The 118,340-nt window shown below is 40.4% G+C and overlaps 1 pseudogene; it reads right to left on the reverse strand.

Moving 5' to 3' along the window:
• Positions 1 to 28,416: 28,416 nt before the first annotated feature.
• LOC140519185 (CD99 antigen-like protein 2) lies at positions 28,417 to 101,606 on the reverse strand (annotated as a pseudogene).
• Positions 101,607 to 118,340: the final 16,734 nt, after the last annotated feature.

Here is a 118,340-nt window from a genome sequence, read left to right on the forward strand (position 1 = left end):
ATGTGAACGTTTGGGGGAGATTCTCTAAATTTACGCATCTTGTGTTTCTTTTGAGCTTCTTCAATTCTGCTTTGCTCATAGAGCATGGTATTTTTTCTGATGAAGGCACACCATGCTGAGCCTATGCCATTGTCTCCCATGTCACACAACCAATTCCAAAGTTCTTAAGAGAGACCTTGACAGAGTCCTTGTACCATTTCTTCAGACCATCATGTGAGTACTTGCCCTGTGTGAACTGTCCATAAAACAGTCTTTTTGGCATCCAAACAACATGGCCAGCCTATTGGAGATGTGCTCTCTCATAGAGTCTGAATGCTTGGCAGTTTAGTTCAAGAAAAGACCTCAATGTCTGGTATCTTATCCTGCCTACCAGGAGATCTTCAGAATCTTCCTCAGACAATTCCAATGGAAGCAATTCAGTTTCCTGGCATGGAGCTGATGGACTGTCCGTGTTTCACAGTCATACAACAATGACGTCAGCACAATGGCTCTGTAGACCTTCAGTTTGGTAGTCAGTCTGATACCTTTTCTCTCCTACACCTTCCTAAACAAGGATCTGGCTCTGGCAATGCGTGTGTCAACCTCATTATCAGTGTGTACATTGAGCCATGGAGAAACAGTATAGCCTTAGCCACAGTACTTGGTGGGGAGAAAGGATAGATGTCTCCTCCTCCTACTTTCTTAATCTCCACAACCATTGACCCAACTCCCTCCCCTCTCTCAACCTCTTGGGAGCATGGGCCAGAGTAGCAGACATGGGAGAAGAGATGATCTATTCTTTCCCCTCCCTCCCACAACTTCTACCACCAAATACTACTCCTTTGCCCCTTCTTGGACTGCCTTTAACCTTACTCTTCTTAGGGCTGTGGGCCAACAAGAGACCACCAGACACAAGGCATGAGAATGGTGATCTCTAATGGCATGTCCCCATGATGTCATTCTTCACAAAACAAAGGACAAACAACATGAAGAAGGAAAAGTTGCCCTTCTTCCCAACTCCCCATGTTAGCACCTGAGGAAAAGCCCTAGTTTTTCCACTCTAGTTATAACTCTGGTTCTTTCACTGATAGAACCAACAGGAGAATTTACGAAAGCTATGCCAATACACATGTATATATATGTATATATATATATATATATATATATAAAACAATACATATACATATACATGTACAATACATACAATATATAACTCATATTTTTATGGTGATTTGAACATACCTTCATCCGTACCCTTTTGTTATCCCTCTTTCATTCACCACACTCAGTGTTGTCTCCATTACCCCCAGTAAAAAACTGGTGAAGGTGAATAAGGGAACCTAGGATATCACTAGGGAGGGGGAATGAGCATTTATTAAGCACCTATTACATGCCAGGCAGTATACTAAACATTTTGCAAATATTTTTTCATTTGATCCTTGCAATAACCCTAGAATGTAGGTACCATTATTATCCCCATTTTGCAGCTGAGGAAACTGAGGCAGGAAGAGATTAAGTGACTTGTTCAGGGACACATAGCCAATAAGTATCTGAGGGGAGATTTGAACTTAGATCTTCCAAACTTAAGACCCATCTCTCTATCTACTGTATCATCTACTTGCCACCATATTTGTATCTTCAATTTCCAATGGTGCCATCTGAGGGTTACCCATTCTGAAGGTCAATGGTCCCTAGAGCTTAACCTAGACACGAGGTATAAGCCAACTGGATTGAACCAGGGAGAGGGTGAAGAGGAAGAGTCCTTAGGTTGATGAGAGTGAGGACAATAAGGCAAGGCAGAAGCCCCTGAAATCTATGTTCTACCAAGAGCAGGGCATTCAGTGTCAGTAGACACTCTGCAAGCTGCTCAGTTTTCTTCAATGCTAACTAAATTAGAACATCTTAAGTCTCCCTGCTCACTCCCCCGCACCTTACATGTCCAGTCCAGATGGATGTCTGAACTTAACCCATTATAGGTCAACTGAATTCTGAACTAAGATCAGAGACAGAGAACCATGACTTAAATCATTATAGGACAAAGCCAAGTAATTATAAATAGAATCTATGAGGAAACTATGTGGAATCAATCTTAATCATGTCATGACCAAGCTCCCTCATGTCAGTCCCTCTGATGGAGATTGTCTGTATGAACCAGGAATCCTAGAGCAGGATCTGAATACTGTAGGGCCTTGGGACCCATGTGGCCTTCCTCTCTTATTAAAAAATGTAAAATACTTGTAGATTGATCAGTTCCTTCTTAGAGCAATCCTTTCTTCCACCAGTTGGTCAAGAGCTGATCCTGGAGACCTTGGCAAACACATATAAGATGCCTTGAAGATCCAGTACAGTTAGTATCTATTTATTGGTCATCAATACTCTCTATCTGACCCTCCCATACAATCATATGCACAAGAACAGAGTCTATACTGAAGCCCACCTGCACTAACAATGCCTAGGTCAGTGCCATATGTCATACGAATACTCAGGAAATGTTGCATGACAGGATTTGCTGTAGTGCTACTGGTTCCACACCAAGCATTCACTAAGTTGTCTTTACAAATGTGCTTTGGACATTGAGTAGTACTGGAGGAACTTAAAATGCTGATTTCTCTTTTCCACTCACCAGAGAGACACAAGTTGAGCCAAAAATTTATCCAAAAGATGGAAAATAGGACCCATGATAAAAATGAAGGAACTGGGGCCATTCAGCCTAGATGACTTGGGATCTGGGCTGACTTCTTTCTCTAAAATGAAGCTGAATCATACATGAGAACTCTCTCCAAGTACATGTAGAGCTATATAAAGGTAGCTAAAGACTTCTGTTTCTTCTTCACTGAAGAAGCAATAGGTTTGTCCCACTCATCCCCATTAATATTTTTATATTTTTAAAAATAAATTCTCAGGGGCAGCTAGGTGGCTCAGTGGATAGAGTACCAACCCTAGAGTTAGGTCAACCTGAGTTCAAATCTGGCTTCTGACACCTGATGCTTACTAGCTTTATGACCCTGGGCAAGTCACTTAATCCTGTTTGCCTCGGTTTCCTCTTCTGTAAAATGAGTTGGAGAAGGAAATGGCAAGAAATTGCCAAGAAAACCCTACATGGGGTCATGAAGAGTCAGACACCACTGAAACAAATGAACTACAAGAACAGCCACTAGGCCAGGAGAGACCAAATCAATTTGGCAGCAAGGAGGGGTGAGCCTAACAGATTTAACAAAAAAAAAAAAGCTCTTCTAGCTTTGAGTTCTGTGAACTCTTTTTTTCTTTTGGAGACAATGGGGTTAAGTGACTTGCTCAGGGTCACATAGCTAGCAAGTGTCTGAGTCCAAATTCGAACTCAGATCCCCCTATCCAGAGTCAGTGCTGTATCTATCTACTAGCCACCCCTGTGAACCCCTTTTTCACAGGGGGAGAAACCAAGGCCTGGCATGGGAGATGCTGCATGATCCAGACTGCCTGGAGAAATGGAAGGCAAGAAGCAAAGCAAACCTGGTGCTTGCCTATCCACAGTGCTCAGCGCACGCCTCAGCTGTACCAGCTTCCTGTCAGAGCCTGTCATCCTGCACTGTTCCCAGCTGAGCTCCCTGCGACATAGCCCATTCAGGTTCTCCTACTGCCCTGTAATTACTGTTATTAAGGGAGCTTTGTTCTTTTCATGTAGGAAATAAAACAGCTTTAAATTCCCAAAGCAAGAAACTAGCTCAACATATGCACCCCACTGTGGACAAATAAGAGGAAGAAGGGTGGTACTACCTGCTGAGACTGGAGCGTCCCATATGGTCATTGTCTCCCACCAACATGCTCCTGCTAGCAGCTCTAGGCAGGTTAAACAGAGCCCAGAGAACTGAAAAACACAAACACACACATACAAGCACACATGCACACAGACACATACAGACACACCCAGACACACACACACACAAGCACACATATGCACACAGACACATACAGACACTACAGACACACACACATACAAGCACGCACGCACACACACACACACACACACACACACACACACACACACACACACTACCCATTACTCCAACAGATCAGGTGGTTGGTAAAGAGATTATTAGTCTCCATCCTGGGTTTTCTGTGTAATATGGATAAACAATCTTTTGTGACCAGAGCTTTAGGCTCCCTTCTGCTCAAAACATATTTTTGCCCCAAATATTATAATCCCTTACATTTGCACGGCATTTTAGGTTTCAAAGCATTTCTGCATCTGCTCTATGATTACAGTAAGTGGGGTAAGTATTTTTGAGCCTATTTTACAGATGAGGCAGCTCTCCAGGCTCTGTCATTATGTAGGTGAGGGGCTTTGAGTGAATCCCTTCACTGCTCTGAAAAATAAGGAGGTTGAACTCCAAGGCCCCTTTCTAAGAAGTTCAAAGATTTGAGGATTTTAAGTGTCTGAGCCTTTCCCAAAGTCACATGGCTAGTTAGTGGCAGAGTCTATATGAGAAAATCTCTAAGGTCTCTCCTAGCTATAAAATCCTAATGTTCTAAGATTCAAATCTGGCTCTGCTAACTCCTAGTCCAAACCCACCAGACCATAGTTCTGGGCCTTGGGGAGCTACAAAGATGAGACGGTCCTGCTGGGTTCATCACCATGGACTTTTCGACCTCCTTACCAGCAGCCTCCTCATCCTGGCCATTCCTTTGCCTTGTGGCTCTCTTTTCTGATCAGTAAGTCCCTGACCCAGACCCAGACCCAGACCATCATTTCATAAGGTGTCCAGGTCTGTTCTTCCCACACAATGTCACAGGAGATCATAGATTTTTTTTTTTAGAATGGCCTTTAGACATCATCCGTTATAAACCAGTTCATTTTAAAGATGAAGAAACTGAAGAACAAAGAGATTAAGTGGTTTGTCCGAGGTCACACAGGTACCCTCTACTAATTATTTCTTAAGTAACCTGTATGTATATATATATATATATATATATATATATATATATATATATATATACATATATATGTATATTCCCAGTGTCTGGCAGAGAGTAAGCACTTAATAAATGTTTACTGATTGAGCTAGGCTTAAACCTAAGGTCTTTTGACTTCAAAATGCAGTATCCTTTCTACAACACTGTTCTCCCTTTTTATCTGTCTGCAAAATGGGGAGAGTAATATTTATGCAATGAGCATGTGCTAAAGGACTCATCCTGAGAAGATCCAGTAGTTCCAAGATATTTTTGTTGTTCAGTTGTGTCTGATTCTTTATGATCTTTTTTGGGGGGAAATTTCTTGGCAGAGACACTGGAGTGGTTTGCCATTTCCTTCTCCAGCTCATTTTACAGATGAGGAAACTGAGGCAAATAGGGTTAGGTGAATTGCCCAAGCTACTACAGCTAATGTCTGAGCCTGGATTTGAACTCAGGTCTATCCTACCTCCAGTCCTGGCACTCTGTCCACTGAGTTACCTAGCTACCACTCCAAGAAGTTAGTGCTTCCTCATCTATATCTAATGTCAGGCAGAAGGCCTGATGACATATGTGCATTAACTTAGCACAGGGCCTGGTACCTGGTAGGCATTTAATAGGCACGTGATTAATTATTGATTCCCTAGAGGGAAGATGGAGGGCAACTAACATAGAATTGTTTCTATTTATAACTGGACCTGGGATAGCCTTGGTTCTGTGAGTGTGTAGTGATTGAGATCAACTCTCTGGCTTGGATAAAGAGGAAACAGTACTCAATGGAAAGGGGACAATTTTTATTGGTTTTCTAGGGGGCTCAGTGACAAGTTCTTTTTAATAAGCATTTATTAATTAAGCACTTACTATACTCACAATCTGTGTGAGACTGGGCAATCAATCAATATTGATTAAGGGTTTAATGTGCGTAAGACACTGTGCTAAGTTCTGGGCATACAAAAAAGACAAAAAAATCTCAAACAAACGAAACAAACAATGGTCCCTGCTCACAAGGAGCTAATGGTCTAATGGAGGAAATGACATTTGAATAGCTATGTACAAAGATGTACACAGGATAAACTGGAGATAATCTCAGAGGGAAAGCAATATGATTAAGGGGAACTGGGAAAGGCTTCTTTTAGAATATGGGACTTCAGGAGAAATCTGAAGGAAGCCAGGGAAGCCAAGAGACACAAATGAGGAGGGAGAGCATTCCAGGTATGGGGGACAGCCAGGAAAGATGCCTGGAGCTGATAGACTGCCAGAGTACCTCTGGATCTAAGATTATGTGCAGGGGAGTAAAGTGTAAGAAGACTGGAAAGGTAGGAAGGAACTGATGATAAAGTGCTTTAAAAGGCAAACAGAGGATTTTGTATTTGATCCTAAAGATAACAGAGAATCATTGCGGTTTATTGAATGAGAGGTGAGGCAATTGGTCAGAACTAAGCTTTAGAAAGACTATTCTACATATAAAAGTCTGTTAGAAGCGTGATGCTTGGAAGATAATTGAAAACTTTTTTGTTGTTCAGTTGTTTCACTGGGTTTTTTTGGCAAAGATACTGGAGTGGTTTGCCATTTTCTTTCTTCACATCATTTTATAGCTGAGGAAATTGAGGCAAACAGGGTTAAGTGACTTACCCAGGGTCACACAGCTAGTAAGTGTCTGAGGTCAGATTTGAACTTGGGAAGTTGAGTCTTCCTAACTACAAAACTGCCACTCTATTCTCTGTGCTACCTAGTAGAAAGATAGAAAAGAACCAAATTCAAATGTTCACAAGTCTTTACAAGCTGAGCTATTGTTGAATTATTATTGAAAATCCTTCGAGATTGTGAGCCCAGTTGCAGTTCTGAGCCACATATTTTACTCTCATTATCAACCTCAGGGTTATTGTACAAGCAAATGAAATAATGTACTAAATGCTTTAGAAGATATGTGTATACACACACATACACACATACATATATATACACATATATATACACATATATGTTACCTATATGTGCTCTGCCTAAAAGAATGTAAATTTTGATCCTTGCAACTTGGAAAGATATCTTGAGACTTCTGGGCTAGATTTCTTTCTCAAGGACCATGCCTTAAACCCCAAACCACAGTCTATATCATTGATTGACCAACAATGGATCCCAGTCCAAGCCTCACTTGGTCATTGTTTGGGTGTTGATGGCTCAGAGTCAGTGTGTAAATAGCAATTGTTTCTATTTTGGCCAGAAACCCTAAGAATCTTCCCCCTCCTTTCTCCATTGATTTTTTAAAAATATGTAAAAAAGGACATTCTTTGCCTCATTTCTTACCTAAGCTTAGTCACTGAATGAGTGTTGCCTCAATAAAACTGAGACCTGAAGATCTTAGCTTAAAAAGGCTGAGGTCTCCCACTGCATTAGGACTATCTCCAATCATCCTGATCTTATCTTGCCACTGGACCCAGATGGCTATGGAGGACAAAGTGAGGCTGGTGATTTTGCACAGCCCTGCCTCACTTAAATCCAATTCACTTGCAAGCCATGGCATCACATTCCTGATGTCATGGTCCTCTTTGAGAACAAAAAACAAACAACAATAACACACACATAAATTATTATTATTAATCATTTATACCTTAGTATGGACTAATTTATATAAACTGACAGCTTTGTAGTTAGAAGGACCTTACAACATGATCAAGTTCAACCCTCTCATTTTATGAATAAGGAAAATGAGGTCCAGCAACTTGCTGAAAGTCACCCAGTAGCAGAGCTAAGGCTTAGACCCATATCCTGTGATTTCAGGTTCAGGGCTCTTTTCTTCTCCACCCTGAAAATGAGGCACCAAAGATATGAGGCAGGGGGAGGAAGAAGAAGAGAATACTTTGGCATAGGGGGCACTGCTCAAGGAGGGCTACTATAGGTAGATCTAAGCAGCCTTGGATCAACATGAGGCACAGGAGGTCTTGGGACAGGGAAAATGAAAGAGGACAAAGGTGCTACAAGAAGTAAACAAGCTCCCAAGAAAAACATCAGCATTGTTACCATGGGCTGACCCTCGCTGAAGAGGAGGAAAGGAGTGGACATAGCAGCTGACCAAAGAAAGCCAAGCTTGAGAAGACACCACCCTCAGCACTGAGTAGCTGTTTTTCAAAAATAATATTGGCCACAACTCCTGGCAGCCAGCTCCGCCTCATCCCAGGCGCCATTGTGTTTACAAAATAGCAGCTCTGGACAGCTAGGTTTCTCATTAGGGGACAGGGAGGGAAATTCCTTCCTTGTCGGTACCTCAGGAAATGGATTGAACCACAGCCCATGGTGCTGCTGGGGCCAGGGACTGGGACCTTCATGGCCTAGGGAACTGTCTTATGATAGTTCAGAGGGCTCCCAGTATCCTCCATTGCCCTCAGTGCTGCTCTGGTGGAATCTTGCCATGGGATTTGACCTCCTGAAATGGTGTTATAGAGGGAGGGATGGAGTTTGTTTTCACTGTTGTTGTTCAGTCCTTTCAGTCATGTCTGACTGATACTGCAAAGATACTAGAGTGGTTTGCCATTTTCTTTTCTACCTCAATTTACAGATGATAAAACTGAGGCATACAAGGTTAAGTGACTTGTCCAGGGTCACATAGCTAATAAGTGTCTGAGGTCAGATTTGAATTCAGGAAGATGAGTCTTTCCAACTCCAGGCCTAGCATTCTATCTACTTCACCACCTACCTGCCCATTTTGCTTATTAGAGCAGGGGAATAAGAGAGTACAGAGGAAGCCACCCTGATTCTGTCTTCCTATACAATTCTCACTGCCTTTCTGGGAGCTCTCATTCTTTTATTTGTTTGTTTATTTATTTTCAGTTTCAGCATTCACTTCCACAAAATTTTGAATTTCAAATTTTTCTCCCTGTCTCCCTTCTCCCCCCACCCCAGAACAGTGTGTATTCTGATTACCCTTTCCTCCAATCTGCCCTTCCTTCTATCATCCCCCCCCCATCCCCTTCCTTTTTATTTTCCTGTAGGACAATATAGATTTCTATACCCCATTGCCTATATATCTTATTTCCTAATTGCATGTAAAAACAATTTTTAACACTCATTTTTAAAGCTTGGTTTACACATTCTCTCCTTTGCCCTCTCCCCATCTATCCTCATTGAGAAAGCAAGCAATTTGATATAGGCTAAACATGTATATTCATGCAAAACACTTTCATAATAGTCATGTTGGGAAAGACTAGCTATATTTCCCTCTATCCTGCCCTACCCTCCATTTATTCTATTCTCTCCTTTGACCTGTACCTCTACCAAAGTGTTTGCTTCCAATTACCCTTTCCTCCAATCTGCCATCCCTTCTACTATCCCCCCTCTCTTTTCCCCTTCCCCCCTGTTTTCCTGTAGGGTAAGATAAACTTTCATATCCAAATGAGTGTGTATGTTATTTCCTCCTGAAGCCAAATCTAATAAAAGAAAGGCTCACTTATTCCTCTCACCTTCCCCTTCTTCCCCTCCATTATAAAAGCTCTTTCTTGCCTCTTTTATGTGAGATGATTTAATATATTCTACCTCTCCCTTTATTTTTCTCCTAGTATATTCCTCTCAACATTTAATTTTCTTTTTTAGATATCATTCCTTCATATTTAACTCACCTTGTGCTCCTTCTCTCTCTCCATACATATGCATACACTTTTACATATACATACATATATATGTTTATATGTGTAAATGCATACACACACACACTCATACACAATACATGTATTCCCTCCAACTATCCTAATACTGAGAAAGGTTTCATGTGGTACAAATATCATTTTTATATATAGGAATATAAACAGTTCAACTTTGATAAGTCCTTTATGGTTTCTCTTTCCTGTTTACCTTTTCATGCTTCTCTTGCTTCTTGTATCTGAAAGTGAAATTTTGTATTCAGCTCTAGTCTTTTCAACAAAAATGCTTGGAAGTCCTCTATTTCATTCCATTTTTCCCCCCCTGAAGTATGATACTCAGTTTTGCTGGGTAGGTGATTCTTGGTTTAAATCCTATATTCTTTGACCTCTGGAATATCATATTTCAAGCCCTCTGATCCCTTAATGTAGAAGCTGCTAAATCTTGTATTATTCTGATTGTGTTTCTACAATACTTGAATTGTTTCTTTCTGACTGCTTGTAATATTTTTTCCTTGCCCTGGGAACTCTGGAATTTGGCTACAATATTCCTAGGAGTTTTCCTTTGGGGATCTCTTGCAGGAAATGATTGGTAAATTCTTTCCATTTCTATTTTACCCTCTAGTTCTAGAATATCTGGGCAGTTTTCTTTGATAATTTCTTGAAAGATGATGTCTAGGCTCTTTTTTTGATTATGGCTTTCAGGTAGTCCAAAATTTTTTAAATTATCACACCTGGATATATTTTCCAGGTCAATTATTTTTTTCCAATGAAATACTTCACATTGTCTTCTATTTTTTCATTCTTTGGGTTTTGTTTTTATAATTTCTGGATTTCTCATAAAGGCATTAGTGTCCATTACATCCGTTCCAATTTGGAAGGAATTACTTTCTTCAGTGAGTTTTTGGACCTATTTTCCCATTTGGCCCATTATGCTTTCTAAAACATTCTTCTCCTTTTTGGCTTTTTGAATCTCTTTTGCCATTTGGGTTACTCTAATTTTAAAGTTGTTATTTTCTTCAGTATTTCTTTGGGTTTCCTTTTGCAAGCTGCTGACTCATTTTTCATGATTTTTCTGCATTACTCTCATTTCTCTTCCCAATTTTTCCTCTACTTCTCTAACTTGACTTTCAAAATCCTTTTTGAGCTCTTCCATGGTCTGAGAAAAATTCATATTTTTCTTGGAGGCTTTGGATGCATAAGCTTTGACTTTGTTGTCTTCTTCTGGTTGTATATTTTGATCTTCCTTATCACCAGTGATGTAAAACACCTCTTCACAAAGAAAGTAAGAATCTATAGTCAGTTTCTTTTTCCCCCTTTGCTCATTTTTCCACCAATTACTTGACTTTTGAGCTTTTTAAGTGTAGGGCTTCAGCACTGGCTGCTGTCATCCTGGGGCAGGGGGGTGGGGAGGGATAGGCTGGAGTTGGGGCAGGACCATACTCCCCTCTCAGCCAGGGGAGAGACCCTTTCCACTGACCTTTGAAGCTGTCTTTGGTATTTGTGGGTTGAGAAGTCTGGAAGTCACAGCAATTCAGTCCTCTATGGCCTGCTCCATTTCCATTTACCTGGCTTGACCCATGTTGAACTGTACTCCACTCACAGCTTGGTGTAATAGACCTTCCTGTCGATCTTCGAGATTGTCTTGGGCTGGAAATTTGCTTCAGTCTGTCCTTTTATGGCTTCTGCTGCTCTAGAGTTTGTTTAGAGTCATTTTTACAGGTTTTTTGAAGGGTTTGGAGGGAGAGCTCTAGCAGGTCCCTGTTTCTATGCTGCCCCCTTGGCTCTTCCCTGGAAGCTCTCATTCTACCAAGGTATGATTTTATTGCCCTGGATCTTGGTTGGTTGGTTGGTTGTTGTCCTTTGTTTTCCAAGAGGGCCAAAATGACATCACCATGATAAAGTGAAATTTCAGTGTATCCAACTATGGCTGATTAGACCAATACAAGTTCGGAATGCTCTACCACAGGTTGGGCACAGATAGTACAAGTGAATATTTGGGATGGAGATCCCAAATTTGCACATCCAATATTTACTTTGTGCTATTTCAATTCTGCTTTGCTCAAAGAGCACAGTACCCTTTCTGATGTGGGCATGCCATGCTGAGCAGTCCTGCAACAGTGTCCGCCATGTTGCACAGTCAAATCCAAAGTTCTTGAGAGAGACCTTGAGAGCATCCTTGTATCACATCTTCTAACCACCATGTGATCACCTGCCCCATGCTAGTTTTCCATAAAATAGTCTTTTTGGCAAGTGTATATTTTGCATTTGAACAATGTGGCCAACCCATCAGAGTTGTGCTCTCTGAAGCATAGTTGGAATACTTGGCAGTTCAGCTTGAGCAAGGATTTCAGTGACTGGTACCTTATCCTACCAGGTGATCCTCAGAATCTTCCTAAGACAATTCAAATGTAAGGAATTCAGTTCCCTAGCATGATGCTGGTAGACTATCCATGTTTCACAAGCATACAACAATGAGGTCAGCACGACAGCTGTGTACACCTTCAGTTTGTTAGTCAGCCTAATACCTCTTCTCTCCCAAACTTTTCTTCAGAGCCTCCCAAACACTGAGCTAGCTCTGGCAATGCATGCATCAACCTCATTGCCAATGTGTACATCCCTGGAAAGTACATTACCAAGGTGCCCAGCGTCTATAGGAAAGCTAATTTGTAGAATCACAGAATACTGGAATTAGTAGGGACCTTCCCATCTAGTCAATCTGTAAACTATTTACAGTTATCATCTTGTACCTGCAACAGGAATCCTCTCTACATCATCCACAGCAAGTGGTTATCTATCCTCCAGTTGAAGGCCCATGAGGAGCTCATTGCTTTATGAGGTATCCTCTTTCAACTTGGGATGGAGCTAATTGGTAAAAAGCATTTCCTCATATGATCCAAATTCCACCTTTTTATGACCTCTAGCCTTTGGTTTAAAACCTGTCATCTGAAGACAAACAGCACATAACTCTTCAAATATTTGAATGTCTTTGATTTCTTCAAAATATAATGGTTAAAATGTAATGTTTGAAGACTTGAGAATTGCAGTTCTTCCATTTTCAGGCTAAACACCTCCATTTCCATCTATCAAGCCTCACACAGTATGGTTTTTGAATCCCACAATAATCTTTACCACTTTTCTCTAGAAATATTCCAGTTTGTCAGTATTCTAAAATTTGGTTCTCAGGACTGAATACAGACAATTATGCTCTTCTCCTTACAAAAGAGCCTTTTATTAAAACAATAAGTTATTCATATCATCCAATGATTAATTATCAACATTGTCCTTTTTAAAAAAGATATATTATTCTCCACTAAAGTATTATGGCATCAGTGTTTTTCCAAGGCTACACAGCAGAACTCAGGCCATAGTAGGTGCTACCAAGCTATAAACCATAAGCCCAGTGGTCAAATGTATGTTTGTCACCCATGGACAAGCCTAGCTAAATTTAGAAAACCTCATTATCCAGTTGATCAGAGGGAAGAGAATTTTTTATCCCACAGAAATTCTTAAATCCAATGTACTAAGTCATAGAAGGGTTGCATGTGCAAGGATATAGTGAGCACCTACACCAATGAATTCAGGGATTGTTGAAATATTGAAATAATGATACAATTTACCAGGCATCCTAAAATTCTTGGGGCAACTAGGTGGCAGAGCAGATAGAGTGCCAAGCCCGGAGTCAAGAAGACTCATCTTCCTGACTTCAAATCTAGTCTCAGACACTTCTTAGCTGTAGGACCCTGGACAAGTTTGCCTCAGTTTCCTTATCGGTCAAATGAGTTGCAGAAGGAAACCACTTCACTATTTTTGCCAAGAAAACCCCACAAAGGGTAAAAAAGAGTTGGACAAAATTGAGCAAAAATTCTTAGTGCAGGTTACTAAGACTTTTGGAACAACCTACAGAGAAATAATGACATGATTTGTGTTTGACTTTGTTTTGAATGAGGAATGGTGGTGCAAGTCATCAGCCTCACTTCTCCTCCAGAGCCATCTGAATCCAGTGACCAGATATTCATCAGGATGACTGGAGATGACCCAGGATGAGGCAACTGAGGTTAAACGACTTGCCCAAGGTCGCACAGCTAGTGAGTGTCAAGTGGCTAAGGTGAGATTTGAACTCAGGTCCTTCTGACTCCTGCACTGGTGCTCTATCCACTGCACCACCTAACTGCCCAACAACCTATAGAGTAAAACTTAAAGAAATACTAGGGTCCAGTAGTATTACTGCCACTGATTTGTAAGCAATGTGGGGTAGGTGACTTTACTCTCTAAGCCTAGATTTCACTTGTAAGAAGAGGGGATTAGACTAGGCACTTAGATATCTAAGGCTCCTTCCACCTCTGACATTTTAATCTGAATCTGTGATACTATTAAGTATAAACATCTAGGTACGTACATTTACCATATCACTAAACCTGAACTGTCAACAACCTTAATTCTTACTTCCACTACTAAATTTAAAGAGCCTTTCACATCTTCTCACTTGTGGTACTTTGGAAGTTTTGGCATTATACTTTCTCCTAAATGATTATTGTTAAACTCTCCCTGTTGTTTTAATGCTGTTGAAGGCCTTAATTACTTCAGGGAAGGAATTTATCTCTAACTACTCTGCTGATACCAGGAAAAGCCTCTGGTTTCGTTTCCTTACACCCCAATTAGCCTGCTCTCCATTCCATACATTCTCTCCCAAATTATTAAATCCAGACTCAAGCAGGAAATCCAAATAGCACAAACCTCCACTCAAATCTACCGCCGAGAATTCCATCAGTGGGGTATTCTGTAAACTGGAGCCTAAAAGGTACCTAGGACATATAACAGTCCCTTTCTGCATACTCTGTGCCCACTTAAATGGGACAATTTTTTTATCTTCTGTTGTTTGTGGTTGTATCATTTCAGTCATGTCCAGCTCTCTGTGACCCTATTTGGGTTTCTTTTGGCAAAGACACTGGAGTGGTTTGCCATTTCCTTCTCGAGTTCATTTCTAGATGATGAAACTGAGGCAAACAGGACCAATTGACTTGCCCAGGGTCACACATCTAATAAGTCTCTGAGGTCACATTAGAACCTGGGTCCTTTTGACTAGGGTGTGCCACCTTGATGTCCTTCTTTATTTTCTAATTACATACTATTCTGTAATGACTCTATGGCTTTCCTCAATAGGATGCCAGTAATACCCTCCATCCCTTTCTTTGCCTACTAAATTTCTACCTATCCTTTAAGACCTAATCCAAATATCGTGTCTTAAAGTGATCCTACCTTAAAGTAAGCTGTTCCTGATCCTGGATATGAACGACCTTCCTAGGATCTCACATGGAACTTTGTTTTGTGCTTTACTAATATACCTATGATATAATATTGTATGTTTTAACTATGTGTGTTGGTGTCTTATTCCTCTACATGCCTGTAAACTCCATCAGGACAGAGATTCTGTCTTTTACAAACTTCATATCTACCTCCACTGTGGCATTTAAAAAGGTTTGAGAGACATAATTTCTGGATAATTTAATCATTTTAGTAATAATGCCACCATTTGAATAAAAGGATTGCTGTTTGACTGTCTCTCTTAGACCAAAGATCCTCATGGTAGTAGCTCACAGTTTTTATGTACTTTGAAGAATAGGTATTCCTGAGGGATGGCAATCAACTCTGATTGGTTAACAGTTAATGAGAAGGCAAACATTACAAGGAGAGGGTGGGTTATATTACAATGAGAGTCTTGGGGTACATGATTTGGGTCTCCCAAATCTTGGTCAAAGAAACATCAATTTCCATATCACCAGTCTGACAAAAGAGAGAATCAGTACTTCCCCAGACCTGTCTGAGCAAACATAGTGATCAGGAGTGTACCCATTAACCCAAACTGTAATTTCTTTTACAGTCTGATTAGAGAAATTTCCCTCCCTGACTGATTTCTGAAGGAAGTAGATAAGGGGGAAAATCTTGGTCATAATAAAATAAGTAGTTATTAGATAAAAATACAAGAGAGAAATAATTAATTTCTCACACCACCTGGCACATTGTACTCCAGACAGGAGCTGCTCAGGACATGTTTTTTGTATTGTATCGAAGGGTCCTCTGTTGGGCTCTTCACAGAAACACAGAGAATTTGTTCTGTCTCCTTTACAAGTCAGCACCTCCTTTTCTGGCAGATGAGAACTGTAAAGCTTGCTACTGGCCCTGAGATACCACTACTCACAAGCCTAACTACTCTGCTCAAACAGTCCTTTCCAGCCTTGTGAGAATAGAGATTCAAAATGATCTCAATAAGTTGACACACTCGGCCAAAACTGAAAAGATGACATTTAGCTGTGAGAGATATATTTAGATGGGGAGGGGGAAAATAATCAATTACACAAGTGCAGAATGGGAGGGACATGACTTGGTTTTTGTTGACTGAAACAAGCTCAAAGTGAACCAACGATGTGAAGTAGTTACTAAAAATGAATATGATCTTAGGTTAAAATAATATAAATGTCGTGTCCAGAATGAGATGATAATTGTTATGCATTCCACCCTGGTCAGAGCACATCCTAGAAGGGACATCAACAATTCGAAAAGCATCCAAAACAAATAAGACATGGGAGGAGCTATGAACAACGCAGAGTCATAGATGTGCAGAGCGTTGGAGAAGACTTCAGAGGTCATCAAATACAAACCACCTAGACAGGTATCTCCTGTAGATTAGCTTTGAAATATGGTCACCTAGTCTTTGCTTGAAGACCTCTGGGGATGGGGAACTCCCTACCTATTTCCCAAAAGCAGTGTTTCCCACTTTGGGATAGCTTTTATGATGAGGAAGTTTTTCCTTATATAGCACAGACTCTGGGCTTGTTCTCCCAACCTCTATTCGCCCTGACAGGTTGAGTTCTGAGATGGCATCTGATTATTCTTCCTTTGGAGGCAGTTAGATTGCACAGTGGGTAGAACACTAGGCCTGGAATCAGGAAGACCTGAGTTCAAATACGACCTCAGACACTTACTAGCTATGTGACCCTGGGTGGGTCACTTTGCCCTGTTTGCCTCAGTTTCCTCATCTGTAAAATGAGCTGGAGAAGGAAATGGCAAACCATTTCAGTATCTTTGCCAAAAAACTCCCAAAATGCAGTCACAAAGAGTCAGACATAACTGAACAACTGCAATTTTTTCCCTTAGGGCTCTAGGGGTAACCTTAAAGAGATATGTATCATATATTCACATATACATATACTACATATAATTATACACATGAATATATTACTACTACTCACAAGACTGTTGTGGTCTAGGGGTCTTGGCAACCCTGAAATGCAAGGGCAAATGGCGAGGGTCTTACTCCAAAGAATTTGACCACTCAAGCTTCGTTCAGTCCAAGTAGTTTATTAAAACACCGGTTGGGATGGGCGAGATTCCTAGTGAGTCTGCGTTATTGATGACACCAGTAGAAGCAGGCCAGATTTTAAGAATCTGAGCAATTCAGTGGGGGCAAGATTCGTATTTTATTCAGAAAGACTGTGGGAAGATCTGGATGGAATTAAAGAAAGGTAAGTAGCCTGGGATGGGTCAGGTGCAGACAATGGAGGGAGTTAAGGGGCTGGAGCCACAGTGAATGGGCAGTTAAAAGGACTATTGACTGAGATAGGTGATGCCTTAGGAGAATGCTAGGGATCTGGACCATGTGAGAAAGTACAGGACCATTTAAGGGTCCATCATTAGCACCCCATCAAGATGAAATCATCATGTACTTTCATATCACTGAATCAGTCAACATCTCCACAGCATCAATTAATAAATTAATATTAATTAACAAAAGGGATACTTGCTGAGAAGAAATAACAAGGACCAAAGTACAGCTCCAAAACCAGAAAACACACTCTCCTCCTTACACAGTCATGTGGTCCCTGGGTAGAGCAGGCTGCAAGGAAACATTTCCCTTTACCAAAAATTAAAAACAAAATCAAACCAAAAACCAGAGAGGCCTCTTGGATCTCTTCAACAAAGACGCCCCCATGTTCACTGTGGGATGTGGCATAGCTGATGGATGAGTTGGTCCCTTGTTCAGATGGGCTGGCTCATTGCTATCTATCCTAAAGTCAGACAGGTTCTTCCTCTGAAGCAGCTGCTTCTACTGGGAGATTCTGTTGCTGACTCTTCCGACCTTTGGAAGCTCCCAGGGTCATATCTGAGCATTCATCTGAGGCAATATGGGGGCATGATGAAATCCAAAGGAGTGAAACTGGGTGGGAAAGGAAGAAATGAGAAATCAGAGCAACCTCCTTAAATGGAGCTTTGGAAGGAATCCCTCATCTCCACCTCCTCCAATCAGAGGGAGGGGCCCCAGGAGCAGTGGGTACTGGTGAAGTGTGAGTTCCAGGGTTGATGTGATCTTGCAGAATGATGATGTTCCTGGGGAGATGATTAAGTCCATATGGGTGCAGCTGAGTGGTTAATGAACATGTAGTGTATACCCAGAAGTGGGCTCATCAAATGTTGGGGTGGGGTTAGATATATTATACATGCTGTAAGGCTTGGACTCTCATTGGGCAGCCCTCCTCTCATTATACTTAGATGGAGCCAAATCTATTGCTTTGTGCTCCTTCATTCAATCGACAGGCATTTGTCAAGTATATACTGTGTGCTAGGTTCACAGGCATTAAATATACAAAGAGAAAAATGAAATAGTCCCATTCTTAAGGATCTTGCATTCCTCAAGGAATGGGGGAGAAGGAGGAATGGAAAAAGTGTATGCAGATAAAAGAATCAAAATATATTCAAAGTATAAATAAAATACAATTTCAAAAGGGGAAGCTACTGGCAATTGTAGAGGTAAGGATAGGCTTCCTGTAGGAGAAAATGGTACCTAAACTGAGCCTTGAGGAAAGCTAGGGCTTTGCAGAGGTAAAGGTGAGGAGAGAGTACATTCCAGGCAGGGGGTACTGTCTATGCAAAGGCATGGAGATAAAAAGTGGAACGTTATGTACAGCTAACAGCAGGTAAACCAACTTGGCAGAAACCTAGAATGTATGAAGGGGAACAATGTGCAATGAGCCTGGAAAGGTCGATGGGAACCATATTGGGAAAAACTCTAAATGCCAAAGAGAGTTTGTATTTTGTCTTAGACACAGTAAGGAACCACTGAAAGTCCTTGAGCAGGCAAACTACATGGTTAGGAAAAGTAATTTGGCAACTGAGTGGAGGAGAGATTAGAGGCCGAAGAGTAATTAGGAGGCGGTGGCAATACCCTAGGTGATCATTGAAATGGTCCAGTGGAGGAGATAAAAGCCTAAGCTACAATGGTGTCTCAGTGAGTAAAGAGAAGGGTTCCAGAGATATTAACATGATGTAATCAACAAGGCTTGGTAGCTGATAGGCTATATGGTGATGAATGAGCATGAAGGGATGAGGATGACCTGGGCAACTAGAAGTCTGCTGAAGTTCTCTAAAAGAAAAAGAAAGACAGGAGGAGGAAGGGGTGGGGGAGGGAAGATAGTGAGATATAGATTGTATATGTTGAATTTGAGAAGGGCAGGTCATGATGTGAGACTGGAAGTCAGGAGAGAGACCAGCCTGGATATGTAGATCTATGAGTCATCTGCAAAGAGGTGAGAACTAAAATGAGTTCTAAGAAATGAAAACAAGAGAAGAGGACAAGAGAGAATGGGGGTCCAGGACAGAACTTTGAGGGTATCTTCACCCAGATTGTCATTGAATTGTTTCAGCTGTGTCCAATCCTTTATGACCCCATTTTGGGATTTTCTTGGCAAAGATGCTGAAGGGGTTTGCCATTTCTTTCTCCAGTTCATTGTACAGATGAGGAAACTGAGACAAACAGTGTTAAGTGACTTGCCCAGGGTCACACAGCTAGTAAGGGTCTGAGGTTGGATGAAGAAGAGTGTTTCTGATTCCAAGATCAGTGCTCTATCCACTGTGCCACCTAGCTACCCCAGTCACCCAGATAGGGGATTGTTAATACAGCCTGAAGTCATTTTAGCTTTTTTGGCTACCAAGCTACAGTAGGATCTCTTATTGAGTTTATAGTACACAAAAACCCCAGGGATTTTTTCATGTGAATTGCTATCTACCCCACTCCCAACAATAATCACATCACCCATTTTGCGTGTGTGTGTGTCTTAAAACCTAATGTAGGACTTGACATTTATCCCTATTAAATAGCATCTAATTAGATTTGAATCATTGTTATATCCCATTGAGACCTTTCGCATCTTGATTCTGTCATCCAATGTGTCAGATAGGCCTCTCAGCTTTGTATCATCTGCAAATTTGATAAGCCTACCATCTTTGCCATTATCTGAGCCTTCAATAAAAAATGTTAAGCAAGTCCTAAAAAGAGCAGTTGAAAACCACAGGGATGTTAGACTCAATGGGGACAGAGTGGCTCTCTTCAAGTAGGTAAAAGGCCACTGAGGGTATTAGCTTCAAAACAGAAAGAAAGGGTAAAATCTAAAAGATATATTGGTAGAGGCATGAGGAGGAGGGAAGGGGGTCATTTGGTGCCCTCCCCTCAGCTAGTTGATATAGTCACAGAATGTAATCACAGATGAAGTAAAATTCATATGTTAGCAAAGTATGAGCACACTGTGATCCTTTTACAAAATATGAATGCTTTTTATGTGATGAAATGAAAGGGAATCTGGACGTTGGATAAGTAAAACAAACATGCAAATAAACAAAAACCAGTGATTATGTCCATGGAGGCTTTAAATAACCTAACCTTCTGAGACTAACAGAATTGGAGACAATTATTGAGATCAGTTTATGAATAACAAGGAATTTCACCTTATGGTATGTGGAGTGGGTTTGGTTTTCTCTTCCTCCTTCATTGACCACAATTTAGAAGCAGAGCTACTTACCTAGAAGGAGGCACCCCATCCAGCAGTTTGAGAGTTCGTTGGTTTGGGAGTATCTAGGCAAGAAACAGCCATTGAGTAGAAACATACTCTCCACACTCCAATACAAAGAAACAATCACTCAAAGAAGGAAGCAACTTTTAGGAGGATGACCCCTGACAGCAGAGAAGAGAATTGGTTATGAATTCAAGAGTGTCACTCGAGACCTAAGAAAGTGATGGACAAATGTTAATAACATAGACTAAACTTAAAAGTATGCCCTGTATTCTTGGAGAGCAAGTTGTTAAATGTTTACCAGCATTTAGAAGCTAGACCTATCAATCAAGAGTTGAGTTTTATGAGCTGAGCTCTCCATTGGGAGAGAAAGGACTTTGAGGTCCTGAAATAGGATCATAAGGTCATAGAACCACAAGATCATACATTTAAAGGTGAAAGGGACCTCAGAAGTCACCTAGTCCAACTTTCTCATTTTATAAAGCTGAGAAAATGGAGGCCCAGAGACATGAGCCATACATGTGTGTATGTATGTATATATGTGTATTTATATATGTATACACATATGTATATACATACATATGTATGTGCATGCATATACATATATGCATGTATACATATATATCTTAGTACTATTTTACTCTCCACTTTTTCTCACAAATGCTATGTGATTTAGTAGGGGGCGATGGCTGTATTACTCCTGTTCTTACTATACCATCTTAATAAATACCTTTTTTATTAACTATTTTTTATTATTAATTTAATATTAACTATTTTATTAACTATTATTAACTATATATAATAATTTGCATACTGATTGAATGTTAAAAGGAAGCATGCCAGTGGGACCTCATGAACCATAGTTTTAAGAATATGTGTAGCTGCCACACTCTAGGAGATCCAATTCATCAATGTCAGTGAGAACTGAGGAGGTATTACCTCAGAGTACTGAGAAAGGGGTGCTACAGAAGGATTTGGCAGATGATTTCACTCTCTTTTCACCCTATTTCCAAAGATAATTAACTGGGAATATACCTTGCCTAAGTAATATAGATTTTCTTTGTAGGATAGGTTTCTATCATCTTTAACATGCCTCTTTAATTATATATAACTTAACATAATATAGCCATCCAATATAAGGACATGCCTCTAAAACCATCTTGGCAGATGGGCTAGGACAAGTTGAGAGTGACCAGACTGCTTCAAACCTGTCAGTGAGTTAGGGAGATGTTTACCCCAATGAGCAGATGACAACAATTTGTTCCAATGGCACTGTGGAAGAAGCAAGCACTGTGAAATGCTTAAAGCTTAGTCAGACACTGAAGATGCCAAGGTCACCCACCACCTCCCAGGCCATTATTAGTCATTTTGACTTTTGTCTTGTCACTGGACTTCAATGACTCTGGAAGAGAGTGAGGCTGACACCTTCGCTCACCTCTGCCTCACTAAATCCAATTCATGCACAAATCAAGATATCACCCTGTGATGTCATTGGTCTTTTTCTAAAACAAAGAACGAACAACAAGTCTTTAGATTTTCAGCTATGAGAGAGAATACCCCGATGTCAGAGAGGTGAGGAGGAGGAGCAAAGACTTCTGACAAGTGTACTTACCAGGTTTGAATGGTCCTCTAATATTGATTTACCTCTGAAGATGGAAAGAGGTGGTGTCTTCTCTTTATTGAGCCATCCACAAAGTCACAAAGAATCACACAATTTCAGGGTTAGAAGGGACCTGCTATATGAAGAATCCCGTCTCCAGCATACACACCTGAAGGATCATCGTCTTGCCTTACATCAAGGGGAGAGTCCACTACTTCCTGAGGCAGCCAATTCCACTCGTGAATAACTCTATTTGGAAGTTTCTTTTCCCATTATGCCAAAATTTGCATCCTCTTTACAAGCTTCACCCATTGCTCTTGGTTTTGCCCTCTGAGTCCAAACCGAACAAATCTATTCCTTCTTCCATGTGATGGCCTTTCAAATACCGAATGACAGCTATCATGTCCCCTCTAAATCCCTTTCAGATCTTCTCTATTGTCACATCCAAGTAGTCCAAGAGAGACAAGATAATGGAGATAATCCAGTAGGGGTCAGAGGAAGAAGAGACATGTACTGGAGATTGGTGGCTCCCTGCTAAGGGGTACTGAGGTAGCTATTTGTCAACCTGACATTAATAATAGAGAGGCTGGCAGTCTTCCCAGGGTATGTATCTAGGATATGATAGAGAGTCTCCAAAGACTTGTCAAAATTGATAACCATTACTCACTTCTGGTGTTTCACATGGGAATAATTGATACTGCCAGGGAAGAGAACCAGAAAGGATTTCTAAAGTTTGAGAAGGCTTGGGCAGGAAAATGAAGACTTTAGGCCCAATTTGGTATTGTTACCACTGTTGCCAGTTGAAGGCAGAGATATTGGGAGAAGAAGGCTGATTGGACAATGAAAAGCTGGTTAAGAGATTAGTGAGAACAGGATTTGAATTTATGAACTGTAGCTTAATAATTGATGAGTTTTTGACTAGGAATGCTTTGCAAGTATTGAGGGTTGCTTAAATGTTTGTTTGATTCCTGCAAATCTGTGATGAGGATTTTAAGATGAAAGGTAGAGTGATAGAGGAAACAAATTACCTATCTACCAAGCAATATACCATTTAGTGGTGCAGTGAGTAGAGTGCTGGGCCTGGAATCATCAGGAAGAATCATCTTCCTGAGTTAAAATCTGGCTTCAGAGACTTACTAGCTGTGTCACCCTGGGCAAGTCACTTAACCCCATTTGCCTCAGTTTCCTCATCTGTAAAATGAGCTAGACAAGAAAATGGCAAACCACTGATGTATCTTGGCCAAGAAAACCCCAACCAGAGACATGAAGAGTCAGACATGACAGAACAACAAGCAACCATCGTACTTCCTCTGTTGCAACACAGGTAGAAGAGCTACAGCAGAGGTGCCCCAGAAATGAGCCAGAAATAAAGCCTAAGGTCTGATATGCTTATATACAAATACGCAAAGTAGGGATAAAAGGCAAAAGAAACATAAAGAGGCAAACTGGATCTCCCAGATATCACTGAGACTTTGTAGAATGACATTTATGACAAGAACTCAGTTTCAGAAGGACATTCCTTATGTCAAAAGAATAAAACAGATTCAAGTTGGGGCAGAGTGGCATTGCATATATATTAAGATACACTCATGTACAGAATCCAAGAGTCAGAGGGTGGAAATGCAGTGGAGGACATTCGGAGAAGATCAGTGGAAGTAGAAGTCAGAAGTCAGATGTTCAGAAGAAAGTACCTGACAGAGGGGGGAAATGAATGTTAAAGTCAAGAAAAGAGGTCACAAAGCTGATACAGATGTAGGAGACAGCAGAGACGGGAGACCTCATTTATCAATATGTGCATTGTAACTCTTACTGGCAAGAACTACATCACTGACTTCCCTTAATAACTTCATCTTTCAGTAATCGTTACTCTAGAACTGATGGTGACCAACACAGAAATGATGAGAACCTTGGAAACAAGTGTCTACTCCAACTAAGAATTTGTGATGGAGGAAAGAAAGGACTACTGTGTAGCCTGGATTTTGGCAGAGGAGATTTCAAAAGGTGTAGAGGAAAGATTAGGTAGCATCTCAAGTCCTAAAATCACAAGCAAGTCAGCCCAAGAGGGAGAAGGTGGTCTCCAAAAGGAAATTTGAAAGACTCAAACGGAAACAATTCCAGCAAAGAGAGAGATGCAAATAGACCAATTTAGATTTTCTAATGACATGTAAAGTATTACCCCTTTGTTACATGGGCATTTTGGTTCCTGAAAGGGCAAGAAAAAGTGTAAGGAACACTGATAAAAATTATCTTGAGAACAAACACAGCTCCTCAAATAAAAAATGCTTGGGATGAGACATTGGCTGTTTTGAGGAACTGAGAGAAAACTGGCCCCTCAGATAAATGTCCTGAAAGGATACGTATGGAAGCCAGACACTGATGGAGGTAAAGATGTCTGAAATGCATTGTAGTCCATCAATTCATTGACATAGAACTTTTCAGAATGTTGAAGAACATTTATAATTGGGAAATTATAAATGAATGGGAGGAGTGTTGAGACAGAAGCATTTATCAAGAATTTACTGTTTGCCAAGCACCATTCTAAATGCTGGAGAGACAAATACAAAAGCAAAGACAAAATTAAATAAATCCCATAATCCCTCCAGTTTGCTACAGTTATAGTTGACATTCCCTTTTTCTAACCCCCCATGAACTGAAGGAGATACATTCTTAGATACATCAAGAGGTAGCTAGGTGGGTAATGAATGGATAGAACACTGTTCCTAGAGTCTGGAAAGACCTGAGTTGAAATTTGGCCTCACATACTAACTGTGATCCATGGCAAATCACTTAACCTCTGTCTACCTCCTCTTTCTTATCTGTAAAATGAAAAACACAACAGCACCTATCTCAAAGGGGTGTTGTGAGATAATATTACAAAGTACTTTGTCATCCTTAAGGCATGCTATAAATGCTATTGCTATTATGCCAACTCTTTTTCTGGGCCAAGATTGGTCATTATAGTTACATACTATTCAGATTCATTTTGTTTTTCTTTCTGTCAAATCTACTCTTTCCTCCCTATTTTGAATGAGGACTGTGATTATCATTGCAAAAATGTGATGGTTTATCAGAACAGAGAAGAAATACCCTGGAATGCATTTATAAGCTTTTTGTATGAAGTGGATTTTACATAAGTTATTTCTTATACATTATAAAAAAGATTTTAATGACTAAAATGATGAAAGAATCTCATTAGGTCAGGTATTTTCACCTATGATGTAGCCATATAGCTCTGATCACAAAGGTTTTAATTGCATTCTGTTTGTGTGGACTGTGAAATTTAATTTGTCAGTAGCGCCTAAGTTAATGACTCAATTCTCTACAAGTTCAAGTTGTAATTTTCCTTAGTTTATTTGGCATCTAATTACACACCTCCGAAATACTGCAAAGCAGGCAACAGCAGTGCTGTATGGAAGGTTTCTCTCAACTTCCATTGTTCTGTCTTCCTGTTTTTATATTTACTACTTTTTATTAGTTGTAAATATTTTATATATTTGTATATATATTTTATGTATTATAAAATATATTTGTATATTTGTTATATGTTTTTATTCTGTGTTTATCTGTTAAGAGGCTGCTCTGTGAAGTAGCTAGAGGGTTAGACTTCAAGTGGGGAAGACCTGCCTCACATACCTACTCATTACACACACACACGCACACACGCATATACAGATATGGATACAGATACACATGCACACACACATATACACGTATACGCATTCAGTGGCATTATGACCCCTTGGTCACAATGTCTAATTGTGTGTAGCCACAGGTGGTTCATATACATACATACTTACATACATACACACACTCAAGCTCTCTCAGATTCAGTTTCTTCTTCTGTAAAATGGGGACAACAGTAGCATCCACCTTCCCTAGGTTGTTGTGAAGGAGTCAGAGCAACTAAGCGAGGCAAAGGATCTAGCACTGGTCCTGGAGTCAGGAACACTGAGTTCTAATCCAGTTTCAGAGACTTACTAGTTGTGTGACCTTAGGCAAGTCACTTAACCTCTGTTTGCCTCCATTTTCTCAACTGTGAAATGGAGATGATAATAATAAAACCTTTCTCCCAAGGTTATTGTGAGGATCAAATGAGATGATATTTATAAAACACTTAGCAAAGAGTAGGCTCGATATTATTTATTATTATTACTATTATTAATAACTAACATTTATATAGTGCTTACTATGTGCCGAGAACTATGCTAAGCATTTTACAAATATTATTATTAGGGATAATCTATGGAAATCACCTTAAAGTATAAACGTGAATTACCAGTAGATAAAAATCTCTTGATTCAAGGTTATGACATGAATTTTGCTTTCTAATACATTTGGATCTGTTAGAATAGAGTTCTAAACATAAAGACTAAAATATTTTTCTTAATCTCACAGTTGTTCCTGGAAATCAATTTTTAAAATATATTCTCTGTATATTCTATAAATTAGACATATCTCTCTCAAATGTTTTATAGCAGTGAACCACTTTGGGTTCCTGCGTTATTGAAGATATAAACCTTTTCTCTAAATTTAAGATCTTTCCCTGCCTTAAGTAATGACTAGGCCATTTTTTTCTTTATAATTTGTTTCTTAGTGTTTGTTAACATCGTGTTCTTTAACACAGATTTAAAGCTAAGAAAATACTTCCAAAAAGTTTCATAAGACATTTTTTATATGAGGGTATTGTGGTTAGACTAGTTTAAAAATATTTACAGGAAAGCAGAGTAGATAAAACTTGTGTGAGAATCATGGATATGCTAATCCAGGCAAACATGGTTAGAATGTAGTTTAGAGGTTCTATGCAAATAGAATTCTATTTGCCCTATGAAATGAGTTTTGCTTTTTGTTTGGTAAGGCAAGCAGGGTTAAGTGATTCACCCAGGGTAACATAGCTAGCAAGCATCAAGTGTCAGGGGTCACATGTAAGCTCAGGTCCTCCTCCTGACTCCAGTACCGATACTTTAACCACTGTACCACCTAGCTGCCCCTAGAAATGGTTTTTATCTTTACCTCTAAAATAGTTCTTGATGGTGCAAACTTAAGCCATTTTGTTCCTGTTCTGAATAGTTCTCAGATTTTAAGTGGCAAAGAATCCTTAGTGATTAGTTCAAACCTCTCATTCTGCAGAAAAGAAAACTGAAGCAATGGCCCTTCCCCCAAGTCACAGAGAGGCCCAGTGGGGACTGGAATCCCAAAAGGTCTGTGGCCCGTGATAGCACCAAATTTCTTTCAACTTGACAAACACAGAGGAGATTTTTTGCATCTGCCCCTTGGACATGTGCTCAGGGCCTAGGATTGATTTTTTAAAATTCCAATGTAACACTAATGCATTCAGTTTTCTAAGTGACAGCCCAGAAAGCTGTTTCTGATAGCTAATTTTCATAGGATTAAGATTTCCAAAATAAATTAAGTTCTCCAAAATAAAATGAACATCTCCTTTTGCTGTCAAAAAAAATTATTGTTTTCTGAAAAGAAAACAACCCAGGAGGAGATCAAAACATGGTGTCTTCTCCGTTCACTTGGTCATAATGAATAATTGTGTGTAGTCACAGATGTCTTCAATCATGGTCTTTTACAGATATGAACACATTCCCATATACTTACAGGTAATGTTATCTTTGTCACACACTGTTGCCACAAGATAATAACATAAGTAAATAAATAAAGATGAATACTACAGACATTGTTTTCTACAGCTGTTTTTTCTAGGTTGGGATAATAAAAAAACAGTTGCATTTCCTACTTGGAGAAAACTGAGGAAGGGTCAGTTTTCACATGCTAAAGACCACCTCCTTGGTCAAATTTTCAGAAAAAAAAAAGCCCAGGTTTGGGTACCCTGAAATATATACAGTACTACAATATGGATTTTTCTCAGCCTACTCAGTGACCTTGACACTCATTTGCATCCCTTTCTCATGTTTAGTTTCTGTTTCCCTCATCCTTTTTCTGTATCACTCCTGACTACCTAAGCTCCTAACCTTGCCTCATTTCAGTTTTCCAGCTGCATGAGAGATTAATAGGCTTGGACTTCCTTGGGAGAATTGCTGTCTATGAGTGGGCCCTAGGAGGTAGAATAAATCTTCTCCTGGGTTTTCATCACCTTCAGCTTAGACACTTATATTCCATGAGGGGCAGAGCCAGTTATCTCAAAGCAGATCTGAGTAAATTGCACTTTTCCTACCCCAATCCCTTTTAAATGTATTATTCGCTAAGTTTTTTCAGTCCAACATAGATAATCAAATCTACCCCATCCTCCTCCAAAAGCTTATACCAATAAGAAGCCAGTTATTCCATAGAGCTGGAGAACAGCTTTCAGTCCAAATTAAATAAGCAAAATTATAGGCATTTGAAATATGTATATGTGCATTTGCTGCAGACTTAGATCTTTGGAGTCTTGGGAAGTTTTCTCTGTAGATTCAGTTTGCAATGCTGAGTATTTAACTCAAGATTCTTCAGCGCTCACGCCTTCCAGGTAACCCTTCCAGGCTTTGTCCTTTGATATGTAGTCTGTTTTGATATCCCGACGAATGTTCAAGCAAAATTTCTTTTGTTGATAGGAAATATAACTGGAGACTGCTTCAATGAGTGCCATTGTAAGTACACCGGCTCTGTTGGCAAATGCCCCAGCTTCAGCTATTGTTCCTGTCCCAGGGCCATCATTGCTATCATACCGGTTATCACTTCTGCCTTTAACGGGTTTGTCACCACCCTCTATTATATTTTCTTCATCCTTATTTGTTAGTCCTTCACCAGATTTTCTATTGGGCCTGTCTCCACCACCATTAAATCCACCATTTCTATCATCCAAGGCATCATTCAAGTCAAGAAGTTCGGAATCTGTCTTTTGTGGAGAGCATTTAGTGATTATCTGAAGACCTAAGGCATCACTCAAGTCAAAAACCTGACGTAGGATTGTGATTGGGCTTGTCACTTTCATGTTTAAATCATCCGATTCACTCATACAAGGAGTCAGTCCAGTCAAATCTTAAATCTTTGGTAACCACTCTGCCATAGACTAGCTACTTGATCATGGGTAAATCACTTCCTTTTCCAGGACTCCCCATCTTCATTTGTAAAATGTTGGACCTAGGCTAAATTATTTCTAAGGCTCCTTCTAGCTGTAGCAATCAGTGTTATCTATGATAGCCCACCAGTTCTTTTAGATTCTCCCAGCCTGTTTCAGGAGGCACTGGAGCTTTGGGTCTGCAACCTCTAACAGGTTCACTCTTGATCTGGTCAGACAGGCAGACAGCTTCTGAGGGGTTAATAATCTTACTTTATTCTAATCTAATCTTCTCAAAGGGTTGTGGGAGAACCAGCCTCTACAGCATTCCCTAATTGCCCTTCTTGCAGGGGCTGGTGAGAAGAGGGGGTACGTACCCCTAAGTCTCAGTGGGGTCGGTTGAGACAGGTACAGCTTGTATACTCCCCTAAATTCCCTGAAGATTCAGTGGGGGCTAGTTGAGGTACACACAGATTCCCCTGTGGGTTCCCTGTGGTTTTCCCTACTCATTGACTAATGCCCACTTGCTTTTTAGGGCAATAGACAAAGAAGGCATCTTGCCAACAGTAAGCTCACAAGTTACCTTTAGCAATATAATCATTCTGCACAAATGTAGTAAATATCAATTATGTCACCCCATTATCTCATGGTATAGTCTCAGTAGGACTGCCGATCACGATGATTGTGGGAATTACTATCTAGAATCCTGGGAGCTATTCTGGGAGTTATTATCTAACACCTGGAAACTAGACATTGCCATGGCTGTGGATCCTGAGGAACTAATTCTAAGAAGGATAAAACCTTCCTACATACACAGCCCATCTTCCAAGTTCTTCCCAACTCCAAGATTATTTGCCACTATGATGAAGGAGATCCAGTGCAGAGTCCAGGTCAAGGAGGGATTCCATGTGGATGGTGAATTCCTCCAGATGCTCCTCTGTGCAGCAGGAGCACTGAGATGAAAGCCAGGTCTAGGAAGCACGAAGAGCCCCAGAAGGGCATTACTAGAGGGCAAGTGTTCAGGGGCATATGGCAGAGGGGGTCCCGACAGGACCAGGAAGCACAAGAAGTCATGGAAGAGCAAGAAGAGTGACTCCCAGCAAGGAGGGGGAGGTGTGAGTAGCAGGAGAAGATGAAATTTTCCAACACCAACCCAGCCCTCTGGCTATGCCATTTTCAGAAAAGCTTTTAAGTTGTTTATGCATCTGTTCATGCAGTGGTTTATATTTCACAATAACATGTTCTAACTTAGTCCATCCAAAAACTATTTATTGAGTACCCACTATGTGCAAGGTTCTGTTGGCTGCTATAGTGATAGAAGGAAGAAAATACAGTCTCCGACCACATGTAGCTTATATAATATTAAAGAACAGACTTGTATTTAATTATAGTATGGAGCAGACTGTGATAAAGGCCATAAGGGTGCTATGTTATTTCAGAGGAGAGAGAGAAATGGAAAAGGAGGAGTTTTTCAAGGTTTGAGACAAAGGAGAAGGAAACAAGGGTATTATCATTAGTACCCTTGACCTTTTCAAGGTCAGCGTTAAAAAGACTAGCTGTGGAGTCTCTATTGGTTCAGAAAAGAAGTGAAACTAAAAGTGGGTTGCTGAACTGAATTTCTCAGTCAGGGACAAAGAACAAATTCATTGGGTATGAGGAGGTAGAGAAGGAGGTTCTCGGTAGAGGAAAACTTCAAAATTTGAGATGCTACAGCAATTCCAAATGACTGGCCCAATAGTCTTTGACATCACCTCACACTGTCTTCTCTTTTCCCCAGTCTCTGATAAAGAGGTTGTCCTTTTCTCTGCGCTCACACGTGATCCTACCTCCTTTCGTCTTCCCCAAGATTGCTTCCTCAATTACCTCCTCTCTCACTTTCTACTCTTCATCTTCTTCCATCTAGTTCCTTCCTTGATGTTTTCAAACATATTCAAATGTCCCCTATCCTTAAAAAATACCTCATTAGATTTTACTATTCTCTCAATCTGTGGTCCTATATCTTTCCTCTCCCAAACCAGAGTCCCTGAAAAATCTGTCTACACTTGCTGCCTCCCATCTACTTCTCTCATTCACTTCTTAACCCTTTGCAATTTATCTTCTGATCTTGTTACTTAACTAAAATTCAACTAAAAAAAAAACTCAACTAAAACTTTCCAAAGCTACCATCTTCTAATTGCCAAATCTATTGGTCTTTTCTCAGTCTTCATTCTTCTCTACCTGTCTGCTGAATTTGACACTGTTGACTACCCTCTCTTTCTGGATGCTCTCTCCTCTCTGGGTTTTCATGACACCACTCTCCTAGTTTTCCTCTTACCTCTATGAACACTCTTTCTATGTCTCCTTTGTTGGGCTACCATCCATATCACACCTAATTTTGATGTTCACCAGTGTTCTGTCCTGGGCCTTCTTCTCTTCTCTCTTTATACTCTCTGGGTAGCCCCATCTGATCATCTCTGTACACATGACTTTCCGATCTATATATCCAGTCTCAGTCTCTTTCCTGAGTATCAACCTTGTATAATGAATTGCTTGTTTGACATTTCAAACTTGATGTCTGTGTCAGCAAGCACCCCAACATACACAGGGGGACCTGCCATCAGGTTCTTGGATCTGCATTCATAAAAGGAAAGTCAACTTTTGAGGGGTTAACAATCACTTTAATCAAATACATGTATCAATCCTTTACCCAAGCACATATCATTCTCCTATTTCAGGGGAGTCAGCACCCCAAACTTCAAAGAAAATACAGAGAAATTAAAAGTCAACAGACATGCTTCCAAAATGTCTGACCATTAACATACATACATCTTTGTATGTTAAAAAAGGGGGGGGGGGATGGGGTTCCTTAGTGGCTTCCCAGAGTCCTCTTCTGGTCAAACAAACACTTCTAATAAGTAAGCCCCAAAGTAAAACCTCACCCTCAGACTATTTATACACTTTTTAGAGTAAGAGGGCATGACCCTCGGACCCAAAGCCTCAATAGAAAGAACAAAAAGGTATTTGGGATCCTCCTGTGAAATAACTCCCCTAATCAACCTTCCCATAATGGGCAGGCCCATCAGTGGGTGGGAAAGATCCTCCTCAGTCACATGTAAATAGAGGTATTACACTTTTTGATTATACTAAAACAAAAACAGCCAAAGATCCTATTTTACTTGCCATTACAATGTCCCAAGGACATTTTAAGTTCAGCATGTTCAAAACCAAATTTGTTCTTTCCCCTCTAAACCTTCCCCTCATCTAAACTTACCTGTTTTTGTTGAAGGCACCACCATCTTTCCAGGTCCCCAGTTCATAACCTTATCATTGTTCTAGATTCTTCATTCTCCTTCACCCCATATATCAAATCAATTGTTCAATATTGCTGCCTCTTTCTTCACAACATTTCTCACATATGAACCACTCTCTCCACTTATTCTGCTACCATCTTGGCTCAGGCCTTCTTTACCTCTTACCCTGATTATTGTAACAGCCTCCCAATTGATCTCCCTGGCTCAAATCTCTCCTCCCTTCAGGCCATCCTACTCACTGCTGATGAAGTAATTTTCCTAAATCACCTCTCTAATTATGTGATTCCCCTACTCAACTAACTCCAATGACTCCCTATTGCCTCTAGGTTAAAATGGAAATTACTGTAGTTCTTAAGTCAACCGCCAGTCCTGTCGTCATTTCCCTGATGTCACCCTCTTCTTCAAAAATGAAGGGCAAACACACAACCTGTAAAGTCCCACACAGCTTGGTCCTAGCCTGTCTTTCTAGCCTCACTGGATATCATCCCCCCTCCTGCACTCTGCAGTTCAAATTCAACCAAACTGGCCTTCTCTCTGTTCCTCACACACATTCCCCCAACTCTCATTGCTGTCGTCTTTCTCTGATATGTACTCTCTCCATGCCTCTAGCTCATAGAGTCCCTCTTGAGTGGGATAGACTTAGTGAAGACTTCTCAGATTGTAATTTTTCTCCCAGGGGTGAGGTAAGGCCTAAAGGCTCAAGGTTACAATATTTTTAGAATAGAATAGTTCCATATAAGGATATAAAACTGTGTAGTGTATTAGAGTCTCAATGATTGGACAAAACTTACATAATTCCTCGATGTCTTCATTTCAAAAGGGATTGGTTAGATTTCGTGTCTAGAACGTAAGACCATATTCTCAGCTAATGAGGATAATGGTCAGTGGGGGGAGGAGGGACTTGCGTTAGGGTTTATAAATCACTGTCCTGTTCTTTGTCTTCGGCTTTCCTACTCCTACAGGTGAGCCCCGCTTCTCGAGAATTGAATAAATCACTTTTCTGTCATCACTTTGAGAGGCCTCTGAGTAATTGATTTATGTAGGGACCTGAGCCATCCCACACACTCTCTTCCTTTAAGGCTCAAGCATCATCTTCTATGTGAAGGCTTTTACAGTCCCCCCTACTGATAGTGTCTTCCCACCCAAACTATCTTGTATGTAATTACTTCTCCCTTCCCTGAGATAGGAAGCAATTTGACATAGGCTATGCATGTGTGATCATGTAAAACATTTCCATATTAGTCATTTTGTGCAAGAAGACAGAACAAAAAAAAGAGAAAGAGAGAGAGAAACACTATGCTTCAGTCTATATTCAGACAACATTAGTTCTTTGTTTGGAAGTGGATAGCATTTTCATCATGAGTCCTTTGGGATTGTCTTGGATCATTGTATTGCTGAGAAGAGCTAAGTCATTTACAATTCTTCTCATACACTATTTTTGCTGTTGTTGTGTATAATGTTTTCCCGGTTCTGCTCACTTCACTTTGTATCAATTCCTGTAAGTCTTTCCAGGTTTTTCTGAAATCTTCCTGTTCATCATTCGTTATAACACAACAGTATTCCATTACATTCACATACCACAACTTGTTCAGCCATTCCTCAGTTGATGGCCATCCTCTCAATTTCCAGTTCTTTGCCACCACAAAAAGAGCTGCTATAGATATTTTTGTACAAATAGGTTCTTTTCCTTTTTTCAAAAAATCTCTTTAGGACACAGGCATAACAGTGGTATTGCTAGATCAAAAGGTATGCACAATTTTATTGTTCTTTGGACACAGTTCTGAATCACTCTCTAGAATGAACCCAGATCTTTCTAACTCTAGGATCTTCTATCTATTATGCCGTCATGCTTCTCAAAAGCAAGGGTTATTAATAAAAAATTGAAAAGAAAGAAATTGCTGTAGGAAAAAATATTAGTGCCAGGAATGCTAAATCTCAGAATGAATTGGGGTTGAACTGGCAATGAATACTAAGCACCAAAAGAAGGAGGGGCTTTTTAAATCTATATTGGGGGAAAGAGAAGGGTCCAAAAAGGGATAAAACTGCAGTGTTGAGTAGATGGAATAATGATAACTGATGATAGAAATAAGGTTTGTCTCCTATTTTGTTTCTGTTTGCTTTGTCAAGGAAATTATCTTTAGATTGGAAAGGACAGAATAAAAATGGGTAATAGGTAGGTGAAATTTAAACTAAGTAAGGAATACTACCTTCCTTTGGTGAGTTCAAGCCACTGGGATGAGACAAACATGCAGTATTCAAAGTACTATAAGAAATTGTTGTTATTGTTCAGTTGTTGTGTTCAACTCTTTGTGACTCTATGTGGGGTTTTCTTGGCAGAGATACTGCAGTGGTTGCCATTTCCTTCTGCAGCTCATTTTACAGATGAAGAAACTGAGGCAGAGTTAAGCAACTTTGCCCAGGATCACACAGCTAGTAAGTGTCTAAGGCTAATTTGAACTCACTTAGATGAGTCTCCTTGATTCTAAACCCAATGCTTTATCCACTGCACCACCCAGCTGCTCCTGTTATGGTTGAGCCACTATCCATGACCTTTGAAAGGCTGTTTTATAAAATTGCCCTAGGACTAGCAAAGGGAAATTGTTGTTGCAGTTCTCAAAAGTGAAAACAAACGAAGGAAGTAAACTGCAGGTTAATAAGCTTTGCTCCCTGTCTAAATTCTAGAACATCTTATTAAAGGTATATAGTAAGTAAACATCTTGAAAGGGAAACTGGGATCATTAAGGGCCAATATGGGCTCATCAATAACAGGCCATTCCTGGCTAACCTCATTTCCTTTTTTGACAGGAATGTAGCAAAGGTCTGTCTATGTTCTTTCCCTGGGAAGCTCTGTTGGGGAGTATCAGAGAAATACAAAACATGTTCATTGGCTTCAGGTAGCCTAAATAATAACTCCTGCTATTTGCATCACACTTAATAGTTTACAAATTGTTTTCTTATGTCTTGTTCAAGCCTCATGACAAACCTATGAGTATTACTTATTCAGCCCCACCACACATATAGATACTGGGATACACGCGGACCTGAGTATCTACACAGCTGATGCAGGGAGCCACATGCTCCTGATGCCAGAGATGCAGAATCTTCACAGAAAGGAAAGAGATTCAGAGCCTCAAGGGAAGAAGCAGGAGAAGTAGAGATGCCCATCCTCATTCATATATGGAGGGAGGCTCGGAGGCTTCACTACATGCTAGTCCCAAAAGACAAAGAAGGATGAGCCTAAGAGGGAGTCACATGTGTACCTAGGAGCATCTTTGACCTGGTACTTCAAAGTTCTTGCGAGTCATGTGAACTGTGGGCTAGTGAGAAGACTCCTGGATCTGAAGTTAAGAGAATTGGGTTTCAGCCTTGGCTATGACATTTACTAATGATGTGTCCTTAGACAAATCATTTCACCTCCACGAGGCCCAGTTCCTTATCTGTACACCACCCACCTCACAACAACTGGAGGAAAATGCTTTGTAGGTAGATAGGTGAATTATTATTTATTGAGCATCCTGCAGCTGTTGACATCACTATGCTCACCCCCTCCTTCTGCACACTCCTTTGGTTTCTGGGACATTGTTCTGCCCTGGTTCCTCTAATTTTCTGACAGCTCATCTCCTTTGCTGGTTCATTGTTCTCTTCTTATCCTATATGGCCAAAAAATGCTTATTGAATTGAACTTAGTTAAATGTGGGTTTTTTCCTTCCCTTTCTATATTTCCCCTATGGCCTTGATTATTCCTTTGATGCAGTCACACAGGATGGACAGGTATAGCGACTTGCAATCTGTATGAAAGAACTCTTTACATTTTCTTTTTCTTACAACCTTCCCCTTTTCTAAACTTCCCAAATATTTTAAATGCAAATTATTCAGTTTATTAACAGCACAAATATAAAAAGTATTTTAAGAGAAAGCTGCTACAAATTATCTGGGATATCCCTTAATACAGGCCAACAAAACTTGAGAAATGAAGCAGATATTTTATTATTTGATTGAACTAATAATCTGGTACAATTTATAAACATTACCATTCCATATTATTTTTATTTGTTTATTTATTAATGTTTTATTTTAAATATCATAGGATCCCATGTAAGAAGGATAAAAAAGTATATGACTGGCGCTGAAGCTAAAACTCATGTCAAAATTGGAGAAAGCTCAAATAAAGTCAGCTAATGTGTACGGGACTAGGTTTGTTTTTTGACTAGGTTTGTGGGGTTTTTTTAACAGACTAGTATTTATAAAATAAGGAAATGGCTTACTGAGAGTACCACCATGCTTAGAGTCCCCCATGTTCAAAACCTCCACGTTCTTTCTGACTTCTCTCCGATCCTCACCCCAATTACATAATTTGTTGCCAAATCAGCTGCCATTTCTCTGTTTACAGAATCTCCCTCTTCTGTCCTTTCTCTCTCTGCACCCAGTCACCACCTTCATTCCGAAGCTTATCCCCTCTCTCAGACGATTGCAATAGCTTCCCAATCTGCCTTCTTGCCTCTAGTATCTCTGCTCTCTAAATCATACTTTCTACCAGTGGTGTCAAACTCAAATGGAAATAGGGGCCACTGATCAGTACATAAGGATCCCTGCTGGCTGCATATTGACTTAGTTGTAAAATGTAACATTATCTGCGTTCTATTGTATTTTTATTTACTTTAAACAATGTTTCCCAATTCCACTTTAATATAGCTCAGGCTACACTCTGCACGTCTGTATTTGAAATCCCTACATGGCTGCCAAAGCTGAAGGGACTGATCTAAGTAGCGGGTCTGATCACGTCACTCCTCAACTCAATAAATTCCAGAAGTTCCCTTTTGATCCTAGGATTCAATATTTCACTTTTTCTCATGCTTTTAAAATTTCTGTTTTTGTGTGACTTACAATGTGCATATACAGCTATAGAGTTTTAAAATTTGCAAAGCTCCTTACAAATGTTTTCTCATTTGATCCCCACAACAACCCTGGGAGGTAAATACTATCATTATCCTTTTTTTACAGACAAGTAAACTAAGTCACAGAGCAGTTAAGTGGCTTACCTAGGGTTACAGTTAATAAGTCAATAAACTAATAAGTCAAGATTCAAACTCAGGTCTTCTTTACTCCAAGTCCAAAACTCTAATCACTGTGCCATCCAGCTGCCTAATTATTAACACAGTAATACCTATATTATGTAGAAATATGTTAGTACAGTAATACATAGGCTGTTGCCTTTCGTTCTTGAAGAGGACCAAAATGACATCACCATGTTGGGGTCAAGGTACAGTTTGTCTGACTATAGCTGATCAGATCAATACTAGTTCAGAAGGCTTTGCAACAGGTTGGAGCCAAATAGTCCATATGAACATTTGGAGTGGAGATGTCTCATGTATCTTTTGAGCTACCGCAATTCTCCTTTGCTCATAAAACATAGCATCTTCTTTGATGGCGGCCCACTGTGCTGGGGAGCCCTGTATCTGTGTTTCACGATCAATTCCTAAGTTCTTCAGGGAGATCTTAAGAATGTCCTTGTACCACTTCTTCTGACCTCCATGTGAGTGTTTGCTCTGTGTGACTTCTCTGTAAAATAGTCTTTTAGGCAAATACATGTTTGGCATTCAAACAACATGGCCAGCCCGTGACTGTTGTACTCTCTGCAGCAGACTTTGAATGCTAGGAAGTTTAGTTCAAGAAAGGACCTTAGTATCTGGGACCTTATCCTGCCAGGTGATCTTCAGAATCTTCCTAAAACAATTCAAATGAAAGCGATTCAGTTTCCTGGCATGGCACTTGGTAGACTGCCCAAATTTCACAGACAAACAACAGTGAGGTCAGCACAACAGCCCTGTAGACCTTCAGTTTGGTAAGCAGTCTAATGCTTCTTCTCTCCCACCCAGTAATACATATATTAAATATATATATATGTACAGTAATACATATAAGTACATAATAGATATATATTTGATGTACATATATGCATATATATATAAAAATTACAAATAATTAAATATACGCATATTAGGGATGCGTGCTCAAATATTTTTTACTGATAGGAGTTCAGGATCAAAAAAAATTCATAAACTTCTAGACTTCACTAGAGACCATCTAAATTATCTTCCTGCTTTTAAGTCTGTGATTCTATGATTCCTTCAGAGAGAAGGAAAGAAAAGGTTCTTCCCCAACCTTGGGTAACTCTGGGACAGGACTGCCCCAGGGCAGTGATATCCTGAGGATATAATCAAAGTCAAGGACATTGTGAAATTTAGATTGTTGATTAAGAGTTTTAGTAATCACTGTAACCAGTTTCTAGGGATTTGTAGGCCAGCAAAGACCCCAGCATACACCAGGGGACCTGTTGTACAAGTTCTTAGATCTGCTTTTCTAAAAGGAAAGCAACTTTTGAGGAAGTCAACAATCTACTTTAATCAAGCACATATAGCATTCACTTAATTCAGGGTAAAAGTCAGTATCCTGAATGCCAGAGAAAATACAAACAGAGAAACAAAGACCAACAAACAGGGCTTCCGACTGTCTGACCAGAAGCAATACGTACATCACAGGTCAACAAACAGATCCAACTGTCTGACCATTACATACATACATAGTTACCAGAGAGAGAAGCAGCAACATCTGGGTTTTCAAAGCTGAGAGGCTCCTTAGTGGCTGCCCAGAGTCTCTTCTGGCCAAACAAACACTTCTAATGAGTAAGTCCCCAAAGTAAAATCTCACCTTAGAGTATTTATACTCTTCTCAGAGTCAAAGGGCACGACCCTCTGACCCAGTGCCTCAGTAGAAATTAACAAAAGGTATTGAGACCTATTAATGGGCAGGGAAGATCTTTAACTCTTCCCCCCTCCCACCCCCCATTAACCTTACATTAACTATAAGCTTAGATTGGGATTTACTTTGTATAGGGCATAGTAGAAGAATTTGTAAGAGTCCATGTACCCAAATGATACAGTCTGTAAAATGGTCCTGCCTCTTGAGAGAGATAAGGAAGATGGATGGCAGATGATACTGCCTAGTAAGGAGATATTTTTCCTAGCACTGAATCTCTCTGGTTAAGCGAAGGAGATAGGGTATCTGGTAGGGGATTTTCCAAAGGATGTTATTCAACTCTGTTTTCCCAGTTAATATGAATTCTGGACACCCCTCTTATGAAGTGAGCATAATTATGAACCAATCACAGTCTTTATTTATTTGGCACTAGTGGACCTTATATAATAAACTTATAGATCCAAACTATATTTAAAAAGCTGCTCTGATTGTAATGTATGTCTTTGGTCACTGAGAGACCATTGATCTCCATTATTGGCAATTACTAGCCTTGCTAATATATAGATTACACTTAGAATAATGTGCTTTCATTTCTCTTAATTGCAGATTTATCACAAGAATAGAAGTGCCTAGAGTAGAGGCAGCCACAGAGTAGGCGTCAGACCTCGCTTTTATACTAGCCTTCAAATGCTGAATTTGGCTGTTCACTCTCCTCTCTGGGGTTAGAGAAATACTCTTGACTCCATTAGGCAGGGACTCTAGATTCCTTGGGAAGAGCTAAGCAGCTCCTCCTAAAAGAATGCTGATTGGACACAAAGTATGCCAGCTCACTTATTTCAGCACTGCTTGGGCCTTCCCTCTAAAACTGCCTTCCATTTACCAGGTATGAATCTTATATGAACATGTTATTCGCATGTTGTCTCCCACTTTTGAATGGGAGCTCTTTGAGGTCAGGGACCTTATTTTTTTCTTTCTTTGTATCTCAGTGTTTGGTTCAGGGCCTGGCCCTTAGTAGGGGCTTAGTAAAGGCTTGTAGACTGAAGGATAAGCCTCAGCTGTCTGGGAGGAAGGGAAACTGGCACATCTTGAAATATGTAGTTCCTGAGACTTGAGAAAACAGGAGAAGAAAATAAAAAAAATCAAGACTTGGAAATTCAGAGTTTAAAAAAGAGAGCAAATTCACTCATTTCTAGATGCAGAGATCTGGAGGAAGTCATGGCAAAGGAGAATCTGAGCCCCTGAGATCTCCTCTAGTTTCCTCCCTTCTCTACTCTTAGAACAATTAGGCCTTTTCCCTAGGGTCTATCTGGAATCCTTGGACCCAAAGCAGGTTTTCCTATAATATCTTGGAAGCCAGAATCTTCCCTCCCTCTCTTCTTTCTCCAACCCCAGCCCTCATCCCCTGCAAGCTCTCTAGGCCCTAGCTCCCTGCTGAACTGGTGAAGCAAAAGTCTGCCTTCCTTCCCTGGCCCTGCCTCCATAACTTAGAGTCAGTGACCCAGACGAAACAGCCCCTTAGCACAAGATCAATTTCATTTTAATTTAGAAGTTTTAAAAAAGAGGCCAGTGACTGCCAAAGGCCTTTATTCAGCATGAGTGGAGCTGCCTTCCGTTCCTTCCCGGCTGCCTCCTCCTCCTCACTCAGGGTCAACAGCCCAACTCTCAGTTATCTTCAGAAAAGGGAAAGAGTCCCAGCTGGCATTGGGAAGGGAGCCAGGATGGATGGATGGATGGATGAATGGATGGATGTATTGATAAAAGACTAATAGGTTAATACCATTTAAGCTTCTATTTGGTTCAAGTGAATCTCCAGATGAAGCTCTTTTGTTTTCTTTGAAAGGCCTGTAGCCCAGGGTCCTCCCAATCCCGAGAATTAACCCTGATGAATTTCCTCTGCACACTTCTGGGAATCTCCAAGCCTATGCCCCACCCCAATCCCTTCCTCTGCAAAAGCCTACAGCTCCCCACACCTATCATCCCCGACTGCCTCTGCATTCTGGACTCATACTGATAGCTATGCAAGAATTCCTAGAGCTGACTTAATCAAGCCCCTTTTAACCCCTACAAATAGAAAAACAAATCTCATCTGCTTCTAAATCTTCTAGTATTCTTTTCCCTCACCTCCTTCCATGTTCTCCTCTAATCATAGCCACACACCCCACACACATCCACACCTAACTCAAAGTTCATTCGTTCATTCAACCAACCAATGAATGTTTATTGAGCACCCATTAAGTGCAAACTCCCATTTTAGGTGCTATGAAATCTACCAAGATGCATGAGATATAATCCCTACCCTCAGGGAGGTAGTACCATATTAGGGAAGATAAGACATGTCAATCAACAAGAATTTATTAAGGACCTACTATGTACCATGAAGGCAGCTTAAGCAGGTACTGTGAAGCACTTTGAGCTTGGTCAAGCATGGAAAACACTGAGGTCATCCACTGTATCCATCAAGATGCATGCATCTTGACTTTTGACTTGCCACTGGACTCTGATGCCCCTGAAGAGAGGGTGAGGCTGACAACATTGTACAACTCCACTTCACTTAAATCCAATTCATGCTGGAGTCAAGGCATCACCCTATGATGTCATTGGTCCTCTTTGACAATGAAGGGCCAACAACAACAACTATGAACCAAGGTCTATACTAAGGTGTCTGGGGTTACACAGAAAGGCAAAAATCAGGGTCCCTACCCTCAAGGTGCTTCCATTCTAATGGTGAATATAATATGCAAATAGCTATGTATAGTGTGTATGTCTGTGTGTGTGTGTAGGTATATTTGGAAGGCAATATCCAAGGAAAGACACTAAATGAAGGTAGGATAAGTAGAGGGAGGAAAATGGGAAAAGTGAAAATGGGGTTTTGAGTCTGGAAGGAGGCCAGGGAAGCCTGAAGGCAGACAAAAGGAGGGAGAGCATTCCAGGCCTGGGGGACAGCCAGTGAAAGGGTGTGGAACTGGGAGGAGCAATAAGAAAACGACTGTTGCTGGATCAGAGTATATGGAAGGGGGTAAAGCATAAGAAGACAGAAAGGAGGAAGGGGCCAGATTATCATGTTAACACAAGACAGAATGTGAAAAATATAGTAAGGGAAATAGGAGCAACCTACTATAGGAGTTTAAAAGAGGGAAATAAGTCACTGGTGCGGAATCAGACAAGGCTTCATGGAGGTGGTGGTTTTGGAGCTGAGCCTGGAAAAATCAGTAGGATTTCCCTAAACAGAGATGGAAAGAAAGTGCTCTCTGCAAGAAAACCATAGCATAAACAAAGGTATGGAGGAAAAAAGTGAAGGGTCTGTTTGGGGAGGGGCTGGCAGGTCCGAGGCGGAGCAACATGGCACAAAGCTGGAGAGTAGTTGGGAGCCAGATTGTACAGGGCCTTTCATATCAGGATAAGGATCTCACACTTTAAGGCAATGCTGAATTATTGAAGGCTTTCAAGCCTTCACTCTTCTGTTCACTCAGCAACAATGAATTGGAGTAGAGACTATGGTGGGGGGGAGTGGGGGCAGGAAACAGGTCTGTTTTGGCGGCTATTGGATACATTCAGATGTGTTGGATAGCAAGGCCCTGAGACAGAAAGGCATGGCCATGGGAATATGAAAGGAGATGTGGGATCAAGAAACATTTTGAAGGAAAAATTGACAGAACTTTAGCACCTGATTAAATTGAAGAGGAGGAAGAAGGGTGGAAGGGAAAGTGAGTAAGAGAAAAGAGTCAAATAGGACCAGATATTGGAACCTGTGTGTGCTAGTCTGATTTTGTACTTTAAGGAAAAGAAATGCAATCCTATTGATCTCTAATTGAATTTTGGGGGGAAATGCATTAATTGAGTAATTACTCTATGGGAAACACTGTGCTAAGCACTGAGGATACAAATAGAAAAGTAAGACAGTCTTGTTCTCAAGGGGCTCACGTTGTCATTGGGGGACACAATACAGGTGAAAGGTTTCAGTTGTAAATCCAAAGGAAAAGTCTCATGGTCCTTAGGATGCAGGGGCAAACTCTAATTGTACAACCTCTAATCAAAGTATAGGGTTTGTTGATAAACTGTAAACCATCGATGGAACATTCACTCACACATAAAGGATGCAAGGATACATGTACTTCTACCTCACTAACCTCTTTGGGTACTATTTTTTTTAATTCTATTTTTAATTATTTTATTTGTTTTTAGTGTTCTACAATAACTTCCATCTATCTTAGATTTTTTTCCCCCCTCCTTTCTCCACCTTCTCCCCTTCCTCCCCACTCCCTCCCTGAGATAGTGTATAATCTGATATAGGTTCTACACATACACTTCTATTAAATACATTTCACCAGTCATGTTGCATGAAAGAATTAAAATGAATGGGAGAAACCATAAAACAGAACATAATACAAAAGAAAATGGTTTGCTTCATTCTGTGATCCAATTCCATACTTCTTTCTCTGGATGTGGAAGGCATTTTGCCTTAAGAGACCATTGGGAATTATTTAAGTCCTTGCATTGCAATGAAGTACTAAGCCTACCAGAAAAATTCCTAGCACACCGTGGTTGTTACTGTGTACAAAGTTCTCCTGGTTCTGCTCCTTTCACTCAGCATCAGTTCATATAAGTCTTCCTAGGCCTCTCTGAAGTCTTCCTGTTCATCATTTCTTATAGCACAATAGTATTCCATTACATTCATATACCATAATTTATTCAACCATTCCCCAATTAATGGGCATCCTCTTGATTTCCAGTTTTTGGCCACCACAAAGAGAGCTGCTATAAATATTTTTGTACATGTGGGACCCTTTCCCATTTCTATGATCTCTTGGGGATACAGTCCTAGAAGTGGTATTGCTGGGTCAAAGGGTATGCACATTTTTGTAGCCCTTTGGGCATAGTTCCAAATTGCTCTCCGGAATAGTTGGATCAGCTCACAGTTCCACCAACAATGAACTGGTGTTCCAACTCTCCCACATCTTCTCCAACATTTATCATCCTCCTCTTTTGTCATGTTAGCCAATCTTATAGGTGTGGTGTGGTACCTCAGAGTTGTTTGGATTTGCATCTCTCTAATCAATAGTGAATTCAAGCATTTTTTTCATATGACTATAGATAGCTTAATTTCTTCCTCTGAAAACTGCCTGTTCATATCCTTTGACCCTTTATCAGCTGAGGAATAACTTCTATTCTTGTACATTTATCTCAGTTCTCTATATATTTTAGAAATGAGGCCTTTATCACAGACACTAGTTGCAAGTTTTCTGCTTCCCTCCTAATCTTGGTTGCACTGGATTTGGTTGTGTAAAAAACTTTTCAACTATATCCCTGGAATAAGTTCTATTCATTCTATAGACTGATTCATAGCGGCCCAAGGGTGTTAGGAACTATACAATTTTTATAGCTGGTGCCTTGATGAACCAAACTAGTACAAATCAACCCCAGATACCTGCAAAGATACCAATTCTTAGTAGATCAAGAAAGGCTAAGCATAAGGATTTGTAGAATTTCTTTGGTGTAGATTCATCAGCCATTCTAACTATTTCTGCATAACTGTTCTTCCTTCCACCTTGGGGAGAAGGGAGCCAATCTGACTAGCTTGCATTATTGGGTAACTTTAAAAATATCAGTTCCATTAACAAAAATAGGCAAGTCAGGAAGAAGAATTGATTTTAGTGGAAAGATGAATTTAGTTAGATTGCTGTGATGATCTGTTTAGTTTGCTGCCCCCAATCCAACAAACTAGGGCTATTTAACCCCTCCCTGGAAGTTCAGGCTCCTCAGTCTAGACTCTAGATCCCTCCCCTAACCTGGGGGATTTAGAGATCTACTCAATAGTATATCATGAATGAGAATCAAGGCAGTATCAGGACTGATATCAGTCCTTCATAGAATCACAGATTCCCAGAGTTGAAAAGAATGTTGAAGACTTTCTAGTCCAATCCATGACTACTTTCTATAACATTCTATATAATAATTTCTATAACATTGCAAATGAATGACTTTACAACTTTTGTTTAAAGACCTCTGTAAGAGGGAAGGCAGTTGACTGTACTTTGGGAGAGTTCTCAGGGTTAGGAAGATTGTTCATACATCCAGCCTAAATTTGCACCAATTTCCTCCTACTGCTCAGTTCTGGCCCCTGAGCTAAATTAGCTTTTAAATATTGCTTTAAGGTTTTCAAAGCACTTTGCGAATATTATCTCATTTTCTCCTTACAACAGCCCTGGGAGATATGTGCTAATAGTATCCATGTTTTCCAGATGAGAAAACTGAGGCAGCAGAGATTAAGTGACTTTTCTAGGGTCACCCACCTAGTATACATCTGAGGGAGCATTATGAACTCAGTTCTTCCTCACTCCAAGTCCAGCGCTTCATCCATGATAGTATCTCCCTCTTCTATGTGGCAGTCCTTGTAATAATTGGAAACAGTTATCATGTGTCTCCTATATACTTCCACCCATGTCCTTTTCTCTAGATTTCATGTATTCAAAACAAGTGCTGGTCACTAGCTTTAAATATAGAACACAGAATACATCTAAGAGAGGCTGCCTATTGTCAACTGTCAAAATGGAGGACTTTGAACATCATTTCCTTAGTTTGATCCTGACTGGTCATCAACTCAGGATCCTTCATTATCCTTGGTTGCCCTATTCTGAATACCCTCTCATTCAGAGACTTATAACCTGGCATCTACATACTCCTTAGTGTCTTTGGATAGATTTCAGGAGATCCATGAACTTGTAACTTTTAATATTTTGATAATTGCATTTCAAAATTATTAATTTCCTTTTAAATTTTGTCTTTTATTTTATACATTTTATAGTAGTAATAGTGGTGGTGGTGGTAGTAGTGGTTGGTGGTAGTAGTAGTAGCTCATATTCATATCAGGCACTGTGTTAAGTGCTTTACAAGTATTATTTCATTTGACCCACCCAACAACCCTGGGAGATGGTATTATCATCACCATTTTATAGATAAAGGAACTGAGGCAAACAGAGATTAAGTGACTTGCTCAGGGTCACAGCTAGTAAGTGTCTGAATGTGTGAGTAAGATATCTGGTCCCTCTGACATCAGGCCTGTCACTCTCTCTACTGAGTCACCTAGTTTAAAACATTATTCTAAGCAGGGATCCAAAGGTTTCACCAGACTGCCCAAGGAGTCTATGACACAACAAAAGATTAAGAACATCTACCCTTATTTATCAGTGTCCTTCCTAACACACGGCATCCAAGACTAAACACAACATTCCAGTTATTGTATGATCATGGAACAGTAGAGGAGAACTATCACCCTGCGGTCCTGGACTCTTAATGCAATTGAAGATTACATGAGTCTTTCCCCCTCCTCCCTTTGGGGTGCGGGTGGGGATTGGTGAGACTTTCATATCACAGTATTGACGTATTGAGTTTGTAGTTCACTAAAACCCTCAGATCTTTTTTTTTCAGTTGAACTGCTGTCTAATAACTGTTATCCATTCTGTGTTTATGAAATTGATTTAGATAGATGATATAGACAGATGAGAGATGGAGACAGAGACAGAGAGATACACAGAAATAGAGATAGCAAGAGGCAACAAGATAGGGAGAAAGAGGGAGAGGGAGATGGAAAGGAAGAAGGACAGAGAGAAAAGCAGCAAGAGAAGCAAAGAAAGAGAGCGAGACAGGCAGACAGAGAGAGGGAGGGAGGGAGAGACAGAAGGAGAGAGAGACAGACAGAGGGAGAAAGAGAGAGAGAAATGGAAAGTAAGAAAGAGAGAGGAAGGTAAAAAGAGAGGCAGAGACAGGGAGATAGAGAGAGAAAGAGAGACAGAGACAGATATATACACAGAGAGAAAGGGACAGCAAGAAGTAGCAGAGAGGGAGACAGAGAGAGAGGAAGAGGCTGGGGGTGAGGTAGGGAGAGAGAAAGGGAGAGGGAAAGGGAGAAAGAGGGGAAGAGAGAGACAGAGGGAGAAAGAGAGGGGGAGAGAGACAGAGAGAGCATTGTTTCCTGTGAGCCAAGCTCTATACTACAATTATGGAAAAACAAACACAAACAGAAAGAAAGCTCCCCCTGTCCTAGAGGAGCTTTCATTGTAGCAGGGGAACACTTCACCCAAAAGGGAGCTGAAAAATCCCGGGGCTGGAGACCGTCAGAATCTGCATGTCTGTTGTGAGTTCTTTTTCTAATGGAGATTCTGAAGAGTAACTGACCAATCAGAAGAGGAGGTGGAAGCTGAGGGTAAGATTTTACATTTTTCTTTATTACATTCCATTTTATTAAATAACAGGAAGAAAATAAATGATCAAAAATGGAGGTGGAAAGATTATGTGGCAGGACTGAGGAAGAACAGATGGAGAAACAAAGTGGTTCCCATAAAATACAAGAAGACCTGCATGAAGGTCTCCAGAAGGAGAATGTTGGGTGGGTCCTCCGGGGAGGATGAGGGGAGAATGTGGGCAGGAATTATACAGAATGTGAAGGCTTGGATCGGTTGTCTTTTACATTAATGGAGGAAATATATTAGCAGGGTCACCGCACCACTGAAGTAATGAAGAAATATGCCGGCCACATGCCAGCGATGTTGGTCTCTGGTAATATGATCAGGCCCTAAAGTGGCATTTTATTTCTCCGCCTGGTCAAAAATTCCTGAGCAAAGTCTTACTTTTGGGGGAAAAAATTATCTATATCTATATGGATATAGATCTATTCTAGTGCTATTCTAGTGCTCTCATCTCATTCCTTGGTGACTGGGCTTTTATGGTGGTGACTTTGTAGTAAAAATAACAATGGCCTTTTACATGTGGTGGGTGTAATCAGCAGATACCTCTTCCCCCCAGTTTCCTGAACTGAAGCACCTCCCGTGAGGCTGGGCATGCCCTCTGGCTCCTTACTGAAAGCCATGATGGAATGACATAGGAACTCCTGACTGGTCCCCAGGGATTAAGCAAAAAATTTTTTTTTTAGTATTTTCTTTTTTCTAATTCCATGTAAAGGCAAATTTTAACATTCATTTAACAATTTTGAGTTCCAAATTTTCTCCTTCGCTGTCCTCCCCCCGCCATGGTAAGCAATTTGATATAGGTTATGTATGTACATATCAAATATATTTCTATGTTAGTTGTGTTGTAAAAGAAGAAACAAATCCAAAGGAAAAAAAAATAAAGTGAATATAGTATGCTTTAGTATGTCTTCAGACTCCTTCAATTCTTTCCCTGGATGTGGATAACACTTTCTCATGAGACCTTTGGAACTGTCTTGGATCATTGTACTGCAGGAAATAGGGAAGTCATTCATAGTTGAGCATTGTACAGTGTTGCTGTTATTGTGTACAAGATTCTCCTGGTTCTACTCACTTCACTTTGCATCAGTTCATGTGAGTTTTTATAGGTTTTGGGGTGACATCTTGAAGATGATTAGTGACTGAGTCAGGGAATGGACTCTTCTTTGGGAACCTCTCCCCTCTATAGGGAGATAACCTATAAGAGATGCAGAAATAGCTCCTCCCTTCTCTTTTCATCCATTATGTCTTTACTCATATTTTCTCTTGCTTGTACTTCCAACAAGGGGAGATTTCTGTCCCCTTCTTACCCATAGTAGCAATGTCAAGTCTGCAATACGAGCACATGGCAGTGGGAAATATGCTTGTTCCAGCAAGCTTGGGGTCCTGGCTGCTTCCTTCCCAGAGCATAGGCTAGTTACCAGTCAATGAGCCTGAGAAAGGTTTTCCACTTTGGCAGTAACTTTATGAGCTGGAAGCTCTCATGTTCTAGATTTGGCCATCAGCCCCAATCTTCGCAACATTGCCCAGGAAGAGAAGACAACTACTTCCAAGGTCATCTTGGCTAAAGAACCAATGAGGGTCATGACCTGGTCAAGAGATCTGGATCTTGGGAGATGCCTGGGCAGTATCAATGCAAAGTCTGAAGTCAATGCTAAATATCTCTTCAGAAGTTTTATCTGCACAAGTTTACTTTCTGTGGGAAGTATAATGAATGTTAATGGACCACTTGAGATATTTTGTGGGGGCGTTTGTGAGCTTAATTCTTTTGCTTTTTTCCACAGTTTCTGTTGCTGGGCCTGGAGTCAGGACGACTTGAGTTTCAATTCACCCTCAGACACTTACTAGCCGTGTGACCCTAGGCAAGTCACTTAACCCCTGTCTGCCTCAGTTTCCTCATCTGTAAAAGAGAGATAATAATAGTATGCATCTCCCCAGAATTATTGTGAGGAAAAAATGAGCTAATACTGATAAAGTGTTTTGCAAACTTTAAAGCGCTAGACAGTTCCAACTATCATTCCTACTATTATTATTAGAGGACTCGGTCCTCTAATAATTACTTCATGAGGAGACCCTTGGATAGGAACTAGACACACCTAAGCTTGAGAAATTTCCCTGAAGCTACTCTGGGGTGAGGAGAAAGTCAGAGAGAAAAAAAACTTCACATATGCCCCCTTTGGGGGTCAGCCCTCACCCCAGATTCAACCTGGTCTATGTGAGTTCCAACCTCTTGTTGCCCTTCCTCCTCTACATACACAAAGTTCAGGAAGCATTTTAGATATGTTATCTCATTTGTACCTCATACCTTTGTGAGAGAAATAGGTAGTATTTTACTATATGTGATATCGTGCTATATTATATATACTGCATTGTATTATATCTACTATATTATACTATACTATACTGTATTATACATACACTGTTATATTAAGCTATACTACATTATGTATGCTACACTATATTTTACTATACTGTATTATACAATATATTATACTACATTGTTATATATACTACACATATACTATAATGTATTATACATATTACATATTATTCTATACTATTCTATATGCTATACTATTATTATATTATATTATTATACTGTTTATTATATTATATTGTATGTTATTATATTGTATTATATTGTGTTATGTTATAACGTATTACATGTTATATCATATATTTTATGCTATATAACATATAAACAATTCAGGAACAATAAGTATTGTTATTATTATAATTTTACAGATGTATAAACTGAGGTTAGAGAGGTTAATTCCTTGCCAAAAGTCATGATAAGTATAACAGATCCTCTTGACTTCAAGTTCTACATTCCGTCTATTATATGTGGCCTTGTTCTGTCCATCTAATAACTGGGCATTTATCATAAATCCCAATTCCAAATAATAAGTCATTTGTGAATCTCTGCCAAGAAATTCTGTCTCTTTGGAACTGGGATACTGCCTCTTCTAGACCTCTACCACACTCTAGTCTTTTCAAAGACTATATTTGTGCCATTATACTCCAGTCCCGTGACCGATTCCCCATTATCTGCACCAGATTTCCCCAATATTATCTCTCTGCCCGCCTGCACATTCCCCTACTTTCTTTTGCTGGAATCACTCCCAATTACCAAATGTGTCCCTGAGACATTAATGCTAGTTGATAAACTAACTGACTAATTAAGACCTGTCATTCTATCTAGTCTCTGGGAGCCAGTTAAACCCCATCCTGGCCCATCTTACAGCTACTTAGTTATATTTTATTCTAAATTTTAAGTGCTAATGAAGCTTTCAGATAGAGGTATCAAGGTTCAGGGGAACAATCAGGAATGGTGATATAGATTTGAAAGTCAATCAAGTAAGTAAGCAAGCATTTATGCAGCACTCAACTATGTGCTAGGTGCTGGGAAAGAAGGACAAAAAGAAATCTTTCTTGCCCTCAAAGTGTTTATGTTCTAATGAGGACAACAATGCATACTTATTAGTATATGAAAGTTCATATAAAACACATGCAAAGAAGATATAATGTACCCTTGGAAGCGGAAGGGCCTAGTGGCTGGAGGGACCAAGAAAGGCTCTGTTAAGAAGATGGTGCTTGGGCTGTGTCTTGAAGGAACTCTGAGGTTACAACTAAAGACACAGGAGCTGATTGCTGAGAAAGGTAGAAAAATAAGAGAAGAGGGCCTGAGGACAAGGCCATTTTGGGGGGTTGGAAGGAGAATTCAACATCAAAGGAGGGATGAGACGAGTAGGGGGAGAACCAGGAGAGGGCAGTATCACACATAGGAGCTAAGCAAGTAGAGAGTAGGGGTGAGGAGAGTGTCAAAAGACCATGGCCAGAAGCCAGATTGAATGAGAACTAAGGAAATAGAGTCAACACATAGAGACCTCTCTTTTTTTAAAAGATTGACTAAGAAAAGAGGGAAAGCAACTCTAGCAGCTCAAGGGGACAGCTGGGTCCAGACAAGGGTATAATATGTTTGTTGGTGGGGTGAGGGGGAAGGAGTCAGGTGAGAGGAAAGAACAGAGGATGCAAGAAAGAAAGGGGAAGACTGATGGAACAAGGTGCCAGAGGAGGCGGGTGCTAATCAGAATTAACAATCATAACCAATTTATAGTCCAGTTCTTCCTATGCCTGAAAAACAAAGGTAGGGAGGCAGGCTATTTCCCAGAGATCTGTGAGCTCAACAAGGGGAAAGATGATTCAGTCCTTTGTGTCCTGGCTTTTAGTTGATCTGTAGGTCAAAAAATTGAGCTGAATACAGTGGAACCCCATTATGATGCCAGCCGTGACATCCCTGTTAGAGAAAAACCTAAAGATCATGCTTTCACTAAAACAGATTCTTGTTGCTAAGAGGTACGATGTAATTGGCCTCGTGGTAGCCCCAAACCAGCAAGCAGGCAGGACATGATACACTAGGGTTCGTTTGCATTATTTTTATATCCTATTAATGGCACTGTTACCAGAACAGTTTGCTATCTGAACAGAGGGCTTATCCATCAGTCTGGGGTGTTATCAGCCACATTTAGATGGAAGCAGGAAAGATCAGTGCCATGACGTAGGTGCTTTGGGGGACATGCACTGTACCGATCTAATAAAGAAAAAAGTAAAATGCCACGGTCACAGAGAACATGGGCCTCACCTGGGTCTTGTTTGGTGGCTGATTACCTTAGAAACAGACTTCTCTGACCCTGAATGGAGGCAACTGAGGCAGGAGGCTTGGTTTCAACCAATAAGAGGTCCTGAACATAGTGGGAGGTGGAATCATCATGGAGCAGGCTAGGGAAGCCCAGGCCAAGTGCCAAGGGTGTGCCCATCTTTTCCACAGGACCAATATTACCATCATGGATTCTAATCGGGGTATATCTGATCTTATTACAGTCCTGTGCCTGAAACAAAAGCCATCAGTCCCCTCAAGGCATTAGCCTGAGTACTGGGGGCTGCCTCTCAGTCCACTGCAGGCAGGCAAAAAGGCATTGGGATGTGCTATGGCAGAGTGGGGACGAAGGGTTGGGGGTTGGGTGGAGAACTGATAATTCCATTGTCAGAGTCTCCCAGCTGGCTGGAAAGAAAGGACCAGATAACTGCATTTCAGTTTATTCCAGACATCAGGGACATCACTCAGGTCCAACGCAAGGAGTCATTAGCTCAGGCTAAGTGTGCCCTGCAGAAAAATAAACTGGTGGCCTCATTAGAGCTGCACTAGCTGCGCAAGGCTGCCCAGGGGCATTAGGCACAGTTAAAACCTGGCCTGGGTCAAGAGAAAAACCCAGGAGACCAGAGAACACCCTGAATTCAGAGTCAGAGGTCCCCATTTCCCCCACATAAAGTTTTAAGTATTCCACTTTTCCTGGTTGGGAGTAGAACCAGTAGGGTGTGACACAGTACAGAGATGGGATCTCAGACCAGGGCAGATGTCAGGGAACGGGGTCAGTGCTATCCACAGGGTACCCAAGTCAGAAACATAGTTCGAGGGCTCCAAGCTTTGGTAACTGGGGAAAGGAGGTGGCTAAGCTGAAAAAAAGAGCTGGAGGTCATATCTGTTAACCCAGATTATTACAATCAGCGGGTTAACACACTAGCACCATCTCTGATATCTCTGATATCCGGGTCACTATCTGTTGCTGCCTGGCAGCAGCAACCTCTTCTCCATCTTCCCCTTTCTCCCTGGGCTGCCCTCCCTCCCCTCTCCATCTTTCTCCCTTTAGAGTTGCTAGGGCAGAGAGTTTTCATCTGGGTCCATGTGTAGATTTTAGTGGGCCCATGAACTTGGATGGGAAAAAAATCACATCTTTATTTTCACCAAACTTTGGTTTTCATCATATTCTTATGTGTTTTATTTTATGCATTTAAAAATATTCTGAGAAGAGATCAGTACGCTTCATTAAATTGCCAAAGGGGTCCATGACACAAAGAGGCTTAAGAATCTGTGGTTTAAGGACAGGGCAAGGGGGCATGATTCACCCCAGTCCCACCTCTCCCAGGGGAAGGCTGAACGTTATGATTTTCCTCCCACTGTCCAAGGGATCTCCTCATTTCCAAAGACAAAAGGCAGAAAGAACAATTAAAGAAGGCTGAAGGAGAGGCCAGAGGATAAGAGGGTTCCTTGGGACAATCTCCTCTCCCCTGAGCATTTCAAGAATCCAGTTCTTTTCAGCTTCCAAGAAGAGCATTCTTCTCCTCCCTTCCCCCTTCCTTATAATGCCATAGACTTAGAGAAAGAAGGGATTTTATAATTCATCTAGTCTTAAGTACATAGATTCATAGATATGGAAGTGGAAGACAGATCAGAAGCCATCTAGTCTAGCCCTCTTACTTTACAGATGAGAAAACTGAAGCCCAGAGAGGTGAAGGGATTTGCCTACCTAGTAAATGGCAAAGCTGAGGGTTCAAATCCAGCTCCTCTGATACCAAAGCTCTCCTCTACTCGGTGAATGTCCAGACTCAGGGTTGGTCTCACACTGTCATCCAGAAAGGGAAACTGACACCTGAAAAGCTAGCTTGAGGCTATCCAACAATGGGGGAATGGAATCCAAGAGTCCCCGTTCTCACTTGTCATCTTTCTCCCCTAAACTGCACTACTGCTGGGCCAGTGGGAATTGAAAGGACTTGAATAAGACAGAAAGAGAAAAGAGAAGAAAAGGACACAATAATAACAGCTCATATTCATATAGTATCTTAAGGTCATCGGACTATGGGATCTGGAGAATTTTAAGGGATCTTCGAAGTCATCTATTCCACCTGTGGTTATGTAACAGATGAGGAAAGTGAGACCCAGAGAACTTATGTGACTTACCCAAGGTGACACAGGAATTAAGGGGCAGAATTCAAAACCCAAGTTCTCCAGCTCCTGCAACCTTGAGAAGGATATAGTGCAAGGATTATTACTTCCATTTAACAGATGAGGAAACAGATGCCAGAGAAGTTGTTGGGATGGCCCCAGTCACTGAGCTAGAAAATATGGGGTGCACAAGTAGAAGAATGTACAGGAAGCAGAAGAGAGGGGGAGAGGCAGGAAGAGGGATAAAGGGAGGGAAGAAAGGAGAGAGAGAGGGGGAGAGAAAGAGAGAAAGGGAGAGGGAGGAGGGGGAAGGAGGGAGTGAGGAACGAAGGGAAGGAGGGAAAGACAGGGGGAGAGGGGAAGGAGAGAGGGAGGGAGAGATGGGAGAAAGACACAGAAACAGAGACACACACAGACAGAAACACAGACACAGAGCTGGTGATATTTGAACTGCTCAGAGGAAGAGTACATATGCACGTATAGTTGGGTACAGAAATACTTCTTACCAATAGGGAAATGGAAGTGGGAGGCAGGGAAGAGAAACGAACAGGAGGCTAAATTAAGGGATTAGTCAGAAGCAAAAGAAACTTAAAGAAGGTGTGGATTGGGAAAAGAGTAGGAAAAGTATTAGAGATGATGAAGGGAAATACACACTTACCAATCATAGCTGTGAATGTGAATGGTATGAACTCATCCACTAAATGGAAGCAGATAGCAGAATGGCTTAGAAATAAGAATCTAACAATATGTTCTTTATAAGAAACACTTGAAACAGAAAGCAACACACAAAGTTAAAATAAGGGAATAGAGCTGAATCTATTATGCTTCAGCTGAAGTAAAACAGGCAAGGGTAGTAATCATGATCTCAGACAAAACAACAGCAAAAATAGGTTTAATTAAAATAGATAAATAGGAAAATTACATTTTTCTAAAAGGTACCATAGACATTGAATAAATATCAATGCTAAACATATGTGTACTAAATGGCATAGCATCTCAATTTTTAAAAGGATAGTTAAATGGGTTACAGGGAGAAATAGAAAGTAGAACCACAATAGTGAGTGACCTAAATTTTTCATCTCAGATCTTGATAAATTCAAGCAAAAAAAAAAACAACAACAACAACAAAAAATGAAGGACCTAAATAGAATTTTAGAAAAGTTAGATATGACAGAACTCTGGAGAATATTTAGTTGGAATTGAAAGAAGTATATCTATTTCTCAGCTGTGTATGATACCTTCATAAAAAACTGACCATGCATTAGGGTATAAAAACCTCATGTACAAATGCAGAAAAGCAGAAATATTAAAAATATCTTTTACCAATCACCATTCGATAAAAATTATATTCAACAAAGGCTTTGTAAAGCAGAGATTAAAAATTAATTGGAAACTAAATAACTGAATTCTAAAGAATTTTATTGGTTAAAGAATAAATTGTAAAAACAATCAGTTAATTTCGCTAAAGACAGTGACCATAGAACAAAGTACTAAAATTTGTGAATACAACCAAAGTAGTAATTAGGGGAAAATTTATATCTCAAAATACGTTCATCAATAGAAGAAAGAAAGAGCAGATTACTGAATTGGACATACAAATTAGAAAAAACTAGAAAACCAACAAATTAAAAGCTCAAAATTAAACACCAACATACAAATCCTAAAAACCAAGAGAGATTCACTGTGTGTGTATGTATATAATAAGAGCTAGGGTTTTTTTTTTTTAAAAGAAAACAATAAAATAGATGTCATTAGATAATTTTATTTTTTTAAAGGGGAAACAATTACTGTATCATAAATGAAAAATAGGAATTCACAACCAATGAAGAAAAAATAAAAGCAACTATTAGGAGTTATGTCACTCAAATAAATACCAGTAAAACTGACAATCTAAATGAAACAGATGAATATTCACAAAAATAGTGTACTTAACCCTATATTAGAAAAAGAAATTTGACAATAATTAATGAACTCCCAAAGGGGAAAAAAAAGACCAGATGGGTTTACAAGTGAATTCAACGAAGCATTTAAAAAACAATCAACTCAAATACTACATAAACTGTTTGGGGAAAAAAATGGAAAATAGTTCCTTATAATTGCTTATGGTTGACAAAATTCACCAGGAGGACTAAAAAGTCAAGAATAACAAGGGAATTAATGAAAAAAGTGGGAAGGAAGCCTAGCAATTCCAGATTTCAAACCATGCCACAGATATAATTGTCAAAAACAATTGGTACTGGGTAAGAAATAGAAAGGTTGAACAGTGGAACAGATTTGGGACCCAATATACACAGAAGCAAAAGATCATAGTAGTCTAGTCTTTGATAAACCCAAAGAACCTACTTATTGGGTCAAGAAATCACTTTTTGACAAAAACTGTGGGGAAAACTGAAAAGCAGTCTTCCAGAAACTAAGATATCTCACACTGTATACCAAGACAAACTCCAAATGGGTACATGAATTAGACATGAGCCAATTAGAGGAAGAAATATGAAACTACCTATCAGATCTATGAATGGGGAAAGAATTCATGCATAACTAAATAAGATAGAGATGTTCGCAGTAGGTTGAATGAACAGCTTTGTTCATGTAAAATGAAAATCTTTTGCACAAACAAAACAAAAGCTACTAAAATTGGAAGAGAAGCAAGAAATTTGTGGAAACAACCTTTGCAGAAAGTATTTCTGATAAAGGTCTCATTTCTAAGATATATTGGGAACTGAGTCAAATTCAGAAGAATAAAATCCATTCCCTTACTGATAAGTGGTCAAAGGATATGAATAAGCAGTTTTCAGAGGAAGAAATCTAAATTATCGATAGCCAAATGTAATGTAAAAATATGATGTATTTCATCTGAAGAGAAATGACTAAAAAAATTTACATTGTGATAGTATGTGGATACAAGCAAGTGAGCTTTAAAACTCTTACTATGTTTTGACACTCATGAATAAAGAGTTTTCTGGGTTATTGAATAAATTGTGATGTACATTTTACTAGCATTCTGAATATCTTATTTGTTTGAAGCAGAGTTTTCTGCAGTAGCAATTATGAAGACAAAATATCACTTTTGATTAATGGTTTAAAAATAATTACATGGCAACATCACCATTGACACCATGTTCTGAGAAACTTTGTGCGGAAGAAAATGCCTATCCATCATATGAATAATACTACTATCATTATAACTATGCATGTTATAAATGGGAAACTTGCAAATGTTTTTATTGTATGTTTAAGATTTGTGTGTAGTAAATTATTAATCAAATCTGGATGAAATTTGAACTCAGAAAATGTGTGTAGGTTGCTTTATGAAGAGTTGGGAGGCACAATGATGTTTTTGAAAAAAAAAAGTGAGCTATCATTATTTAAAGATGGAAAACCACTGGCTTAATGAATAACTTCAGTCCCTTGGATGCTGGAATGGCAAACCTATATCACAACTTTGAGATAATTCCCAAATCTACATATCAATTTCTGACTTTTCCCATCACTTCTAGTTCCCTATTGCTAGCTACCTGAAGTTGCCACCTGGATGCTCTGCTATGACCTCAAACTCAACACTGTTAAAAATGAACTTATCATCTTGCCTTTACAGCTATCTTACTCAGCTTCCCCATTTCCATCATTCAAAGCATCATTCTCCCCAACCACTCAGTATCAAAACTTTGGCATAATACTTTTATTTTCCCCCGCCCCCCCCCCCACTCCCATTTGCAACCTGTCTCCAAGTGCTATTGATTCTTCATTTTTCATCATCTTTCTGAGTTTTTTTTTCTTTTCCCACTGCCACTGTCCAGTTCAGGCCTTCATCATTCCACATATGGATTATTAAAACAGTTTCACATTTCATTTTCCTACCCCTAGATCCTCCTTTATAATCCACCCCCATCCTCTATGCCAGATTATGCATCCTAAAATGTCACTTCATTAGCAACAACAACTCCCATGGGCTATAGCTCCCCAAATTGTTTAAAGTACTTTCCTCCCAACTCTAATGAAGGAAGTAATACAAGTATTAGCATAAAGTAGGGGGTTGAAAAAGTTAAATGCTCAACAATTGAAAAAATTAATTAAAAATAAAATACACAAAAAATATCAAAAGGAAGTTCCACTTCATTGTAATGCAAGGACTTAAACAATTCCCAATGGTCTTCTAAGGCAAAATGCCTTCCACATCCAGAGAAAGAACTATGGGATTGGATCGCGGAATGAAGCAAATCATTTTTTGTGTGTGTATTATGTTTTGTTTTGCTGCATGATTTCTCCCATTCATTTTAGTTCTTCTACACAGCATGACTATAGTGAAAATGTATTTAATAGAAATGTATGTATAGATCCTATATAGAATTGTATGCTGTCTCGGGGAGGGAGCGGGGAGGTGAAGGAGTAGGTAGGGGGAATATAATCTAAGTTATATGGTAGTGATTGTAGAACAATAAAAATAAATAAAATTAATATAAAAAAGGAAGTTCCAAAAAAGGAACAGACTGTGTTAAATTTAATATGTACTTTAAAAATAATCCAAGCTGTACATAATGATTTGTGATTTTATATATAATCCCTCCCCCCCCCCATTCCTTGTATATGGAAATGTTTGTTGATACTTGTCAAGTTTCTAATAAAAAATTTAAATATGAATACACACATTTTATAGGTTAGGAAACAGAAGTTCTGAGAGGTAAGTGACACCCAGAACACGTGATAAACTCTAAGTTCAGGGCTCTGTCCATTACACATACTGCTTCCATCATGGCACTCTTCTGCTCAAAAATTTATGTTGAGTCCCTGCTCTATCAAATCCAGACTCTCAGCCTGAGATGCCAAGCTTCCCATCACTTGGTTCTACCTTTCTACCTTCAACCTTCTTTGCTCCAGTCAGGCTAGTTGATGACTGTCCCCTGCACACGCCACACTCATTCTGTTTTTCTTAGTGAACGTTGTTCCCTCAGACCAAGACTGACCTTCCTCTTACCTTCTACCTTCCATTTCCTTCCTCCTCTGTTAAACTTCTCCAGTAGGAAATTTCATGATTTCTGAACTCCCAAAGCACCTATGGATATATGGCTTTCTCATAATGTCACAGGTCTGAGGCACAGGTACTGACTGGGGATGTTCACGGATTGCTGAGAAAAAGGTCTATCAGGCACAGCTGGTGACTTTCAGGAAACAGTGGTGAGAGAAAAAGGAAGCAGGTATTGGGTAAGCAGCTAGTGCCAGCTCAGTCTGTGGAGAGGTCATGGAATTGTAAGGACTAGGAGCCAGGAGACACAATGAAAATGGAGCATCCAGGTGCAGGTGTGAGGAATAATGGATGAAACAGGAGAATGTTATACACAGATATTACCTTCCCTTCCCCTCAAATCTTCTAATACAATTAAGACTTCCCCTATTGATCTTTGGAGTTTTGTGTTGTTCTAAGGGAAGGGAGGTTCTCTTGCAAAGTACTCATTCCTCATTATTTGGGATTTGAAGTCAAATCTCTTTTCTATTCATATAACCCTCTGTTCAAGTCCATTTGCCTAAGATTCTTTTGGTTGGTGGAGATTACTTACTGAGTACTCCCTGCCTTCACGAAGTATAGAATTGGTGAGAGATTGGTATCTTCTGGCATCAGACTTCAAGGGAGGAAACATGAGGTTCCAGATTCTCTTGAAGGAGAGGTCTCTGAAGGGAGAGAGACTCCAGAAAGAAGCTAACATGTAAAAGAGTTGTCATCCCAATCATGTCCCTATCTCTAGTTCATCATGCTAAAGACTTCAGGAACTTGCCTCATGGATGAAATGTGGAACTTTATCTCTCACTGTCTCTCTGTGAATCTGTTTCTCTCTGCCGAGCTGAAATATCTACTCCCAGTGGGAAAACTCATTTACTTTATATATTATCTGGTATGTTCTAATCTAATCTAATGCAGCTATTCACTATAATGTTACATTTATATGTGTGTGTGTGTGTGTGTGTGATCTTTCTGATTTCCATTTGATATTGACTTAGATAAATGAAATTTTTTTTCTTGTTGATTATGTGTCTTTGTATAAATTGCTTTTGGTGGGACGAGAGCCAAGCCTTGGATATATAGCTAAGAGCATGTTTTTCCATTAAGGGATAGAAATCAGGAGTGTATCTTGAACCTAAAAAAAACCACCCTACACTAATAATATTTAGGGAGGCAGATAGATATGATTCCAGCCCAGTACTGTCTTTCTGAGGAGAACAGTGACAAGTCTTGCAGTGGCAATCTCTTGCTTCCCTACTGGCAGGAATCAAAGTCTATTGGAGGGAGTGGGTGGAAGAGACTCTAGAGATATTTTTACGCCTCCTTGTGAGCCACACCAAGATACACTCATGTAGATACATATAACCTACATGGACATACAAATATTACACACATACTGCTGTACATTTACATGTTAAAGTGCTTTTATGTAAAAAATATTTATTAGAAGCTTGTTGCTTAGGAACAGAGAAGAGGAGACAGAAATAAGCCAAATTCATTTGTGGGGCATACAAATGTAATCAGAGATCAGTTCCCCAAGATGAAACCCATGCTGTCTGCCAAGTGGTATGTGTAGAGGGAGTGTCTAGGAGTTACATGTTTGAAACGAAATTTAGAATGCTTGTATAACACAGTTAAGAACTTGACTATTGTAGTCACAGTTTTATTCATTACTATATAATTCAGCAAGTATACGCTCTAATTCAACAAGCATTATTAAAGCACTCAAGGCATGACACTAAGTGCTGGGGATGTTCCCCTTGAGGAGTTTATGTTCTATTGGACATGGGGGGGATATAATATTTATATAGATAGGTAAATACTAGATCATTTGAGGAAGAAGAAAGCACCAAGGAGGTAAAGAAAGGCTTCATGTAGGAGCTGGTGCAAGGAGGGAGGGCATTCCAGGCATGCAAGACAATGTTAAGCAAAGATGTAGAGAAGAAAGATGTAATGCCAAACAAATCTGGGGAACAGCCAGTTTGGCTGGAACAGAGATCACATGAAGGGGAATAATTCAAAATCAGTGTAGAAAAGTAGGTTGGAGTCAGACAGTGAAAGGCTTTAAATGTCTAGTTTGAAGGGTTTACATCTCATCCTACAGGCAGGAGGGAACCATTCTCCATTCTTGAGAAGGGGGTAAAAAAAAGGGGTGAAATCTGTTCTTTAGGAAGATTATTTTTGGCAGCTATGTGAAAGATGATTTGGAAAGGGAAAAAACCAGAAGCAGAGAAAATAGTTAGGAAACTAATGTAATTGTCTTCCTCACTTACATGACCATCTTCTCAAGCCCAGAAATTGTGTTTCCTAAGTCTTTGGTGTGCGTTGCAGTGAGTGCCTGAGCACATAGTAGGTCCTTGTTGATTCTTGGTAGTAATTCCTACATTCTTTCTTTCTCTCAATTCCCATAATCACAGACGTAGCAAATGTGAACCTTCTATCCAACCAAAAAAATCTTAACTTTCTATTTCTTAACATCCAATCCAATCTAAGGCCACCTCATTTAGGTCCAGGTATAAGAGCAGCAAGAAGAGAGTAGGTGGTAAAATATAAGTCAGTGAGCTTTACTTTGACTGCTTTGCAGAAGTCTAGAGTATATTATTAAATTTACTTAGATTCCAGCAAAACAGTTGACAAAGTTTGTCCTGTTATCTTTGTAGACAAGATAGAAAGATAGGGGTGAGACGATAGTACACTTAAGTGGATTTGGAATGTTGAACAGCATACTCAAAGATTAATGACTCCATGTCAACTTGGAGGGAGATCCCTGGTCATATACTCCAGGGATTCATGTTTATCCCTGTTCTGTTCGATATTTTTTTTGTAAAAAAAAACTTGGATGATGCCATAGATAATATTCTTATCAAATTTGCAAACGACACAGAGTTGGGAGGGAAAACTAACATGTTCCAGGACAGCATCAGGCTTCAAGAAGACCTCAACAGGCTAGAATGATGGGTCAAATTTATTAAATGAAACTTTATGGAGATAAATATAGGGTCTCACATTTGGGTTAAAAACAAAACAGAACTTCACAAATATAGCTAGGGGTATCATAACTAGACAATCATTTATGTAGGAAAATGGGGGTTTTAGTGGACTACAAGTTAAATATGATCCAACAGTACAACACTGCAGCCACAATAACTATTAATATATTCATCACCAGTAAGAAAAACATAGTGTCTAGAACATGGGAAGATAATTATCTGGAATATGATGTGCAATTCTGAGAAGCACATTTTTAAAAAGATATTGACAAACTGGACTGCATCCAGAGAAGCACAATCAGCATGGTTAAAGTCCTAGAAGGATCACTTGAAATAACTGGGTATGCTTAGCCTAGAAAAGAGAAGGAAATAACAATCTTTAAGTATTTGAGCGGTTACCACATGGAAGAAGGAGTCCAGTGGTGAAGGATTCCATGTGGTCTTCTAGGTGCTTGGGTGTGGTCTTTTTTTTTTTTTTTGACTGAGTTCAAGTTTTATAGAACAAATACTTTTATTAAGGGGATTTGTTCCGTGAAGTTTGGATTTAGTCAAAGGGTCTCACCTGAGGACCTAGAGGGCCACATGTGGCCTCGAGGCTGCAGGTTCCGCATCCCTGGATTAGGCTTTCTGTTTGGCTCCAGAGTTGAAGAGACTATTTTAGGTTGGATGATATAATGAAAATATTTCTAATGAGAGTTAACCAAAAGCATACAGGGCTGCCTTGGAAGCAGCGAGTTTCTCCCTACTTCCAGAAGAGGCTAGATGACCACTTGTCAAGTATGGTTTCAGTAGGAATTTTTATTGAAGTATGGGTTGGATCAGATGGCTTCTAGGGTACTTTCAAACTCTGAGATTCTACAATTCTGCTGTCAACTACTGTCAACACGTAGTGGCTCCTCTCACAGGGCATGCCAAAGACATGTAATGTCATCATAAAGTTTGGTCATTTCACCTTCAGGCAACCCCCTTCCCATCATAACTTCACTACCAAATAAATCCCTGTGCAGGACTCTTTCTTCCTACCCTTGACATTTGAGGCTGGCCTCTCTGATGGCACGGGCCACACAGATAATCCTCTTCTTTTGTCAAGAGACATCATGCTTAGAAGTTCCTTTTTTATCTATAGTTCTGGTCCCCAAACTCTCAAACTTGAACCTGTAGAATCTCAAGACCACTCCTAAGGTTGAAGTAATTTCTTCTCTGACTAGACAGTTGAATTCTGGGGTCATGCTGCCTATAAAATCAAAGTCCTCCAATTCCAAAAGACTCATGATGGAAAATTCTATCCACATCCAGAGAAAGAACTAATGGAATCAACCATTACTATTTTCACTTTAATTTTTTTGTAGTTTTTTTCCTTTTGTTCTATTTCTTCTTATACAACATGACTAATATGAAAGTATGTTTTATATGATTGTACATATATAACATCAAATTGCTTTCCATTTTAGGGAGGGGGTGGGAAAAGAGAGAGGGAGAAAATTTAGAACTCAAAATTTTATTAAAAACTGAATGGTAAAATTGTCTTTACATGTAATTGGAAAAAATAAAATACTATTTAAAAGAAAAAAATCAAAGTGGTCCCCACCTCTACACAGGAGGTTGGTTTCAGGACCATTATCCACAAACTCACCTATGAGACCCCGTGGACAAGAAATCTGACTCTTCTCTGCATCTTTTCCCTGACTGCTACTGTCTCTTGGAACCTAGAAAGTCTGTTCTCAGGAGCTCTCCTCTTAGGCCGTGTGAACCAGTATTCATATGCTTTTGTGAGTTTCCCTAGGATATCCCACCACTGTTCCAGCCACTGCAGTCTTTTCAGGCTGAGAAAATTCACCAAAAAGAACAGTACTCTTGGGTCAAGTAGACAAAAAAGGACTTGTTTTATAATCAGGAAACTGAGGCACAGATAGGACTCCCAATCTAGTTATCAATCCACTCTGCCACCTGTGGGCTAGCATGTGCTTTTGTCCAAAGCAGTCATTCTTGTGGGGAGGAAATTTTACATGTACACAGGTTTCCCTTTCCCCCACTCCCTCTCAAGAATACTTTTTATCTTAATATACCATATCTGACTTTTGAATAGAAAAAAGACCAAAAAGGTGATAAAGAACTTGTCTGTTCCTCCCTTTTATAGGTTGACCCCGAAAGGTGCTTCCTCTGACATTAAGGTGTCTTCCTAAATCCCAGCCACTCAATCATCTTGGAGCAGCTCTAGTTACTAAAAGTCAATCAAGAATTGTCTGTGTCCTCTCAACAGTGTCAATGAGCATGCCCACACTCTCCTTTGGGAGTCAATGTCCATCAACAGTAAGAGGAGGGGTGTTTTCTCACAATGGGCCCTTTTACAAGTTTAAGCTGAAATCTATCCCCACAAGTCTCAGGCCTTCACTCTGAGCAAAGATACTCTAATAAGTAGCTTTCTGCCCTGTTTCCCAATCCCTCTGGATGAATTATAGCTCATTTCTTCTCCTCTTACTCACTTGTCTTCATTTGCCCTTTTCTCTCACTTCTCTATCCCTCCCACTCAGACACCTCAAGTTCTACTTGACTTTCATCAATTTTCCAGTACTTCAGTGTCCAAATAACATGGGCTTGCCCACACTCTCCATAAGAAAGTACATATAAGATATCTTAAAATTCCATTGTCCTGTGAGATCATCAAGATGACCGAGGAATTCTCAATTTGATCAAGGAACCCCTAATTAACCACTGTCACATAGGTGCTAGTTATGTGGAAGGGAGACATTTGAGTAATTGGACCCTGAAGCCCTGGATGACAGCCAAGTAGAACTTGAGATGTCTGAGTGGGAGGGGTACAGCAGTGAAGAGAAAAGGGGAAATGAAAACAGAAAAAAAAATTAGTAAGAAGAGAATGAATGAGCTACACGACATCAAAGGAGATTCGGGAACAGAGTAGGAAGTCACTGCTCAGAGTATCTCTACCAAGAGTGAAGATCTGATACTTGTGGGCATAAATTTCAGCTTAAAATGGTAGAACAGTCCAATGAGAGATAACAATCCTTCTCCTACTATGACTGGAAATTGTCTTATTATTGTAGAACATTTAAAATAGTTATGATACTATAAATTGTAGGAACAGGACTGTAAAAATTCATCTGGGGTTGGGTGAAAGCGATGAAGAGGTAAATGGGTGAATCATTAGAGGGAAGCCTGGAAAGCAGGAAAAATACCTCAAAATAACTACAGAAAGAAGTTTGACTTGATCACTTTCCACCTCCCTCGTCATCTAAATGGATGCTCCAAGCTAAAAATATGAATGTGTTCTCTAGCTAAGAAGAGGTTATGTTAAATGGTTCTGTTACATAGACATACATTGCATCCCTAACTTCAGACAACTATCTTGCAAATGTGTATCTCTGTGTGTGTGAGTGTGTGTGTGTGTGTGTGTGTGTGTGTGTGTGTGTGTATGGATGGATGGATGGATGGATGGATGGATGGATGGATGGATGGATGGATGGATGGATGAATGCTGGCAAATTCATCACCACTCCTGGAAAATCAGATCAAGGTGCATTAGACACTCCAGAATTTGCATCAACCTTTTTACAGTCAATGTAGACTATCAAGTAAATATGCATTTTTGGTATATTTTAAGTAATATAATTAACTGAATAAATTATAATTTAACATTAATTTAGCTTTCTGTGTTTGGGATCAAACGCTCAAATGATTTGTTTTCAACTTTATACATTTGCAATACAGGGCAAAATAAAATATAAATTAGATTAATAGGTAAATGGATGGATAAGTGAATAAAAATTATCAAAGTAGATAGATAAATGGATGGATAGATAGATAGATAGATAGATGGATGGATAGACAGATAGACAGACAGATAAGCACAGCCTGGTCCAGTAGTAAGATGACTAACTCTGGAATCAGACAACCTGGGTTCAAAACCTGACCTTGATACTTCATAACTGTTTGACCTTGCATAATTTCATTTCACGGCCTTCAGTTTTCTCCTCTGTAGAGTGGGAGGGCTGGATTAGATGGTTTCTAGAGGGTCTCTGAGGTCCTTTCCAGTTATAGATTATAGATTATATTAAATTTGTAGAGGTGAAGGAGTTTTTCCCCAAAACTCTGATTCCATTGATATAAGGCACATCCGATGAGGAAACAATCTCTACCAATTCAGATAACCACCTTCTCTGCCATTTATAATCTTAGAGAGTTACCTGGGGCACTGATAAGTTAAGTGACTTGCCCAGAATAACATATTCGATATGCGTCAGGAGAGAGAATTGAACTCGTCTTTCTGACTCTGAGACCAGCTTTATATCCACTACACTGGGCTCCCTCTTACCCTATGGAATATGTAATTGGGTAGAGCAAGACTCTGGACTTACTCTCCCAACCCACACAGGTACTAACAGGCCCAGTCCTCCAAGAGCAGATGACTACATCTTCCCTCAGGGCCCTAGGAGCACCCCTGAGGATCAATGTGGCTTTTTTTCTAATTCTATCAGCGCCAACCCCATTCCACTGTGTTCTTCCAATATCGATTATCTGATTATCATTTCCAAGTACTAGTATCCCTTAACCAGTTGATAGCTCTTTAATATCATTGATAAGAAATTAGTATCAATTATCTCTTATAAAGGAATGTTTACCAGGAAGATATATCAAGAACAGATTTACAAAGACATTCTCCCTAACCAGGGCACACTTTTTCTTCTACCTCCTTGGGCAGAGTGGGCTCAAACCGAAAGCAATAACTACATTCTCTACACCACCAAGTTCACATCCAAGTTTGGCAATAGAGGACTGACAAATCTCTTCCTTGATCGCAGAACATAGCGTCTGGCTGCTGCCAGGTCACCCCTTGGGGCTGGCCTCTATCTGTGTCCAGATGCTGGACCTCTAGGCGTTCTTTTGAGACTCACAAGACTATGTCTTGGTCCATTCAGTCTTCACGTTATTCTCCTAAGAGATGGAGAAAAAATGCAGGAGCAAAGAAACAGGGATGGAATGTTCATGGCCACATGCTGACCTAGGTGGGGAAAGTAAGGTCTGAGGCCTCTCTCTCTCTCCCCACCTGGAAGCTTGCAGCGTTTCATCCCCCAAACACCACCAGGGAAAGAATTTCTCTGTTGGATCCTTTTGTATGTAACCTCAGTTCCAGCCCTGAGGCCAACTGAAAAGCTTTTTCTTCCCACTTCAATAAGTAGACTGGAAGCAGCCAGAGAATACCTATAGACACTCTGAATCGCAACAAGATCCCTTCCACTGCACATCATTACATACTTCTAGAAGGAGACTTATCCAACCTCACATAAGGTCAGTAGCAGGAGAAGCATCTGACCATGCTCTGAGGCCTGGACCTCACTGACCATTCCCTCCCCCAACTCTGACCCTTATATAAATGAGTAAGGAGTAAATAAATGAACAAGCTGGTAACATGAAGCAGAAAAGACATAATAATCACTAGGATCAGAACATGTCAGCCATTTAGCTCTACACATGAGCTAAGAATTAGAAGCATCCATTGGGGGCCCCCCTCAAAGAGAACACACTAGCTATGAAATAAGAAGTGATGGTAAGAGCTGCAGTGATGCAGATAGGATCCTGGGAGGAAGCAATGTGGCGCAGTGGATAGAGTGTGAGACTTGAAGTCAAGAAGACCTGTGTTCAAGTCTTGTCTTTGACACATACTTCGACACTAGCTCTGTGACCATGAGGTCAGCTAGGTGGCACAGTGAATAGAGTGCCAGGCTTGGAGTCAGGAAGACCCATATTCCTGAGTTCAAATCCTCTCTCAGATACTTACTTGCTGTGTGACCCTGGGCAAGTCACTTCACCCTATTTGCCTCAGTTTCCTCATCTGTAAAATGAGCTGGACAAGGAAATGGCAAAACCACTCCAATATCTTTGCCAAGAAAACCCCAAATGGGGTCACAAAGAGTGTGACTTGACTGATAAACAGCTGTGACCCTGGACAATTAATGAAGCTTTCTGAGCTTCGTTTTCCTTATCTTCCCTGCCTTCTTTTTAGGCAGCTGCCTTCTGCAAGAAGCCTTTCCTGATCTTGCTTCATGCTAGTGCCTTCCCTCTGTTGATTTCCTTCAATTTAACCTTATATATTTTGTTTATACATAGTTGTTTGCGTATTGTGGCCCGACCTCTCCCAGGGGAAGAGTTGGAGCAAAAATAGGCAGGGATTATTTGCCTTTCTTTGTATCTCTAGGCTTAACACAGTGCTTGGCACAGAACAGATGCTTGATAAATTCTTGTTGACTTGAATTATATGAAAAATGGGGGTAACAAAAACTACCTCCCCATCTTGTTTGTTGTGAGGACCCCGTGGAAGGAACGCTCTACAAATTTGAATCAAGATGATGAGGATGATGTTGCTCTGGCTAATGGAGGTCCAATATGGTAGCCAAAGGAAGTAGGTCTAGAGATTGGCTTAGAACATTAGGTAAAAGATCATAAAGTCATACAAAGTTAGCACTGGAAGAGACCTGAGCTATAACCTAGCTCAGGACCTCATTTCACAGATTTGGAAATGAAGGCCCTGTAGGCCTGTATTTGGAGTGAGCAGACCAAATGGAAGAGAGACTCTAGGCTAAATGGGGGATTTGTGGGTTGACATGGAGAAAAATTACATAGCATGAGGAGACCCAGTTAGTTTGCAATCTGTAACCAACCCCTGCTGTAGATTAGAAATGCATGCAATTACCTATTATCCACCATCAGGGCTGTAAGCTAAAGTCAAAGTCCAACCTTTCCCTTCATTCCCATGTCTCTGGTCCTAGGGGAATAACTGAATTCTAGATTTCTCTAGCTCTTTTCTGTCAGAAGTTTAGATTTGTATTCTCAACAGTTCATTTTACTCAGGAAGAAACTGAGTTCCATCAAGGGAAAAGACTTTTCTCTTAGATCATACCAGGGTAAACGATCTCAGAATCAATGGGCAATCCCAGGAAAGGCAAATTCAGTAAATCTGGATCTCATCCCCCAATTCCAAATGTCTCAGTCAAGAGAAGAAAGATTACCTGGGGATAAAAGATTGTATTTGTGTCTAGGATATATCTGATGAGCTCTGCCACTGAGAAGTAGGTAAAAGCCAACTCACTCAACAAACCCTGTATGGTTTCCCAAAGTCTTTTGGGCTATCCAGAGAATTGGTATTAAGGGTATTGGGGAAGCCTTTCCCACAATTTCAATTTATTCAGTCTACTGTGGCATAGTCAAAAGAACACAGAATTTGAGTTCTAATTTTGCAGGGCTCCATCACTACCTGTATGACCACGGACAATTCACTGAACTCTCTGGACATCAGTTCCTTGACCTGTAAAGTGAGAGGGTTTGCTATATGCCCCATAATATCCCTTCCAGCTCTAAAGTCAACTAGGTCTCTTGATTCTATGGTCAAGTATATTACAGCTGCTTTTCAGCTGAGCTTCACCTGTAGGTAAAACCAGCCTTAATGACTTGCTGACAAATATAAATAATCCAGTCAAATATACCTAAACTGGGAGAAATAAGTCAAGGCCAAGAATAAGGTTTCTTCAGATTCAAAGACATCAAGACCTTTGGGAAGGGAAAATGAGGTGTCTGCAAGGTTAGGGCAGGACCCCCTGAAGCTCAGGGAAAGGATTTTTGCAATTAAAGCAGGTAGGGACCTGAGAGATTATCCTCTGCGAATCCTTTAGTATACAGAGACTCAAGATAACTTTCCAAGTTTATATGGGTGGTAGTAGTTCAACCAGGATTTCATTGTAGTCCTTGGTGATTCAAGACAATGCTCTTTCCTCCATGGTGTGCTGAATTATCTCCTTTCTTTGGAATGGGATAGAAAAGTGGTCTCCTCTGGAGAGGGTCTTCAGAATAGAGAGGGAACAAGAAAGTGGTGAGTAACCCTGCAGAGTAGATAGATAGATAGACAGATAGATAGATAGATGATAGATAGATAGAGAAAGAGAGAGAGACAGAAAGATAGATGGATGGATGATAGACAGTTAAATAAATGGACAGATAGATAAATTAATGAATGAATAAAGGGTTAAATACATAAATGGATAGATAGAATGAATGGATAAATAAATAGATGAATAAATGAATGGATAAGCAAGTAGGTAAGTAAATAAATAAGACCTTAGTATCCTTAGGATGAAAAGATCTATGCTCTGCAAACTTGCTGTTTCTGTGCCTAATTCCTATTTTATTTCCTTTTGCTTTTGGTTTCCTAGTAAAGTCTTTGAAAAATCCCAACCCCAGATGAGCAAAGGCAGAAGGAGGAAGAGGCTGGGCAGGCCCCCCAGAAGTGCTATGATTGTGGCAAAGGGGGTCCCAAGTTTTCAGGAAAGGGCTCAGGTAGGGAAGCCAAGTTCAGGACAGGGAAGGCCAGCTGGGCTACAATTGTATCTCATTTTTTCTGTCTTTTCACACCTTAACCTGCCAAGAGTGACTGGCCTTCTCAAGGGACCAGAGACTTGAGGAAAATTCTGTTTTGACTGGAGTAGGAACTGTGGTATCTTGGAAGAACCACTGGATCTTCAATCAGAGGACAAGAGCTCAAATTCCCTCTCTGCTATGTATGACCTAGAGAAGTCACTCCTCTCCCTAGGCCTTAGTTTCCCCATATGTCAAATGAGGGGATTGGGCAAAATGATCTCTAAAGGCCTTTTGAGCATTAAAGTCTATGACCTTATTGATTTATCTAAAACCTCCACATTCTCTTACGGAACTGAAGGTTCTAGGAATCCAACTGGATTGATTCCCAGATAAACAGCGTAGTCTACTTGGATAGAGGTCTGCTTCAGTCAGGAGTTCCTGGGTTCTAGTCTTAACTCTGACAAAAGCTAGTTGGGTGACTGTGGGCAAGTCACACCCTCTTAGTGCTCTGGGAAACTCTCCAAGACAAGAAATTGCTGAAAAGGTACAGACCTGCACTGGGGGAGGGAGTTTCCTTGTTTGCGAGTTTCCCTCACCAGCAAACTCCCAAGTCCAGTTTGGGAGCAGATTTGTCCAAATGTACGCATTCACAATGGACTAGGAAGGAGAGCTGAGCCAGGGAGAAGCTAGACTCTGGGGACAGGATTGCAGCATCCCCGAATGAAAGCTCTCCAAGAGAAGCCTCCAAAGCTTGGCAAAGCTGCCCTCAGTAATGCTCTCTCCCACACTTGCCTATGTGAGCACTAAGGTGACACCAGAGGCAGCCAGCGTGAGAGTCTGCTGCCATTAGCTGCATTACCCCTAAGGAGGGGGTCAGCAGAAGAGAGGGGTGAGGAAGGGCTGTCATCCCCACACAGGAGCCCTCGAGCTGGGTGGTGATAGCAGCAGGAGAGGAGGCCTGATGTTTTGTTAGAGGCTGGCGTTCCCAGGTCCTGTTTGGCCCTAGGGCTCTGCAAGCCACAAGCAGAATGTGGCTCACATCCCAGAGAGGAGATGGAAGGAGGGAAGGAAATTCAGGGCTTTGGATCCCTCCCCTTGGCCTGGAAGAGGCTTTTGCTGACATGTTTCAGCTGTTAAAAATAAACCTTCATCTCCATCATCTTGACAGCTCTCACTCCTGGGACAATGTGTTCCGAGCTTCCCCAAGTCCCTCTCCAGGGATCATTGGGATGGAGGAAGAATGCTTCCTTCTTCTTAGGCCCTAGAACTAAGGAAGCACAGCTCAGAGGCAACAAAGGCAGAGGAAAGCAAACCATTGGCTGGCTTTATTTCTGTCTCATTCTTGCAACTACCTGTCCCAGCCAGTCAGCCTCCTATCTCACCCACCGAGGCATGGCTTCATCACTGGGTGTTGGACTCATGTTCCTCTCTGCCTCCAACATTCTGGGCTATGATCTGATCACCAACTGAAAACCAGCCTGGGACCCATTCTCCACAAAGAGCCTGATGACCCCATGTATCTCCCCTGAGAGATGCAGGGGTTATAGACCGCAGGTTCTTTGTCCTACCCCGTCCTTAGATGATGAGCCCCCAGCGCCTTCCAATTCCCCCTCCTCCTCTTGTTTACAGAAATGTATCTTACTGCAGCCCCAAGTGGGGTTTTGACATCCTGCTCACTTTTATTTATTATTTTGTTTAAGAAAGTACACGTCCATGATATGGTTCAGAGGAGGTTGAGGGAGGTCAGTGGAAATCCAACTGAAAAGGGGACCATTCCAGCAAGGTGTCACTGGTTTTGAGGAGAATGGTCACCCTCAATGAAGCCCAACAGGTCAAAGGGGAGTGGAGGGGGGCAGAAGTGGAGAGGATTTCAGATGGAACCATTTTACCTCAAACACAATCTCACTTTCTTCATTATTGAACTGTGATGGCAACATCATATCAATGTCTGAATCACACACACCTATTCAACACAGAATATCAGAGATAGAAGAGGATTTGGAAATCATCTGGCCCAAACCCCTTAATTTGCCCAGAGGTCTGAAGTGATTTCCTAAGGGTCATACATCTAGTCAGTGGTGAATTTCTGAGGGCAAGTTCAGTCCTCTTTCTACTATACCATGCAGAAGACACATAGAGTCACAGAAAGTGAGGAGACAGGAGGGATGAAAAGAGATCTAGAAGCTAGAGATAAAACATCTACCGAGATATTAGGCAGCCTTTTTCCATTGTTTGAATGATACCATCTTCTGGTAAGAAAAAAAAAAAAGCCATCACAAGTTTTATGAGGAGGTGCGGGGCTGAGAGGCTCTGGACAGGTCACAAAAATGGAAGGAATCAGTGAGTCCCCAACCCCAGCCAACACCCACCAATGCCTGAGTTGGTTTCCCTCTATAAGTCAGGGGAGTAAAAGGGCCAAGACTCCCACATCCTTCTTCTAGAGCAAAGGAAGATATTAAAGACTTCTAGAGTCTTTATGCGAAGACAAGATTTCTTTGTAAGGCTTTACAAACACTCAGTATGGCAAATCATTTCTAAACACTCATGGAAAGAATCATAATCATGTTCTCTCATATAAGATCCCACCTCATAGAAGGAAGGAAGAAAGGAAGGAAGGAAGGAAGGAAGGAAGGAAGGAAGGAAGGAAGGAAGGAAGGAAGGAAGGAAGGAAGGAAGGAAAAGGAAGGAAGAAATGAAAAAAGAAGGAAAGAAGGAACTGATTCTTAATCCTATGATGCTCTGACATTCTAGAAGAAGGAGTGACAGGAAGAAGCTGGAAATGGAAAATTTTTCTTATACGACGCCTTGAAGACAGTGCTTCTAAACACTCGTTTGACCACCTAATTCATTCATTCAGTGAACATTTATTCAATGCCTATTGTGTGCAGAGTACTGAAGCTAGACACTGAAGGAAAAGACAAAGTTTAGATAAAACTTGGTCCCTGCACTGGGAAAGCTTACAGTCTAATTGACCACCCAGATGACGCTGCCTTTGTACTTCCTCTCTCCTTTCAGCAGCTGCCCAGTCCACCATAGTGAGTCCAGATTGTGCCTCCAGCACTTGCCAACTGTGTGACCATAGGGAGGTCACTTAGATGCACTGGACCTCAGTTCCTTCATGGGGATAACAACACCTGGGACCCCTACTTTGGTGATGTTGTGAAGTTCAAATGAGATAATGTACGTGAAGCATTTTATCAACCTTAAGGTGCTCTGTGAATGCCATTTACTGTAACTATTGACTATCTACCCTATCCAAGGAGGGAGGAGATGACTGCAGACCCAACCCTATCTCCAGCTAGGAAGGGCCCTTCTCTCAGCCAGAGCTCAGCCTCTGATACAGTCATAAAACTGGGTTTCACCTAGTGAGGAAAAAGCAGAGAATAGGGATGGAGGAGGGAAGGCAGAGGGAAGAAGGGAAAGGGAAAGATGGAGACTGAGACAGAGAGAAACTTGGAACAACAATGTAAGGAGGAAGCAGAGTTGAAATAGGAAGAATGAAGGGGAGAAGTAAAAGGAAGAAAAAACTGAAAAGAAGAGGAGCCTGTAAAAGAGGAACACAGGGGGAGGGGAAATAGAGGCAGAAGGCCTAGGATCCTGGCTGAGACTGACGCCCCTGCAAACAGGGCTTTTACCTAAGGATGGGTAATATGTTGTCATGACAACAGATGTAGCATTTAGGGTAATTACTGATGAATAACAAAACACCCCTGTGAACAAAGAGAGACCGAGAGGGTGGCTGCCCCTTGTCTCAGTGCTGGAGACTGCTGAGAAAAAGCCTCACATACAGGTTCCCAAACTTGGCTAAAGAACAAATGCTAAGGGTTAGTGGCCAACCTTTGACCTCACCTCCATCCTACCACCTTTCAGGCTGAGCTCAGGCAGGACTTATAGCCATGAAAGGAGACTTAGAAATTCCTCTAGTCCAACCCTTTCCATTTAAAAAAAAATAAGTTTAAATAACTTATGAAAGGTCACATCGGTGGCATTCTAGGTCCAAAGCCAGGGTCCTTCCTATTGTAAAGTGATGCTTCTTTTAAGAAACGGGCTCAAATCCCACACTTGCACACTTGATTCTATCGGTTCACTGCTGGTATCAACATTTTCCCCAGTCTGTCTCTTTAAAAGACTTCTTTCCCTTTGATATTTTCACCTTAGTTTTATTCTTTAAACATTGCCCAGGGCTCAGCCTCTCTTTCTCCTACACTACTCTTATCCTAGGACAGAAAGTAAGCATCCGTAAAAGTATAGTTCTGTCCCTGGGCAGTCATGAAGAAAGGGTCAGTCCTGGGTACTCTTTCCCCACTACTCCTGGGCTGTGAAGGAAGCGCTTAAAGCCACACGAGCTCTCCTCTGCCTGGCACTTCATGTATCCATCCTCCCTGGACCTAAAGTAGTGACTACAACTATCCAATTGCTTTCCAGCTCTGAAGTACCATATTTCCAGGTAACCTCCATTTCTGGGCTGTCATCCTGAGCCTGGGAAAGAGATGGCATCTTCACAAACACCACATGATTCTCCTTTTTAGCTTTTCTGAGAAGGGAGACTCAGATAAGCTGAACTTGACTCAGAGTACACTCACAGGTCCTCCAAACTCAAGATTCTATCTCTTAATGGACACATCCAGGGGCATTTTGGGCATACTCTGGTCATTCTCCCTGACACAAGTCACAGACCATCAAGTCTGTAATGATATATCAGATATCTTTAGAATCCATTAACGACTCATTCTGAGGCCATCATTCAAGAACGTATTCAAAGTGCTCCGGGAATCTGTTCGTATTCTCCTCCTGTCTCAATGAAGGTTCCCAGCCACTGGAATAGTTTTCTTTGGGTACCACCTCACAAAATTCAATACAATTCAGTTAACCTCAGAGCCTGTGAAGTAAATGGAAAAGATAGGTGGGGAAGGGGGAAAGAATGGAGAGCATTCCATCATGTAGAGTAGGGAAATCACAGAAATTTGGGAAGTAGGAAAGAACTTGGAACATCCCTTCCTGAATGGTAGGAGGAAGAGAGAAATAAGGGAAGGGGTGAAAGAACCCAGAATATCCCATTCCGTGGGATGGGGTGGGGGAGAAGCAATATTGGAGAGGGGAGGGGACAGCTCAGAACAGAGCATCCTAAAGAGTGAAGGAAGAAATAAGGAGGAAGAGAGAAACCAGGAAGACACTGAGAGCCTAGGATTCTAGTGATACAATGCATTTCATTGGGTATGGGATGCCCTCCACATAGGACCCAATGACTCTTGGCCCTATATGAAAGGATTGAGTGAGTAGTCCCCACATGTGTAGAGATGACTCTCCTTGTGTGTGGCTTGAAGGGAGACAGAATAGATATCTCTAGCCTGTTCTCCAACTCTTCTCAAAGACTTTCATTCTTGCTAAGAAGGGAAGCAGGAGCTTGGGGTCAGAGGCCACTCGGCTCTCCTCAGAGGAAGAATGCATATCAAAATAGAATTGTATCTATCTGCTTCCTTAAATGTTAGTAAACTATTTTTGATTGCTTTTTCATTTTGGGGGGAAGGAAGTTCTATATCCAAGACTTGATCCTTTTCCCACCTGATACTAGTTCCACAATGAACACACATATCAAATAGGAAAAAAACTCATTTATCCAAACTGGCAAAACAGAAATCAGAGAGGGTATATATAGGAGAATATATACCAGACAATACAGAAAGAAGGAGTCTTCTTGGGAGCAAGATAACAGTTCAATTCAGAGAGAGGGTCTTGGATCTCAACAAAGGGGAAACTCCTCAAAGTTTCTGGAGTAGAAAGCTGGAATGCAGATATGATAGACACTACCCAGCTCCTCTCGTGTCCTCTCAGCAACCTGAAGTGGGGTTGGCCTCTTCCATCTTTTCTCTTGAAGCTGGAAGCCAGGAGCACCCAAATGATGAGTCCTCAAAGAAGAACTGCTGAGAATTGAAGCTCCCTTTCCCTCCTTTCTTCTATTCTTCTTCTTCCTCTTCCTCTTCCTCTTCCTCTTCCTCTTCTTCTTCTTCTTCTTCTTCTTCTTCTTCTTCTTCTTCTTCTCTTTTCTCTTCCTTTCCAACTTACCGCTCATGCAGGACAGGACTTCATCTCCACCAATAAAAAGAGAGTTACATACCAATTGACTTTGGGACAAGGATTGCAAAAAGTATAAAGTTTAATAAGCCCATTCTTAAAGGGAAAGGGTAGACAGTGGAAGAGGCATATACTGGACTGGGCATGCTCAGAATGAATGACCAAACTGGACTACTTTGTTTCTTGTATGGAAATTCCATCTCCCACTGTTGCATCTTTGTATAAGCTGCCCTGGAGCCAAAACTAGAACAGGGTCACTGGGGTCACCTTGGATGTCATCATTTCAGGGATGCATAATTCCCTCCAGGATGGTATACACTATCTGACTTCCACCCAGCTCTCCCAATACTGTTCTCCAAACACACACACTCAAATGGGTATAGAAATCTATCTTATTCTACAGGAAAGTAAGGGGGAAAGGGAAAAGGAAGGGGGGTGGTGATAGAAGGGAGAGCAGATTGGTGGAGGTCAGAAGCATAACACTTTTGAGGAGGGGTGGGGTGAAAGGAGGAGAATAGAATAAATGGGGGGAATAGGATGGAGGGAAATATAGTTAGTCTTTCACAACATGACTATTATGGCAGTGTTTTGTATGACTACACATTTATAACCTATATGGAATTGTTTGCCTTCTCAATGGTGGGGTGGGAGGGAGAAAGAAGGGAAAAAATTTGAAACTCAAAGTTTTAAAAATGAATGTTAAACTTGTTCTTATATGTAACTGTGGGAAAATAAAATACTTAAAAATTTAAATATATTGTAAAAAATTTTAAATAAAAATTTAATTTCTTATTGATAAAAAAATACTAACCTCCAGACCAGATCACCTTCTCTCTAGGGCCCCAGTGTTGCCACTTCTTGCCCCAAATCATCTCATAATTTTAAATTCCAGGGTACTTTCTCATGTGGGCAGGGTAGAATGCCCTCCTTTATGCAGGTAAATCAACAAGTTGTCTCCCCTGGGGATTCATACTGATGACTGCCCTGGCTTGGGAATTTACCCATGATATGTTGGATGCCCAGGATCATTGTAGGATTTCTGCAGGGAAAACAACTTCACAGAAGTGGGCACCCCCCTGCCCCAGCCCTTCCCTCTCTATAGTAAATTTAATCTCATGCTCTCCAAGTCCTCATTTCCTCTCTCAGGTCATCTCTAGGACTTTCCTTTGTGGTTGGTTATACAGTGGGAAGGTCATTGGGCTTTCAATCTAAAGGACATGAGTTCAAAGTCAAGCTCTGCCACTTACTCTCTATGAGATCTTGGACATGTCACCTTAGCTCTCTGGGTCTCAGGTTCTTTACTTATAAAATAAGAGGACCAGATGAGAAACCTCCATGGTCTCTTTTGGCTTAAATCTGTGATTTTTGATCTCTTTCTCTCATATTTCTTCCGTCTTCTGGGGCTCACTGAAACCAAGCCTTCTCTTAAAGATACTATGTCTTACCCTTCTAAGAGTGGATGTTGGTTCTCTCACAGATCTTGGCACACGGGGACACAAGGACATGTTGGGACCCTCTTTGCTCCCCACTGCCACTTACAGACCCTTGTGTCACTCAGCAACCTTCTCTCCACCTTTAAGATTTACTCTATTCTGTCTGCATCCTTGTTGCTGAAAGCTGTGGAGCTGAGCTTCACGCCATCCTCCCCACTCATTTCAATATGTCAGTCCCAGTTTTCTCCTCCCCTAAGCTCTGCCTTCTTTGAACACTCTGGTCTCCTAGTTTCTTAACCACAGGTCAATCTGGTAACTCCCTTTGTGCATGCCCAGGCACAATGTATACCCCTTCCACTGCCTGCCTTGTCTTTCGAGGAATGGGCTTATTAAACTTTAGATGTCCTGTGGCAAGTATACTACTATATTTATATTAGCCTAAAAGGCCAAGGTCCCCCATTGCATTCTGAGCCATCTCCAGTCATCCTGAAGACTATCTGGTCATTGGTTCCAGATGGCTCAGGAGGAGAAAGTGAGACTGGTGACCTTGAATAGCCCTCCCTCACTCAAAACAAAGTCAAGTGCAAGTCACGTCATCATTTCTCTGATATCATGGTCCTCTTCGAAAACGAAGGATGAACACAACTATACAACACTTCTTAAACTGCAGGTCACAACCCCATTTGCAGTTGTGAAAATGTTGGCAATAGTAAAAGGTTTCTAAACATGCGACACCCAAAAATTAATTCAAAATCAAACTTGTAATGAATCCAAGGTATGTCTGGCATCACTTGCCCAGGGTACATCACCCAACTTCACTGTAGTCTTCGTTTAGAACACAAAGCATGCACACTTTACACCTCACATGCCACACAATGCCAACAAATGCTTCCCTACCAGGAAAAGGGGTCAGGAGTGGAAAAAGTTTAAGAAACTCTGCATAGTATATAATAGAGTATATTACACTATACTCCACACTTTATATACTAGACTAATAACTATATACTATTATCATTATATATCAAGACCCATTGGGTCCCATGTGGAGAGTAACTCATCCCAGTGTCACATACATGGTATCACTAGAATCCTGGGTGTGTCTTAGCCATAGAGAAGCGGTCATACATTAGGACTCAAGCCCTTCCCCACTCCTCTACCCTAAATCCAACAGAATATACCTGAATCCCAGAATTTTTAGTTATAATAGTAGCTAACATTTATATGGCACTTTAAAGTGCTTTACAAATGGTATCTCCTTTGGTCTCCACAATAACCCTGTGAGATGGGTGCTATTATTATCTTCATTTCACAGATGGGTAAGATGAAGGTAGGAGAGGGAAAGTGATTTGCTCAGTATCACACAGCAACTAAGTGTCTGAGGGAGGATTTGAACTCAGGTCTTCCTGATTCCGAGTCTAACACTATTCACTATGACACCTTGTTGCCTAGTTATGGATCCAAAAGATCTGTCTGGAAAGATAGATGATAGAAAGACGGACAAATAGACAGATAGTTAGATAATTTGATTCTCACAACCCTGAGAAGTAAGATTATTATCGTCCCCATTCTACAGATGAAAAACTGAGTTTGGAAGGTTAAGTGACTTGTCCAGGGTCACACAACCACTAAGTGTCCGAGGCTAAATTTTAACTTGAATTTTCCAGACTCCAAGTCCAACCAATGAGCTGTCTTGTTATAATCGGTTCTGGCTATCTCTTAAGTTTGGAATAGTCTCTTTCCTTCACCTCTGCCTCTTAGAATACCCAGTCATTTAAGTCTTAGCTCAAGTATTATTTTCTATAGGAGGCATTTTCTGTTTTCATCTGAGCCTAGTATATAGTAGTTCTTAATTAAAAAAAAACAGAACGACTTGTGATGGAAGGGAAAGGAAAACCCAGAAAATCTCATTCTTTGCCATCTGGGAATAGGAGGGGGGGGTGGCTAAATTTCTCCCATTGACTGGGAAAGAAGGAGCACGTTTTCTGAAGTCCCTTGTACCTCCAAGTCTATGATCTTAGGAACCAATGAAGAAAGAGAGAGGAAGCAGAGAAAGTAGATGTGATCTATCTCATCTCTGAGGGAGGGAAAGTTCATCCTGCAAAGGGCAACAGCAGGCTCCTTAGACAGACTGGAGTCAAAGCACCCCAGGAACCAGAGTGGAGGCTTCTTCTTCAAGCTAGGTCTTTGTGCACCAGGGCATGTTTGTTAGTAAATCTCTGTGCCCTTGGAAAGATTAACACGGCCTTTCACACGCCTTAGGCCTCCAGGGCCCTAGCCCCAGAACACACACTGGTTTCAATCTGGTGTACAAAGACAAAAGCTAGTTAGGGCATAACACTCTCTATCTCCCTTTTTCCTCCCCTTCCCATCCCACAAAACATTGCTCAGGTAATATCCATTCAGGTAGCAACATGAGGCTCCATCTGCTCTTTGACCTTGTTCCAAGAAAAAGAGGTAAGGGTGGAGGTCAACAGCAGCAACAAGAGAAGGGGAAGATAGGTCTTCCCAACTCTGAACTCCTTTGCAGACAGCAACTGTGAAACCAGAAGGGAGAAGAATGGGTTCTTCAAAGAAAAGAGAGAAAAATCTGTAAAGGGGAGTAGACTTGTAACTTCAGTACCCAAGCTGAAACCATGTAGAGAAGTTCTCATTAGAAAAGGCTATGAAAGAAAGAAGTAAAGGAAGGAAGGAAGCAAAGAAAGAAAGAGAGGAAGGAAGGAGGAGAAAGAAGAAAGCAAGAAAGGAAAGAAGCAAGGGAAATGAGCTAGATCTCCATAGGTAACACCCTTAGGCAATGGATTCATTCATTCAGTCATTCAGCATTTATTGAAGGCATTCTAACCACTTTCCTCTGCAAAATCCTACTCTTAATGCCTCATTGGATGACATTCTCTGCCAACAGAGCCCAAGCCTTGGAAGATTCTATCATGCTAGAAAGGCTGAGTACTATTTTGGCAGCAGATTATTTCTACTTTCCAAGAATCTACCTAGTTCACCATCCCTAGCCTAGGCACTGAATTCTTTGGCGAGCAACCCTTGAAACAAAGGAAAATATAAAATGGCCTTCAGTCCAAATGGTCCCCCTTCTGCTTTTTCAGTAATGGTGGTAGAATAGAGGGAAACAGGGAGAGGGTTCCCACCATAACAAAGTTTTTGCTTTGTCTAGAAATATTAACTTAGCTTTTATTACTCAAAATGTGAGATCTTTGTTCAGTGACCAGTGAGTGAATATACTACCCTAAAAATGAAATTGTATCAGTCTTAACATTCTCACTGTAAATGGAATGAGAAAATAGAGGAAAGGTATAACTCAATGAAGGATGACTCACAGATTTTCTTGGAGAATCAAGTAAAGAATCTGCTGAAATTGATTTTATCATCTAAACAAAGGCAAAAAAGAAACATAACTTCATGGAATATTTGGTCACCATGTATTGAATGGTCATGATAAATAGTTGCAAAAAAGGCTGCCATGAAATTGTTTGCAGTTCAATGTGCCAGGATCTCTTACAAAAGGTAAAGAGATAGAGACATTCTACAATAAGCACTTATTAAGCACTTTATATATGTCAGGCACTAGGGATTCAAAAGAAAAAGTGAAAATTGTTCTTGTCCTCAAGGAGCTTATAGTCTAATTTCACAAATAGGTTAAACTATATACAGGGTAGTAAGTAAGTAGTAAGGTAAGCTTAGCAGGGAAGGCATTAGCAACTGGAGAGACAATAGTGAGATCAGAGACAGAGAAAGGTCTCCTAATGAAGTGATATTTTAGTTGAGTCTTAAAAGAAACCAGAGATTCTAAGACACGGAGATGAAGAGAAAAAGCATTGTAGTCATAAGGGATAGCCAGTGCAAAAAAACAGACATAGGAGATGAAAATGAGAATAAACAAAGATAGTGTAAAACATGTTGGAAGACATGGGTCAGGAATAAAGAATTTAAGAGACCAAAAATAGGTGAATTGTATCAAAACTTAACACCCATACATCATGAATACATACTTCAAGAAAGGAACCAAGAAATTTTGGTCCAAGGAGGTTCCCTAAGTAGAAACTCAGCCACCTAGCTCCCACAACAAATGAAGATCAATAAATACAATGAGAAATTATGGTAAGTAACTTTATCTACCTAAGAATTGCACAAAAAGCCATCTAGAAGCCTAGGAAAAGGGACCTGCTGAAATGCCACCGAGGTCAATGAGATGGAGGCGACAGACCAGAGATACCTGCAGCCTGCAAGGCTCTGAAGCCAGAGGCAGCCAAATTAGAGTACTCCATAGGGAAGCTCTTGGATGGTTGGAAACACACAGCTTGAACCTTGGAAACAACCTAGGTTCAGTAGAGACCAGTCCAAACATGGTAGTGTTTACATTAGGATACCCCATGCTCCAGGGCTCTCAGGGCCCTGACACTCTGTCTTGAGATTCCAAAGAAGACCCTAAGAATCCAGAGATCCTAGAAGCTCTCTAAGTAGAAATGTACTGTGGGAGGTGGAAGTCGGTACAGAAACCCAGGTGACCAAGTAAGGCCAACCATTGTATCCCAAAAAATAACAGGGAGAAGAGTCTGGCCTTGGAACAAAGCCCCATTCCAGGGGGTAAGATTATAGATCTGAATAAACATAAGAATATAAGTATCTAGAAGAAATGAAGCAAGAGATAAAAACAAAATGGAAGCTCTGGAGTAGGGGTCCTTAACCTTATGTCCATGAACTTGTCTTTTAAAAATAATAGTTTGATAATTATTTGATCAATATAATTGGCTTCTTTTGTAATCCTAGATATTGTTTTATGCTTTTAAAAACTTCATACTGGGAAAAGGTCTGCAGGCATCACCAAAATGCCAAGAGAATCCGTGAAACAAAAAAGGTTAAGAGTTCCTATTCTAGAAGAAAAAAAATGGAAGGGGAATAACTTAATGATAAATGCTACCCACATAGCATACTACCTGAAAACTAAAATGGACCAAATAGAAACCAATGACTCCACGAGGCTACAGAAAATATTAAAATAAAAACATTGAAAAAAAGAAGAAATTTAAGCTATCGGCTACCAAAAACCACTGACCTGGAAAATAGGTCAAAGACATCATTTAAGAATCATTAGATTCCCTGAAAACTATGATTAAAAAAAGAAAAGCCTGGATACTATGTTTCAAGAAATTGCAAATAAAAACTTTGAGACTTATTAGAACCAGATGGTAAAGTAAAAATAGAAAGAATCCATCAATTATCTCCTAAAACAAACAAAAAAAAACCCCAAAAGCCTCAGGAATCTTGTAGCCAAAATCCAGAGCTCCCATCTATATCTATAACTAAGAATGTATGTATACATATGTATATATGCAAACAGTTCAGTTCAGTCATTTTTCAGTCATGTTTGACTCATCATGACCCCATTTGGGATTTTCTTGACAAAGATACTGGAGTGATTTGCTATTTCCTTCTCCAGCTCATTTTACAGATGAGGAAAAGGAGGCAAATAGGGTTAAATGACTTGCCCAAGGTCACATAGCTAGTGTCTGAGGTTGAATTTGAATTTATGAAGATAAGCGTTCCTGAGTTTAAGTCCAGTGCTCTATCCACCCTACCTCCAGCTATCCATATACATACATACGCATATACATAGATAGATATGCACATATATGTATATATGCATATCTATGTATGTATATTGCAAATAATCAAAATAAAGAATTCAAGGACTGAGGCAATAAGAGCACAGAAGACTTAGAAGCTTCTGTTATAAATAAGAGGAGATCATGGAATACAATACAAACAGTTCTAGTTTTATGTAAATTTGCAGTACTCAATTTCAACTCCCCAGCAGGCAGTGGTGAAGATGACAGCTTTGCTCCAAGCACTGACACTACTCAGGCTGGGGAGGGAGGGAGCAAGCACTAAAGCCACTCTAGCCTGAGCAGAACTACGAAAACACTAAAGCCTTGCAGAACTCCATCCAGGATGGGAAGGAAAGCCCTACAAAATGGTGTATTTACATTAAGAAAGACTTGGCTGTATTCTAGAAGGCAAAAACTATAGGCTTTATAACAAAGAATAACTTATCTTGCCAAGTAAGTAGAACCCTATGGGGAAGGGGCAGTGGTGATGATGGTGTGGGATGAGAAGCACTTTTAGAGGACTTGTAAGAATTCCTGATGAAAAGTCCAGAGCTAGAAGAAATTTTGAAATGAAAACTCAAGTGTCAAGAATAATTCATTAATCGAAAGTTCTTCATAGGATGATGAAGAACAATCATTTTATCTAATAGGGAAGGAAGAAACAAGTATTCCTTCAGAACTTTAATGTTTTCAAAGAGTAACAAAAAAGTTAAATAAGACAGAAGACCTGGGGGTATATTGGTTCTATAAAAATGGGAAAGAAAAGAGAGGGGGAAAGAAATATAGTAGAGTCAAATGGATGAAAAATGGAATGAAACTCACTATTTTTACTCATAATTGAAGTACATGAAAAGAAAAATATACAGACATGGAACAAGAGATTGGGGCTAGGGTGAGGGATGTGGTAGGGGGGAGGGAGTAGACAGCAGATAAACTTCACTCTTATCTGAACCAGACAAAGGAGGGTCGAACAAATACTCATTGATTTAGAAATAAATTAAATTCTCTAGGAAAAACAGTCAAGGATATGGAAGGTGAGGTAAAGACATAGTATAATACTGAAGAGGATAGTCACAGGCAAAATACACTTCAACTATGGAAGGCGGATTCTGAAGATGGAATTAAAAGGAATAAAAGAACTATAAGCTGAAGGAGTACTTATTGACTGGGGCATTACAAGCAAATTGTGGTATGTGAATGTAATGGATTATTACTATGCTTTAAGAAATGATAAAAGAGATGATTTCAGAGAATTCTAGAAAGATTTGTATAAACTGATGCAGAGCGAAATGAGAAAAAACCAGGACAATTTTTACAATAACAATGTCATTGTAAAGACCAATAATTTTGGAAGACTTAAGAACTCTGATCAATGCAATGACCAACCATGTCTCTTGAGGACCTATGCTGAAGAATGTTAGAGAGGTAAAGGGCTCAAGATGCAGAAAGAAACATATATTTTCAAATGTGTCTGTTGTATGGATTTGTTTTAATTGTTTATGAAAAACAAAGGATTTTCCCCCTTGTTTTTTAAGGTGCGAGTGGAAGGAGGGTTAATAGTTGCTTCAAGCACTGAAGTTACTCAGCCATTTTTAATGCACAGAGGAGAACAGAAGGAAATTCAGAAGGCTATATAAAGAGAACAGCTTTGAAAATATATTAAATTTAGTATATCCTTTTTTTAAAAAGCAGGTGGTATGGAATAGAGATCCACAATTACATCAATAATCCCCTTCTTTGTTCTACTTCCCTTGTATATGGAAATGCTCGTGGAATTTGAGGGGAGGGGTTAAGTTCAGAATTCTTAAAAAAGAAAAAATAGTTAAAGAAAATAATCAAAAAGGCACCAGACATCATGAGTTCCTAGTCTTTCAAAGAGAAAAATGATTATATTTTAATGGATAGGAAGTTACCCGTTACTGAAGCAATTTCCTGAATCAACTGTCTGTGAGAGGTTAGACCACAGAATTGTTAAGGCAGAGATCAAAATCAATAGAAAACTAGAAGAATTAAAATTTTAAAACACTGTACAAGTGAAAAGAAAATCTGACCTGACCTTTTAAAAAGAATTATTGAAACCTAAAAATTGGAAACAGGTGTGGAAAAGTACACAGACCTAAAAGAACTTCATACTGAAGTTCAGCTAATGTAAATTAATTAGCATAATGAGGAGGCCCCAAGAACCTAAAAACTGCTTTGGTCAGCAAACACTTGACCTTAGCTATCAAGTGGAAGGATATGGCAGTTAAGGTCAATAGTGGTTTAGAATATAAACTTGTTGTTTTTTTTTAAATCTCACAGAGAAGGATAATGAAAGATTATGAACAGTATCACTTCATAAGACAGTGAGAACAAGTAAAAGAAAAAATAAAATTAAAGGAAGTCTATTTTCAAAAGACTCAAGTCAAAAAACATACCAAAGTTATTTTAAATAAAACAGAAAGGAAGATGACAAACATGAATAGTGAAAAGATTAGCCAAAAAAAAAAAAATGTGTTTAACAAACTCTTTTCACCCACAATGACAATGGAGCCGTCCGATCTAGCTTCCGACATTACCAGACCAGATGTGCATATGAAGGAGGTGGCAATGTCCCTGAAGAGAGCAATGGTAGAAAAGGCAGCCGGACAGGATCAAGTGTTCACAAAGGAAATTCATGCTTCGGGAAGCACAATTTCAAGAAATCAATTCTCAAAGTTTCTGAAGAAAAGGAAGATACCAAATCTGTAGGGAAAGGTCTCAGGCAACATTACTATCAAAAAAGGCAACTTTAATAACTTTAATAACTATCAACCCATAAGCCTACTATCCTATCCGTATCAATTTTTCTGAGATAATTTACACATGCGTTAAGGGCATTCTTTTTTTTAAATTAATTTATTTATTTCCAGTGTTCTACAATCACTACCATATAACTTAGATTTTTTTCCTCCCTTCCCCTCCTTCCCCCCTCCTTCATCCCTCCCCCCCAGAGATGGCACACAATTTTATAAAGGTTCTACCATGCATTCCTATTAAATACATTTTCACCATAGTCATGTTGCATAGAAGAATTAAAATGAATGGGAGAAATCATACAACAAATCAAAACGTAATACTAAAGAAAATGATCTGCTACATTCTTCAATTGAATTCCATAGTTCTTTCTCTGAATGTGGAAAGCATTTTGCCTTAAAAGACCATTGGGAATTCTTTAGGTCCTTGCATTGCAATGAAGTTCTAAGTCTACCAGAAAAATTCTCACACACTGTGGTTGTTGCTATGTACAAAGTTCACCTGGTTCTGTTTCTTTACCTCAGCTTCAGTTCATATAAGTCTTTCCATGCCTCTCTGAAGTCTTCCTGTTCATTTCTTATAGCACAATAGTATTCCATTACATTCATATACCATAATTCATTCAGCCATTCCCCAATTGATGGGTATCCCCTTGTTTTTCAGTTTTAGGCCACCACAAAGGGTGCTGCTATAAATATTGTTGTACATGTGGGACCCTTTCTCATTTTTATGATCTCTTGGGGATACAGTCCTTGAGGATACAGTATTGCTGGGCCAAAGGGTATGCACATTTTTGTAGCCCTTTGGGTACAGTTCCAAATCACTCTCCAGAATGGTAGGATGTTGAGGCATTCTTAATGACAGTATTGATGGAGAATGGACAAAGTTTTTGCAAGTGGTCCATACCTTTACAATGTCACAACTGATTAAAGACATCAAGAATACAAGATGTTGTATTGTATTCATGAAAAACAAGCATTTGATTTCAGAAGAGTAGCTTAATTGCTTTAAAGGAACTTTTCCAACAAGGTGTCTCCCACACATCTATCAAAATTAGACAAGATTCCTTGAAAGATGTAACAGAGATAACCTTGTTGATGATCGTTAATATCAAGAAAGAAATGAAGCAGGAAGACATATGCTCACCAAAGGTGTTCACCACTTTAGTGGAAGAGTTCCAGCAGAGAATCCAGAAGGAAGAGGGAATCCCTATAGATGGTAAGCTCCTTTAGAGATTCCTTTTAGTTGTTCTCTCCAAATGACATTGCACTGGAACATTTCAGGGCCTATTGGATGAGATCCATAACCACTCAAAAGAGTTTTGCCTAACTATCATCCCCAGAAAAACAAGAGGATAGATGATGTCTACTGTCCAGATCATAATAGGCTGTTGGATCAATATGTGTAGGTATACATGTATATGTGTCTATAGAGTATATGTGTACTACATATCATATGTAGCATATCTGTGTATATAAATAGTATGTATGTATATTGGTTTGTGTACATATAAACATATACATACATCCCTTAGAGAGATGCTGCCAATAGGCAGTGAATTGGACTCAAAAGTGAAATAATCCCAAACTTTTCTCTGAAAAAAGGTACATTTTTAATATCATTTCTTCTGGTGTTGTGGCATGGCTGCAAGACATAGAATATTCTGTGTTTCTGAAGAATTGAAAGAAAAAAAATCACCCAGAGGGCAATGGAAATGCGTATGGTAGATATGCATAGGCTATCTGTCCCATATTAGAAACAGGGAATTATAAAGGAAGAAGGTAAAGGATGTTCTTAAAGACTAGGCTAGTCTAGTCATATAGTCAAAAGGAAGCATGACTAATGGACAACTTTTAAGTTCTATTGATATCCTCATGATGGAGTTAGAAGAACCCTAAGATGAAGTCATGTAATGAAATTTTGGGAGAACCTGGGCAAGAGTCAATTAGAATGGGGTCATATGAATGGGCTGCAACCTGCACTGTTTGATCACAGATCCATTTAAGTACTTGACTACTGAATATTCCACTGTGCCAGGTAGCTACAGAGACAAATAAGACACCATTTCTACCCTCATTGAGCTTAGAATCTATGAGGAGAAAGAAAATAAGTATATAAATAATCATAATACAAATTAGAAAGGTATAGGAAGAAAGTGAAAGTTTTCACTTGCCAAAATATAGAACCAAAGTCAGAGGATTTACTGTTGACTGATATATAAGTATATATATATATGTATGTGTGTATGTATATGTATATATGATATACATGATATATATATATATTTATGATAAAGGCAGGAATTTAGGTCAGGTGGGTAGAGGACAATAAGAGGAGTGAGAAGGGAGAGGGAAGGGAATAAGCATTTATATAGCACCTACTGTATTCCAGACACTTCTGCTCAGTGATTTTTAATAAATATTCTCACTTGATTTTCTCAATGACCCTTCCAGGCAGATGTTGTTATTATCCCCAGTTTACAGTTGAGGATAATGAGACAAACAGAAGTTAAGTGACTTGCCCAGAGTTATACAGCTACTAAGTATTTGAGGGGAGATTTAAACTCAGGTCTTCCTGTCTCCAAGTGCAATGCTCTATCCACTGTACCACCTACCTGCCTCAGTGACCTTACCACCTTTCCTTAGTTTCTGTTTAGATTTAAGTTCATTTGCCTTCCAACCCAGGCAGGCTACATCTTCAATCCTAAGCAAGATAGTTGTTAGGGACAAAGGAATGTCATTCTGCTTCAGACACAGTGAATTAAAAGAAAATATTTCATCTTAAGGGCACTCTGCCTGGCTTTGTTCCTACTTCTCCTTAATTGTGCATGATGATTCGTGACCTTTGCCTATAACTAAAGAGCTATTGGTCTTCCCTTGTCCCAAAGTTTGACTTTATCTTGCAGAGGCTTTTCTAGTCACTGCATCCTAATAGACAAGGAAATAAAATATCTAACCATGTGGTCAAAAAAGAGGAAATTCAGAAGCTAATAACAGGCAGTAATGCCCAGTAGCTACCACAGGACATACCCAGTGGAGGGTAGGGAAACTTAAAGAGAAACGGGAGAAAGTCAAGGTATAATAGAGATGATTTCCAATGGGAGAGCAGAAAAGACACAATGTGATGACGTGTAGCATCAAAGGTAAGACTTGGTCCGTCACAAATGTGTGCTGGCTATGTGTGTTTCATATTTGTCCACTTATATGAATGGTCCCCAATGCCTATTCTCCCCACTGATACTCTGTATATTTGTGAAGATAGGATATTCCAGGTCTATGAGGGAAATGCCCTATTGCTCTTGTCTTACTCTGCTATTTCAATAAGCATCTCTACTTTGAGCCAGTTAGGTCCTCTGGTTGACTAGGAAAAGTAAACATATTAGTGGGGACTCATGATCTATGGTTTGATTGATGGAGACCCATAAAATAGCTCAGACCTATGGTAACATCTGCAGAATCTTTGGGTGAGTGGCCAGTGCCCCAGCTGCTTAGAAAGGATAAAATGATTTTGAGACAGAAGGGACCTTAAAGATCATCTAAGTCCACCTTCTCTTTTTATTGATGAAGGAACCAAGGCCAGTAGCAATATAGTGACTTAAACCCAAGTCCTTGAATTCTAGGATTCATATAGCTCATAGGTCTAAAGTTAGAATGGACCTCAGGCACCATGTAGTCTAACACCCTTATTTTACAAATGAGGAAACTGAGGGACAAGAAGATTAAGTGACTTGGCCTAACTCACTTAAGGTGGCAAGTATCAGAGGCAGAAATTGAATCCAGATCCTCTGACTCTCACAGGGGAGTTAGGTGGTTCTGTGGATAGAGTGCTGGGTCTAAAATCAGGAAGACTCCTCTTCTTGAGTTCAAATCTGACCTTGGACACTTACTAGTTATCTGACCCTGGACAAGTCACCCTGTTTGCCTCAGTTTGTAAAATGAGATAGAAAAGGAAATGGCAAACCACTCTGGTATCTTTGCCAAAAAAACCCAAAAAGATAAATGGAGTCACTGTCAGAAATAACTAAACAACTGTTGTTATTAATAGACATCCTCTTTTCCTCACCGAGACTGAGACTTTGTAGGGTGTGACTCATGATGAGAAATATATATGTGTGTGTGTGTATATATATATATATATATATATATATATGTATATATATATATATATATACATATATATATATGCCCAATTCAAAAAGAAAAGATTATAGAGGCCAGTAGAGACACAATCACTTCTCTGTGGAAATACAGAAACCTGAGAAATCAAATAACATGGGAAATATTCAGATGAGGATCAAAGGAGGGATAAACAAAAGTGATATTGAAGAAGAAGCCCATTACAGAAAACCTGATCGGAAGTAGAAATTAGATGATGGAGCAGATCACAAAGCAAATTTAGTTATGATGTGGAATATCAACTATCCCAACATCTCCTAGGTGAGAAACATCTCTCTCCTAAAAACAGAGTTGTTGATTAGTTCTTGACTTGCTTTGCCAATAACTTTATCCTTCAGAAGATAGAGGTAATTAGGAAAACTGCTATTGTGGACCTAGTTTTTGATTGATAAGGCAGGACTGTTTTCATATGTGAAATGATGGCAACCTAGGGAGGAAATAACCACGCTAGATTAAAGTTTATAACTGACCAGGAGGAGATGGCCAGCAGTAGTCTGACAGGTATCCTAGAGTTTTTAAGAGTCTATTTCACAGAGCTCAGAGAAAGAAATAGGATCTCATAGCTGAAGAGTCTACAGAGTGAGCTAAAGTAGTACAGGAAACTCTCAAGATACAGACACAAATGATTCCCACGAAGGACAGAAAGGATCTTGACCTTTTCTGAGTCATGGACCCCTGTGATAGGCTGGAGAAACCTAAGATCTCCTCAGAATCATGTTTTTAAATGTATAAAATATAATACATAGGATTACAAAGTAAATCAATTACATTGAAATACAGTTATAGTTTTCAAACAAGTTCATGGACCCCAGGTTAATAACTGTTGGAAAGAACACAATGTAACTGAACTCATCAATTTGATGCAGTTAAACAAACAATATTGATTCATTTGTTTCTTTAGAACATTCATTTTTTTAAAATTTATTTCCAAATTCCCTCCCTCCAGTCCCTCTCTCCCATTCATTGAAAAGGCAAGCAACATAATAGCCATTGCACATGTGAAAGCATGCAAAAGATATTTCTATATTAGCCATGTTGCCAAAAAAAGCCCCCAAAAGTAAAAATAGAAGTACTCCTTAATCTGCATTCAGAATTCATCCGTTCTTTCTCTGCAGATGGGTAGCATTTTTCATCATGAGTCCTTTAGAATTGTCATGGATCATAGTATTGCTGAGAATAGCTAAGTCTTTCACAGTTGATCATCTCTACGATATTATTGAGTTTGCTCACTTCACTCTATATCAATTCATGAAAGTCTTTTCAGGTTTTTTTTTTTAAACAGGGTCCTTGCAGCATTGATTCTAGAGTCAGACCAAGAAGGAAGAGGTTCAGGCAGACCAGTGCCCTTTGAATGAATGGACATCTGTCTATGCAACCAACAGAGTCTCTCCAGCACATGGTTAGCAGTCTGGAACCAGTTATTGAATTCTGCACATGCTTCATATATCTCTCCAAGGCACTTATTACATGTCATCACAATTCACTAGAAGTCTGCTTCCCAGGAGAGACTGAATCAGCCAAACTCATTGATATCTGCTCACCAGCCTCTTGTTAACAAGTGTATTCCAGACATGGGGGACAGCCCGTGCAAAAGCATGGAGGCCAGAGATGGAACAGCATTTCCAGAGAAATAGCCAGATTTTCTGTAATGGAGAGGTATAAAGAGGAGTAATATAATAGATAATGGAAAAGGTAGGCTAAAGCTAGATTACAGTGATCTTTAAATAACAAGCTGAGAATTCTATATTTCATCCTGAGGTAAGAGGGAATCATTGATCATTTTAAGTAAGGAAGTGGTCAGATAGTCAGATCTGTGTTTTCAAAGTGTCATTTTGGCAGCCTATGGGTTGTATATTAGAAAGAGGAAAGATTAGAAGGAGGGGAGACCTGCTGGAAAGTTATTGCAAAAGTATAGGCTAGAGGTGATGAGGACATGAACCAGGACAGTGGCCGTGTGAGTGGAGAGAAAGGGAAAAATGTGAAAGGTTTTGTGGAAGAAGGTGTGACAAGACTTTATCTTGTAACTTATTGTGTATAGGGGATAAGGGAGATGGAAGAGACATTAATCATTGCAAGGTTACGAACCCAGGAGACTAAAAAGATGTTAATGTCCTCATTAAAAAGGATAGTTTAGAAGAGGGCGGGGTTTGGGAATAAATATAATGAACAAATATGAATATATTTGTTATATCATAGTAAACATAATACAAATAAATATTTGGGACAAATATAAACATAATGGATTCTATTTTGTGCATGCTGAGTTTCGTATGCTGGAGGACCTTAAGTCCATGTCATATAAGGATCCGTTGAAAGAACTGGACATTGAGAAGGGAAGACTCAGAGAGAAGCTCTAGCTTCTTCAAGTATAGCTGCCTTCAAGTATTTGAAAGGCTGTCATAAGGAGAAATAGACTTGTTCTATTTGGTCCCAGAGGGCAGAAATGGGAACAATGAGTAGAAACAGCAAAAAGAAAGATTTAGTCAAACTTCCTATCAGTTAGACCTGTCCCATAGTCTGCCTTGAGAGACTGTGGGTTCCCCTTCTTGGGAAATTTACAAGTAGAGATTGGACAATGCCTTGTCCAATATAATTATAGTATCAACCCTTTGTCATCTTTGCTATAGTTTTGAGAGGGGATCAAGGGTAGAAAACAAGCATCTGTTAAGCTCCTACTATGTGCCAAATCCTACTGACCTTCATAACAACCCAGTGAAGTAGGTGCTCTTATGATCCCCATTTTACAGTTGAGGAAACTGAGGCAGACAGAGGTTCAGTGATTTGCCCAGGGTCACATAACTGATCAGTGTCTGAATCAGGATTTGAATCCAGGTCTTCCTGGTTCCAGGCCCACCTCTCCATTCACTGAGCTATCTCGTTGTGGATTCCTTCCCTGTATAGATTGGTCTAAGAGATGGCCACTGAGGTTCCTTTCAACTCTTAAATTCTTTAATCCTGTGACTCAGGAAATGTTCAGTAGGTAGCTGATAATGTGAGAATGCAGTTCAAGAGAGAGATTAGGGTTATATATACAAATTCAAGAGTCATTTGCAGAGAGGTGATTTTTGAACACATGGGATCACCAAGCGAGAAAGAAGAAAAAGATAGGGCCTACCACCATTTTTTGGTAGATGGGGTGATGACAATATATTACAAAAATTTGTTTGTTTTTCTCTACCAAAGAGAATGGTCTTCAGAATGGGGAAGAAAATGAAAATGACTAATAGGCCAGTGAAATTCCCCCCAAAAGTGGGTAGAGAATCAAAGTAAACCATACTGCCCTCAATCAGTTCCATTCACCAGGCCCAAATCAACTATTGTTCAGAGATAATTGGCAGTCTTTGGACAGTTATGAACAGGAAAGATTCCACTGCACTGGAAACAGGTAAGTGATGGCCTCATCTGAAAAAGGAGAAAAAAATTTATCCTTCGAATTATAGCCTAGTGAACTTGACTTTGATTCCTGTAAAGTTCTAGTATGCATTTCAAAGGAATGGTTTGCAAGCACTTGGAGAATTGTAACAAGAAGAATTGGTGATCTCTCTCTCTCTCTCTCTCTCTCTCTCTCTCTCTCTCTCTCACACACACACACACACACACACACACACACACACACACACACACACACATACACACACTCATCATCGTCATGGATTCATTAAGCAAGAGGCATGGTTAGACATAATGAATAGAGGGCCTTAGAATCAAGAAGACCGGGGTTCAAGACCTGCTTCTGGAATATACTGCCTTCATGATGGTAGGCCAGTCATTTACCTCTCTGTGCACCAGGTAACTCTCTGACTAAAATTTGCAGAGTTGGTGCTGACCTGCATTGATAGAGGAAGTCTCCTTTCTGGAAGATCCCTATATTAAAGAAACAACAAGTCTGATCCATAAAAAAATAAAATAAAATAAATCATACCAGATAAGCCTCAGTATCTAAAAAACAAAACAAAACCAAAATCAGAAGATTGGTAGATCAAATGAATCCAATTTGCCAGTTTGCATCAATGTAACTTGATGCCTGGATTTCAAGAAGGCATTTAACAAAGTATCTCACAATATCCTTGCTGGCAAGATGGATAGGTGTCAGCTGGAAGGCAGCACAGTTAAGTGAATTTAGAATTTAGAACAGGTTGACTGACTGGACCCAAAGAGTGCTGATTAATGGATTGATGTAAACCTGGAGAAAGTTCTGTAGCCATCTGCCTCTCTACAACCTTCCCCCCATGGAGGGCCACATGATTCTGCCCTTGGCCCTGTTTTGTTCAACATATTTTTTAACTAGTTATTTTGCATGCTCATCAAATGTGCAGATGACAGAGAGGAGGATGACAAAATTTAGATCTAAAAAGATCTTGGCTGAAAGAAATAATAGGTTGGATTGAATAAGATGAAATATAATAAGAATAAATGTAAAGTCCTATATATGGGCTCACAAAATGAATCCAGAAGAGAAAGATAGGGGAGGTATGAGTGATCACAATTCATGTGGAAAGGACTTGAATGTTTTAGAGAACTGCAGGCTCAACATGAGTGGTTAGTTTCCCAAAAAGTTAATATGATTGTAGACTGCATTAAAAGAAATAGAATGTTTAGAACAATGGGAGTGATAGTTTCCCTGTACTCTGCTTTGGTTAGACACTATTTGGAGTATTGTAATCAGTTATGCTGCCACATTTTAGGCAGCCTAAGGTCCCTTCTAAGTACTATGATACTGAATCTGTACTCATTGGGGCAGAAATAGGACCAATGAGTATAAGATTTAAGCTAGAAATAAGGAAAAACTTTCTAATAATTAGAGTTGCATTAAAATGGAATGTGGGGTCTTGGGAGATACTGAGGTCCCCATCCCTGGTGTCTTCAAGTGGAGTCTGGAAGAACCTATCAGAGATTTGGAGAGGTGATTCCTGCTTCATATATGGGCTAAACTAGATGACCTTTGAGGCCCCTTCCATCTCTCATTTTGTATGATTCTATGTAGGGGAATGAGGGAGATAAGATTACAAAGTCACTAGGAAGCAAATTTGGATGGATCGTGATTGTTAGGTGAAGGAATCTGGAATTTGTTTGGTAAGCAATAGGGAACCACTGAAGGATTTTGAGCAGAAAAGTAACATAACTGGAGTTATTTTGTAGGGAGATTCTGTGTGTTAACCAATAAGTAAATCATTTATTAAGTGACTTCTATGTGTCAGGCTCTGTGCTAGGTTCTGGGGTTAGAAAAAGAAGGAAAAGACAGATCCTGCCCTCCAAGAGTTCATAATCTAATGGGGGAGACAAACAAGCAAACAAATATATACGCGTAAGCTCTATGGGGGGCAAAAGGAAATAACTAAGAGAAGGTAAAAGACTTACTACAAAAGATGTATGTGCAGGAAAGAGACAGGTGACAAGGAGACCAGATCTGATTAGCAGTCAGTTGAAATAGCCCAGGCAAGCGCTAATGAAGGCTAAAACCAAAGTAGTGGCAGTGGGAATGGAAACAAGATTATTTAAGAAATATTCTAGTGGACAAAAAGCAGAACTTGACAATTGTATCCGTAAGTCACCCTTCAGGTTTCATTTTTTTTCCAGTTGAAGGTGGGGGAACTTAGTGGGGAGGAAGATGGGAATTAGTGATGAAGTTACCAAAAAGAAAAAAAAGAGAATGAAATGCATAGAAGAGAATAGATCAGTAGGAAACACAGACAAGCAAGACTGCTTAGAAGATACATGTTGAATGTACTGTATGCTTTAAGAGAAATGCAAGCTGTTTTTATACTATATATTTGAGACTTCATATAATGTCCTCCTCTTCTTTTCTGATTTTTATATAGAAATGATCATCTTATTTGGTGTTGGTTAAGTTCAGAATTTTAAAAAAAGAGAAGAAAGAAAAATACACAAATCACTCTTTAACCAGACCAAGGGCTACCTGCCAAAGTTACAGAGAGGCCCTCAGGGTCAAGAACAGAACAGAGGGACTCTATCTCATTTATCTCTAAAATTAGGGGGTTATACTAAATGATCTCTAAGTCTCCTTTCAGTTTCAAAAAAACTCAACCATAATATATAAGAATAATAACAAATAATAATAACAATAAAAAAAGTGCTTTAAGGTTTGCAAAGTGCTTTAAATTCATTTGATCCTCACAACAAACCTAGAGGTAGGTCTTATTATTATCCCCATTTTACAGATGAGAAATCCTATGAAATTCTATTTGCCAGAGACGACTCTTCCTCCAGGGATAATGTGAAATCTAGCAACTTTACACTTCACCCATTCTAAAGGTCTAGAACATCTCAGAGCAGTAGGGGAAGTAGGGGTTCAGGGGAGACCTCAGAAGCCATCTCCTTCCAACCTGTATCTGCCCAAGAATCACCCCACACACCACATGATGCAGTTTCTGCTTGAAGAGCTCCAATAAAGGGAGCCCACCATCTTCCCCTAGCCACCCATTCTACTTAATTCTTAGGACTTTGCTTAGTTTCTTTTTCATTCTATTTCCCTTGAGCCTAAATCAGCCTTATTACAATTTGTACTAGATGCTCCTAATTCTTCTTTCTGGGGATGAGCAGAGCAAACCTAATTCATCTTCCATGGGACGGCCTTTCAGACACTTGAAGGCAGCTATCATGTCTCTCCTAAATCTTCTCCACTTTAGGCTAACCATATCCAGTTCCTTCAACTGTGGTCTTAAGTCTCTCCATCCTTCTTGTCTTCTTTCTCTGGACATTCTCCAACTTATCAGTATCCATTCTAAGACGTGTCACCCAGAACAGAACACTTTACTCCAGATGTGGGTTGACCAGCACAGAATACAGTTCCTAGCATCTCCTGAGTAATGGGTGACTAAGATCTGATTGGAGCATGCAGTGTCAAGGGGAAAAGGGGGGAAGGGAGCTGAGAAGCTTTGAGTTACTGCAGGTCCAACAGAGACATTTCCCTTCCACTGGAACTGGAGAGAGAGAGCAGCCTCAGGGATTTCAGCGCCAGGGAGAAGAATAATAAACAAATATGTTTGTCCAAGTCCCTCTGCTTATGGCCTCCCCTCCTCCTCTGCTGAATGGTCCCCTGATACCCATCGCTCATCCTGACTTCCTGGAGACAGGAGATCCTGACATCCCATCTTATTTTTATCCACACACTTACAGAGCTGGGTTGGAAGCTGGATGCTCCAGACCTCAGCCTGCCCTGGGTCTCCTTCCCTGCCCTCAGTGGTGCACTCTAAGGCCATCTCAGACGTGAAGGAGCCCACACCCAGGCCACAGCTGGGACACGTACGTCTCTGCCTCACTCACATCCCCTCAGCTGTACCACAGTAAAACCAGAGTCTCTTCCTCTCGGGTCCCAGTCAAAGGCTCTGGGTTTAAATCTTGGGTGTTCCTTTAATAACTGTGTGACCTTCAGCAAGTCACAACATCTCTGCCACTGCTTTTCATCTATAAAATGAGGACATTGAACTAAGTGGCCTCTGTGAGCCTTTCTCTACTCTACTTATCCAAAACCTTCTCATCCTTTAAGGCTTAGCTCAAATCCCACCTTCTCCTGGAAGCTTTCCTTGACTTTCCCCAATAGGTATGGATCTTTCCTTTGGTTCCCTTAACACATTGTTCCCACCTGTCTTATCACATGCTGCCTTGAATGACAATTTTATATATATATATATATATGCATATATATATACATATATATATACATATATATATACATATATATATGCACACACACATATATACACATACAGAGATCAATATGTATAATTATATAGATATTTATCTATATACATAATGCAATTATGTCTATGTAGATATATTGATCCTATCTTTCCTTCTAGATCATAAGCACCATGAAGGCTTTGTTTACTATTCATCTTTGCCTCCCTCCCAGTGCCTTGCACATACTGAGGTGCTCCATAAATCTTTGTCACACCTTGGTTGCTACATGGACAGAGAAGGGGAGATTTGAGTTTTATCTCAATCCTGCTTAGAATAGTGAGGGGATGGGAGGAGCTAGGGATACTCTAAGCAGGAGAGACATGGGATCAGAGGATGATAAGCCTACAATTGGAAGAGACCCCAGAGCACATGCAATCCTACCCGCTCATTTTACAGATAAGGAAACTGAGGCCTACAATGTCTTAATCCAAATAAAGGACTCTTTCCAAAGACATTTTACACATAGTGGGGAGGATTATTATTGGATTTCTGGGCCCTTGAATTCTACTAATACAACTAAGTGAGTGGCTTCCTGGTTTGTTATTTGGTGCTTTGGGCTCATTATAGCAAAACTCTCAAGTAAAAGAACCTTGAATATTTCCTTTTTAATTCACCCTCTTGTCCCCTGATGCCTGATCCCATGGAAAGATGAGAAGATGAGGGGAAGAGGGTAATGAGTCCCTGTTCCTGACACCAAAATAAATGATAATGGATCTTTTCCCCAAAGCACAGGGAGGGGACCAGGGCATGAGGGGACGAGTAACTATCACAGAGCCAGAGCCAGGAACAGAGTCAAGGAATCCATTTGCCTTCTCGTGTAGGCCCTGAAACCCTCTGGATCTAGCTAGCATTCAGCAGCACTCATGCTGGAGGCCAAAGATCCTCTCACTGTCAGAGGAGAGGAACCCCAAGCATCAAAATGATATATGGAGACAACTGCTAGACCTACTCAAACTGGAGGCCCATTCAAACCCTACTGTGCTCCACAGAACCTGGCATCAAGCCTTGTACATATTAGGTCTTCAATCAACATATACAAGATATTTTTGTTATGAACGCAGCTAACATTTACACTGTGCTTTTTAGGGTTTGCCAAGCATTTTATACATTAAGGCAGGGAGGTAGCTAATACAGTCTATAAAACTTTAGTGTATAATGGGATAAACCTTCAGTTGTTGAAGAAACTCGCCTGTCCACAATGATATATTCCTTGAGATTTCCAGGTGTTTGAGTTGTTATCTAAGTCCCTTTCCAATTCATGTTGTCTGAAAAATAATTATATTTTTGATGCTTTTGTCTTTGCATCGTATTCATTTCTGAACATAACCCTCTTCTACCCAGTGAGAATTCATGGAACAAAGACAAAAAAAAGAACAAGAAAAATAGCTGTTTATACTCTTTCCTCCCCTCCCTCAACCAATTATTTAAGGGATGGCTCACAGGAGGGGGGGTGGAGTGGGATATATGTGAAAATGTTATATAAAGAGATCAATAAAAATTTAAGACAAGTTCAGTAAAATCAAATAACACACTATAACACCTTAAACTAAATATCAGTAGTCCCCCACCTTTGCAATAAGTAAAGATTTGTTCTTTCTTCTAGAGAGGGTGACTGAGATGCAGAGACAATCTCATTCTATCCAACTCCCCTAATCTTGCCAGAGATGATTGGATTCTGTTCCCATCTGCTATGACCAGGACTCTGCTCCCAAAAGCACAACCAGCACTTTCTGCAGTCAGTACATCTCTGGTCCTGGACATGGTCGCCACCATCAACACCTTCCCCCTCCAGTTTCTCCACCAGACTGTCCTTACCTCCACCCAAATGTATGGAACCAGACCACTGGTGGAAACACAATATGGTAAAAAAGAGTACTGAACTTGGACTTGGGAAGCCAGGATCAGGACCATTGAATAATAATGTTTGGGCTAGAAGGGACTTTAAAAATTCTGTACTTTGCCCCCTGATTTTATAGAGGAGGAAATTGAGACCCAGAGAGAGAAAATAATTTCTAGTTTGAGACTGGTTTGCTACTCATACGATACAGGACACCGGGGAAGTCATGCCACCTTATGGGCCTCAGTTTCCCCATCTATAAAATGTGGATACTATTATCTCCACTCTGGGTCAATTTAAAGACTCATAGAAATTCAGAACCTAATAGGAGTTCAAGGGTCACACAGACCAACCCCCTCATTTTATAGCAGTTAGAAAGGAGGAGGCCCAGAGAAATTAGGTAACCTGCCGAAGGTTGTACTACTAGGAAGTGAAAGAGCTGGGCTGTAAGATCAAACCTTCTGACCCTAAGGCTCATGCTTGTCCCCCTCTCCATAGCAAACTGCTTCTTGTATATCACAAAGAGAAGATAGTACTATTCTGTAGTCTGGGTGCTGAACTTGGGGTCAGGAGGACCTGAATTCAAATACTGCATCGGATGCAGAGGGAAGAAATGAGAAATAAGGAAACAATTTCTACAGTAATAGCGATGCTGCAAAAACAAACAACTGTGAAAGACTTAAGAATTCTGAGCAGCAGCCACTACTCCAGACAACCAATGGTGAAGGTTTCTATTCCTGATCGGAAGGGAATGGACGCAGGCTGCAGAATGAAACATTTTTGTACACGGCCAATGTGGCAATTTGTTTTAATTGACTGCATATTTGGAATAAGGGCTTTGTTTTTCTTTTATTTTTCTTCAGTAGGATGGCTGAGGGGAGAGAAGCAAGAAGGAGAGAAACAGAATTTTGCTCATTGACAAAAATGAAATTTATAAAAAATGCTTCCTCTGATGCTGGTTGTCAGTTCCTCTGTCTATAGAATGAGGGTAACAGTAGCTTTCACTCCACAAGACTGGTGTGAGACTACAGTGAAATAATACATGTAAAGTGCTTTGAGAAATGTACTGTGCTACAGAAATGTCATTTGTCATGGGGACATTGTAAAGCTCAGATGCATAACAGATGGCAAAGCACTTTGAAGAGGATTGTTACATTATCCTCAAGCATCTCCCATCTTTGTGCTGCTGTGCAGGTTGCCTGGGTGTCTGCACACTCATTCCACTCCCACATTTGGCTCCGAGGACCCTGGGATGATTATGAGAAGCTGAAGTCTGAGAAGCCTTGGCCTTCTGGTTGTCCCCATCCTCCACCCCCTTCATCCAGCTGTGGGCTAAACCTGACTCCCTGGCTGCCCTTCTCCCTGTCACTCTCTCGGTTTCCCTCCAGCTGCTTTCCTCCAGATGTGCATTTTCTCAGGATCCTTGGAACCCTGCCGGTCCCTGACCCCTGACCCTTTTCGAGAAGCTGTCACCATTGCCTCCCAAGAAGCTGCTGCTTGTTGCAGGAATCCTGGATGCCTCCATCTCAGTCTTCTTCCCCTTTCTAAGTTATCTCATCTCACCTCCCCAGTTCTTGGGGGAGACGTCCAGGGCTTCGAGACATGCTGCCACTGGCAATTGTTGTACCTGGAGTTAGTGGTTCAAAAATGTACCCTGAAGTGGCAGAGCATCTTTTGGGGCACTAGCATGAGACCACTGCTGGGGTGGGGAAGGAGGAGCAAGTATAACATAGGAAACATAGAAAGCCAAGGGTTGGAGCTCATCCCAGCCCATCATTCCCTCTTTACTCCCAACTGGACTCTATGGACTTTTTTTTTTAACCTCACATTGGATAAACTTCTGTTGCAGTCTCCAACCCCCATTTCCTGATTAGTGACTGCCTACCCTGACCATCATTTCAGGAGGAGCCACAACAATGCTGCCCTCTACTCCCAACTCCACTCTCTCGGCATCTTCTTAGTCTATCACCTAGTTCTTTCACCCCACCCTCCCTTCCCAGCTCCCCTTTACCATGTTCTCTTCCCACATGCGTCTTGCTTTCTATAGTACCTGACACATAGTAAGCATTTAATAAATGCTTTATCTCTCTTTCTAATCATCTGGTAGTTTCCAACTTTACCTGATTGCTTTTGCTAACATAGTGGTAAATGTAGAGGCATCTACATTGAGGAAGGGCTACAAGTATCATCATCTCTCTAAAGTTGGAATCTTAGGGAAAATTTCCAGGGGTCCTGCCCTAATTGTGGCTCTGACTTTGGGGATCCTTCCAGCTACTCCATCCCTGAGATCATCCGAGCTACACACTGGAGTTGGGACAGGAGAGACTTAAACGGGGTAAGGAAAGAAGACAGACTGACTAGTCCAAAGCAGCCCCACAGAATGCCCTATCTGGCTAATGTCAGCAACATCAGGTTGAGTCAGGGTCTAAGACTGGCTTTTTCAAGAAGATGGGCACTAGAGGGGACGGCAGGTTTTCTAGTTCAGATTCTAGTCTCTGGCAACTCACTAATACTCCCCAAAAGCAGACCTTAGGAAAGGTCCAAGATGTTCCCAGAACCTCCTCAGTCTTCTCAGCTTTATAGTACTAGAGATGAGACAGAATTAAGACACGAGAAAAATGGAGGAGGAAGAGCATGGGATAGGATCAGGAATAGATTGCCAAGTGACTGAAAGAGGAAATGGGGGAGAATGAGGCCCCTGGTTTAGCCTGGTCAGGGAAGAGCTGACTCCATAGTCAGCTATGCTAAAATAGTCAGAGGACCAGAGACTTCCCAAGGAGTCAAAGTACACATGTCTAGTTTCATCACCCCGCGTTATGTTCATTACCCTCGTTACATGTATATATGTATATAATATACATGTAATATGCTATCTGTATTGTTATATGTATGTATTAAGTATTTGTGCATTTATGTATGTAATATGCACAGCCCTGGTCACCTCTATACAATCCCCAAGAAGGCAAAGTCCTTGTCCTTCTTGGTTCACACACACCCTTTGGGTAGCTCTTTTGTGACTCTGTCTTTCAAGATTTCTATAAATCTTCATTTTAATTTGATGTCCTCCGTGGCGGTTTCTGGGTGGAGTAGGGATAAACACAGCCTGATTTCCCCAGTTCTTTGCTCTCAGATGATGGTTAATCCCTTTGGGATAAATGTGTGTATTTGTGTGTATGTGTGTGTGTGTGTGTGTGTGTGTGTGTGTGTGAGAGAGAGAGAGAGAGAGAGAGAGAGAGAGAGAGAGAGAGAGAGAGAGAGAGAGAGAGAGAGATGGGGGGAGAGAGAGAACCTAGGATCGAGAGGGAGAAGGGACTTTAGAAATTATCTAGCTCAATTCCCTCATTTTACACTTAAGGAAATTGAGGTCCAGAGAGATGGAGTAATTTTCCACAAGGTCACACAGACAATAAAAGAGGTAAGATTTGAACTCAGGTCTTCCAACTGTAAAACCCATGTTCTTTCTTTCTTTCCTCTGTAGCTGCCTCATGTTATTTAGCTTTTTCTAATCCTGTGTAGAAGTTTCCCAGCGATAGGAGAAAATTAATTTTTCTGATGACTTCCATTCCTCTAGATCTTATCTTCCTGCTAACCCAGGTATTCTCCTGGGGTACTCACATAGACTCTCTGCTCATAGCCATATGGGTAAAAGTATCACACACGAGGACTCTGGGGTTCAGAGAATTTAAGTGATTGCTAATTCCCACACAGCTAGCCAATGGCAGAGCCTAGACCCAAGCTCAGTTCTCCTGACCCCCACTCCGGTAGTCTTACTAGGACATACAGACTCTGCTGTGGTAGAAGAAAGGTGATTAACCTTCCTTTCCCTCTAACAGCAATAGGTCCTCACTTCCCCTTCTTCACATCTAAAGTTGGATTCATTGGCTAAAAACTGGGACATATGAATGTAAGAGCTCCAAATCTGGTTCCTAACCATACCAGTCCTGGAATCAGGAAAATGTGAGTTCAAATTCAACTTCATAAAATTGTAGTTATGTGACCTTGGCCAAGTCACTTAACATCTGTCTGCCTCAGTTTCCTCATCTGAAAAATGAGGATAGCAATAGCACCTATCTTCCAAGGTTTCTGTGAAGATAAAATAAGACGATATTTGTAAACTGCTTTGCCACCCTTTAAACATTGTCTGGGGTTAGGTGTCATAATGGATAGAGCACTGGCCCTGGAATCAGAAGGACCTGAGTTCACATCCAGCCTCAGACACTTTTTGGTTATGTGACCCTGGGCAAGTCACTTAACCCCAATTGCCCCCATAAATACTATCCAAAAGCTTATTATTACTATCCTTGAGATGGTTTCCTTTCCATATCAGGAAAGATTTTATCAAGAAGGTGGGATCATCAACCTAGCAGTTTTGAACTCAGGGGTGTTCTTTCAATTCAGAGACATCTCATCAGCTCAGAAATAGTGCTATTACACTGAGAAAGGAATAGTCAAAGTTTCCTAAAAGCCTAGCACCCTGTGGCTTCCCTGGGGACATTGAGACATGGTTTCCCTTCCCCTGTCAGAGAGAAGGCCCCAGAGAGGGATCCGTCAGCACCATAAATAGTTTCAACCTTCCAGTGATGAAGTGTTTCCAGACTTTTTTGGTCTAAAGTTTGTTCTAATGTCTTTTCTACAGCAGACCCAAGAAAGGCCTGGTTATCCCCGGGCAATCCTGGGAACTAGGCTGATCAGGGGACAAGTAGAAAAGAGCTGCAGAAAATCAGAAAAAGAGAGTCACCATGAAGGAAAAAGCTATCCATATCCAGAGAAAGAACTGCTGGACTCTGAATGCAGATCAAAGCAGACTATTTTCACTTTCTTAAGTTTTTTGTTTATATTTTTCCTTTGGTCTATTTCTTCTTTCACAATATGGTTAATATGGAAATATATTTTATATGATTGTACATATATAACCTACATCAAAAGGTTTACTATTTTAGGAAGAGGGGAAGAGAGGGGAAAAAATTGGAACTTAAAATGAATGAATGTTAAAAATTGTCTTTGCCTATAATTAGAAAAAATAAAATACAATAAGAAAAGTGAGAGAGAATAGGAGAAAACAGCAAAGTGGGCAAAGAGAGGACAGAAAGAAGGGAAGAAGGAAAAGACAAAGAGAGGGAGGGAGATTTGTAAAGGGAATGGAGAAAAGGTTTCATATGAAATAAGGAAGGGGCCTTCTTCAAGAAAATCTCTATTTATTAACAGAGGATAAGGATACTTCCCCTCTCAGGTCCCAGGATTTAGAAATGCACCCTGGGTGTAGGTGTTAAATGAACACAGTGCACAAGTCAGGAGGAAGAACCATAATTCTAACTCCTTTAAACTCTGGCCCACTGTCAATTATCCTTCCTAATGGGGGACACAGAAAGCATGAAGAATCCAGAAGTCTAATTTTAGCCAAGAGCTCCAACCTCCTCCCCACACAACCTTTTACCAAAATTGCTAACAAGAGGCAAAATGGAGGGATCTGAGTTCACCTTGCTTTCCCCTTTGATAGAGCTACTAACCAGCAGTGATAGAGAGGGCTGGCCTTGGGCAAAACTGCATGATTCTTTCAACAGATTCACTCAATAAATATTTACTGGATGCCTTCTATGTGCCAGGCACTGTGCTAGGCACCAGGGGAAGTTTTAAATTCCCTACCAGGCAATTCTTTTTAAAGACCAGCCCCAGACAACCCAAGCTCCCCATTTTTACAGATAAGGAAACTGAGGCCCAGAGGAGTTAAGTTTATTCACTTATTGAACAAAAAATCTACTGAATTTAGCACTACATACAACACACTGCACTAGGCATTGAAAAGATATAAAATGTAGAGAGCCAGGGCACCTGCCCTCAGGGAGATTACAAGTTACTAGACCTCCCAACTCTGAGATTCCACAATTAAGGTTCTGATTCCCAGGACAGGGACTCTTTCAGGGACTCATTCTGCTGAATGAGTAATACAGCTTCTACTGGAGCAGCTAGGCGGTGCAGTGGAGAAAGCTCAGGACCTGGAGCCAGAATACCTGAGTTCAAATTCAGCCTCAGACACCTGTCAGTCATTACTAGTTGTGCAAGTCACCAAATGTCCCCAAGTCTGTTTCCCCAAGGGTAAAATGATGGTAATAATAGCACCCTCCTGCCAGAGTTGTTGTGAGGACAAGATGAGATGATATTCACAAAGCGCCATGCAAATCTCAAAGTTCGGAATAAATGCTAGATATTACCAATCAATAAACATTTATAAAGCACCTTCTATGTGCCACACATTATGCTAAGCACTGGAGATACCAAAAGAGAGAGGCCAAAGATGATCCCTGCCCTCAAGGAGTCTACAATATGAAGGATGAGACAACATGCAAGCAACTAGATCATTTTACATTATTCACTGTGCTTTCATATTTCAATTCAATAGATATTTTTTAGCTGCCTACCATGTGCCAGGCAATATACTACATGCTAGGGATACAAAACGAGGCAAAAGACGGTCCCTTCTCTTAAGCAGCTCACAATCTAATGAGGGAAGCAACGTGGAAGCAAATATGTCCCTTTATATTTTTCAATGTGCTTTCATATAGGTTATTTCATTTGACCCTTGTGATTGACCCTTGCTTAACTATACACATCTCCCTTTTAATAGAATACAACTTTGGAGTTAGTCTAGAAGGTACAGAAATTTTGCCAGTCCTGGAGAGAGGGAAGTGCTGGTGGGAATGAGGGAGAATTACTTTGAGGAAAAATGTTGGACTAGAGTTCTTCTCAGGGCATCTTCCTAAGTTTCTAAGAATCTCCTACCTGAGAAACTCTGTTTCTCAGCTACCTCTATGAGAGCTTTCTTTAAAAGGCAACATCCCACTCATCCTCTCCACAACTAGAGCTGCCCTACATATCCTTCCTCCCCACTCCACTCCCCAAACAAGAACGCTTCGGATCAGAGGTTTCTAATCACTAAATAGAACTCTCTCAGGAGATCTCAAAATCTTCTCTGGAAGATCTCCACTCTGGCTGCCACCATGGTTCTCCCTAACCTCTGATTCCTTCCGGGATTAGGGCAGGGTCACAGAATCTCATCATTGGAGCAGCCCTGAGAGGACATCTCATGACTGACCCAAGAATTCCCTCTACAGCAAACTCAACATGTTGGACTCAGCCTTTGACTAAAGACTACCAGGGAGGGGGAGACCACTGCTTTCCAGGACAACCTATTTCATTCTTGGAGAGTTCTAATTATGAGGAAGTTTTTCTTGACATCAAGCCAAAATTTGCTTTTCTATAACTTCCATTCATCACTCTGAGGTCTACTCTTTACAAACAAGGAGAATGAGTATAATTCTATGTAACAGTTCTTTAAAGTACCATGTCCAGTTTCTTTAATGGATCTTCAGACATCACAATGTTCATGCCCTTCTCCATTCTGGTTGCTATCCTCTGAACACTGGAACTGTCTTCGGGATTTCACAGTCAGCATATGGAACCACCTTCATTACCCAAACTCCTCATCGTCTAGGTTATTCACAAGAAGAAAGAAAAGTAGCTCCTTTGTTCATGAAAATATCAAGAATCCCTGAGCTGACATTGCCAGAGTAAAACATAATTTTGCCTTTCTCCTTTTAGAAGCTGATGCTTAGCCTCTAATTCCTGGAACATGTATGAAGAGAAAGAATAAAAGAAGGAACTGATTCTGGAAGAGAGACCACAAATGAACATTTTTGGGTGGCAGTCCTGAAAAATGAAGGTGCCATCACAAATGAAAAGTGGAAGGGGAAGAGGGTAGGAGGAAATTTGTTGAGAGAAGATGAAACTTGTGAGCAGTGAATGAGAGGGGTATGTTTGTATGACTGGGTAAGAGGGGGAGATATCTACTCTATGTGTCTGTCTCATGCTAGTATTTGCCTCAAATAATCTTGTATCTACTTCTCTGTGTGAAGATAAGGTTGTATTCTACCACCAGCCCTATGTGAAGGGAAGCTCTTGAGGATGGGAACTATTTGATTTGTCTTTGTACTCTTGTCCAGTCGTAGACAGCGCACTGTCGCACATCCAATAGGCACTTAATCAATGTTTATTGAACTGAAGTGAAATTCCTATGAAGGCTCTTCCTCCTCATCTCTGCTTCCTGCCTTCCTTCAGGTCTCAGCTACAATCCTACATTCTCTCAGAATTCTTTCCTTATCCTTCTGTTGATTATTTCCAATTTATCCTGTTCAGACCATGTTTGTGCATAGCTGTTTGCATGTCTCCATTAGATTGTGAGCTTCTCTAGAGAAGGAACTGTCTTTTCCCTTTCTTTGTATATTGCCAGCACTCAGCACGGTGCCAAGCATATAGTAGGTGCTTAATAATTGTTAATTTATTAAGTATTAGAGTCACAAAGAGCAGCCTTGCTACAACCATGAAGAAACCAGGCTTGGAACAGGGTCTGAGAAGGGAAAACAAGGATGAGGAGAGGAGGAGAAAGAGTTTTTCTTAAGAGTGTACTTTAGAGATAAACAGAACTCACCTTCTAATCTGACCTGATGGAGACTGAACAAAGCCACCTCTCTGTAACCCCACCCCCAGTCAGGCTTAGTGGTTCCCTGAAAGATAGCCCTGTGATGCTTCCTATGAAAAGAGAAACATGTCTCCTGATTGGATGAGAGACTTCTGAGAGAAGAGGAGCAGACTCTAAATGGCCAACAGGAATTCCTTGGGGCAATAGGGATTTGAGAAGGAGCCAATACCCCAATATGGCCTTTGATTCCCAGCATCTGCACCCCCAGAGACTGAGAAGAGTGGAGTATCAGATGAAGATTGGTTTTGCTCCTGCTTAAATTGAAATTTTATCTTGCTTCCAGATCACAGGACTCCCTTTATTCTTGTATAATCTACCACCTAAACAAATCAGCACAATTTCCCCAACTACCGTTTTATTTTCTTTCTTTGATTAGTGTGTTTGCTTGCTATCTATGATCTTCTTTTGTTTGGTGAGAAGGGGATACTAAGTCACTAAGATTAAACTAACACTTTTCTGGGTCTGGGATGGAATTATTGAACCTGTTCCCTTCCCTCCAAGCAATCATGGGAAATGATTTTCATCTTGACCCTCCCCAAAAAACTGTACCCCTAGAGTACAAATAACTGATTGTAATAGATAGAATTCTAAGCCCAATGTCCCTCTTGAAAATAAGCAATCAAGGTAGTGATCATTGAGCCTAGGTATCCTCGTGCTCCTCACAAAGATGGAACTCTAGTATCCTTGAGATTTGAAGTGGTGCATTCAGATCTCTTTACGAATCTCTGCTAGACTAGGCTAGATTATTCTTGTAACATCTCCTTTTTCCATTATTATAGCCCTGCTCCTGCAGGCAAGACAAACTATGTTGGAAATCAACTGAAACTCGGTTTAGAATGAAGTTTGTTGAGGTGGGTGAGTTATCTTATCAATAGAAATGCATCAAATGCTTGAGCTGCAAGGGAATTTAGCAATTACTCAGTCATTGGATTATGTACAGGGCAGAGCTAATCTCTGATGGTGTCTGCTGCCTGCCTGGCCTGGAGTTGCCTGGCCCAGAACAATAACTTCTTGTAAACCCTCTACTCCACCATGGTAGAAATAAGTCACAGAATTCATGTGAGAATTGGATTCAGCCCCCAGGGACATGACCACCAGGTATTTAGTGATCTAGATGCCCAGCCCAGACCTCCTGTATTTGGAGAGAAGTCCCTCTGTTGATGACAAGAATGAAACACTTAGCCCAGAACTAGCTCTATGATCTCAGAAGGTGGGTGGGGCATTGAGATTAGAGACCTGCTCAGCACATGATCCTAACAACTGCCATTTTCGAAGGTGGTACCTACTCTTCCCCCATCACTGTGAGCTGCCAGTCTGCCATTGATATTGACAAAGTTGATACTTTCAGCCCTCTATCACCACCAAAAAACCAGATACAAGGTGGGAGCCACTGCCCCTGAGAAGAGAGGAGGTATCGCTACTCCTGGCACCAACACCACTAGCCCATCATCAGGATTGTGGTGGAAGGGGAAAATGGAGAAAAAAAGCCAGGACCAAAGACTACCTTTACCCCATCCTTCTCTGGGCTCTAGCACTTGACTCCCTGAAGCATTGTGGTAGGGAAACAGAAGAGTAAGGTGCTCTGAGGTCATAGGCAAACAGTCCAACCTCTTTGTGTTTCAGTTTCTACATCTGCAAAATGGACATAATATCTGTCTTGATCAGTTCATTATGACAATTAAAGGAAATAGTATGCAGTTGCTTTGAAGGTTTAAAGGGGATGTTATACAAATATGTGGTGATTCCAGTAGCATGTATACTTTTTCATTATGTCTTTGACCTATCCCCAGGATCCACCCCAGGGTCTGCTCCATGGTAAGTACCTCATAAATGCTTGTTGAATTGTATTGACTATTCAGTGAAGTGTCCTAATCAATAGGTATGTCCCCCGTTCTTGAGCTTGCAAACTCTCTCTTCCTGCTCCCCTCAACCACATGGTTCAAGGTCTCCATCTGCTGCCACCTCTCTCTGGATTCTAGTCTCTGTCCAGCTCAGGCCTAGATATCCTTTACCAGTCCCTAGCCTTTTCCCTCCCCTTTCATTGTGCCCTGGGGCACTTTAGTTCTGTTATTACCAAACTTCCCTTCATCTTAGATCTTTTCTTACACTCTATTCATTCATCTTCTTGTACTGATAGAGCCCTGGCTTTCTTTGAAAGAAAGTAAATCACCAGCCTCCCTCTTTCATGTGACCTTACCAGCTCTCATGAGCCCTGAAACACCAAAAAGGGAATCAATCTAATCAGACTCTTTCTCTTCCCTCCCCAAACCCCCAACACCAAATCATTCCTCCCTTTTAACAGAAAACCTTACCTCCTACTTTATGAGAGGGAAGGGGGAAGCCTTGATTATACATCTAAAAACTCTACTACTCAATCAAGTCTCTAAGTAAAAGGTTGCCCTTCTCCTTGCCAAAGCTAGCCCCTCGACTTGTGTCCTGGATCCCTTGCCCCAGCAATCATTCCTTCTCCATAATATTCAATTTCTCACTGCCTAATGGCTTGTTGACTAATATCTATCACTATTGGGTATACTGTCATGTATCCTCTTTCTTAAAAAGCCTTCACTTTAACCCACCATCTCTTCAAGTTATTGACCTATATCTCCCCCTCCCTTTCTCTGACAAACTCCTGGAAAAAGCTGTCTACACTGGTTACCTCTACTTTCTCACCACCAACTTACTTTTCAACTTCTTATGATCTGGCTTCCAACTCCAGCACACTACTGAAATTGCTTTCTTTGACGTCATCCATTGTCTCTCAACTTCCTTCTCTTGATCATGTAGCATTAGATATTGTTGTCTACCCTGTCCTCCTACATATTCACTCTTCCTGTGGCTTCTAGAACATTCTTCTCACCCATTTTCCTCCTACCTATCTGACAGCTCTTTCTAAGTCTCTTTTGTTGGATCATTGGCCATCTCCTGTCCCTCCCCACCAATAGAAGATCTCCCCTAGGGTTCAGACCAGGGCCATCTTTTCTTTCTCAATCTGCTTTCCTCGCTTGCTGATTTCTACTGCTCTTCTAGGTTTAATTAGATAGCTAATATATATACATATATATACATATACATATATGAAATATACATATATATACATATATACCCAGTCCCAATATCTCCTGAATTTCTGATCCCTAGCACCAACTGCCTACTTGATATCTTTCTCCATTATAGTTAGCTTCTCAAACTCAAAATGTCTAAAATGGAACTCATTCTTCCTCCTAAACCCACCCTAATCTCTTTATTTCTATTGAGAGAACCTTCCCTATCACTCAGGTTCATAACCCTGAAGTTTTCCTTGACTCCCTCTTCTCCTATCCCTTCCCCCAAAACTAGTCCCCTGGCAAGTCTTGAAGATCATTTCATCTCCACAATATTTCCCATACCTGTCCCTTCTTTGAGCCCCAGGAAGTTACTATCTCAGTTTAAGCCTTCATCACTATTATGAAAGCTTCTTCATTTGGCTACCCCACTTCCACACAGCTGACCAAATTATCTTTCTAAATCACAGATCTGAATATGTCATTTTTTTGAAAACTCAAAAACAAAACCTTCAGTGGCTTCCTATTGCCTAAGGATAAAAATGATCATTTTTAACTTTATACTTTTATATTACTTATTATCTTAAATTACAATAATATTACTCCTCACCCTGGCACTTCAAGTACCCCACAAGCTGGTTCTAACCTACCTTTCTAGTGTCTCACATTTCTCTCCTTTACAAAGTCTATTTTCTAACCAAACATATCTACCAATTGCTCCCTGAAATCAATGTTCCATCTCCTACCCTTGTGCTTTGGCACTTCATTTTCCATAGCCAAACTATCCTCCTTCCTCATCTCAGGTTTTCAGCATCTGTATGTTCCCTCCGTGCTCAGGTGAACTGCCACCTCTAGAAGCCTTCTGTGATCTCCTTCCTTGCTCTCCCTCCTGAAATTACTTTGCATTTACTTATCTGTATGCATATTGTAGCCCCTTCATGATGGGGGGGGGGGGGACCAGAAACTCCTTGAGGGCAGGGGCTATTTTGTTTTGTTCTTTGTATCTCTAGCATTGAGCACAATAATGGTTAATAAATGTCTGTTAAATTGAACTGACTCACCTCTGGGGATAACTGACTTGTACCTTAAAGAGGCAAAATGACTTATCCAACGATCAAGCAATGAGTCTGAGACAAATCAAGAACCGATGGCACCTGATTCTAAGATCAAGGAACTCTCCACTACAATGCCAACATTAAATTTAAAATTTTTGCACAAACAAAACCAGTATAACCAAAATTAGAAGGAAAGATGAAACAGGAAAATTTTGCAACAAGTTTCTCTGATAAAGGTCTCATTTTTCAAATATATAGGGCAGCGAGCCAAATTTATAAAAATTTGAGACATTCCCCAATTGATAAGTGGTCAAAGGAGATGAATATGCAATTTTCAGAAGAAGAAATCAAAGCTATCAATAATCATGTGAAAACATGTTCTAAATTACTATTGAAAGGCAAATTAAAACAACTCTGAGGTATCATCTCATACTCATCAGATTGACTAACAGGAGAGAAAGATAGAATGATAAGTGCTGAAGGGGATGTGGAAAAATAGGCACATCAATGCTCTGTTGGTGGACTTGTGAACTGGTCCAACCATTCTAGAAAACAATTTGGAATTATACCCAAAGCATTTTAAAACTGCATTCCCTTTGACCCAGAAATACTAGTACTGAGTTTGTAACCCAAAGAGACAAAGAAAAAAGGAAAAGAACCAATAGGTACAAAAATATTTATAATAGCTCTTTTTGTAGTGGCAAAGAAATTGATTGAGAGGATGTCCATCAATTGGGAAAATGGATGAACAAGTTTATGATTGTGATGGAATACTGTAACATGTTGTACTGTAAGAAATAATGAAGGGGATGATTTCAGTAAAACCAGGGAAGACATATAAGCTGATAAAAAATGGAATGAGCAGAACCAGAACATTATACACAGTAGCAGCCATATTGTAACAATGATCAAATATGAAAGACTTAGCTACTCTGATCAATACAATGATTCACAACACTTCCAAAGGACTGATGATGAAAAATACTACTCATCTCCAACGAAAGAACTCTGAGGGTAAATTGAAGCCTTTGTTTTTTACTTTCTTTATTTTCCTTGTGTTTTTTTTACAACAAAGCTAATGTGGAAATAGGTTTTGCATAACTTCACATGTTTAAAAAAAAAAAAAAAGGACAGGTAATCAGAAAAATGCTGTCCAAGTTCAGTCAAATGGTCCATTTGTCCCTAGGACCATATTCTGCCTCTGGTGTCAAAACTCTCTCAACAATCATCCTTCCAGGTGCCTCATTAAGTGAATGAATATCTCCACCACAGTCTGACCTTCCATTCCCACCATCCAATATTTGGTACAGACAATTCATACCTTCTTTCCATCCCTATACTCCCTGCTCTAAACCAAGGGTACTCTTAATATTCTGAGTATATCTCTAGCACCAAGAGAAATTTGATGAGGCAAGACAGTTTATGTCTCTCTGTCTTTGCGTCTAGTGCCCACCCCAGTGCTAATCATACGGCAATAAGAGATAGGGATAGAGACTGGACCTGTGAAGTTATTAATACATTGAATATACTCTACTATCCAGCGATACTGGCTTCTTTGCTATTCCTCACACATTCTTTACCATCTCTTGTCTCACTTTTATTAGCTATTACCCATACCTCAACACTTTTATTAGCTATAACCAACATACTCCTCATGCCTGGGAAAGGGAGTTCTCTCTCTTCTCATCTCTACCTCCTGATTTCTTTTAAGTCTCAGCTAAAATCCTACCTTCTGCAGGGAAGTTTCTCCTTATTCCTTATAAAACTAGTTAGTGTCTCCAGCTTGACAGTATCTCCAATTTATCCTGTATGTATCTTGTTTTTACATAGTTGTTTGCATGTTGTCTCCCCCACTAGACTGTAGGTCTTTGAGAACAAGGGACTGGATTTTGTCTTTCTGTGTAACTCTAGCACTGAAAATAGTGGCTTAATAGAGCAGGCACTTAATAAATGCTTATTGACCTGATCCCCGAGAACTCCCAGATTTTACCAAGGCAGCTCAGCACCTTCCCTGCAATGTATTGTCCTAGAGAACCGCTGTCTCTAGAGTATTGAGGGTCATATAACTAAGTGTCAAAGGCAGAACTTGAATCCCATTTTTATGGCTCTTTACCCAGTATGAAACAGGGCCTCTCAGTAATAACAATGCCTGTCTATTTATACAGAGCATTCCAAAAGTCTTAGTACAGTTTTAAATTATCAAAGCTTAAAACTGCACTAAGATTTTGGGGCCAACCTCTATACTGCTGTAAGGTATGTAGAATTTCAATACAGGCCTTCCTGAATCCTAGTCTAACAGTCTATGCACTAAGTCAATATCCATAGGTATTGTTGGATTAGTTGTGCTCTCTCGGGAGTCTCTGAGAGATATCACTATATAACCAAGAAATAGTGTGGGGGAGTTCGGTATCCCTCAAACTCACACCATCAGCTCAACTCAGCAAACATATACTGTGCACCTGAGACTTCCCCAGTGAAATCTCTAAGCAAAAATTATATTTATCAATCACTCAGTCCCCATCCAAAAAGGACATGACCTGACCTCTGGCTGCCAGGATGGCTGTTGTCAAGTACAGATCTGCTCATGCCACCCTCCTGCTCAATAAACTCACAAGGATCCCTATTACCTCCAGGATGTAAAGTCCTCTGTTTGGCATTTAAAGTTCTTCATAACCTGGTCCTTCCTACCTTTCCATCCTTCTAATGCCTTACCAGGGGTGGGGAACCTATGGCCTCAAGGCCACATGTGGCCTTCTAGGTCCTTGAGTGTGACCTTTTGCAGAACAAATCCTTCCATTAAGGGGATTTATTCTGTGAAGCTTGGATTCAGCCAAAGGGGCACACTTGAGGACCTAGAGGGCCACATGTGGCCTTGAGGCTGCAGGTTCCCCACTCCTGTTTTATATCCTTCCACCCATTCTAATTTCCAGATACACTAGCTTACTTACTGTTCCTCAAATAAGACACCCCTATCTCCTGACTCCACACTTTTGTACTGGCTGTGCCACCTTCCTGGAATATTTTCCCTTATCCCTTTCTCCTCTGAGCTTTCTTCAAGTCTTAGGTAAAACATCACCCTCTAAAGGAGGTTTTTCTCAGCTCTTCTCCCTCTTCCTCAGCTGCTAGTGCCTTTCCTTCTGAGATTAACTTCCATCTACTATGTATATCTCTTATTTGGAGCTAGTTACTTATACCCCAATACCACCATCAGAATAGTGGTTCTTTTGTGTAATGGACCTCTTTTGCAGTCTAGTGAAGCCTTTGGGGCCCTTCTCAGAATAATGAATAATATAAAATATATAGGAAAACAAAGAAAACATATATTGAAATACAGTTATCAAAATATTTTTTTTAATTCATAGTCTCCAAGTTAAAAAGCTCTGGGTTCATATGTAAGCTCTTTGATAGCAATAAATGGGGTATCTTCTGGATGAGTTATGTCTTTTTGTATCCCCAGAGCTTAGCAGGATGCCTAGCATAGGGTAAGTAATTAATGAATGTTTTCTGATTGATATTGATTACCCAAAGTGACTTTCCTCATTCCATTTTCTTGGCTTTCCCTGTTTCCCACTGAAAATTACTAGCCTTGTATTCCATTCCCTCAAGGATTGTCAGTCAATCAACTAGCATTTATTAAGTGCCTACTGTGTGACAAGCACTAGATTAGACTAAACTTGGTTGTCTCTAAGGACCAGCCAGATAATGTAACAAAAGAATGCCAATCCACCCTATCTTAATTGCAAGCAATGTGATAAAAAAAAGGATTAGGCAGAATAAGGCAAGTTCTTGACCAATCTGGCTGAGGAAGGCATCTGGGGGGGGGGAGGGGGAGGGAGGATTGCGACATAGTAATCCTCAAATTACTTCACACAGGCAGGTATAATATAATAATAGCATTTATACAGCGCTTTCTAAGGTTTGTGAAGAGCTTTACAAATGATATCTCATCTTTTCTTCATAACGACCCTGGGGGGTACATGCTATTACTATCCTTGTTTTACAGATGAAAAACTGAGGCAAAATGAGTTTATGCCCCTAGGAAGGGTCACATAGCTAAAAAGTGTCTTAGACTGGATTTGAATTCAGGTCTTCCTGACCCCAGATCCAGGGCTCTATCTGCCCTGCCTCCTGACTTCTTACTTTTCCTCCCTGCCTTATTCTCTCACAACTAGACAGAGACAGAAGAGATCCAGAAGAACCCAGGGTATATTCTCCCTTGTAAGGAAACAGGTTGTCTTCTGTGAGCTTTGGAGATGACGTGTTCTGAGTTGAATTAGTCTGAGTTTTGAGATGGCTCTCACCTTGCTCTGTCTCCTTGTTTGTCCCTCTGGCATGGGTCAGAAATGAGTTAACTAAGAGATTCAGAATGGGTGGAACACTAAAACCCAGCAATGCCATCTGCAGAGTTCCTGATTGGGTGAGAGTAAACCTGAAACAGTGAAATGGATCTATGGACTCTATCCAGGGAACCCAAGTTACCAACTCCAATCCCTAAAGCAGTTTAGTTCAGAAGACCAAGTCTTGTCTGAGTTGCCTGGACACTGAAGTCTTCTTCCATCCAGACAATCGTGAATCATCTGTGCTGGAGCTAGGGAATTATAGCTAGACTGAATAGCTTAGGAAGTTAACAGACAAACTAATTTGGAGCTAGGTATATTTATTTGTTGGACAATTCTAATTACCTTACTCTGGTGTATTATTCCTAAATGTGCATATTCTTTCCCCTGGTGAATAAGCCAAAGTCTCTTGGGTATATGGAGGGAGCTGGAGAGGAACTGGGTAGAAGCAAGTGAAAAAAGCTGGTACTGGTAACAGAGAAAGAACATTGTAGGGGGAGGAGGGGGTGGGAAATTGTGCTGCTGCAAGGGAAATGGTCATTGCAGTTTAAGCATGAGAATTCAAGATGTCAAACTGCCTAAGGAACCAGGAGAGTCAGGAAGCATAGTGTCTCAAGTCATGAGTTCAATGATTAGGCAAATTTAGAAGGTAATGGAAGGTCAAAACCCTGGGACTATAGACAAGGTCCCCTGGGGAACTGGTCCCCTGGGACATTAGGTCAGGCCCAAAGCTGGATGTTTTATGCTCCCTTCCCCCAACTTTTTGAAATTTTATTTTACAAGTAATTTGGTGTTTGTTTTTTGTGTTTGAGCACCCGATAAAGTCTGTGTTTGCGCAGGTCAAAGCCTTTTGTTCAGCTCCACCTGCCTCTACCTTACAACAGGAACTCAAATAGAATACAGCTTTTTAACTTACTTGTTCCCTTCCTGACAGTCAGGGTCCCAAGTACCCAGCAAAGCCTAGCCTGGAGATTGCCCACAGTAAATGAGTAAAAAGATGGGGAACTGACTGAAAATTGGGGAAGGGGAAAGGAGCACGCTGCATCCCCTTCTTTTTTAGCTTTATTCATGACCAAGGGGAGAAGAACCCCCATATGTCAAGGAAGTCACAAGGCAATGGGGGTCCCCTTGTTGTACACATGTCTCAAAGGCTTTCCCTTCTACCCTGTGTGCTAGCAGAATTATCATTTCAGTTTTCCCCAACAGAGGAGCGTACCCTTAACCCACTCAGTCCACACATTCAGCCTTGCCAATCCACACATGGGAGAAAGTCTGCCTATCCCACCCTCCATTCTCTTTGGTCAAGGTCGTGGGACAGGAAGTCCCAGAGACACCATCCCAGAGCCCCCACAAGAAGGACTCATACACAGTC

This window comes from Notamacropus eugenii, chromosome 1 (genome assembly GCF_028372415.1).
Source record: "Notamacropus eugenii isolate mMacEug1 chromosome 1, mMacEug1.pri_v2, whole genome shotgun sequence".
In the NCBI taxonomy this organism is placed as follows: Eukaryota; Metazoa; Chordata; class Mammalia; order Diprotodontia; family Macropodidae; genus Notamacropus; species Notamacropus eugenii.